The sequence below is a fragment of the Myxine glutinosa genome, chromosome 6 (genome assembly GCF_964187855.1).
Source record: "Myxine glutinosa chromosome 6, kmMyxGlut1.1, whole genome shotgun sequence".
NCBI classification, from domain to species: Eukaryota; Metazoa; Chordata; class Myxini; order Myxiniformes; family Myxinidae; genus Myxine; species Myxine glutinosa.
Genome location: NC_136266.1, coordinates 72,400,194 through 72,517,562, shown reverse-complemented (window position 1 = coordinate 72,517,562; position 117,369 = coordinate 72,400,194). Strand labels below are relative to the sequence as shown.

Here is a 117,369-nt window from a genome sequence, read left to right as displayed (position 1 = left end):
GCGGCGAACGAGTTTGCTCGCCTGCTCACGGAGTTCCCGGCCCTCACACGGCTGACGTTTTCGGCCGTCGCAGTACGGCATGGGATCGAGCACCACATACCAACCACGGGCCCGCCGGTCTATGCCAGGGCCCGCCGCCTCGACCCAGCCAAGCTCGCCGTGGCGAAGGCCGAATTCGACGCGTTGGAGCACCTCGGCATCGTGCGGCGCTACGATAGCGTGTGGGCCTCGCCACTGCACATCGTGCCAAAGCCGGGGGGTGGATGGCGCCCGTGTGGCGACTACCGCCGTCTCAATGACGCTACCACCCCCGACAGGTACCCGATCCCGCATATCCAAGACTTTTCCGCCCCTTCTGGCGGGACGGGTCATTTTTTCGAAAATTGATCTCATACGGGGATATCACCAGGTACCTGTCAGGGCGGCCGACGTCCCTAAAACGGGAGTCATCACGCCGTTCGGCTTATTCGAATTCTTGCGGATGCCGTTTGGTCTCAAGAACGCGGCTCAGGCGTTCCAGCGCTTGATGGACGGCGTGCTGCGTGACCTGCCGTTCCTTTTCGTTTACCTGGACGACATCCTCGTCGCCAGCACGTCCCGGGCCGAGCACCTCCTCCACCTCCGAACACTGTTCGGGCGCCTCAGCGAGCACGGCCTCATCGTCAACCCGGCCAAATGCCACTTCGGCACGACGGCCGTTGATTTTTTGGGCCACCACATCACCAAGAACGGGGCCGTGCCGCTGCCAACCAAGGTCGAGGCCATCACCACGTTCCCGCGTCCCCGCACCATAAAGGCCCTGCAGGAATTCCTGGGAATGGTGAATTTTTATCACTGCTTCGTGCCCCGCGCTGCTCAACTCATGCGGCCCCTCTACGAAGCCCTCCGGGGCAAGCCGGCCAAGCACGACATCGCCTGGTCCGCAGCAATGGATGCGGCTTTTCAAAGCTCAAAGCGGGCCCTCGCCGACGCAACACTGCTCGCTCACCCGGTGCTCAACGCTCCCATCACCCTCACCACGGATGCCTCCGACTACGCGGTGGGCGCCGTACATGAGCAATGGGTGAACGGGGTTTGGCAGCCACTCGCTTTTTTCAGCCGCCAGCTCCGGCCGAACGAGCTCAAATACAGCACATTTGACCGGGAGCTCCTCGGTCTACACCTGGCCGTCCACCATTTCCGCCACCTCCTGGAGGGCCGATCTTTCACGGCGTTCGTCGACCACAAGCCGTTGGTTTACGCCATGGCCAAGGTCATGGAGCCGTGGTCGGCCCGCCAACAGCGCCACCTCTCCGCCGTGTCGGAGTTTACCATGGACATCCGGCACGTCGCCGGCAAAAACAACGCCGTGGCCGACTGTCTTTCCCGGGCCAGCGCGAACGCGGTCCACCTGGGCGTGGACTTTGCGCTTATGGCGGCGGACCAAACCACCGACACCACGGTGCAAGCCCTCCGGGCGGCGGACACGGGCCTCCGCCTGGCCGACATCCCCTTCGCGGACACTGTCCTGCTCTGCGACGTCTCCCAAGGCCAGCCTCGCCCCATCGTGCCCGTCACCTGGCAACGCCGCATCTTCGCCTCCCTCCACGGCCTTTCCCACCCGGGCCGGAAAGCTTCCCAGAAGCTGGTGTCGGCGCGATTCGTCTGGCACGGCCTTCGTCGGGACGTCCGCGATTGGACCAGCACCTGCACGGCCTGCCAACAGGCCAAGGTCCACCGACACACCCAGGCCCCGCTGGCACCTTTCACCGTGCCCGAACGACGTTTCGACCACGTCAACGTGGATCTGGTGGGCCCCCTCCCCCCGTCACGGGGGTTCACACACCTGCTCACCATGGTGGACAGGACCACCAGGTGGCCGGAGGCCGTTCCCCTCGTCTCCACCACCACCGCCGACGTGGCGCAGGCTTTCATCGCCACCTGGGTCGCCCGCTTCGGCGCACCGGCGGACATCTCATCAGACCGCGGACCACAGTTCACCTCCGAGCTGTGGGGCGCGGTCGCCCGCAACCTGGGGGTCAAGCTCCACCGTACTACGGCCTACCACCCCCAAGCAAACGGGTTGTGCGAGCGATTCCACCGCTCCATGAAGGCCGCGCTCATGGCCGGCCTTCAAGACGGCGGTTGGGCCGACCGGCTGCCGTGGGTCCTTTTGGGCCTCCGCACGGCCCCCAAGGAGGACCACCAGGCATCCACCGCCGAGCTTGTCTATGGCCAGGCGCTACGCGTCCCGGGCGAATTCGTGCCCGACGCTACCAGTCCCTGGTCCGCAGCTCACCAGCGCTCGGACCTCCAGGAGGCCGCCCGACGGTTTGCCCCCGTGCCAACATCCCACCACGGTGACCCCCAGTCCTACGTCCCCCCAGCACTTCGCACAGCGGAGTATGTTTTTGTGCGTCACGACGCACATCGGGGGCCACTCCGGCCGCCGTACGACGGGCCCTTCCGGGTGCTGCGACGGGACGACAAGTCGTTCGTCATCGACATCGGCGGCAGGTCGGACCGGATTGCGGTGGACCGCCTCAAGCCGGCGCACGTGGACGTCGACCACCCACCACGGGTGGCCCTTCCGCCGCGGCGAGGCCGCCCCCCGTCCACGGTGCCCCCCACTCGACCGCCCACCACCACACCGGACCCCCTCCCACGACCCGCCAGGGGTCGCTTCGGCCGGGTCATCAGGACCCCCCTCAAATTGACCCTGCCGGTGCAAGTCGATTCTGGGGGGACGTGTGTAGCGGCTACCGCTGGGTTTTCACAATCGCCTTGCACCTATCAAGGACGCGGAGCGATCACCATGCCGGGCTCGTCCAGGACGCCCGGGCAGGCCCGCGCTCAACTTGCCAGGCCTCGGTCGGGACGCCCGGGCAGGCTCGCCCTCAACTTGCCAGGCCGCAGCCAGGACGCTGGGCCACGCCCCCTCTCGCCTTTCCTGGGCAAACGCTCCGGGATAATATGTATATGAAGAATCAGAATCAGAATATTAACTTATATCAAATGGGTCTTTTGAGGGGAAAGTGTGATGACGTCACCACGTCACGCGGCACGAATGCGCGCCTGTGTCATGGGAGATACTGACTTCTATAGGGAGGCCCCATCACCCTCCCCCATCACCCTCCCATCACCCTGCCATCACCCTCCCCCATCACCCTGCCATCACCCTCCCATCACCCTCCCCCGTCACCCTCTGCCATCACCCTCTGCCATCACCCTCCCATCACCCTGCCATCACCCTCCCCCATCACCCTGCCCCATCACCCTCCCCCATCACCCTCCCCCATCTCCCTCCCATCACCCTGCCATCACCCTCCCATCACCCTCCCATCACCCTGCCATCACCCTCCCACCACCCTCTCGTTGGAGGTATTGACTGATATAGGATTAGTTTTCTAAGGCTGTAGGCCGCACCTCATTTTGTCAAATAAAGTGGTATTCGGGTGGTTCCGGTATTTGGGACCGCAGGGACGGAAAGTGCAGGTACGGGGTGCTTGGCACTCCCCAGCCGGCCCGCTCTGAAGGTTCGGATCGGGACACCGGGATTCATTCCGGTCGCCCGGTCGGCCCTGAGGTGGGGGTGCGGGGCCTGTCACGGAACGTCAAAACAAACGGCCTGCCGGGGCCGCCCAAAAGTCGGGCGTGAGGGGCGCGTCCACTAATGGAACGCCTCTCGCTTCCCAGATCGAGGGCCACGTGGTCAGGAGAACCTCGTCCCTTCTGGTTGCCCTGCCGTCCCACCGGGAGCGCCGGCAGGGTGTACTTCAAACTAAGCTTAAGTGTCAAGTGTTAAGTTCCTCCTTGCCCTCGCAAGGGAAAGGCTAGGGTCAAGCTCCTCCAAATTTCCAAACACTAGAAATCGGACGTCTCAAATTAATTAATTATTTGTTAAAACATCTCAGTCGGCCGCGACCTCTCTAGCGCGGGCGTCGAACCAGTTCATTTCCGGTGCGACCGGGCCGAATATCGGCCCGGCCGTGGCCGAAGCCGTTGATGCCGCCGTAGCACGCTAACGCGTAGGCTCGCGCGCCCCTGGCCCGCCGGGGCTCCGCGGGTGTCCTACCGTGCCTGGCTTGCCGGTGCCCGGGGACGGATCTCGCTGTCTAAACATGGTAGCGCTAGGCCAGTGGGACCGCCGGGACCCACGTGCACTCACATGGTGTTCTGCGCGTGGGCGGCAGTATCAGACCGGGGCGCCCAAAGGCGCCACGCACCCAAACGCTCCCCGGCTAAAGTTCATCCTGAAAGCGCCCACATTGTGCGGACAAACCAAGTCAAGGGCCACGTGGTCAGGAGAACCTCGTGCCTATCGGCCGGCCTCAAAGACCGAAATTGTGACGGTGTCTTGACACCGGACGGGTGACACCGTCACAATTTCGGTCTTTGAGGCCGGCCGATAGGCACGAGGTTCTCCTGACCACGTGGCCCTTGACTTGGTTTGTCCGCACAATGTGGGCGCTTTCAGGATGAACTTTAGCCGGGGAGCGTTTGGGTGCGTGGCGCCTTTGGGCGCCCCGGTCTGATACTGCCGCCCACGCGCAGAACACCATGTGAGTGCACGTGGGTCCCGGCGGTCCCACTGGCCTAGCGCTACCATGTTTAGACAGCGAGATCCGTCCCCGGGCACCGGCAAGCCAGGCACGGTAGGACACCCGCGGAGCCCCGGCGGACCAGGGGCGCGCGAGCCTACGCGTTAGCGTGCTACGGCGGAATCAACGGCTTCGGCCACGGCCGGGCCGATACTCGGCCCGGTCGCACCGGAAATGAACTGGTTCGACGCCCGCGCTAGAGAGGTCGCGGGCGACTGAGATGTTTTAACAAATAATTAATTAATTTGAGACGTCCGAGTTCTAGTGTTTGGAAATTTGGAAGAGCTTGACCCTAGCCTTTCCCTTGCGAGGGCAAGGAGGAACTTAACACTTGACACTTAAGCTTAGTTTGAAGTACACCCTGCCAGCGCTCCCGGTGGGACGGCAGGGCAACCAGAAGGGACGAGGTTCTCCTGACCACGTGGCCCTCGATCTGGGAAGCGAGAGGCGTTCCATTAGTGGACGCGCCCCTCACGCCCGACTTTTGGGCGGCCCCGGCAGGCCGTTTGTTTTGACGTTCCGTGACAGGCCCCGCACCCCCACCTCAGGGCCGACCGGGCGACCGGAATGAATCCCGGTGTCCCGATCCGAACCTTCAGAGCGGGCCGGCTGCACTTTCCGTCCCTGCGGTCCCAAATACCGGAACCACCCGCATACCACTTTATTCGACAAAATGAGGTGCGGCCTACAGCCTTAGAGAACCAACCCTATACCTCCAACGAGAGGGTGGTGGGAGTGGGTGATGGCAGAGGGTGATGGGGGAGGGTGATGGCAGGGTGATGGGAGGGTGATGGCATTGCTGCCCGATAAACGGGCTTTTCAGAGTGCCTGAGTGTTTGGTTTGAATAAAGCAACTCGGATTAATTCCAGCTTTTTGTCGCGTCCATTCTTCCGATCGACGTGGGAGCCCCAGCTCCTTCATGGTCACTATTGTGCCCAAATTTCAGCTTCCTCGCTCAAAGGATGGCTGAGATATCAAAAGACCCTCAGAAAGTCGACGCTATAGCCGACATGCCCAGCCCAAGGGACAAAGTTCAGCTTCGTTCCTTCATTGGGCTTGCTCAGTATTACTAGAGGTGTGTCAGCAACCTGAGCACTGAGCTTGCTCCGCTGACTCACATATGCTGCGTCGAGATGTTTGTTGGAGGTGGAGTTCGACGGAACAAGCAGCATTTGAACGAGTCAAAGCTCGCCTTACTACAGACAAGGTACTCGGACATTACGAACCTTCACGTCCTCTCAGTCTGGCGTGTGACAGCTCATCGTACGGAATCGGTGCCGTCTTGTCTCAGGTGATGAGTGACGGTGCTGAGCGTCCGGTGTGTTTTGCGTCACGTGCTCTGACAGCCGCTTACTCAAAGTAATTGACGCTTACTCAAAGTGGCCAGAAGTAGCTATAATGAAGTCCACCTCGGCAGAGAACATGGTGGAGCATTTTTGTGAACAAGGGCGTTCCGGAGATTTTAGTTTCGGATAATGGTTCGCAGTTTGTATCTGAGGTGTTTGGTGTTCATGCGTGCTATTGGTATCAAACACCTGAAGTCGGCACCTTACTACCCAGGTACAAATGGCCATGCTGAGTCATTTGTCAAAGCGTTGAAACAGGCCAAGCGGTTTGACTTGTGTAGAGTAGGGTTGATGTGTTTTTTCATGTCAATCGTAATTTAATCTGGTCCGGTAATTGTTGAGGAAGTGGCCGCTGCCATTCGTCGTGATCCTGTGCTCCACAGGAAATGCCTGCATTCCGCATGTATGACCGACAGTTGCGGTCGCGCCTGGATTTGCTTCAACCTGGTGCACCTGAAGTTGGTACAGCGACCAATGTTCGTTCATTCACGGTGGACCAGCCAGTTATGGCACGGGACTATGTACACCGAAAGAAATGGGTGCCGGCTGTTGTGGTCCGAGTTTTCGGTCCGGCTAACTACTTTGTTCGTACTTCAGCCGGGCTTATCTGAAAACGTCATGTGAATCAGTTGTCGGCTCACAGGTCCGGTCATTCACATACAACCAATTCCGTTCCGCCATGTGAGGTGTCCTCATCCATTGATGTGCCCGTGACTACGTTTCAGCCAGCTGCCCATCCATCTGTGGAGCCGGATGGTCAGGGCAGTGAGATTAGTGTGGATGTTCCTCCGGTTTCGTTTGAGCCTAGTTTGGTGTCTGTTGGGGAGCCGTCATCTGTGTCCAATGCCTCACCGTTGCCGGTCGTGTCCACGGCTCAATGGCCACGTGTTTCTTCCAGTTGCGTTGTGCGACCAGCATATTTGAAAGACCATGTGACTTAAGGAAGGAGGAGTGTAGTGACATGACCGCCTAATGAGGCCGCTGTGGGCGGGGCCGAGCGAGGAGCTGTGGGCGGGGCCGAGCGAGGCCTGCGTTGCCGTTGCCTGGAATAAAGATGGTGCTTGATGCTCTCTGCGTGTCCGCATCTTTATAACAAAGACATTACACATTAATACAACATGAGTTGTTAGATACTGATACAGGATACACTTCTTTTTTTGTCCTCTGTGTCCTTTTTGAAAATCAAATATGGTAACCTTAGTTTATAGCTGGGTCGGGATTCAAACCCAGGCGAGACAGGTGAGAGGCGAATGTGCATACCTCGAAGCCATCTTGTCAGCTCAGCAGTCACCAGCACGCCATATCTTTCTGGGAGGATGGGAGGATGGGGGGGGGGGGGGGGGGGAGGAGGTGGTGTTAGATAAGAAAGCACGTGACCACCCACGTGATCAGGTTAAGGACGCCAATGCGGAAGAGGAGTTATGCATTGTCTGCGTCATTGAGCTCTTGTTCTCCAGCCCTCTTTGCGCAATTCATATTTTGCGCTTCGGACTTGGGCATGGCGAACGCGAATCGAAGGGTGCATTACTCCACGGGATTTAAACTGAACGTGATCGCCTTAGCCGAGGTAACAGGTAACCGCGCAGCAGCTCGAGAGTTCAAGGTCGGTGAGACGTGTGTGCGGCGATGGCGTAAATTGAAGGAAGACCTTTTACAATGCAGTGCGAAGAGGTTCTGCTTCACTGGACCACGGAACGGTCGGTTCCCGGAGGTGGAAGGGGAACTGGCGCAGGCGATTCGCACTCGTCGACAGGAAAGTCTACCTGTGAACGCGTCGTGGGTGGTCCTCAAAGCAAGGGAGATTGCCAAACAACACGGAGTGTACGAAAACGGGTTAAAAGTATCACGATCGTGGGTGGACAAGTTTAGGAAAAGAAATGGAGTTGCTTTGCGACCCAAGACTTCCATCTGCCAAGATAAAGCTGCACCTTGCATCGGTAAGTATTGCTTTATTTACTTTTTCTGAACAAAAATAATTGACACATGCCTTTTTATTTATTTATTATTTATTTTCTTAACAGGAGAGGGGCTCGAGAAAGAGCAAGGTAGATCTGAAAATAGGACAAACTTATTTATTTGTTTATTTATTTTGTTTTACAGGAGAGGAGCTCGAGAAAGAGCAAGGTAGATCTGAAAATAAGGCAAACTTATTTATTTGTTTATTTATTTTGTTTTACAGGAGAGGAGCTCGAGAAAGAGCAAGGTTGATCTGAAAATAAGACAAACTTATTTATTTGTTTATTTATTTTGTTTTACAGGAGAGGAGCTCGAGAAAGAGCAAGGTTGATCTGAAAATAAGACAAACTTATTTATTTGTTTATTTATTTTGTTTTACAGGAGAGGAGCTCGAGAAAGAGCAAGGTTGATCTGAAAATAAGGCAAACTTATTTATTTGTTTATTTATTTTGTTTTACAGGAGAGGAGCTCGAGAAAGAGCAAGGTTGATCTGAAAATAAGACAAACTTATTTATTTGTTTATTTATTTTGTTTTACAGGAGAGGAGCTCGAGAAAGAGCAAGATTGATCTGAAAATAAGACAAACCTATTTATTTGTTTATTTATTTTGTTTTACAGGAGAGGAGCTCGAGAAAGAGCAAGGTAGATCTGAAAATGAGACAAACATCAAGGGAATGAGCGAACAGAAAAAAGAGATATTGGGAGAAAACACTGAAACAGGTAAGTAAGATAGTTGGATTAGGAAAGGTTAATGGGGGCCAAAAATAACAATGGATCAGAATTGGGGATGACGAGAGTTGGTGGTGCACTGCTTGCTTCGGGTCCTGCAGGGAAGAACGACAAGTCCACAGACGGGATAAGTGAACAATAAAGGAGTTGAGGTGTGCAATCCACCTGGATTTTACGTGTTTAACCAGGAAGACTTTACTGGAAGAACACGTGCATCCTGGAGTATATAGGGAGGACTGGGAGAGCATAGGGAGCAATGTCCGAGAATAGACGGCAGAAACCTGAGACCACCAACCTGTCTGCGATGTCAAAGCAACAGACATTGTGCTTCGGCCTCATCATGGGAGATTCCAATAATTGTGAGCGCTTTAGGTTCCATGGAATCCTGGAGAGATAGATGTGATGTTGGGATGCCAACCTATAATGGAGACCAGTACTCCAGTGAGCCATGGTCTTGTAGACTCTATTTTCCAAGGAAAGACCTGGATTGACAGAAGATATCCCGTATGCGGCTGGCTTTGGAGTCAGCTAAGAAGGAATGGTCATGGTAGGCGATGACGAGGCCTAGAAGTTCAAGAGACTGAGCCTTGCATTTGGGCGCACCTTCGAATCGTGTAAATCAGGTAATTAGAGCCGTTTAAAGTAGGAACAGTAGTAGTAGTAGTGGTGATATACATCTATCGCAAACGGAAATACTAAGAAAGTGAATAAAATTCCCTGTCAAGGAATTTCCTTGCAAGAGCAGGCCATTAGTCCCATCAAGTTTGCACAATGGTTGCCAACCTATGGTTGTTTGTCCATTAGTCTAGTAGGAAGACTAGGTCCCCCTGCACCCCCCGGAGATATACTTCTAATCAGTGTTTCTAGATTGGAAAAAATGTGTAGAAAATGACTAGCTATGGCCCCAAGCTGAAAAAATGTCCCACATACCATTTTTATGCAAATTACTGCTGCCATTATCAAAAAAACGATTTTTGACATATCTCAGCCAATATTGCAGATAATTGAAAAATGAAGGTGTCTAGACCCATGTTTTGAAGGGCATAGATCATGATAGAACTATTCATAACATGATTACATGTGTCTATGGTATACTAGTATGCATATTAATGCTGTAATTACAAAATAATCAGTTTTACAAATGATAAGGATACGTTAATACTGCAGATAACTTAACATGGTACATAAGGGGTCTAAACCCAGGTATTTTCAAGGTTAAATGTCAACAAGATGCTCCTGAGTCTTGCATAGGGGCGGGACATTGGCAGTAACATTGGTACCACTCAACTTTTCTTCCCACCATTGACTTTGTATTGCGAGAGATTTTCACTTGCTTATTTAAAGGTTTCTCACCCAGCCCACGTAAAATCTACCAACTCCTGCTGTTAACTCCCAAACATATTTTTTTATGTTATCCAATCACAGTGCAGAAATGACAGACTAGAGATCCAAATTAGTGCTGCTATAGCTGCCATTTTACATTTCCATCCATGTAACATGCGCGCTCGCGCGCTCGTATCAATTGGTAATGTCGCGCGCTCGTATCAATTGGTAACGTTGATGTTATTGAATACCTCAGTTGAAAGTTCAGTCTTCCATTCCATCTGTGTGTTGTTCTTGGTATTCATCCTCCAATCTAGCCAGGTAAGATGCTAACTATAATGTTACTCACACTCTTGACTTCAGTTTCTGCATGAAATCATAAACAGGCAGAATAACAGCTGAGCCAGCTAGCACCATGTTAGCTAACGTTAAAGCTAGCCTCATCTATGTACAGTATGTTCCTAATGTCGGTGTAACTTAAACTTTTGTTAATGCCAAACATGAGACATATCTGTTGACTTCTGTATATGAATTGAACCAGAAAGAGGCACGACAGCTGAGCTAGCTACAGTAACTTAGCACAATGTTTCATTGGCCTAGATAGCTAACGTTAGTGTGGAAGAATTTAGATGTTTTAGCTATTAGCACTTTTGATCCCACTAAACATGGTTTAGTCAGCTAAAAAGTACCCTAGTGTAGAACATGACTCAGAACCTCTGTTACCTCACTGAAAACTCAGAGCCTCCTTTCACAGGCACTTTTAACATCATTCGTGATTTCTTATTTGTCATTTAACAGTGATGGTAGACATCGACAGCAAGCATGCCCAAAAGAAAACGGAGTGTAGAACCTGCAGCCCAAAGCTCTCCTCCTACATGCATCCTTCATGTACCATCCATGTCTGATCATGGGGATTTCACGCCCCTCCGTAAAATTAAAGGATCTGCTTCAGAAAAACTGCAACTGCTTCAAAAGATCCGGGATAGACGTCTCAACCAACCGCATGACTCCCCATGTCGTATGCAATCAGTATGTGATCAGATCCCGGCAACTCTTCCTGATGACCTAGAAAGAGTAGGATATCACAGCAAGTGTTATAAGCACTTTGTCTGCCACTTTCATCGTCTGGGAGATGATACAGAACCAGGGCCATCAACCTCATCATGGCATCACTCTCCTCGTAAACCAGGAGGTTCTGCTGAACCCATCTTCCCGCCAGAGTGTATATTTTGTGAGAAAGTTGAGACCAAAGATGCTCATCGCAATACTGAGAGGCCTACAACCTTCCCATCCTTTAAAAACAAAGAAAATGCATGGGAGCAAATCGAAACACGGGCTGAGAAAATGGGTCTCTATCGACTCCATCGAAAGGTGAAAAACAAAGACCTCTTTGCATGTGAGGCCAAACACCATCCGTCATGTTTTAAAGCTTTCCGCACAGCATTCTACAACTATGAGCGTGCGATTCACAGAGCCGAAGCACCAAAGGAGCAGGCTTGCATGTCAGCCGCCCATGAAAAGGCATTCAACTCAGTACTGGAACACATTCAAACCCAGGTCATCCAGCAGAATAAAGTTCTACAGCTTTCTTCCTTGCGCTTGCTCTATGTCGAGGAACTGAAACTGAATGGATATGAGAACTCAAATTATCGGTCAGAGAAACTACTGAAACGCCTACAGAATGACCCAATCAAGGAGCATATCCACTTCACGAAGGTTGATCATGACAAATGTGATGTCATTTCTTTCTGGCTTGTGCACAGCTCAAACATAACAGTTTCCAATGCTCTCGCACGAGCATTCACACTCGGAAGCACAAACAAGAACCAAAATGTTGCCCTCCAACTTCGCCAGGGTATTCTACAGGCTTTCAGAGAGTGTAAAGACCAACCATGGCCACCAACAGCTGAAGACATGGAGCTCAATCCTGAAGACATCCTACCTCCAGACCTTGTCCGCTTTCTCAGCGTGCTAATGACTGGCAAGGAGGGCATCGAGACAGAAAAGGTGAAGCGTCTGGTCTTCTCCATTGGACAAGATCTGTGCCGTGCAGTGTCAGATGGAAAATGGAAGTTACCAAAGCACATTCTCCTCTGTGTGACTGTAAGGCACCTGTTCCGAAGCAAACAGCTCACCACAATACTACACAGGCTTGGACACTCTGAGAGCTACGATTTCGCCTTGGAGTTGGAAACTGCTCTCGCCAAGGTCCTGGATGAAGTCTCAACTTATCGTACACCACAAATTGTGACAGGAGAGGGCAACCTTGTATTCCACTGTGAGTGGGACAACTTGAATAAAACCACTACCAGTGTGCACGGCAGCAACATTGTAAACAGTGCTGGAGGAATCATGGTGCAGGAGGTCAAGCCCGGGTTCGAGAGCAGCAAGGACCGAATGCTACCTACCATCAATAGGTCACAACAGCGTAGCCTGAAGGTCGACACACCAAAAACTCTCCCACCCTTGCACTTTACTCGCGTTGGCCCGAAGTTCCCTGAAGGCTCATCATTCACACCGCCAGCAGAGAATGACACAGTCTATGCCACTACGATGCAAGAGTACTACATCTGGCTCTTCATCAGATACATCGGAAGCTGTGGCCTGCAGCCTGTGCCTGGGCTAGGGGGTTTCACCTCTGCAACTGGTTCTCCCCCACCCAGCAAATCAACAGTCGACTACTGCACGCCTATCCACCAACCGATCACAGACAACGCAGTTGTTCGTGAGCTACTGAAGCGTTCCGAGGCAGCAACTGCTGAGGTGGGTCAGAGATGGGTCCTGAATACATTTGATCTGGGTGTCTGCATGAAAGCCCTTCCCATCATCTGGCGCTGGCCAAATGAATTTGCTAGTCATGTAGTAACGATTGGACCCTTCTCTGACCCTTTCAGATCTGAAACTGGCAGTGACTGGTGATTGAAATGCGGTGCCTTTTTGTGTTTCAGGTCGAGGTACGTGAACTCCCCACGATCTACAGCAACCAGGAAGAGACTGATACCAGGGTGGTTCTGTACCTCCATCATGCTGCTACCATCGGATACAAGAACGCTGTAGTCAGAACACCGGACACAGACATCCTCCTGATCCTGCTCCACCATGCCCACAACATCAAGCTGACGGTGTACCTGGATACAGGGTCAGGGAAGCATCGCCAACTTGTCAACGTCTCTGAGCTGGCAGAATCCCTGGGAGAGGACTACTGTGCCACTCTCCTGGGGTACTATGTGTTCAGCGGAGAAGACTGCACCAGTGCCTTCAAAGGGAAGGGAAAAGTCGGGCCCTTGAAAAAGCTGGAGAAGAATCCCAGGTTTCACAGGGCATTCGGTGAACTGGGTGACAACTGGGATGCCAACCCTGAGGTGGAGAGGCAGTTAGAAAAATTCACCTGTGTGATGTACGGCCAGAGTCGCGAGTCATCAGTGGACATTGTCCGTGCCAAGCTGCTACGAAAAATGGTGGGAGAGGACAAGACCCTCACATCCAAGTCCAAGGTTGATCTGGCTCGCCTTCCTCCATGCCAGTCTGCCCTGAAGCCGCACATCCAGCGTGTGAACCACCGCGTAGCATTGTACAAAAGAGCCGATCAACCTATCATCGAAAAGCCAAAACCTTATGAGGAGCAAGGATGGATAAGGACTGATGAAGGACTGTTGAAACCAATGTGGTCCAGTGGTCCCATCCTACCAACCTCACTGGTGGATCTTCTGAACACAGGAGAGCACGAAGAGGAGGAGGAAGAGGAAGGAGAAGAAGAGTTTGACTCTGACGATTTCGATGAAAATGATGATGACTGACTCAGTGTAGAATCACTAATGCTAATGATGTTTATCTAAAACAAGCAAGAGAAGAGTGGTCACATTGAGTGCTAGGACTATTTTGACAGTTGTAATATTTAGAAAAATAAAACTTTGTGTTAACGTCTGTGTAGACGGACCTTAATATGAGTCTATTATTTCGTAAAACTGTGATTATTTTGTAAATAAAGCACTAATTAGCATACTAGTATACCATAGACACATGTAATCATGTTATGAATAGTTCTATCATGATCTATGCCCTTCAAAACATGGGTCTAGACACCTTCATTTTTCAATTATCTGCAATATTGGCTGAGATATGTCAAAAATCGTTTTTTTGATAATGGCAGCAGTAATTTGCATAAAAATGGTATGTGGGACATTTTTTCAGCTTGGGGCCATAGCTAGTCATTTTCTACACATTTTTTCCAATCTAGAAACACTGATTAGAAGTATATCTCCGGGGGGTGCAGGGGGACCTAGTCTTCCTACTAGACTACATGCTCTCCTCTTTTTAAGTGCTGAATGTAAAGCAAGGAAGGAGCACATACCACATACCATTTTAAAAGTCCAATCACGAAACTGATTATGATATTGTTTATTTAATTGTGATGGTGGAGTAAACAAATACAACACTAAATAGGTTTACAAAAACATTTCGTTAAACATATGCGACAATTATTACATACGTACGGCGGGTTGGGTAGTTTGATTAAATTAAGAGAGAGGATCGACGATAATCGGAGGAAGGAGAGTAGGAAAGGGAAGGGAAGGGAAATAAGTTTTGGAAGCGTTTCGGCCAGGGCTTAAATTAAAATGCCCCGAACTTTCATGCCCACCAGAATGGAATTTGCTTTGGCCCAGCGAGTGAATACAACAGATTCTTGAATGATTTGAATGAAGCGAGGGGACAAAGACGAGGATATATGAATTGGACGTTTGTTTAGTGTTTACATACCATACGTGAACATATTTAGAAAGAGTGAATTGGATCGAGCAAATTTTGAATACAGGATCGATCACGTTTTTATTTGTTCACATCGCTATTCACTTTTGTCAAAATCACGTGATTATATCATGTGCTCACACATGGCGTGGTCCATGGCAAAAAATCCCAGAATTAAAAAAAGGCAAAAGAGGGACATAATTTGAGAAACTAAAGACCACGAGGTGTTGCACAACGAAATTTTGTTGGGGTACGAGGTCATTGGATTGAGGGAGAACATATGGCAGGGAATCTCAGAGAAATTATTTTTTTTTTTTTTTTTTTTTTTTTTTTTTTTTTTTGTATACAAGATCGAGGCTCGTGAAAGAGCGAACATTAATCACACAGAAAGACAAACAGACACATAAAACAAATAACATCGGGAGCGGTAGACAAGATGGGGAGAGAGGGGGAAGGACACAAACACAACATTTGAGAGCAGGGACCGAGAGACATGGAGACATCGAGAGATCTGTGGGAGGGAGAGGGCTTTGGGGGGGAGGCATGTGAAGGGGGGGAGGCATGTGAAGGGGGGGGGGGGGGGAAAGGTATAAACATATGGACACTGCCAGGATTTCCAGGAAATAAGTTGGAATTTCAAACAAGGTGGATCTGGGGTGAACAAGGTTATGGATGGGGGAAGATAAGAGATGGTGGTGAACAGCTGTTTTAAAGACCTGGAGGGAGGAGAGGGATTGAAGGGAGTGTGGGAGTTTGTTCCACAGGCGGGAGAAAAGAGGAATGAAAGAGTGAAGGTGAGCAGAGAGCCGAGATTTCGGCAGTTTAACCATCAGAGGGTTGCTGGCAGATCTTGTGCGACCTGTAGGAATATTTGGGGGACAGAGCACAGAGAGAGCTGGGGGAGCAAGGCCGGAGAGGAGTCGGTAGAAGACAGAAAGACCACCTACCTGCCTGCGGTGAGTGAGTGAAAGGCCCTCAGAGATAGCTAGGCATGTTCTTCATGTTCTAGGCAGATACTTCCGGAAGATAGGCATGCAGTGTGCATTGTATCAATCTCAACTACCTACCAGGCTGGCAGGATCGCTTAGAGGTGTCTGCACAACATGTGTTTCACGGTGTTTCACGTACTGGGCGAGAGATCTGTTAAGGATCCATGTATCCCATCTACCAGCACCGGTGGTTGCTGGATGTTAAAGATCCCAGGATGTCTCTCGAGATCCACGATGTCTCTCGAGAAGAGAAAGTGAGTTCTGCTGGTAGGGTATCCTTGAGGTATGCACACTCGCTTCTAAGCGGTCTCGCCTCGGTTCAAATCTCTCCCTTGTTATAAACAGCCATCCTGGTGTTCCGCATGCAGGGCTAGGCATCAATGTGAGTGCCGTCTCTCGGATAGACGTTAAACCAGAAGACTTGTCTGTGCGTGTTAAAGATCCCACGGTATCCTTTGTGAAGAGTAGGCGAGCTATCCCTGGCACCATGAAAAAATTTGAGATTCTTGCTCTAATCTAGATAGAGCACTGCACCAGTGGCACGACCACGCACACAGTAAATGATGCCACCACACAGCCATGTCCTGCATATTACAAAATAAGAAGTAGGCGAGTTACCCAGAATGAATTACAAATTCCTACCTGGACTGGGTTAGCAATTGGTCTGGTCTTCTCGGAGGCCAAAGCACAGCAGTTTCTGCACTAGAAACAAATTAGCCCGTTAGTTTGCATGTCGTGATCGGTCTTCTACATACAAACATACCGACCAGGAACATTTTCGTCTCCTGAAATTCATGCACCTTAATGGCTGTGATACTTTTCCATGCTGTTTTATGTTATTTTCTTGTAGATAACGATTTGAAAAAGTTGTGGAAGGGTCCCAGAGATGTCTACATGAAATACAAAAGGGATTCCCAAGCCAAAAGTGGACAAGCAAGAAAATCCCCCATTCGTTGGAAATATTGGAAGATGATGCGGTTTTTAAAGCCATACACATCAAATGAAAGGTAAGTTGTTTATTCAAACTGAACAAGGTCATTCAGGCGTTGGACACTGTGACCTCACATTCTTACGTGACCCTCACAAACCCATTTTACGTTTTGTATCCTATTGATAGGCCGGATCTGTATTCAGACCTTTACCAAAATCTAATTGGTTTGTTCTTGTCACCTACCCAAATAATCCACCACGTTTCATCCAAATCCGTCCACAACATTTTGAGATATTGTGCTGTATATCATTTTTGGCCCGATCTCTTAATGGTGAAGAATCTTTCAGAAAATAAAAACATTCTCGGATCTGGATCTTCACCAAAATCTAATCAATCTGTCCTTTTCACACACCCAACTTGTCCACCTAATTTCATCCGAATCCAACCACAACGTTTTGAGATATCCTGCACAGAAACAGACAATCAAACAAACAGACAGTGGTGAAAACATAGCCTCCGTCCTTTGGTGGGTGGAGGTAATTAGTAGACATACTCATTTGGGTCGACCAAGGATTCACCTCGACGAGGGTTCACCGTTCACCCATGTTTTTTGGCTTTATATACAGTATACATACAGTATATATACAGTATATATATATATATATATATGTATAAATATATATATCGACGATATAAGAGAGCTGTGTGTCTGTGTGTTGCCATTTTTCTCAGAGATGGCTGAACGGATCTTCGTCAAACTTTCAGAGGTTCAGCAATGAGTGCCTGGGAGTGTTCTAGGCAAAAAAAAACAACACATTTTTGGATTAAAAAAATATATAAAAAAATATTAAAACGCTCGATAGTGCCTTAGCCTTTTAAAATTAATAACAGTTATATACAAGTACACATTCGCATAAATAAATACAAAACAATCACCAGACATTTGAACACAAATAAATCAAACAATTCCAGAAGTGTACGAAGTTTGTCGTAAGGCTGCTTCTTCTTCCTGCTCGGCATCACACTTAACTTGGAAACGTGATGAACGGCACATTCACCATCATATGTTCAACAAAAAGGTGATGAACCCCCTTCCACTCACCCCACTCCCTTCCTCACCCCTCCCTATCAAGTGACCGGATGAAAGCTGACAATTTGTGACCTTGACTTTGCCTCAAAATCAATAGGCTTCTTGCTTGTGCCTACCTCGACGAAGTGGTTAGGTTTTGTGACGATCGGAGTAAAAATGTGACCTGCAGGCAGTTGATGTACAGACAAACAGACAGACAGAATAACAGACCAGATCAACCAATATACTCGTACTTGCGAATACAGTGTTTGATTTTGCAAGTACCAAACACACAAACATGGGTGAAATAAATACATATCATATCCTCCATCCACCTTCGGTGGTGAAGGTACTAATTTCTCCTGTTGGTTGCAGAATGTACCTAAAGATACCACTCTCCAGTGAGGATGAGGATGAAAATGAAGAGAGATCACAGATTATCGAGTTACATGAAGAAATGCAGGAACCCCAGAGCGTGCAAGACGTCAACACTGAAATTCCCTCTGCAGCTCGAGTGAGTATATCATCCCACTTGTCGTCGGTAGGGAAAAGACGGAAAAAGGATCACGACTTTGTATCGTGCAAAATGTTTCAGTACTTGAGTGCACGTTTGAAAGCCCAGGAGCAGGCAAAGCAGGAGGAACCCCCGGATGCCGACAAACTATTCCTGCTCAGCCTTTATCCACCATTTCAGGAGCTCGATCCCTGTGAGAAATCATTGCTGAAGATCAAGATTCAGCAATTGGTTCACGAGTCGAGGTTCCCACCAGTAGCACCAACTACCTTCTAAGAATATCCAAGGCCTCAGTTCCATGTTTCGTACCGTGACCCAGTCATGCACAGTAGCAACAGTCAATACAGCAGGGACAACAGTACTGTGATCTGTAGTTGGGACTACGGAAGTACGATCATCTTGGTAGACTAGTGTAGTGATATGTACACATATGGTTGCATCTTGTCATTGTTATAAAGGTTGAATGAAATGGTACACGTTATTTTTTTATTCTTGTCATAAAAATGGCATTCCATATTTCAATTCCCCCCTTCCCCTCTCCAACACATAATGCTTTCATGTTTTCTTGAATACCTTTCATAAATAAAGACTGCATTCCACTTTTCTGGCTATGAAGATCGTTTCTATCATTCTGTATGAAAGATAGTCTCAAGTGAAACACGTTACAATCCAGAATGACACTCGGTAGAGAGAATACCTCTGCTCGGCTGAACAGTTTACATTTTGTATCCCTCTGATAGGCCGGATCTGCATCCACACATCACCCAAAATCTAATCGGCTTGTTCTTGTCACTACGCAACTCATCCACCAAGTTTTGTCATAACCCGTCCACAACTTTTTGAAATATCGTGCGATATATATTTTATGTTTTGCATGTTTTAATTTTAATTAGCTGACATTGTTTTAATTGACGTGCATGTTTTAATTAGAGTATTCGGATCTTCACCAAAATCTAATTATTTCGTCCTTGTCACACACTCAACCTGTCCACCAATTTTCGTCCGAATTTGTTGAGATATCCTGCTCACAGACAAACAGACAGGGGTGAAAACATAACCTCTCTGTTCACCTCTGGTAGCAAAGGTAAAAATTTTAAGGTTATAAAATGTCACTTTCGTTCAGTGGTGCATGTATCTAGTCACACAACAAGAAGTGTTTCCAGTTCGATCAATTCCAGTTCCACAACAGGGAAGTGTTTCCAATTCAGTTTGATCAAAAATGATCAATTCCAGTTCGGCAGCACATTTTATTTCCTCGAAGGAAATACAGAGCTTGACAAAACCCCTCAACCTCCTCCACTCCCCCTTACTCTATCCTTGTGGACGAAGGTGTAGCCAGGGATCAGGGATTGCTTGGGACTTTAAAGTCAGGTTTCCTGCATACATATGATGTCAGGTTTGGGTGTTAAATCATTGATGAACCTTTTCAATTCTTCTCCGTGAGCTGCTAAACTTTTTTCATTCCAGTGAATTCTTGTCTTTACTCTATGGAGGAGTCTCGTCCTGTGCCTGATTGGACTCGTTTGAGATGCTTATAGCACTGGACTTAAATAATTTATTGATCTACTTAGATTAAATCCCCTTCCAGCCAAAATGCTTCTGGGCTGCGGAAGAGATTATGCCTATTTTCTCTGTTCTTCTTTTGGCTTCAGCTAAACAATTGACAACTTCTGTAATGAAGCCAATGAACCCCATATTGGAAATGCTCGTGCCCATATTAATTTCTTGAACCCTCAATTTGGCATTCTTGGTCACTTGTCTCAGTCTGGACTCCCACCGATCTTGTTAAACTTTTTGGCATAGGCTACAATTCTGGGGGCTGAGATGACACCTTTTGTAGGAGCCTTGACCTTGGGGACCTTAAGAATGGCCTCCGTATAGGATAGCTTCCCTGCTGTTTTGACTTACTGGATCTAGATGGCCCTCTGGAATTTGTAGCACCCTCTATAGGCTGCACTGTGTTCCCCACCACAGTTGATGCAGAACATCTTAGCACTTGAACATTCACCACGTTCATGGTCGCCATAGCATTTGCTGCAATGCAGCTTACCCTTCCAGGATGGAGTGGTATGGCTAAACTAAACTACTGACACTTGTAGCATCTTAGTGGGGGGAGGGCGGGGGAAATATTCCTGGACGGAAAAAGCTTGAAAACCCCAGAAACACTTTTGGGGAAGTACAGGGTTAGCAAAGGACAGCAGCACCGATGATGTTTCCACCTTCAACCCTTCCCTTACGTTAGTGAGCTGGCGGGCATCCATAACAACCCCCATATCGACCAAGTGGTTCTTAATGTCAGCTATCTCGACAGAGGGGGAAATCCCATATATAACACCATGACTTTCCCACAGCAATTTAGGAATGAGGCAGGAGGCTCCACTGTCACCAAAAAGAGAAGCTCTCAGAGGCCTTGTCACACTGGGATGCCGATTTGCAAGGTATTAACAAGTCCCAAGATCTGAGCTTTTTAGCACTGATGACGTTGCCCAATTCATTCTTTATCAGGGAAGCCATTTTAATTGGATTTTTGGAGTGTAAGGGTTTGGGGCCCTCCAAAGTCGAAATTAGGATCGGCAATTCACCACTCATCATCATGATTAACTGTGGCCTTGCCTGCAGAAAGAATGTCAGATTCTTCACTACTATCCTGCCAGGGCTAACCCTCTTCGTGCCAGATCCTCGTGAGACTGTTACCCGACGACAGAGCCTCGTCCTCCTCTTCCCTGGACCTACTATCCATTATCACCCCTGCCTGCCTCCCGCCAAGGGGATAGAGTTCAAACCACTGGTCCACCAACTAGATGCTCAATATCCACTGGAGAGGGAGTGAGCCACAATACACAATACTGGAAGAACCAGAAGCATTATCAACCTCCACAAGACATCCCAGCCTCATGTGTCCACTATCTTCCCAATCTTTAATTTTAAATTTAAATTTAAATATTTAATTTGAATTTAATTTGCATTCCTTTCTTGGAGATTTTCCCAGGTGTGATTGTGGAAGCCTTGTCGTCGATCCCTGCTGTAAGCTGGTGAATTATTTTCATTGTACTCAATTTCCGCTGGTTAATTATTTTCGTTTCACCAATAAAGTTGCACTTTGGGCACATTTCTTAATATTTTGTTCAATCAATATAATTGTTGGAACAGTAGAAAAAGTTAGGTTTAATGCTCTGGCAATGTGGAGGAGGAAGGATAGCCTATCTGAAAGCTGAGTAAAATAAACTGTCGTGGGCAAAAATATTGGCACTTTTGCACTTTATTCAAATAATGCACCATTTCTTCCGGAAAATTGTTGAAATAATTTTTTATTTTGGTATCCACATATGTATTTCTTTGGTTTGCAGTGGAACAAAACAAAAAAAGCTGAAAAAACTACTAAATCGAAGCTTATTCCACACAGAAATCCTAAAATGGCCTGGACAATATTTATTGGTACCTTTTAGAAGTTGTCAGAAATAAATTCGATTTCAAGCAGGTGATTCTCCTTTACTTTGGAAGTGAACTCACCTATGGTGAGTTGTAGGTGCCTGCAATATAAAAATCACTCATTCAACCAGTTTGAATAGAGAAAAGGAGTCATTCTGCTGTTTTGTGTCACTGTGTGGACCACAATGAGCATAGAGAAAAGGAAAAAAACCAGAGAATTGTCTGAGGAGGTCAGACACAAGATTGTAGCCAAGCATGGACAATCTCAAGGCTATGAGTCCATCTGCAGAGACCTTGATGTTCCTGTGTCCACCGTACGCAATGCTATCAGGAAGTTTAAGGCCCATGGCACTGTAACCAACCTCCCTGGACGTGGCCGCAAGAGAAAGTTGATTGAAGATTGCAGCGATGGATTGTTCGAATGGTGGAGAAAGCACCTCGATCAACTGTCAAACAGATTCAAGCTGACCTTCAGACAAAAGGTATGACAGTTTCAACTCGCACCATCCATCGCCAACTCAACAAAAGAGGGTTCTATGGTAGGAGATCCAGGAGGACCCCACTGCTGAGAGAGAGAGACATAAGAAAGCCCGCCTGGAGTTTGCCAAAATACACCTGAACAAGCGAAAATCCTTCTGGGAGAATGTCCTGTGGACAGATGAGACCAAATTAGAGATTTTTAGGAAAGCACATCATCTCTATATTTACAGAAAACAAAATGAAGCCTTCAAAGAAGAGAACACCTTCCCTACAGTCAAACACGGAGGAGGTTCAGTGATGTTTTGGGGTTTCTGTGCTGCCTCTGGCACTGGGTGCCTTGAATGTGTGCATGGCATCATTAAATCAGGAGATTACCAAGGCATTTTGGAGTGCAATGTTCAACCCAGTGTCAGAAAGCTGGGTCATGCTTCCGTCGAAGGTCATGGGTCTTGCAGCAGGATAATGACCCAAACACACTTCAAAAAGCACCCAGGAATGGTTCAAGACAAAACGCTGGACTGTTCTGAAGTGGCCAGCAATAGGTCCAGATCTAAATCCCATTGAACGCTTGTGGGGAAATCTGAAAACAGCCGTTGGGAGAAGGCACTCTTCAAATCTGGGAGAACTGGAGCAGTTTGCACAAGAAGAGTGGGCCAAACTGCCAGTAGAGAGGTGTAGGAAGCTCATTCATGGCTAAAGGAAGCGCTTGACTGCAGTTATTTTGTCCAAAGGCTACCATTGTGCTACCATTGGTATAATTATTGGGTATCAATAGTTTTGTCAAAGCCATTTCTGTTTATTTGGTTTTTTAAAATGATATATAAAGTTCTAAATCAAAAACAAAGGTACTGTAATTTTTACAGTGAAATAAAGAATTGTGGAGACCAAATACTTTTGCCAAAGATGAGGTTCGTGTAAGAGCTAACATTAATCACAAAAAAAACAAAAGGACACATAAAACATACAAAGGGAGCGGGAGATAAGATGGGGAGAGAGAGGGAAGCACAGAAGTACAAAAGGAGAGAAAAGGGACCGCGAGATCTGTGGGAGGGAGAGGGCTTGGGGAGAGGAGGCATGGGAAGGGGGTGGGGGGGGGGGGTGTGGGGTGTGAGAGGTATAAAACACATGGACACTGTCAGGACTGCCAGGAAAGAAGTTGGTGTTTCAAAAAAGTGGATCTGTGGTGAATTAACAGAGGTAGAAAAGATCAAGGTTTTGGATGGGGAAAGATAAGAGATGGTGGTGAACAGCTGTTTTAAAGACCTGGAGGGAGGAGTGCGATTGAAGACAGTGAGGGAGTTTGTTGCAGAGGTGGGAGAAAAGAGGAATGAAAGAGTGAAGGTGAGCAGAGTGTCTTGATTTTGGCAGTTTCACTAGAAGCGGGTTGCTGGCAGATCCTGTGTGACCTGTAGGAATATTTGGGGGACAGAGCACAGACAGAGCTGGGGGAGCTAGGCCGGAGAGGAGTCTGTAGAAGACAGAAAGACCACCTACTTGCCTGCGTTGAGTGAGTGAAAGGCCTTCAGAGTTAGCTTCATCGCGGAAGATACCAATGATCCTGAAAGCTTTGGTTTCAACAGCGTGAAGCCGAGCTCGGTGTGAGGCAGGAGCACCAGCCAAGAGGGGAGAGCAGTATTCCATTGAGCTGCGGATGAAAGCCTTGTATGTGGTGAGGAGCTCATGTGTGCCAAGGAAGGACTTCGCACCACGGAGGATGCCGAGTTGGCGACTGGCTTTGAAGGCCAGCTTGGAAATGTGGTTTTCCCAGGAAAGATCATGGCAGATAGTGAGACCCAAAAGCTTGAGTGACAGAACTTATTGGAGAGGATTGTTGAGAAAGTAGATGGGAGGGTTGTTCAGTCGGCCTTTTTGGAGAGACATAGTGAGTGTATGAGATTTTTCAGGATTGAAAGACATGTCCACTTGTTTGACCAGTCTGTGATTTTGTCCAAGTCTGCAGAGAGGGAGGAGGTTGCAGACTGCGAACGTGAGGGATGAGGTTAATGCAGTGGCAGAGAGTGTAATCATCAGCAAAGAGATAGAGAGGATTTTCCAGAGAGTCGGAGAGATCATTGATGAAGACCAGAAAAAGCACAGGGCCCAGCACACTGCCTTGGGGAACTCCAGCCTGAACAGGAAGGGGAGATGAGAGAAATCCATTCAGGGCCACACGTTGACTACGACCAGAGAGGAAGTCCGCAAGCCATGCGTGGAGATTTCCATGGATACCATAAGAGGAGAGTTTGGTGAGCAGAGCGGGGTGTCAGACCGTATCGAAGACACGTGATATGTCAAGGTAGACAGCACTGATTTCCTGTTTGGCATTGAGGACCTCCATCCATTGTTGAGACAGCAGAAGTAGCATGTCCAGAGTGGAATGACCTGGTCTGAATCGAAATTGATGATTCGAGATAAGCCATTGGAGCAGAGGAAGGATTTGATGTCAGATGCGATGTTCGATTCCATGACCTTGCTGATGATTGGGAGCATGCTGATTGGTCTTTAGTTGTAAGGATCTGTTTTTGCACCTTTTTGTGTAAAGCGGTAATGTTTGCTGATTTCCAAGCAGATGGTAGATGACTTTGAGCAAAAGAGAGGGTGAAGAGAACAAAGAGAGGTTGAGATAGAGCAGCAGAGCAGGATTTTAGGACCCGTGGGCTGATGCGGTCTGGTCCAGTTGCAGAATCAGAGTCAGTGCAGAAACAGAAACTTCTCCACCTTGTCAGGAGAGAAGGACACAGGGTCCAGGAGCAGCTGGGTGCGACTGGGTACGTTGGGTACAGAGAGAGACGGGTTTGGGATACATGATTTTGAGGCAAACACAGAGTTGAGGCATTTAGTCCTTGAGCCAACCGGCCATATTTTGAAGTGAATGCTCCGGCGGGGGGAGTAATTCTCATTATGATTTTCCATTAGACCAATGTCTCAAGTGTCAGAAAAGGTGTGATGGACATCTGAGAACGGTAGCTTAGTGCCCGGATGGACGCCATCTTTGAAACCACCCAGCTCGAAAATGCCCATTTGGTGGGGTACATTGTTGCACGTGTATCTGGACTTCTATACTATCTATCGATGTGCGGTTGACGACTAAATATACGTCCGATGTGTACCGTCTAAATAAAAAATAATATGAAGCATTTTGTTTTAGATTAATTATTATAAAAATCAATTATCGAAAAAAAATCATATATTTTTCAATATTTTATTATTAGACTTGTACTTTTTTTAGTGAAACAACACTGGTATGATTTTCCAAATTATGCATTGTGCTACACCGTTTATCTGTCTATAAAAATAACTCAAAAACTAAAACATATCATCCACCACGAGTTTACACAAAAAATATATGAAAAGGCATGCACTTTCCACAAACCGAAACTATGTCAGTTGGAATTTCCCGCCGATAATCAACCCACAGAACCCAGTGCCGAAAGTGACGTCAGTCTATTCTATATCTATATTCTATATTCAATATCTCAGTCTGAGATTTGTTGCGGTGACCTGATTAATTTCTGAGGGGGGGGGGGGGGGGGGGTGGGTGGCTTAAGAACTAAAAGTGAACATGTTAGATGGCGCCACATACAACTCTATTATAGAGTTGTATTGTGGCGCCATCTAACATGTTCACTGACTTGGATGAGTATGTCTATGTAAGCTGGCGAGCTTTTCGGATATCGGAGTAATCTAACGTCAGTCTTTTTGTTCTTTCAGCTGAGATGGCCGGTGTCGAGGCGAAACGGGCGAAGATTGAACCTGAGTCCGGAACGTGCATCCTGTGCAGCAAGAAGTCGCCACTCTCTGAACTAAGCAAGGCAGCGGGCAACAGTTCTTGGAAGACATTGTGTGACGCAGCCGCAGTTACAAAACTTTTATCCAATTCTAAAGCTAGTCCAAGAAGGCGCAGTTGAACTTCCTAATATTCCAATATTATACCATAGGGCTTGTAGATCAGACTTCACTCACAAAAACCACCTAGCTACTTTGACCAATGCAGCTAGAAGTTCTTCAGTTGATACTGGCGATGCGGTGCGACGGCGATCATCACGGGAAGAGACAGGATCAACTTCAACTGTCTACGATGATAAATGCATTTTTTGCCAGCGTGCTTCAAAATTCATAAAAGGCAGTCGTACCCGTGAAACAGTTGTCTTGGCTGTTGAACTTCGAGCAGATAAGACAATAAGAGATGCTGCGACAGCTCGCAATGATGAGAGAGTTTTGGCATTGACTACACGAGATATGGTTGCAGCTGAGGCTCACTACCACTTCTCCTGCTATAGAAACTACACACGGCCCCAAAAACCTCAAGTAGAAACTGACATTGAAGATAATATCGAGAAAAAAGAAATGATACGATGTATATTCAATTTCATTCGCACTGACTTGTTCTTGAACCCGAGGATTGTTCCAATAGTTGATGTTGCAACAGATATCCTGTCTTCAGATACATTTTCAGTTGATGTTCGTGACTCCATCAAGAAGAATCTGCAGCGCACATTACAAAGAGAGTTTGGAGAATCGCTCATCTTCTTCAATGTGAAACACCGTGTATACTTGATGCCCGATAATCTGACAAAGCGAGAGATTGCTGCAGAGTGCGTAAACCTGAAAGCAGAAGTGAAAGCATTTGAACGAACGGACGGTGAAAGTAACATTGTGCGTGCAGCTACTTCACTGCGACACCAGATCAAAGATGCTCATTACAATGAACGTTGGCCGCCTCAGCCAGCAGAACTCACTTCAGATTACGTGAAGATACCAGATTCTCTTCGTGTATTTCTGCATACTTTGATTTGCGGGAGTGGGGGTAGCTCTGCGCGTGCCGACACACTGGTATGGTCGATGGCTCAAGATATCATCAATGCTGTACACCGGGGTACCATCAGAACATCGAAGCATGTCCTACTTCCGTGGGTCATGAAAACGCTCACCGGTAATACAGAGGTCATCAGAATATTGAATCGACTCGGGCACGGATGTTCGTACAGAGTTCTGGAAGAAATCGAGACAGCGCTATGCATAGACAAATTAGCAAGTGTGGAGAAAGATACAGTACCACTTCCGTCACATGTGCACCCTTCGGTCCCGACTGTATTAGCATTCGATAACATCGACAGGCTAGAGGAATCGCTGAGTGGTGGCGGAACATCGCATCGCGTCAACGGTATCATCGTCCAACCGAAGTCGCAGTCGTGTTTGCCGCCCCAACCTCCATCGGCAGTATCCAAAGCAGATAAGAAGCAATCTATCCCGTCATCCAGCGATTTAGTTCCAATATACAGCGGTGGGAAACGAGAGGGCCCACCTGCAATCAAGCCTGCAGATCTTTCTGACACTCTTGCAGGCGCAACATCCCTTGCGCAGCGCTGAAATCACGTATGGATTATGACTCGCATGCTGGAACCATGCGACCAGACAATCAGTTCGTGGACTGGTTTCAACATCATGACTAGAGATCGTGTTCAGGTGACGGAAGATGTAGTTGGCTACCTGCCGACTATAAACGCGCCTGCCACAGATATGGCAACAGTGCAAGAAATCCTCAGAGAAGCTCTGAACATCATGTCATCACTTCAGCTTGAGCGTATACCGGTGGTGCTAGACCAGGCACTATTTGCTAAGGCGACCGAAATAGCATGGAAAGATGTCGATCGATATGGAAGAATCGTGCTCATGATGGGGAACTTCCATACCATCTGTAACTTCATGTCGAGCATTGGGAAAATGTTTGGAGATGCAGGCCTTCGGGATGTAGCTGTTGAGTCAGGAGTAATCGCTGAAGGTTCCATCAACAGGGTTCTGGAAGGCAAGCAATACAACCGTCCTGTGCGACTCCACAAGTTGATGTACGAGGCACTAATGCGCATCATTTGGAAGGGCTTCCAGGTGTGGATAGAAAGCAATCATCCTGACAAGGAACCCCAGATTCGAAGCACTGACCTCAAAATTCGCAGCATCAAGGAAGATGTTTGCCACGAGACTCTCGCTGCTGCTCTCGATGATGATTCATGTGTACAGAGCTTTGACATGTTCGCGAAATACCTACATTTTCTGCGAACCAAACATGGAGACCTGGCTCGCTTCTGGATGATGTATATTGATATGGTAGAGACCCTGCTGGGGTTGATTCGTGCGGATAGAGAAGGCGACTGGATGCTTCACTTGGCTTGTGTCAGAAGAGTGATCCCTTGGTGTTTCGCAATGAACAAGGTGAACTATGCTAGATATCTACCAGTGTACTATGCACAGATGACGCAACTCCACGAAACATGCCCCGAGTTGTACAGGCATTTCAATCAAGGCTACTTCTCCGTACAGCTTAGACCAGGGAATCCATTTGCCAGAATCGCTGTTGATCAGACAACAGAAGAAACAGTAAACAAAGATACGCAAACAGCTGGAGGAACACGAGGTTTTAGTCTTCGACAAGGGGCTGTGTCACGATACGATCTAACTGCAGAAAATCGGGCTACTGCACTGAGGCAACTACGAGAAACTATCCTTGTGAATGGCAGCGACACATCTCACGCCAAGCACCCTGACTTGTCTACTTCTCGCATCAAACGTGATGAGTCTGGCGTCACAGCTATCTGTGATCTACTGGAAAATGACTGGACCAATCCATTCGCCGATGATCCGTCATGTCTTCTCAGTATATCTACCGGAGCGGCTGCGAGGGAGGACGTTTCTAATGACCTACTCAACACCCTGCAAAAGGGGGAAGCGGCGTATCAAAGCTTCCAGAAACGTCTTGAAGAGGGAACAGGCTTTCATGACACATTGAACAAGCTAAACTTGAAGACCTTTGGTAAGATCAAGCAGAAAGTTGTGAAGGGCACAAACAAGGAGATCGTCCTGAGAGCTGACAGACAACTGTTTGCCACCATGATACTCATCGCCAAGACAAGGAACCTCGACATGCAACTTGTCCTTTGTCACCCACTAGGGCCGTTACCATGGTCTTTGGCAAACGTTGATGGGTCAATGAAAAAAACGAACAAAGCTGCACTTGCGAAACACATGGAAGGTCTTGTGGAACCAGCCGAGAACGTTGACAAGCGAAGTGCAACAATAATTGATGCGATGGCTCTCATACAAAAGATGCATGGCGAGAACGACACGTTCGAAGAACTATCTGACCGCATCCTTGCTGCAGCGCTTCACGCTGGTCAAGGCAGTGAGCGCATCGATGTTGTCTTTGACACATACACAGAAGAATCCATCAAAGCAGCTGAGCGTGTGAACCGCGGTTCAAATGAAGGCATCAGTTTCAGCGAGATCAGACCCGCACACAAAATCATGAACTGGCGGCGTCTCCTTGCTTGCAGCCAGACAAAGGAGAAACTGGTTGTGTTTCTGGCGGAGTCGTGGAAACATGAAACAAATCGCGAAAAGCTAGGCAACAGAACACTGTATGTCACCTGTGGTGAAAAATGTCTGGTACTGACCCGCGATAGGTGGAAGTTGGTGCAAGCACTCGAATGTAGCCACGAGGAAGCAGACACGCGTATGTTTCTCCACGCAAAGCACGCCGCTACCCACTACAAGACGATCATCTTAGTGGCAGATGACACCGACGTTCTGATCATCAGTCTTCATCTCAGCAGAACCATCGATAGTCAGCTCTTCATCAGACGAGGAACAAAGGTTCGAGTCAGAATGATCGACGTTGGAAAGTTGGCTGCGGTATTGGGGTCTGGAGTTTGCAGTGCATTGCCAGGGCTTCATGCATGGAGCGGGTGTGACACTGTGAGTGCTCTGGCTAGCCAAGGAAAGATAAAGGCTTTGAAGCTTGTGCAAGCGAATGAGCTGTATCTTCAAGCATTCACAGATCTGGGATCTTCGTGGAATGTACCAACAGACGTCTTCAATAGCATTCAGGCCTTCACGTGTCAGCTGTACGCCAAGAACACGAAGATCGTCGGTGTTAATTCGCTCCGTTATCACATGTTCTGTGCAAAGAAGGGTCAGATCGAATCTGGACAATTGCCGCCTTGTGAAGACTCCTTGATGCAGCATACGCTTAGGGCCAACTATCAGGCGGCTATCTGGCGACGCAGCCTTGAAAACCTACCAGACGTCCCAACACCATCAGCAGGACATGGTTGGGAACTCGATGATGACGGTTCGCTCACAATCCGATGGATGGCGGGTCTACCAGCTCCAGATGTCGTCTTGAATCTCATCTCATGCACATGCAGAAGGACGTGTCGACCATCAGATTGCTCCTGCATACTGAATGGGTTGAAGTGCACTGTTGTGTGTAAGCTGCAGGGATGCTCCAACATGGTGCAGGATGATGCTATCGTGGCTCAGGATGCCAATGACTCTGATGGCGACTCTGATGATTAACTTTGTGTGCACTGTATATTGTATAGCATATGTTGTTCTCTATTATAATGCAGGCCAAATTGCCTGAAAATCTTTATAGACAGATAAACGGTTTAGCAAAATGTATAATTTGGAAGATCATACCGGTGTTATTTGACTAAAACATGACATGTTCAATGATACCTCCGCTTGCTTATTAGGAATATACATCGTATGGTGTTAAAATCAGCTCCATACGTCTTTCCAAACTCTAGTAATGAATAATTAATATAATTGGCGGCCATTTTGAAATCCAAGATGGCCACCAAAGTGCCGATTTCCTATGTAACAATTTCCGCCTGCTTATTAGATATCGTATGGTGTTAAAATCCTCTCCGTACGACATTCCTAACTTGCGTTATCGTCAGAATAGATAATGCCAGCGGCGGCCTAAGTCATTTTATGCCTCTTTACATTTATTTGTTGTAAACTCGTGGTGGATGATATGTTTTCGTTTTTGAGTTATTTTTATAGACAGATAAACGGTGTAGCACAATGCATAATTTGGAAAATCATACCAGTGTTGTTTCACTAAAAAAAGTACAAGTCTAATAATAAAATATTGAAAAATATATGATTTTTTTTCGATAATTGATTTTTATAATAATTAATCTAAAACAAAATGCTTCATATTATTTTTTATTTAGACGGTACACATCGGACGTATATCTAGTCGTCAACCGCACATCGATAGCTAGTATAGAAGTCCAGATACACGTGCAACAATGTACCCCACCAAATGGGCATTTTCGAGCTGGGTGGTTTCAAAGATGGCGTCCATCCGGGCACTAAGCTACCGTTCTCAGATGTCCATCACACCTTTTCTGACACTTGAGACATTGGTCTAATGGAAAATCATAATGAGAATTACTCCCCCCGCCGGAGCATTACTTTTGGTCTGGCTCAAGGACTAATTCGGCTTTTTCACGTGCCGTGTCAGCTGTGTAGCCATTTGAGGTAAGGTAAGGATGGAAGAGGAACAAAAACCAGAAACAGATTTGACCAGATGCCACTAGGATTTGGAGGAGGGAGACAGGTTTGAGAGTTCAGTCTTGAGAGTAGGGAGATATTGTTTCTGAAATGAGATACCTCAGCTCATTTCATTCAGCACCTCGAATTACGGTATGTAAAATCAACCTTCAAACCATGGGTCTGCCAAAACGGTCACGGGACTTATACAATACTTTGTAGCGGCTACCGCTGGGTATACACAATCGCCTTGCACCTACCGAGGACGCGGAGCGATCACCATGCCGGGCTCGCCCAGGACGCCCGGGCACGCCCAGCCTCGCCTTTTCAGGGCTCGTCCAGGACGCCCGGGCATGCCCGCTCTCGACTTGCCAGGCCTCGTCCAGGACGCCCGGGCATGCCCGCTCTCGACTTGCCAGGCCTCGTCCAGGACGCCCGGGCATGTCCAGACTCGCCTTTCCAGGGTTCGCCCAGGACGCCCGGGCACCCCCCCCTCTCGCCTTTCCCGGGCAAACGCTCCGGGATAATGTGTATATATATTGCTGCCCGATAAACGGGCTTTTCAGAGTACCCGAGTTGATTTGACACAATGAAGAAACTCGGACGAATTCCAGCTTTTTGTCGCGTCCATTCTTCCGATTTACGTTGGAGCACAGCTCCTACAACTTATACAATACTTATACAATCACGGGACAAAACGGTCTACTTGTATTGTATAAAAAAGGAAGGGCGAGAATGTCGTGATACCGAGGACCTATTTGACTGCGGTTGTTAAGCGCCTTTTACATGGTTGGATGGGCGTCCGCAGGTGGACCTCGTTTGGTGACCCAACGATTCGGATATCAACCACTGAGGCTGTCTGCGCCGTTGTCCGTTACGATCTTATTCGCCTTTACACTTATCACTTCACGACTTGGGATTGACTAGGAAGGAAAAATGATGATAAGTATAACAATAAGTGCAATAAATTGCTTTGACCATTTCTAAAATCTTATTTTTACGTTTGCACATGACATGCTGGCCAGGTGGTGTAGTTAGTAGCAGCGTGTGCACTTTTCGAAATACCTTTCTGCTTTACACCGTTAATGCCTGCTCTATCATTCCCTCTCGTTATCATTTGCTCTCTAAGGAGTCGGAATGTTTCCTGAATAAAGAAAGGAAATCGTAATGATTTTACCTCAACTTGTTAACGCCCCGCCCACAGATGACGCCATCACCCAGGTTACGCCTCCTTGCGACGACGTACGAGAGGCGTTTTGAGGAAGGTAGTGGCATCTCCGATTAATTTCAGGTTCCCAAGGACCAATGATGTCTCGCCGTGAACTTGGCATTGTAGATCGGGATGATGATGATGATGTTGATGGACGAGATTGGTCTATGTTTGGGTTCTTTGGTCGTCCTTGGGAGTGTTTTTGTTTTTAATTGTTCGTAAACTTTAAGGTGTACCTGTGCGATATGGTGCTTGTCAGCTTTCGGGGATGTGTGTAGTTAAAAAAAAATATTCATGAGAAATATTATTCAATAAATAAATATTATTCAATAAAGTAAAAATATTATTCATGAGATCTTTATGTAAATACTATACAATATAAGAATTAAATATACTTCAAATCAATGTTGCTAGGATACGGCAGCATGCCAAAAACCGTCATAGGTGACAGTTTGGACATTCCAAATACAGTTTGAGCGAGGGGTAGGTGTTGTGGTCGACGGTCGTGCTGGTTGGTAGATTGGTGTATTTAAGGTAAGATGTGCATGATTTAATGATATTATCATATTATGGAGTGTGTAAGGAAAGTTATAAATATATGATAATAAAGCGCGGCGTTACGCGCGCTGCTTGCGAGCAAGGAGGAAGCGGACAAGCGGTAACTTATAAGCGTCTTTATTTCAGGAGCTCACTGTAACACTGGCGCGCTCCGGGCTGCGCGCCCGGTGTATCTCATGAGGCCACGCCTACCCCTCGGGCGTGGCCACCGCCCACTTGGTGCGCAGAATGATGTCACCACGCCAGTGGGCTTTTGTGTCCGCCACAATAACACATTAAATCCTATTGCGAGTAAAGTTGGAATAAGTGATGTTGCATTAATGGGTTGACTGACTGCCTGGATGCAACTGAGGTTGTGGATCTACTGATGTACCATCTATTGATGTGGATCCATGATCGAGGTTGTTGATCCACCGTTTGGAGAGGTCCTGGGCTGAAAGGATCGAAACCTCGAGGAAGAACGGTGCTCAGCTGATGATCCATGCAGTCGGGGAACTAGTCAATTGCTAACAGGTTAAGGTTCTAAATTTAGGTAAGGGAACTATGTTTTGAGGTTTACAATTTAAATAAAGTAGAATATGGGATGTTGTGACGCCCGGTGTGTACCCTGGTTTAGAATAGGTACACCGTATCCCTGCATGTCGTAAGAGGCGACGAAGAGGGTTGGCGTCAGGAAGGGCATCCGGCCTTGAAAACATTGCCTCAAAAAGAGAACCACGACAATTACAACTACATATGGGCAGGGTACAGCCCGAAGTGGAGATCGGTTTCTGAGGTTTGGGACATGGAATGTAGGGACAATGACAGGGAGATCAGGAGAAGTGGTGGAAGTATTGATCAGAAGAAGAGTGGACATATGTTGTGTGCAATAGACGAGATGGAAGGGAAGTGGTGTGAGAATGGTGAAGGGTAGGCAGGGACAGAAATACAAGTTTGTGTGGCAAGGGTGCCCGGAGGGCGTGAATGGTGTTGGTGTCCTGTTCTCTGAGGAGTTTGTTGACAGTGTGGTGAGTGTGACTAGAGTGAGTGATAGGTTGATGATGGTGAAAATGATGATTGGAAAGCTCTTGGTGAACATCATCTCGGGATATGCTCCGCAGGTTGGTCGAAGCGATGAAGAGAAGGACAAGTTCTGGTGTGCGATAGAGAAGCTGATGGAAAACGTAAAAGATGAGGAAGTTGTTGTGGTACGAGGAGACCTAAATGGACATGTGGGAAGGAGTATGGACGGTTTTGAGGGAGTTAATGGGGGTTATGGATATGGTGTGAGAAATGGAGAAGGTGAAAGGATTTTGGAGTTTGCTGCTGGAGCTGATTTGTTGATTTGTAATACTCAGTTCCAGAAAGAGGATAATAAGCTTGTTACATACACGTCAGGTGGGTCGACGACAACCGTTGACTACCTGATGGTGCATAGGCGAGATAGGGGGCACCTCCGGGACACAAAGGTGATTCCGGGGGAGGAGACTGTTTCACAGCACCACTTGGTTGTCTGCGACATAAGGGTGAAAGGTGCGAGGAGAGCTCGGCGGGTGAAGTACCAACCGAGAATGAAGGTGTGGAGGTTGAAAGAGGTGACAGTAAGGGAGGCATTAAAAGAGAGGCTGAGTAGGGTAGAGGATGATGTGGTTGAGCTTGAAAGTGGTTGGATGTCAATGAAAGATAGTCTTTTGGGAGCCGTTGGTGAGGTATGTGGATGGACAAAAGGACCACCGAGGCAATCGGAAACATGGTGGTGGGATGATGAAGTTGGAAAGAGGATTGACGAGAAGAGGAAGAATTTCAAGGAGTGGCAGAAGGCGAAGGATACGGGAGCAGAAAAAGCAGAGCATGAAAGTTATAAGGCAGCCAAGAAGGCTGCAAAGAAAGAGGTAGCAAAGGCGCAGGAGGCATATAGGAAAATGTTCGGAGAACGCTTGGATTCGGAAGTGGGTCAGAGAGCGGTATTCAGGATTGCAAAGCAGAGAGCGAAAGAGAGGTGTGATGTGATGGGGGTGAGTTGCTTGAAGGATGAAGTGGGACAAATCGTTGTGGACCCAGATGGAATTAAAGGAAGATGGAAAAGATATATGGAAATGCTGTTGAATGCAGAGAATGAATGGGATGGCAACATAGAGAGTAACCCAATTTTAGGACCGGCAGAGAAAATAAATGAGAAGGAAGTTGAGGAAGCGATAAAAGCAATGAAGAGTAGAAAAGCGGGAGGGCCGACGGGAGTTGTGGGGGATATGTTGAAGGCAGCAGGAAGTTGGGGGTGTGAAGAGAATGACAGAGATCTGTAATCTGGTGGTGAAAGAAGGCCGCATTCCGGTGGATTGGGAACTGAGTACCCTCGTCCCTCTATACAAGGAGAAAGGTGACCCTCTAGAGTGTGGCTCGTACCGAGCGATAAAGTTATTGGAGCATGGAAGGAAGGTATTGGAAAGGGTGTTGGAGAGGAGGATAAGGAAGAAGGTGAAGATCGACGAAATGCAGTTTGGATTTATGCCAGGAAGAGTAACGACAGACGCGCTCTTTATTGTGAGGCAGTTGCAGGAGAAGTACATGGAGAAGAGGAAGAAGTTTTTTCTTGGGTTTGTTGATCTGGAGAAAGCATTCGACAGGGTTCCACGTGAAGTATTGACATGGGCATTGAGGAAGTTAGGAGTGGAAGAATGGTTGATCAGAGTAGTGATGGCTATGTACAAAAGAGCACGCACAGCTGTAAGGACGAAGGACGGGAACAGTGGTGAGTTTGGGGTGAAAGTGGGAGTGCATTAGGGGTCGGTACAAGGTCCACTACTATTTGTAGCTGTGATGGAGGTGCTGCCTCAGAACGTAAAGGAGGGTTTACCGTGGAAGTTGTTGTTTACAGATGATCTGGTGTTGATTGCGGAAAGTATGGATGGACTGAAGGAAAAGATGAACAAGTGGAAGGAATGTATGGAGACAAAAGGTCTGAAGGTGAATATCAGAAAGACTAAGGTGATGGCAAGTGGTAAAGCATGTGGTGAGGTGGAAAGAACTGGGAAGTGGCTGTGTGCTGTGTGCAGGAAGGGTGTCGGAGTGAACTCCATTCAATGTACAATGTGCGCTGAGTGGGTTCATCAAAAATGTAGTGGGTCATTGGGTCATTCAATGAGAGGGTCATTCACCAGTGTGGCAGCTCCATTCAAATGTACGGTGTGCACAGAGGGAGCTGCAGATGGAGGAAATGTTGAGTTGGATCTTGGAGACTGCGTGAAGCTGGAAGGTGTGAAAACATTTTGCTACCTCGGAGACATGCTGAATGGAGAAGGTGGATCAGACTCGGCAACGGTTGCTGGAGTGAGATGTGCATGGAAGAAGTTTTGGGAACTGAGTGGTGTGGTGATGAGGAGGAGAGTGTCGTTGAAGCTGAAGGGAAAGGTGTATGCTGCATGTGTGAGAAGTGTTATGATTTATGGGAGCGAGACATGTGTAATGAACGTCGAGCAGCAACGAAGGCTGGAAAGGGTGGAAATGCGAATCGTTCGGTGGATGTGCGGAGTATCGTTGAGAGAGAGAGGAAGACAAATGATGAATTGCGAAAGATGATGGGAATAGAGCCTGTAATGGATGCTGTGAAGAGGAACAGGTTGAGATGGTTTGGTCATGTGTTGAGGAAGGATGAATGTGACTGGTTGAGAAGAGTGATGGAAATGAATGTAGAAGGAAGCAGAGGACGGGGAAGACTGAGAAAGACTTGGCTAAAGATGGTGGAAGAAGAAATGCGGGCAAGGGGGTTAACAAGGAGAGATGCAGAAAATAGGGCAAAATGGAGAAGATTGTCATGGGGACCGCAATGCTAATCCCCGCTCCAGCATGGAAAATGGCCTTAAAATGCATGTTGTTGTTGTTGTATGGGATATTGTGAAATTAAAATCAGTTACAGCAATCCTTTACATTATTTATATTTAAGTTTAGGAACAACTGATACTGTACAATTAATTATGTGTGTGTGTGTGTGTGTGTGTGCGCGTGTGTGTGTGTGTGTGTGTGTGTGTGTGTGTGTGTGTGTGTGTGTGTGTGAATAAAAGAGAGATAGAATTGTGAGGAAGAGAAATGAAAAAACGAGATGTGTGTGCCGTCACGAACAGAATATGGCAATGAGACTTCAGGAAGACGTCTGTGACCTCAAAAAACGAATCAAGAAAACTGAAAATGTACTGCAGTCATTCCATCGTTCACTGGAAAGGTGTGCTGCTTGAACTCTTGGCTTCTTTAGTTTGTACAGGGAAAACAGAATACCAATTATTTGATTTATATATCTGTTCTTATTTATCTTCTTCTATCTATGTTATTATTTATTTATATTGTTACGGAACCCAACGTCGGCCTCTGTTCCCCTTATCGAGGGGGGATTAATCCCCTCGTCTATGACTGGCCGACGTGGTCCCTGACGCTGCACAGCTCCCTCCGGAAAGGCAGGTGCGCAACCCCATTCGCGTCCGCGGACAGATGTTAATTGCCGAGCGGTTTAGCAACCGCGGCACGAACCATTTAACAGAAACTAAGCCCGATCCTTAGACGTTAGCCAAAATCGCGCCACAGGTATTCAATGAGGGAAAAGACAAGGACGAAACGGATGTGAAGAAGAAGAAGAAGACAAAAGTAAGAAGAACAAATATGATTTATTACTGTTATTTACAAGTCAAAAAGAAACCAAGGAAGGAGGAAGAATAATAAAATAATGACAGAAAGGAGTAAGGAGACACAGTGCAAAAATTAGCTTACCTATAAACAGTCTTACTTAACCCAGGACAAGACACACAAAACAGACGACAATCAAACTCACACGAATGGGGAATGGAGGCAGGTGGACGTCGGGCTGGACCTCGACGGCCACCGATGCCACCGCAATCTGGTTCCCGCATAGCAGCGGGTCGAAGCTGCGTGGTCGCAAAGCTGCGTGGTGGATTCAAAGCTGCGTGGTGGACTCAAAGCTCATCTCCCATCTGCCGCATCTCTCTCGTGGGGGGCGTTGCGTGACGGGTTCTCTCTCTGCAGAACTGCTCGTGGGGCTCCTTTACTCATCTCTCTCCGTGGGGGCGTCGGGCCACGGGTTATATAGGCCACACCCTCGAACCTTCGCGAACCTCCCCGAGCGTTCTCTCCCCGCCCTCTCAAGCCAAACCCCTTGTACTTAGTTGGTTGTTCGGGGCTGGCTCACTCCTCCCCTCTATGACGAGGTGGAGACACGCCTTTCTTCTCCGAGATTACCTCGGGTGATGGCAGCAAATGTAGTTGGCAATGCGAATGGCAATGACGCAGTTGGAAATGGAGGTTTTGGGATTGGGAATGAAAGGGAATCTATCTTATTTCAATTTGATGCAATGCAGTGTTAACTAGTGGGAACAGAGCCTTCAACTACATAGAATAAGGAGATAACTATTGAAGAGGGTATATGATTGGCTACGTGTATGTATATGGAGTAACTAAGGAGGACGACCTTTGACCTTTACACACAACACGGAGGGTGATATTTACAACAATTCTCATGACACTTACAACAATACAAAAAAACACAGGATTCTCAAATCCGCAACACGGCACCCTCATCCTCCAGGCACGTACTCGGGCCTATAAAACTTTAACTTTAGTGTGGCACGTAGGTGTAGTTCCCTCTACATTTAACCTGACCCTGAGTGTGACAGTTTTAAAACACAAATAAGTATGTCCCCCTGCTGCATTGCACCCTGCCTAACAGATTTACGCCCACAGCTAACCGAATTGCGGAATTGTCTTCAAAATACACATGAACGGTGGGGAGCATTATTTACAGGTGACGCTAATTGTATTTACAAAACGAACCCAGGACCTGCGATTGTTCCTTTTGGGGGGGAGACAGCCTGCCCTGCATCGACGCACCAGCACCAATATCAAAGCACCATAATGCACCAAAACGCACCGGAGTGCACAGTCACCACAGTCAATAATAAACAACAAACCCCTGTTGGTGTCTTGCTCTTCGGCTCCCTCTGCTGGCTATTATTCTTCCAGATGTTGTCTTTCTTGTTCTTCCTGGTTGCGGTCTATTTGGTGGATATAAAAAAATGCACAAAACGTGTCCGTGTTTTATTTATGGCCCACAGGGGCCGACTATGAGTGGTTCACCTGTGGGCTTGGTGCCACCTCACCGGGTCCGCAAGCAAGATCTTGGGCCATCGTGGCCGGTTCCAGCAGAGGGGCCATGCCCCAACCCGTGGGGTCCATAAGTGGTGCTCAGCCACAGACATGTGGTCCATAAGTGGTGCATCGATGCAGGCAGCTGTGGTTGTGAGAGTTCGGGCACACAATGGCGGACTCCCGCACGCTCTCCTCGGTGCCCAGAGAGCACAGTCCTCGGGTGGGAGACAGGGGAACAGAAGACAGGTGAGCGAGGGGTAAGGTCACAAGGGTTCACACCAAAACAGGTAATGCAGAACGAGGTGCGTACGGAGAGCGAAGTGAGAAAGCTCGTCCCTACCGTACGCCCCCCTCATGTGACCTACATTACCCCCCCTTGCCCCTCCCCGTATTTACAAAACCTACACATTTACAAATTCGTCCCTACCGTCACGTCTTCCCCATATCTCCCATATACCAAATTCATCACCACAATCCCTCTGACCTAAATTTGCCATCACCAATTCATCATCAATCCTCATAAGGAGGAAGAGATGGAACATCAGCACAATGTCACACCCACGTCATGATGCGTCTCACAATCCAAACATTTGCACAGAAAAATAATAAAACCAACAAACCATGGCATGGTGTGGAGTTATGTCACCTCAGGTGAGTGGATGCAGATGGTGCAAGGAGATTTCAATCCTAACTATCCTCTAAATGACATTAACACACTTTACACTACCCGGGGTCTTTCCCTGCCAATCCATTGGCCAACTTACTCTATGCGGTTTTAAGAACCAAATTCCCATTGACCAAACTGTGGTGCTTCATCAATTTGGGGTCTCACTCCCCCGATTCAACTCCCTGTGCCCTTGCACAATTTCAGGACTGGGTCGTGTGGCTCTCCCAGCAGGTCTACCCACCTGCACACCTCCACCACTGCAGTTGCCTCCGAGCTTACCTGCTCCTTAACCTAACCTATCTACCTGGGGAAGGCCCTCTGGCGCTCTCCCCACTCGGTGCCCTCTCTGGCACTGGGCTACCCGGGTCCGTCCTCCGGATCCTCGGGCCCCATCCACAACAACTCTACCGGCTCCCAGAGCCCACCTGCGGCCTCACCTGGCCGACATCCCAACAGTGGCGGAGTGTCCATTCAACTACACACACTAACAGGCCACACGCCCAGCCATTTCCACGTCGCTAATGCACCCATCCAAACGCCATTCTTCCACACGCACCACAGATGCCAATATCCAACCACAATTTACCTGTACCCTCTACCTAACTCTTAAACTACCCTCCACGGGTATTCGTGATGGGGTCCATCCTCCCCATACACTCCCTTCGCACCATCCACTCCACTGCACAATTTCCACCATACTCACTCCACACCATCCATTCCATACTCCATATATTCCATACTCCCTGTATTCCATACGACCATGCTCATACACCTGTATTTGCACACCTGTGCAATCACTCCTACACCTGGTGCTTCCTGCACCCTCCTTCCTCCCTGGACCATTTGGTCATACACAAGACACAACACACAATCACCACTACTCAGTCATACACTGCTCCATACACCTGTTCACTTGCACACCTGTGCAATCACACCTGGTGCCACCTGCACCCTCCTTCCTCCAGGACCATTTGCTCAACACAACACTCAATCACTATTACTCACTCATACACTGCTCCATACACTTTCGATTCTCAAAACCATTGCCTCAGGCACCCAGATTTTCCCACGCTCACACACACATCTCTCCCGAGCATTGCCTAGCAATTCCTCATTTGCTCGATATCAATACTCTCACACACACGGCATCATCTGATCTACCTGGTGCCCTGCTAAAACTTGCGCTTCCCAGTCGCCCCTTACATTATTGCGCTCCCTCGTCATTATCATCCATTCTACACTCTCTATGTCCCCACTACCTGTCCAATGTCGCTACTTAAACTTACCGTTACCTATGGTCAATCTCTAGATCCCTACACACTTTATCCTAACCCTCCCAGGCTAGTTTTCACTGCCATAAACCCCATAAACCTATAGCTCCTTTGCCCCCTTGTGGGAGAGATGACAGAGTTGCCATCCCATCACATCGGGTATCTCCCACTATCAATTTTGCTTTTCAAATTCCAACCAATCACAAATTCCAATCACTGCCAATCCTTCTCACTATTCCAAATTTCGGATCAAAACACTATCATCATCATAGTCCGCTATATCTGAGCCTCGGTGCGTCGTTACATCATTAAAACTCGGCTTCGCAAAGCCGAGCAATGAATTCGGGTGGTTTGGTCGCCTGCAGGTTGAATCCGTCCGGCATTTGGTTCAGACGAGGCGGTTTGGTCGGGCCGAGATTCCACGCACCATCTCGGCGCGGCACTTTGCGGCCTCCGGCCCGATGGCTCAATCTCGCCCGGTCGGAACCCCGTCCCCGCCACCAGGGGGCACCGTTCCGATCCCTCCAACCTGTCCCTGAACTGGACTGGTCGCCTTGCCCGACAAGGCCCAGAATCGACCGTGCGGGGCGGAGCCAGGCACGAATCGGCCACGACGCTTCGAAGAGAAGCGACGCTGCGCCGACCCGCGCCGGGCCTCGCATCCAACAAAGCGCACCGCGCCCCGAATGCTCGCCTCGGCTATCCGTCGCCCTAACTGCTAACCCGGTTACCGGTCGATGCTTCACTTGTATGCTCACACCACGCGACCCTTTTCACACTCACCAAACCCGGCGTCTTGGCGCCTCCAGTGCATCCCACACACTCCGTCCATTCCACCCCCGCACTCCCGGTTACACACCACACCTCTTGCGCACACTCGCAGTTCGCACATTTCGTTCCACACCTCTCCTCCGTAACACTCACCATGGGCGTGCACTCTTGCATCCACCCACTAACGCGCTCCGATGTGCCCTCCCGCACACGCGCCACAACCAACTCAGGTGTGCTTCCTCGCACACTCATCCCAAGCGTGCATCCTCGCACCCGCTCCACCACCAACTCACTCCCCGAGTCACTCTCACCCTCGCACGTACACTCCGTATCGCTCTCACTCTCTGTGTCACACTCCGTACCCTTTATAACACGCTCACTCTTTGATGCACACTTTTTCCTCACACGCGTGCCATTCACTTTAACACAACACACAAAGGACCTTCCACGAACGCCCGGGTGCTTTCGCGATCCCTAGCGCACGACAATTCTCTTCGCGCCAAACACTCTGCCGAAAAACCTCTTAGCACCATACACAGCACGACTCACCTTTGGGATCCTCTTCGCCACGCGCACCTGCAAATCTTTATAAGGATTAGCAAGTATGGCATCAGGATGTGAACTTAGACTTTGTGCACAATCCATTTCTCCCTCCAACTGGTGCTTTTTAAATTCTGCCGTCTCTACAAGCCCGATTTGAACTATTTCTTTTTCTTTAACGACCGTTGGCTTTAATAAAATTCCCTCTACCTCAGCGGACGCCGGCTGCCCCATACCCCGGGTCGCGATCTCTATACCCGTCATTTTACCCGTGCTTTTCTCCGCTTCGCTCAACCAGTGCTCCTCGACCCGCTTTACCTCGTTGTGCACCCTCGGGACCCTCTCGCTCAACATGCGATCCATGGTCTCCCCACATTTTCGTGCGCCCTCCCCACATTTTTGTATGCAGTCACCCATTCTATCCCCAACTTTACCGATTCGCTCCAACTTGCTTCCTAGCCTCCCGATTCGATTTCCCATATTACTTAACCCGTCACTCAATTGCTCACTGGTACCCCTCGCTTCGTCCCTCATTTGGCCCCCCAATTGCTCACTCATATTATTGCTCCGAGCATCCATTTTTTTTCCCATTTGCTCACCCATCTTGGCCATAAAGGCCTCCATTTGCAGCATAAAAAGGTTCAAATCCACCGGTGCTGCTACGGTCACGGGCGCGGCGACATTTGGTGCCGCTGCCACATCGTGCGCGAGGGCGCCATCTCGTGTACCTGATACCCCCTCAACCACATCACCATTGCTCTCCTCCTCTCTCTCCCCCATATACACTTCCCTGGGGTCCTGGGTTGACTCTAACCCTTCTATCTCTCCCACCGGTACCCGATTGCCTTGACCATCCATGGCACGATTTTAAATTTAGGATGTTATAAAATAAAATTTTGGGCCACTCGTAATTTGAGCGCGCTATGCGCGCTTCAGGTCCGAATCCGACACTCCTGACACCTATTGTTACGGAACCCAACGTCGGCCTCTGTTCCCCTTATTGAGGGGGGATTAATCCCCTCGTCTATGACTGGCCGACGTGGTCCCTGACGCTGCACAGCTCCCTCCGGAAAGGCAGGTGCGCAACCCCGTTCGCGTCCGCGGACAGATGTTAATTGCCGAGCGGTTTAGCAACCGCGGCACGGACCATTTAACAGAAACTAAACCCGATCCTTAGACGTTGGCCAAAATCGCACCACAGGTATTCAATGAGGGAAAAGACAAGGACGAAACGGATGTGAAGAAGAAGAAGAAGAAGACAAAAGTAAGAAGAACAAATATGATTTATTACTATTATTTACAAGTCAAAAAGAAACCAAGGAAGGAGGAAGAATAATAAAATAATGACAGAAAGGAGTAAGGAGACACAGTGCAAATATTAGCTGACCTATAAACAGTCTTACTTAACCCAGGACAAGACACACAAAACAGACGACAATCAAACTCACACGAATGGGGAATGGAGGCAGGACCGAATGGCTGGAAGGAGAGGAAGATTCAGCTGGACGCTGGCTGGAGCTTGATCCCGCACGGGACGTCGGGCTGGACCTCGACGGCCACCGATGCCACCGATGCCACCGCAATCTGGTTCCTGCGTAGCAGCGGGTCGAAGCTGCATGGTCTCAAAGCTGCGTGGTGGATTCAAAGCTGCGTGGTGGACTCAAAGCTCATCTCCCATCTGCCGCATCTCTCTCGTGGGGGGCGTTGCGTGACGGGTTCTCTCTCTGCAGAACGGCTCGTGGGGCTCCTTTACTCATCTCTCTCCATGGGGGCGTCGGGCCGCGGGTTATATAGGCCACACCCTCGAACCTTCGCGAACCTCCCCGAGCGTTCTCTCCCCGCCCTCTCAAGCCAAACCCCTTGTACTTGGTTGGTTGTTCGGGGCTGGCTCACTCCTCCCCTCTATGACAAGGTGGAGACACGCCTTTCTTCTCCGAGATTACCTCGGGTGATGGCAGCAAATGTAGTTGGCAATGCGAATGGCAATGACGCAGTTGGAAATGGAGGTTTTGGGAATGGGAATGAAAGGGAATCTATCTTATTTCAATTTGATGCAATGCAGTGTTAACTAGTGGGAACAGAGCCTTCAACTACATAGAATAAGGAGATAACTATTTAAGAGGGTATATGATTGGCTACGTGTATGTATATGGAGTAACTAAGGAGGACGACCTTTGACATTTACACACAACACGGAAGGTGATATTTACAACAATTCTCATGACACTTACAACAATACAAAAAAAACACAGGATTCTCAAAGCCGCAACAATATTATTATATATATTGTTACGTGCTCCTCCCCAAACCCCCGTCACGGTGTACCTCCGAGCCCCGAGAGGAGTCACGGCAGAAAGACGTGTTATTCTGTATGTCAAAGATCAATGGTGAAACCACACCAATTGTTACCAACAAACAAGTATTGTATTAAGGTCACACAAGAATAACAGTACAATAACAACATTAATCAATTGTACAACCAATATATCATTCCTATGATGGTACCATCAGTTTCGTACAATATAACTCACTGTGCTCCAAGTGAGCGAAAATAACATTCCCAATGTCTCTGTCCCAGCTTCAAACCAAAGTCGATCCACGCTCTAGTGATCGTCAGAACGATGTTGTATCGAGACCAGAATCCCGCTCGGTTGACAGTCACACTGCCAAAGATAGGCAAAAGTGTCCTCAAGAGGCGGCTAGGAAATCACACCTTCGGGTATGGACGTTCAACGGCTCCCAATCGACAAACCGCAAATCCACACTCAAAATCCACGTTGCACACACACACCAGGTTAACGTCTGGATGGTTGTGAAAATGGTTGAAGCGAGGTGAAAAACTTGGAGTGATGCGAAAATCCAGCGCGAGGCAAAATGGCCAATGGTCCGTTCTCGAGACGTATCGGCACTCCAATGATTCTCTTCGGAATCAACCGCAAAACCTGTCACGCAGGTTTATCTGTCACAGCGATAACAACTCTGTCGCAGGAATCCCTTTCCCAGGAAACCCCAAAGTTTGCTAGTGACCCCCGTTCGCCAGCGTTTGCTCAAAACCTCAACGCAGCTCGGCTCGTTCTCCGACCTCACTCGCTCCGCCTCCTTTTTTCTCCTCTTCTTCCTCCTCCGGTTCCCGATCCGGTTTCCGGTTTCTTTTAAAACATTAATTTATTTTACCTTTTGAAAACAGTAATCTCTATTTCACTTAAACGATAACAATAATAGTACATGGAACCAAAAATGTTTACAGTGGATGAGAACCGCAACAACGGAAGTGACGAATCTGTAACAATATAAAAGAAAGTTTTTGTTTGTTTGTCTGCAGGCGCTAATCTCCTGAACGGTGAAAGATAGGAGGAAACCTCCAACACAAAAAATGTCGGGACGGGCCCGGGGAAGGTTTTAGGCTCGGTGGTGGAGGCCGGTCAAGGCCGCCTTGGCCGGGCTGGGCCCATTTCGCAATAAATCTTCTTCTTTCAAAATTCTCTTGAAGTACAACTTATGCACTTAATAGAAATATCTGACTGATTGCAGCACATGCTTTGAAAATTCTCTCTCGTGGGGTCCGACAGAAGAAAGAACAAGAAATCGTTGAGCACTAACTGATACTGGGCTCGCGTCAGACCTATGTACAGAAGATTAAATTCATTCAAAAAGAACCCGGGCAACGCCGGGTGCATTCATCTAGTAAACGATAAAATCCAGGCTTACAGCACACATGCACTCTTTTGATCCTCGTTTCTCCCTTTTGTGTAACTCACTTCACCTTCCCCTCCAAACGGTACACTTTGCATTTCATGTCATCCCCCATCCCTTCCTGCAAATTGTCTACCCTATCTAACCCAGTCATGGTACCCACAACTTACTGTGTTTCCTCCTCTCTGTCTTCTCTGTTCCTGTTTGTTCATTCCCTCGCTTCTTGTATCCAGTATCCACTCCCATCTCATAACCTTTTTTCTTTTTTACACATTTTCACCTCGTTCTTCCATGATCCTCGATTTTGCTTGAAAAAAATTAATAAAAGCAATGATTGTTACAGTTGTGTAATGTCCATTGTACTACCTGTAATAGCAATTGTTGTGTTTCAGTGGAAATTTCGATGATATTAATGAGAGTGAAGGTTTGACCCTGGATGACCTTTCACCTTTGGTACATTCAACACCATCCCCAGACGTACGGCTGGGCAGTGGGACTGTAAGCCAATCCCAAAGGTGCTGCTCACTCAATACTGACCAATCTGTAAACAGCAATCTGTCTGCCAGCAAGGTATGATCTCGTTTGTGTGTTTGCAAAACCCTGAAGGTGCGTGCGTGCGTGTAGCTAAAGCCCCTTCAGCCCACTACATTGTTATATGTTAGTTGTTGTTACCTGAAAGGATCCCTTTATGCACCATCATTGATAAGGTCCTGGGATCCTTATTAACAAAGTTGACGTACACCACAGCCCTCGTTTCCTCTCTTTTTGTTCTTTAGTTACAAAGTTGATGCAGTGCTTCCACCCCATGTCATACGTGGTATCGGATTATTCTCTACTACTCTCCACAGCGGATTTCCAGATTTCTCCACAAGGAAACCTAGTTACAGGGAACAACCCAATGAGAGACCACCTTCAGAGGCCATTTTCCCCTGCAGAGCAGGGGTTGGCGTTTTTCGGGCATCGTGGACCCCTTTTTGAAACAATGTTTTATGGCCGGATGACCTTCCTGCCACCAACCCTGGTAGTAGCCTCTTGCGACGCACAGGGTACCAGTGAGCTGGTACTCAATTTGCCAACCTTGGAAGGATGACAGGCTGCGTCAACCCCCCTGGTGTTAATTCAGAGATTGACCGGGATTCGAACCCAGGATCCTAGGATCCCAAGCCGGCACCCTAACCGCTAAGCCAACACCAGGCTCAGGGAACAACCCAATAATGCCTATAATAAGTTCAAATAATCTTCTCGACTCGTAAGCTTATTACATGAATGATAAAGTCGTAATAACAGCAACGGAACTAGAACGAGCGATCAAAAATTGCATTCCCTCCCCCGGACTTGTTACCTCCACCACCTTAGGTGAGCAGAGGTTGTGGTTTCACCCTAGTCTATTCACTTGATTGTCTGTGAGCAGGGTATCTCAAAATGTTGTGAACAGATTGAGACGAAATTTGATTGAGAGGTTTGGGTATGTGACAAGGTTGAAATGATTAGATTTTAATGAAGATCCGGATACTATAGTTTTTATTCCTCCGTCGAAGAATTCGCCGGATGTATTATGTTTTCGGGTTGTCCGTCCGTCCCTGATAGGTTTTCGCGACTGCGATTACTTGAGAACGGCTGAAGGGATCTTAGTCAAACTTGGTGCAGATATGTATAATGAGGTAAAGATGAAGTGATTAGATTTTGGGGTCACGAGGTCAAAGGTCAGACCAAAACATCCAGGAACAGATTTCTGCCATTCATTTTATCGTTTATCTGCCAATATCGCTAATCCGACATTGGGTGCTGGGAACAAAGTAGTCCGGATTAACGAGGGTTGACTGTATAAGTATATATGATGCAAAGATGAAATGATTCGAATTTGGAATCGAGCAGGCAAAGGTCAGAGGTCATATTAAGTAAAATTTATATTGCCACACCAACTTGTGAACTAGTGATGGGATTTTGAACAAATTTAGTATAAGTATATATGATGCAAAGATTAATTTATTGCATTTTGGAGACAAGAGGTCAAAGGTCAGAGGTCATGTCACATAAAATGTGATAACTTGACAACAGCTGAAGGGATTTAAATCAAACTTGGTACAAGTATGTATAATGATGTAAACATGAACTGATTACATTTTTGAGTTAAGACGTCAAACGTCATGTTCGGTAAAAATCCTGTTACTGTGATAACTTGTGAACCAGTGATGGGATTTTGCCCAAACTTGGTATAAGTATATATGGTGCAAAGATGAACTGATTATATTTTGGCATCAAAGGTGAGGAGTGAAGTGATTTTGTGATTTTGTTGAAGTCAGAGGTCATGGCAGGTAAAACTTGAGAGCTGAATGGATGTACAAGTATGTATAATTATGTAATAGTGTGGGCGGAGGCATATCGGACGCCGTTGTAACGTCGAAGAATGTCGTTCTATTTTAAGTGATTCTTCACAATTGAAAGATAGCGTCAAAAACGATATATAGCAGGATATCTTAAAAAGTTGTGGATGCATTCAGACGAAACTTGGTGGACTGGTTGGATGTGTGACAAGGCCAAATAGATTCGATTTAGGTGAAGACGTGAATCCAGATATGAGAGTTTTTAAAGATTTCAAAGTGATTCTTCAGCATTGAGTGATAGGGCCAAAATAAATGATACATGACATGACCGAAAGTATGTGGATACCCGAACATCGAACATCTCATTCCAAAATAATGGTCATTAATATGGAATTGGTTCCTCCCCCCCCCCCCCCCCCCCCCACCCCCTTTGCTGCTATAACAGCCTCCACTCTTCTCGGAAGGCTTTCCACTAGATGTTGGAACATTGCTGTGGCGATTTGTTTCCATTCAGCCACAAGAGCACTCGTGAGGTCAGGCACTGATGTTGGGTGATTAGGCCTGGCTCGCTGTCGGCGTTCGAATTCATCCCAAAGGTGTTCAATGGGATTGAGGGCATGGCTCTGTGCAGGCCAGTCAAGTTCTTCCACACCGATCTCGACAAACCATTTCTGTATGGACCTCACTTTGTGCACGGGGCCATTATCATGCTGAAACAGGAAAGGGCCTTCCCCAAACTGTTCCCAGAAAGTTGGAAGTACACAATCGTCTAGAATGTCATTGTATGCTGTAGCGTTAAGATTTCCCTTCACTGGAACTAAGGGGCCCAGCCCGAACCATGAAAAACAGCCCCAGACCATTATTCCTCCTCCACCAAACTTTACAGTTGGCACTATGCATTCGGGCAGGTATCGTTATCTTGGCATCCGCCAAACCCAGATTAGTCCGTCGGACTGCCAGATAGTGAAGCGTGATTCATCACTCCAGAGAACGCCTTTCAACTGCTCCAGAGTCCAATGGCAGCGAGCTTTACACCACTCCAGCCGATGCTTGGCATTGCGTATGGTGATCTTGGGCTTGTGTGCGGCTGCTCAGCCATGGAAACCCATTTCATGAAGCTCCCGACAAACAGTTGTTGTGCTGACGTTGCTTCCAGAGACAGTTTGGAAATTGATAGTGAGTGTTGCAACCGAGGGCAGACGATTTTTACGTGCTTCAGCACTCGGCGGTCCTGTTCTGTGAGCTTGTGTGGCCTACCACTTTGCGGCTGAGCTGTTGTTGCTCCTAGACGTTTCCACTTCACAATAACAGCACTTACAGTTGACCGGGGCAGGTCTAGCAGGGCAGAAATTTGACGAACTGATTGTTGGAAAGGTGGCATCCTATGACGGTGCCACGTTGAAAGTCACTGAGCCCTTCAGTACTGCCCATTCTACTGCCAATGTTTATCAACGGAGATTGCATGGGTGTGTGCTTGATTATATATACCTGTCAGCAATGCTTGTGGCTGAAACAGCTGAATCCACTAATTAGAAGGGGTGTCCATATACTTTTGGTCATGTAGTGTATGTAGCATGATATTTCAAAAACTTTTGGATGGATTATGACAAAACTAGGTGGATGAGTTGGGTAGGTGACAAGAACAAGCCGATTCTATTTTGGTTCAGGTGCGAATCTAGATTTGGCCTATCGGTAGGATATAAAACGTGAACTGTTCAGCCTGGCAGAGGTATGGTCTCAACTGAGTTGTTCTAGTGTTATGTGGTTTTATAGTACGCATTTTTGAATTACTCACATTCTAATTGTACCCTACATACTTTATAGACGTTCTCACATTCTAACTGTACATACTGTCAAGTCCGTGGCCGAAGAAGACCAGCCTTGGACAAGTAGCCGAACGTTGCTTTAACTCCGAGGCGTATACCCGAACTTGGTGGGATTACCTTTTCGCGCACGCGGGAAAGGCCTGAAGCCTTATCTGATCGGACGACCGCCACGGGGTTTCATTCATCAAACCCACAAACAAATAGACACACACGACGAGGAAAATTCACAATACACGAATGAAGTGCAAAAATAAAGGATTTAATGAAAATAATTGTAAGACGATAAAAATGAAAGATGAGGTAAAAGCTAATATCCTAATTTGAAGATCCTCCACTCAGACACAATTGCAGACAAGTCAGGAGATGACGATGGTTCACGAGCGAGCGGTATTCAATGACAAAGGTCAAAACCGACATTGAAAATATATAAATAGGAATGTATTATCTGTTGTGAGACTAGTTAGCTACACAATACCGAAAATTCGGTTCGATTCCGACAACTTTGAAAATTTGACTTTTGTGACCTTGAAATGTCAAAACGAAGGTAACTGACCTTGAAATGAGATAGAAAATAATGTATAATCAGTTATGAGGTTAGTTGGCTACACAATACCGAAAATTCGGTTTGATTCCAAGAACTTTGAAAATTTGACCTTTGTTACCTTGAAAGGTCAAAGGTCGAAGATTCTGAAATTTGTTGGAAAAACTTGTATTTCATGATGTAAGTGATAATATAAGATCATGTACGACATTTCACCCTATCAGGAAGCGAACAATGTAATAAAACCATTAAAAAATCGACCTTTCTAAATATCGTGACCTTGTGACCTTGACCTTGGGGCGAAAATGAAAAATCGAGCTCCGTGGGGCTAGACACATGACATTGGCCTAACCAAATACCGAAACCCCTGTCAGATTCCACCAAACCCCTCGGAGAAGATGTAGCTTGAACTCGATTACCCCCTGAAAAGACATCTTTTTTGGGAGTGGCTCCGCCCACAATGGGCGCAATACGCCCACTCCAGGCAGGACACAACTGGATCATGATATCAACCTCCCACCCAAGTTTCATCAATATCGGATGATATCATCGGGTAGTTATGCTGTGGAAAGACAGACACACACACACACAGGCACACACACAGACAGACGCACACACATGACGAATATAGTGGTCACTTGATAACTCGTGAACCAACAAGGGAATGATAAAATATAAGAAAATGGTGTGGTGAGTCGGCGATACTCAGCCTGCTCCAACGAGGACAAGCGCGGATGGTCCCCGAGTCTTTGCGAGGGAGCGCACAAGATGGCGCGAATTGTCACATGGCACCCTGAACCCTGAAACGGTGGCAACTCGTCCTCCTCCTCCGGTCGTTCCACGGACAGAATGAGGGTAACAAAAAAATTTTTTTCTTGCTTCATGGTCTAGGCTCGTGGAAGATCTATGACAAAGAACAAATGCTGACACAACATCGCAAAGGGAACAACAGGAAAAAGGGGAAACACCAGCAGGGTGTAGGGAGAAAATAGATGGAGACGGACAAACAAGGGATGCAGGTAATGATGAGGGGTAAGGGAGAATGCAAAGTGTGGACAAGATGGATACATAAGCAAAATGTTTGGGAGAGGTGGGAGTGGTTTAACAGGTGTAGAAAAGGTCATGATTCTGGATCGGGGATGACTTGAGATGGTGTTGAACAGTTGTTTTGAAGACCTGGAGGGAATGATGAGATTGAAGAGAGTATGGAAGGTGGTTCCACATGTGGGGGGAAAAAAAAGGAATACAGTGCCTATAGAAAGTCTACACCCCCTTTTCAAAATTTTAACCTATTGTTACCTTATAGCCTGGTATTAAATTGCATTAAATCGGGCTTTTCCCACCTTTAATTACACATCGTAACCCACAACCCACAACACAAGTGAAAAATAAATTCTACAAATTTCAGAAAATTAATTTAAAATACAAAACTAGAATATCTTGTTTGGATAAGTGTCCACCCCACTGAGTTAATAATTATTGGTGGAAGCACCTTTGACAGCAATTACAGCTGTGAGTCTGTTGGGATAGGTCTCTACCAACTTTGCACACCTTGATTGGCAATATCTCCCCATTCTTCTGCACAAAACTGTTCAAGCTCAGTCAAGGTGCGTGGGGAGCGGTGATGGACAGTAATCTTCAAGTTATGCCACAGATTTCTGATTGGATATAGGTTGGGGCTCTGACTGGGCCACTCAAGGACATTTATCTTTTTGTTCCTTAACCACTCCAGCATAGCTTTGGCTGTGTACTTCGGGTCATTGTCATGCTGAAAGGTGAAATTCCATCCTAATTTCAGCTTTTTGCAGAGGGCAGCAGGTTTTCCTCTAGGTTTTTTCTGTATTTTCCTCCATCCTTTTTCCCTTCTATCCTGACAAGTGCCCCAGTCCCTGCTGATGAGAAACATCCCCATAACATGATTCTGCCACCAGAATGCTTCACAGTAGGGCTGGTGTTCTTTGGGTGATGTGCTGTGTTGGGTTTGCGCCAAACGTAACGTTTTGCATTCAGGCCAAAAGGTTCCATCTTGGTTTCGTCAGACCACATAACGTTTTGCCACATGGCTTCAGAATCTCCAGAGTATTTTTTTCCATACCTCAAACGGGAGTCATGGTGGGCTTTTATAAGTAATGGCTTCCTTCTTTCCACCCTTTAATTTAATTCCAGGCTATAAGGCAACAAAAGGTGAAAATTTTGAAAGAGGGTGTAGTGTAGACTTTCTTTAGGCACTCTAAATGAGTGGTGAACAGTGGTTCTGGATTTAGGCAGTTTCACTAGGTTGGGGCTGCTGATGGACCATGTGCGGTATGCAGACAACTGAGGGCGACATAGCACAAAGAGGGCAGAGGGTGAAAATCTGCGCCACCAGGTTTTAGAGGAGGGAGGCAAGTTTGAGGGCTCGTTCTTGAGATTGGAGAGACGTTCTTTTTTGTTCTTGAGAGAATAGACACACTTGTTGTGGCTTTGTGGAATGATCTGAGGTTGTCTTCACTTGGATTTGCCTTCCAGGAGGAGAATGCAAGTTGTTTCAAAGCAACTGCCAAACCACAGGATTCAGAGTACCAAGAGCGGGAGGATGGGCAAGATAATTGAAGAGATGGGATGAATCTGTGCATAATAGAGAGCAGGTTTCTGGAGAAGAACTCCCAGTCTGAATTAATATCAGCGGCGGTGGATATAGGAAACCAGTCCTGATGTGTTTTAAAAAAGAAAACATTAATTTTACCGTTTATACACGAGGCGTGAATGTAGAAGCAGGTCGCATGTTATGAACCGCGAATACACGGAACTTGCGAATGTTGGGACCGCAAATGTGAGGTCCGACTGTACTTTATAGATGAACCCGCATTCTAATTCCACATATTTTATCGACAAACTCGCATTACCATTATACATACTTTATGGACGTACTCACTTTATAATTGTACATACTTTATAGACGTACTCGTATTCCAATTGGACATACTTTATAGATGTACTTGTTTGAAAAAAAGAGAACACTTACTACTGGCTACCACTAGGTGGCGCTTGTGGCCTGCATTATGTGCGGACAAACAAACAGACAGACAGAAAAACGGACCCAAATGCAATACCCTCTCTGGCAATGGTAATAAACAATGGAAATGGAAATTCATCACAGACTTTTTCATCACTAAACAGGTAAAAATTTACATTTGTAAAAACACCCGCTATACTTAAAATCATATAAGAAACATAGCTGGCCTGATCTGCTCCAAATTATGCATACGTGTTGGTTGTATCCAAGGCCAGGTCATGCGCAACCCCCACCTCCAACCTCCCATAAGGCTGCCCTTGGCAGGAGCAGGTGTTTCCAGTGCAGATAAATATTGTTTCTGTTCCCTCTCTCAGATTATAAATGTCAACCCTTACTATATCTAGTAAGGGGACACTCTAATCACAGTGATTCAGAATTCATAAAACTACGAATTACCAGATCTGTACATCATAGATGATACTCAAGGTATTTGAGCTTCACGAGGTATTTGGGTACTCGCTTCCTCGATCAAGCCTGCATCAAATAGGTTGAAGCAGACCTGCATTCTCTATGTAAATTGGTACCGTGGAGCGCCACCAGGTGGTGGTGGTGGCAGAGGGTATTACAACATCTCTTTTTTTTCCTGGGCAACGCTAAGGTTAAAGCACTCTTCGCATGGGTAACTCCTCAGTCACATTTGCTCTACGGCTAGGATACGGCGGCCGTACCCCCCCTAAATTGACAGAAACGTGCGGCAGCCGCAGAGTTTCTGAGGTGGCCGCAGGGTGGCCCTAGGGCGTATGGCTATCTTTTACAGGCCGTAGGGGTCGCCGTGGAATTATAGCGCAGAGTTATAACTTTTTTCATTTCTAGGGTGGCCGTAGCAATTCGACAAGCCGTAGCCATGACGACGATATACATATGAAAAAGAACTGGTATATATACCCACTCGTTACCGTCCGTCTAGCCGCACGTTCGCCTTAGGGCCCCCCTGCGGTCGCCTTGCGGACACCTTGAGGCTACCTTGCGTCTGCCTTGAAAATTCTATGGCCGCCGCAGGGACGCCCCAAGGTCACCGTGCGACATCAAATCAAAGACCGTACGGCACCCCCACGTTTTCGGTCTCCACAATACCCCGTGCGGCTACCCGATAAATAAAAACATATGTGACTGCTACATTGTGTGACCGTGGAAATACTGCGGCCGCCCTATAATTGCTAGTGGCCGTAGATTTTTTTAGACCCTACGGCCGCCGAGCCAAATGTGACTGAAGCATAAACAGTCCAATGTGCACTCACCTTTTGGCTGTCTAGCATGGGTTCGAATCTCAGGCCAGTTATAAACTGCCATCTTGGTGTTTCGCAGGCAGTGCAAGGCACCACCACGTGCCTCTAATGGATGTCATCCCGGAGGACCCGTTAAAGGCTCCATGCTGTACTCCATGCAAAGTAGGCGAGTTTTCCCTGACACCTTGAACTAATTACAAATTCCTGCCCAAATCACCTCCTGTCGCATGGCAGACCTGGCCAGCCGGTTCATGAAAGACTTGGGCCAATACCGTTCTCCGGCCGATCCCACAAGACGGAAGGGATACCTGGTGCCGTTAAAGAAGTAAAATACTTTGTTCCCGCTTCAATATATATTTTAAATATTTCCTTCACAAAAGCCTTTTGAGGAAATTCCTTTTGATTACCTGTGATGCCTGACAGTGCATTGACATACCCGAAAGGTTTATAAAACACATGATGATGTAAACACTTTGTCAATCCATGGTGAGAACCTTCGGTCTCAGGTGGAATGTTACCTCTTTGTATCTTCTGCAATGTCAGAATTATGATCATCCATTCATGGTATCTATTGTACTTTCACGGTTGGCACGACTATTCATTATACCCAATCATTTAGACGCCATTTTATAAAACTCCCTCACACTTGTTAGAGAGCTCTTCATTTGCTGAGGAATCTCGGGACTGTAGGCCTGATTTGAGTGCAAAAAGTGGGTAAAATACATTTTTCTTTTGCTGTTAAGTTTTCGTGGGTTGAACTTTAATCGTGTACACTGTAAAGTATTTGGAAAGTTTGATGTACAACATGCGTGATTTGGACAAGTTTTTAGGGTTAGAGACCACATGCATGTTATAGCATGTGGACTTGTCAAGTAGGGCTGTGCCGTCTGTGCATCATACCTGGATGTCTGGCTCTGGCTTTGAGGTATGCCTGTGCACAACCTTATGTCAGCTGTTGTCGGCTATTCGCTCCCTGTGCTTGAGTCGGTGAGCGCGACTCGAACCTTGTGCTAATAGGCTGTCGGTTGTTCGTCCACATCTTCCTCATTCACTCCATATAATTTGTGCACCCATTTTCCTTTGCATACATCTCTCAGCTCACTCTTTGCTTATTGTTTCCTTTTCAATATTTATCCCCGCTCTTTTTGAAAAAAATGGGGCGATATTGTAATTGGCTCCGTCTGTCAGTCCATCACGCTGGTGTTGGCTCGTGTTGGCTTAGCGGTTAGGGTGCCGGCTTGGGATCCTAGGATCCTGGGTTCGAATCGCGGTCGATCGCTGAATTAATGCCAGGGGGGTTGACTCAGCCTGTCATCCTTCCGAGGTCGGCTAATTGAGTACCAGTTCACTGGTAATTCCCTGTGCGTCGCAAGAGGCGACTAACGGGGTTGGTGGCAGGAAGGGCATCCGGCCATAAAACATTGCTTCAAAAAGGGGACCAAGGTGCCCAAAAAAGGCTAACACCTGCTCTGCAGGGAAAAATGGCCTCTAAAGGTGGTTCTTCTTCTTCTTCTTGTCAGTCCATCACGCTATCTCCTAAACAGTTGTGCAGACATTCACCAAACTTGGTAGTTATGATCACCACATTGCAGGAATGTAAAAGAGTAGTGCCATTTTTGGCCCCACCCCTTGAGGCCCTATGGTGGGGTTAAGAGGTCGAATGCCAAAAAATGTAAGTACGGCCACATTTGAAAGCATTTTTTAATGAAATTTTGTAAATGCACTCAACATTGGGGGCACATGAAATATGTAACGATTTTTTGGATTTGTTCCCCGGTTCATACTCCAGGGCTGGGGACTGAGGTTCACAGGGGTCAAAACAAGATTTTCCAACTCACAAGTTGATATTGGGTCATACCTGGTGGAACCTTTTGCCATCTTTGAACTTCACTTTAGGTGGGAAGCATGGGGATTTGCGATGGCGTACCTTTGACTTCGGTCTACTTTCATTTCCTTCTGGTTCAGGGCATTTCCCTTTTTGTAGATGGTGTTTTACAACTGGATTCTCACCCACAGCCTTCCCCAGTGTTGTTCACACAGAGGCCACACTTATCTGCAGAGATTTGTATTAGCCAACAACACCGTGGACGCTTACAAGGGGTGGGGGGAGGGGAAGGGGAGGAGGTGCTAAGTATGCACATGTAAAGGGAGGTGGTACAACCACGCTTTTCCATGGGCCTAGACTTTGAAAACAAAAAAAAAGATGCATTGAAGAGAAGCATGTTGTGGTCACCCTTCATAGCTGAAGATGGCCATTCACACGTGACGTGCAAACACCTGTGTGCATAAAATTGTTTGTGGTCTTTGAGCTGCAGAATGCGTGGGAACCACACCTTGAGATAATAAGCGGTGCAACCTCATGTCATGGAGTATCTGAGACATCAGACCACCTGCTTACCTTTAGCTTTTGCCAGAATTTGTAATATGTTCAGGCTGCCGGCTATGATTCGGCAACTATTTAAGTTTCACTAGCGCTAGCAAATGGCACACCTAGCTCAAGGTCCATCCAAGAGACAGTACACTCTGTGATGCTACGTCCGGCCTGCGAATGACAAATCCATCAGTTTACAGTTGAAGTCCTTTTAAAGAACAGAACATCCGTTTACAGGAAGTTTACAAAACATCAGTTTGCAGTGAAATTCATAATTATAATTTCTTCGAAAGTGGAAGTACTTTTCAAAATACAGGAAAGACGTGACTTTAATTATATATATTTTTGAAGATTGCTATTTGAGGAGTAATTTTGGACACATTATTGGAAGATGTCTATTTGATGTTTTTTGATTGTGTGCAGATGGCATATAAATGTTTATTTATCGTCTTGGACTTCAATTGAATTGGCTGCATTGTTAGATATCAACAGGGTTGCTTGATGACGCGTCCTTTCAAGTGTGGAAGCCATTGCATCGGAGAGCAGCCATGCCGGTTTTAAATATCCGTGGAGGTTTCTCCAAACCTAAGGTCAGAATAGCATATATTATCATCACCTTATTTTTTTATTTTTTTTTAAATACTGAATCGAGGCTCGTGAAAGAGCTGACAACCGCGAGGGAAAGACAGCACAGGGGGACTGCGAGGGAAAGACAGCACAGGGGGACCGTGAGGGAAAGACAGCACAGGGGGACCGCGAGGGAAAGACAGCACAGGGGGACCGCGAGGGAAAGACAGCACAGGGGGACCGCGAGGGAAAGACAGCACAGGGGGACCGCGAGGGAAAGACAGCACAGGGGGACCGCGAGGGAAAGACAGCACAGGGGGACCGCGAGGGAAAGACAGCACAGGGGGACCGCGAGGGAAAGACAGCACAGGGGGACCACGAGGGAAAGACAGCACAGGGGGACCGCGAGGGAAAGACAGCACAGGGGGACCGCGAGGGAAAGACAGCACAGGGGGACCGCGAGGGAAAGACAGCACAGGGGGACCATGAGGAAAAGACAGCACAGAGGGATACAATTTGAAAACATTGTCGATACAATTTGAAAACACAAAATGTAAATATGCATTTGTACCATCACGACAAGCCGAGAGTCACCGAAGAGCTGACTGGTTGGTTTGAGCTCCGTGCTCGAGTGGTGCCGAGTCGATATCAAACACCGGACTACAGGGTGTATCAGGTCTCCCAGAATGTTTGTCACCAGAGCCTGAGCTTGGAATGAAGGGTATAGGTTTGAAAGTAATAGTTTACATCATTTTGTACATTTTCTACAATATTAAGCCTATGAATGTAGATATGATGCACATAGAAGCCCTTCCTTGTAACCATAACCATTGTGGATAATAATTGCGTATGTAGTATATGGACATTGTTCCGCCTCCCTTGCCAACTTATTGTGTTAAGGGTGATCGGCAAGAGATGGAACCGCAACTTCATGTCGAGAGGAAGGTGACATTGCCAGCTGAAGACAGGATGCAGTCGCACATTCTCAGGTTTGCCTTATGGTCCTTGGATAACTAACTGGTCTCTATAAGACATCGAGTCGGTCTACGTCAGAGCAAAATACGGACAATTATTTTCTCAACCAAATGTTGAAAGAGGCAGGCTGATCACCTTGGGAAAGAAGGTGAAGCAATATTTTTGGCTTGGGCCCAGAATGCTTATGTTTTCACCCCTGTCTGTCTGCCTGCCTGTCAGTATATGAGCAGGATATTTGAAAGCATTGTGGATGGAGTCGAACAAATCTTGGTGGATGGGTTAGGTGTGTGACAAGGACAAATTCATTTGATTTTGCTGAAAATCTGGATCTGGATACGGATACTAGAATTTTTAAGTGATTCTTCACAAATGACAGATAGGGCTAAAGACGATATATAGCACGATAATAAAGAAAGTTATGGACGGGTTATGACAAAACTTGGTGGACGAGTTGGGTGGGTGACAAGAACAAGTCAATTGTATTTAGGTTTAGGTCCGGATGCCGATCCGGCGAATCGGTGGGATGCAGAAGCTTAAACTGTTCATTCTAGTGGAGGTATGCGATCTACGGAGTGCTGTTTTAGTTGGCTATTGTAAGGGAGAAGACATACGTCTATCCTGATTAAAGCCTGGAATTATTCTTCCAAATCTAAAACCAGAACTCTCCAACCAGTCTCCTTCCTCAAAAATCATGGTCAAGCCTTCTCAAGTCTTGTATCTGGTGCATTCCCCTCCATCCCCTCACTCACCTCAAATGACATCACTGCAGACTCTGCCTGAGATAAGGCAGAAGTTCTCACTCAAATGAATGCTTCCCTCCAAATCTCATTCACCAAACCCACCTCCCTCTGTCCCCATCTTACTACCTCCTACCTACTATCGACTGGACTTTGTGTCCTCACCCGAGAAGGTAGAGAAATTTCTGTACAGCCTCGATTCTGCCTCCTTGATGGGCCCAGGCGACGCTTGTGCTCATGTTCACAAATCCTGCTCTGCTGCTTTTCCTTCTCCTTTGCCTGTGCTCTTAAAACAAGGATGCAAAAACACATCCTATCAACGAAAGACCAGTGAGCTTACTTTAATTTTTTTTTTTTTTTTTTTGTATACACAATCGAGGCTCGTGAAAGAGCTAATATTTATTTCACAAACAAATCAAACAGACAAACAAAATATATAAAAATAGGGAGCGGAAGACAAGATGGGGAGAGAAGGGGAAGCACACAAACACAACATTTGAGAGCAGGGAAATGTGTGGGATGGAGAGGGCTTGGGGGGAGGAGGCATGGGAAGGGGGGGGGGGGGTGGGAGACATGCTGAGACAACAGGATTTTAGGACCCGTGGGCTGATGCCGTCAGGTCCAGTTGCAGAATCAGGACACCAAGGACTTCCAGGACAGAAGTTGGTCTTTCAAAAAAAGTGGATTTGGGGTGAAATTAGCGGGGGTAGAAAAGATCAAGGTTTTGGATGGGGGAAGATAAGAGATGGTGGTGAACAGCTGTTTTAAAGACCTGGAGGGTGGGGTGGGATTGAAGAGAGTGAGGGAGTTTGTTCCAGAGGTGGGAGAAAAGAGGAATGAAGGAGTGAAGGTGAGCAGAGAGTCTTGATTTTGGCAGTTTAACCATAAGAGGGTTGCATGCAGATGTTGTGCGATCTGTAGGAATATTTGGGGGACAGAGCCCAGAGAGAGCTGGGGAGGCAAGGCCAGAGAGGAGTCGGCAGAAGACGGAAAGACCACTAACCTGCCTGCAGTGAGTGAGTGAAAGTTCCTTGGAGTTAGCTTCATCGCGGGAGATTCCAATGATTCTGAACGCTTTGGTTTCAACAGTGGGAAGACGAGCGAGGTGTGAGGCACGAGCAGCAGCCCAGAGGGGAGAGCAGTATTCCATTGAGCTGTGGATGAAAGCCTTGTATGTGGTGAGGAGCTCAGGTGTGCCAAGGAAGGACTTCGCAGGATGCCCAGTCGGCGACTGGCTTTGGAGGCCAGATTTGAAATGTGGTTTTCCCAGGAAAGATCATGGCAGATAGTGAGACCCAAAAGCTTGAGTGACAGAACTTCTTGGAGAGGATTATTCACAAAATGGATGGGAGGGTTATCCAGTCAGTCTTTTCGGAGAGACATCGTAAGAGTGTGAGATTTGTCAGGATTGAAAGACATGTTCCACTTGTTTGCCCAGTCTGTGATTTTGTCCAGGTCTGCAGAGAGTGAGGGGGCTGCAGACTGCCTATCTGAGGGATGAGGAATGGAGCGACAGAGAGTAGAGTCATCAGCAAAGAGATAGAGAGGATTTTCAAGAGAGTCAGAGAGATCATTGATGAAGACCAGAAAAAGCACAGGGCCCAGAACACTGCCTTGGGGAACTCCAGCCTGAACAGGAATAGGAGATGAGAGAAACCCATTCAGGGCCACACGTTGACTACGACTAGAGAGGACGTCCGCCAGCCATGTGTATAGATTTCCATGGATACCAAAGGAGGAGAGTTTGGTGAGCAGAGCGGGGTGCCAGACCGTATCGAAGGCACGTGATATGTCAAGGGAGACAGCTCTAATTTCCTGTTTGGCATTGAGGACCTCCATCCATTGTTGAGAAAGCAGAAGCAGCATGTCCAGAGTAGAGTGACCAGGTCTGAAACCAAATTGATGGTCAGAGATCAAGCCATTGGAGAAGAGGAAAGATTTCATATCCGAAGCAATGATGGATTCCATGACTTTGCTGATAATTGGGAGAAGGCTGATTGGTCTGTAGTTGCTAGGATCTGTTTTTGCACCTTTTTTGTGCAAAGCGGTGATGTTGGCTGATTTCCAAGCAGATGGCAGATGACCTTGAGCAAAAGAGAGGGCGAAGAGAATAGAGAGAGGGAGTGAAAGTGCGGAAGAACAGGATTTTAGGACCTGTGGGCTGATGCCGTCAGGTCCAGTTGCAGAATCAGAGTCGAGGGTTGACAGAAACTTTTCCACCTTGTCAGGAGGAAAGTACACAGAGTCGAGGAGCAGCTGGGTACGACTGGGTACGGTGGGTACAGAGAGGGATGGGTTTGGGACACAAGATTTAGAGGCAAACACAGAGTTGAGGCATTCAGCTTTTTCAAGTGCGGAGTCAGCCGTGTAGCCATTTGAGGTGAGGGAGGGGATGGAGGGGGAACAAACACCAGAAACAGATTTGACCAGACGCCACCAGGATTTGGAAGAGGGAGACAGATAAGAGAGTTCGGTCTTGAGAGAGGAGAGATATTGTTTCCTGGCTCTCCTGAGGGTGGACACACACTTGTTTCGGGCTTTGTGAAAGGAAATGACATTTCCTTCCGTTGGATTTGCTTTCCAGGAGACGAAAGCAAGTTGTTTCTGGGCAACAGCCTCACCACAAGATTCCGTGTACCATGGACGGGAGGAAGGGTATGACAACTGAAGACGAGATGGGATAAATCTGTGCATGAGAGAGAGCAATTTACTTTGGAAGAATTCCCAGGATGAGTTGATGTCAGAGGCGGTAGAGATGGGAGACCAGTCCAGATGATTGATGGCTGCTTGAAGACCGTGCCAGTTGGCCTGAGTGAAATGCCAGACTCGTCGACGCTGAGGAGGCTCTCTGAGAATGGTCAGAGAGATTAATCAGCAAATTCATTTATCAGCAAAGTCATGGAATCAAATTCATAATTGCTGAAGTTGTCAATTTTTTTTTTTAAAGTCTGTTTACAAACACGTTGATCTTTCACTTTCAGTTCAGATTCCATCCCAATCACTCATGAACTGTTCCTCGCTCATCAATGGTGGTTGGCTTGAAATATCCCTGAAATTTTTGTTTTTTAATTTTTTTAGAATTCTGAGAACTTTTTTGAGAGCTATATCCACAGAATTTTTTTGGTTGTGGTTCTCAACCTTACTGGAATCTCCCATGATTAGGCAGAAGCACAATGTGTATTGCTTTCACATGAAAGCACATTTTCTGCAATATTACTACCTTGGCTTTCTCATCCCTTCGACCTTCCCCATACAACTCCAACATGGTCTTCCACTAACTCCTGGTGAATCTTCCAAAATCCAGGCAGACTGCACATCTCAATTCCTTTGTTTCTAGTTCTCTCATCGTTAAAACCGCCATACTGAGACTCTTCCCTCGAAGGCTTCAAGTAGATGATGCACCACAATCTTGCGCACCCCCTTCAACAACACAACAGCAACAACAGGCATTTTAAGGCCATTTTCCCTGCTAGAGCGGGGGTTAGCCTTGCGGGCCCCATGACAATCTTCTCCATTTTGCCCTATTTTCTGCATCTCCCCTTGTTAACCCCCTTGCCCGCATTTCTTCTTCCACCTCCTTTAGCCAAGTCTTTCTCGGTCTTCCCCGTCCTCTACTCCCTTCTACATTCATTTCCATCACTCTTCTCAACCAGTCACTTTCATCCTTCCTCAACACAATGCAACCCCCTTCCTTACCCACAATTTATTTTTAACTTCCATTGACCCTGCTTAGCCTAACCCTTCTACTTGTAGTTTGCTGTGTTTTGTCCCCTCCTCTCTGTCCTATTGTACACCGCTCCTTTCCTGTGCCATCTCCAGGCGCTGCATAACGTCATTGCCAGTCACCAAAGGGAGCCCAGCAATGACGCACGCTGAAAGGGAGTACTCGGTTTTCACTCCTGTTGTTTTTTTGTTGTACACCGCTCCTTTCCGATGCCATATCCAGTCATTGCAAATCGTCATTGCCGGGCACCGAAGGGGACTCGGCAATGGCGCACGCTGAAAGGGAGTACTCAGTTTTCACTCTGGTTGTTTGTTTTCTTGTTTTCTTGTTTGTTTGTTTGTCCGGGCGATATCTCAGCCATCATTTGAGCTGGGAAGCTGAAATTTGGGCACAATAGTGAGTAAGTACTTTGTCAAAAACCTTATTTTTTGTTTTTTGATTAATCAATTTATTTATGAGTTACTTAATTATTATCGATTAATTAAGTACTTATTAATTTCCTTTCTCATCTGGGCAATATCTCAGGCACCTTTTGAATTAGGAAGCTGATATTTGGATACAACAATGACCAAGAAAGTGATTTGGCTATAATGGATATTTTTGATTTATTGATTAATCAATTAATCGATTAATTATTTAATTATTCGATTAATGACTATCAATTAATTTTTTGTAAGTTACCGATTCGGATGAAACGGTGGTGGTTTAGATATTCTCTTAGCCAATTGGTTAATTATTTAATTATTTTATAATTACTATTTATTTATTTTCATTTTTAATCATTTATTTGTTTTCTTTCTCATCTGGGCAATATCTCAGGCACCTTTCGAGCTATGGAGCTGATATTTGGACACGACAGTGACCAAGTGATCTGGCTATAAAGGACATTTTTGATTTATGGATTAATCATTTAATCGATTAATTATTTATTGATTAATCAATTCAATATTTTTTTCCCCCTATTAATGACTTATTTAATTAATTATCAAAAGTTGCAGCTTCAGATGAAGTACCGGTGGTTTAGTATGCTGCTAGTCAATTGATTAAGAAAATATTGTATGATCATTATTTGTTGATTTTAATTATGCAATTAATCAATCAATTATTGTACATCTCTCCCTCCCAATACAGTTTCTATGAGCTGCGCCCCGGCAATGCTGCACTGGAGGATATTTTTTTATTTGGCATGGGGGCGGTTGGTAATTTGAATGTATCTGTACTTGTTTCTCTTGTTTATTCCTCTGCTTATTGTGTTGCCCCACTTGCACTACTGTGAGTTCTTCCATGAGGCCTGATCTTGTAAAGTAAGAAAAATAAAGAAATAAAACCCTTCTTCGACGCTCTTCCTCACCATTTGGTTGAGAAAATTCATTGGATATTTTGTTGTCGGTCTGCAACGTGTACCTTGAGTCACATAGGAGTTGAACAGCACGTTAAGACCGAAAAACATATTTCCTTTACTACGTTAATTGAAGATAATTTTCAAAAATTCCAATGAAATGTGCCATAGAGTGGAAGCAGAGCGTGACGGCGCTTTAAGAAACGTCCGTGAAGTGCAAACGGCTCTTCTGGACTATCGGAAGCACTTGGCACAAACTCTGCAGCAGGTTGCTTGGTGTATTATTATTATTATTATTGGTGTAATGTCATTTGGTAAAAATAGTTTTCTTTGCACTTAATTGTTTAATTATGCTCTTGTATTCTGGAATCATGAATTTTCTTACCTTTTATCTTCATTAACTTATTTTCATTTCAGAAGGAGCAACATGAAGAGGAGCTGGTGATGCAGATGCAGACGCTGAAAGGTGAAAATCAAGCGCTACGAGATACATGCTGGTTGGTACATGGGAAGTTAAAGTATGACTTCGCTTCCCACTTTTAATACTCGATCGACATATTTTAACTACGAGGCATCGATTATGGATGCTTATAGAAGAATGTGTCAAACATTTCCCAAAGTGATACTTTTAACTTGGAGGTTAGCAGATTGGAGGTACACACACTCACCTTTGAGCCATTTGGCCTGGGCTTTTATCCCGACCCAGCTATAAACTTTCTCCCTGGGGATTCGCATGCACGGCTATGTATGTGGGATTCCGACCCCGGTCCTCGCCCTCCGATGTAGACCGAGCCTCGAGTCCAGTTCTTGAAGAAGTAACAAGTTTATTGAAAAACCAAGCACAGCTGTGGAGCCACGTTAAGATGCTCACCAGAGACAAGGCGCCTTCAAAACGGTCTGAAAATCTACCACGAAAGGTCTTTTTTAAGTATAGTTCGACCTGTGGTCGTTATCCTAATTAAATTCAAGCAAAGCATTCCTAAAGTATATGAAATCGTCGCTCATCCCTGTATGTCAACACAGAGTGAGGTGATAGAATCAAGCTGTTGGTATAAAACAATACCCAGGACATGAACCACATTCCAGTCGTGTTTACTTTATCTGTTGCGATGGACCGTTGTTGCGATGGACCGATGCGATGTTGCGATGGACCGAACAACCGAACTCTCAAGACCTAACTCTCTTATCTGTCTCCCTCTTCCAAATCCTGGTGGCGTCTGGTCAAATCTGTTTCTGGTGTTTGTTCCCCCTCCATCCCCTCCCTCACCTCAAACGGCTACACGGCTGACTCCGCACGTGAAAAAGCTGAATGCCTCAACTCTGTGTTTGCCTCTAAATCTTGTGTCCCAAACCCATCCCTCTCTGTACCCACCATACCCAGTCGTACCCAGCTGCTCCTGGACTCAGTGTCCTTTCCTCCTGACAAGGTGGAAAAGTTTCTGTCAACCCTAGACTCTGATTCTGCAACTGGTCCTGACGGCATCAGCCCACGGGTCCTAAAATCCTATTCTTCCGCTCTTTCACTCCCTCTCTCTGTTCTCTTCACCCTCTCTTTTGCTCAAGGTCATCTGGCATCTGCTTGGAAATCAGCCAACATCACCACTTTGCACAAAAAGGTGCAAAAACAGATGCTAACAACCACAGACCAATCAGCCTTCTCCCAATTATCAGCAAAGTCATGGAATCCATCATTGCTTCAGATATGAAATCTTTCCTCTTCTCCAATGGCTTGAACTCTGACCATCAATTTGGTTTCAGACCTGGTCACTCGACTCTGGACATGCTGCGTCTGCTTTCTCAACAATGGATGGAGGTCCTCAACGCCAAACAGGAAATTAGAGCTGTCTCTCTTGACATTTCACGTGCCTTCGATACGGTCTGGCACCCCGCTCTGCTCACCAAACTCTCCTCCTTTGGTATCCATGGAAATCTCCACGCATGGCTGGCGGACTTCCTCTCTAGTCGTAGTCAACGTGTGGCCCTGAATGGGTTTCTCTCATCTCCTATTCCTGTTCAGGCTGGAGTTCCCCAAGGCAGTGTTCTGGGCCCTGTGCTTTTTCTGGTCTTCATCAATGATCTCTCTGACTCTCTTGAAAATCCTCTCTGTCTCTTTGCTGACGACTCTACTCTCTGTCGCTCCATTCCTCATCCCTCAGATCGGCAGTCTGCAGCCTCCTCACCCTCTGCAGACCTGGACAAAATCACAGACTGGGCAAACAAGTGGAACATGTCTTTCAATCCTGACAAATCTCACACTCTTACGATGTCTCTCTGAAAAGACCGACTGGACAACCCTCCCATCCACTTTCTGAATAATCCTCTCCAAGAAGTTCTGTCACTCAAGCTTTTGGGTCTCACTATCTGCCATGATCTTTCCTGGGAAAACCACATTTCAAATCTGGCCTCCAAAGCCAGTCGCCGACTGGGCATCCTCCGTCGTGCGAAGTCCTTCCTTGGTACACCTGAGCTACTCACCACTTACAAGGCTTTCATCTGCAGCTCAATGGAATACTGCTCTCCCCTCTGGGCTGGTGCTCGTGCCTCACACCTATCTCGTCTTCACGCTGTTGAAACCAAAGCGTTCAGAATCATTGGAATCTCCCGCGATGATGCTAACTCCAAGGGCCTTTCACTCACTCACCGCAGGCAGGTTGGTGGTCTTTCCGTCTTCTACCGACTCCTCTCTGGCCTTGCCCCCCCCCCCCAGCTCTCTCTGGGCTCTGTCCCCCAAATATTCCTACAGGTCACACAAGATCTGCCTGCAACCCTCTTATGGTTAAACTGCCAAAATCAAGACTTTCTGCCCACCTTCACTCCTTCATTCCTCTTTTCTCCCGCCTCTGGATCAAACTCCCTCACTCTCTTCAATCCCACTCCACCCTCCAGGTCTTTAAAACAGCTGTTCACCACCATCTCTTATCTTCCCCCATCCAAAACCTTGATCTTTTCTACCCCCGCTAATTTCACCCAAAATCCTACACTTTTTTTTGAAATACCAACTTCTGTCCTGGAAGTCCTTGGTCTCCTTGTGTTTTATACCTCCCCCCCGCCCCCCTTCCCACGCCTCCTCCCCCCAAGCCCTCTCCCTCCCACACTTCTCCCTGCTCTCAAATGTTGTGTTTGTGTGCTTCCCCTTCTCTCCCCATCTTGTCTTCCGCTCCCTCTTTTTATATATTGTTTGTCTGGTTGATCTGTTTGTGAAATAAATGTCAGCTCTTTCACGAGCCTCGATTCAGTATACAAAAAAAAAAGAGATTGGAAAGCATGCAAGGTGACTTTGGCTTGAGTCAGCAGTTTGTGCCAAGCTTAAGAAATTCATGTTCCTATGTATTAAATTTCTCAATTAAGTATCATTCATTTAAATATTGTATTTTTACCATTGAATAAACCCTGGTTCCCAACATTCGTCCCTTTTGTTTCTAAATAACCATGTCGCAGAAACAATTTGATACGAGTAGAACAGGAGCCTCTTCGTCCTCAGCAGTGCATCTTGTTACGCCCTTTAGTGCCCGGAGAAGCTTCCAGCTCACCCTTTCCCCAGCGTAGGCATCTTGCCATCGTCAACTCCAATCGTAGGACTGAAAACATAAGACTATGTAAAACCGAGACAAAGCTACACCCGCAATGCTTAATCTCGGGTCGGTAAATTGTCGCCAATCAAACCCTCACTGTTGACTGAAATGACACTTGCATGATCGGCGCCATTTTGCAGTGATGCATTCTCCAACGGTTCATTCTCCAGCTGTGCTTGTGCTGTTATAGCATAGAGGAAATCCATGTTCTCCATGTGGTGACAGCAATTCTTCGGGAGTCAGACCCGAAGTGAAGTCGTCGGGAATCAGACCCGAGCTAAGAGCTTGTAGAAACAAATAAGGAAAAACAGGCACATCCAATTCCTGCACCCATAGGGGATTTTGTAAACATCACAATCCAATCCATCAGTCAATGGGTGGGGAAGAAGGGGAGGAACATACAAAGGGGGCTGAGGGGGGTGCAGAGATGATTCATAATTGCTGTCAGAAGAGTGTGAGGAGGCATCTTGATCTCGTGCAGCAGACAACACCATCGTTTTTTCTGGGTCTCTTTGGGAGGATTTTTTGGAGAAAGCTTCGCCACAAACATAGTTAAAAGAAGCTTCATTACAGAAATTTAATGAATAAAGCCTATGATGGCACTTAAAGCCATTAGTAACCATTTCAAAATTAAATTTATTAAAACCTATGAATGAAGAGCAGTATTAAAAATAAAAAAACCCAATATAAATAAATTAAGTAGTTCCTAAATCATAAACTGACAGACAGATAGAGTGAATCAATTGCTTCACCCCCATTTGCGTTACACGTGTGGGTCAACAATTTTTTTCTTTAGCGCTTTTTACAATTAACCGAAATGAATGTTTGAAAGTAACACACAAGGCAAACAGGTTAATGATGAGTAACTGAGAATCAAATAAACATAACCGTTTGATTGTTTTGTGCTTTGATGTTGATCTTATTTATAGGAGAATTGAAGGCTCTCGGGGAGAATTGGATCTGCGAGGACTTTTGAGTGAAGCTCAGCGAGCCTTGGAGAGAGATCAGCAGGAGGTGGATCGTGCGAGACAAACATTGGAACACGAAAAGGGCAAATGCCAGCAAGATGGGCTGACTCTGCAGCAGAACAAAGAGCAGCTGGACGTAGACAAACAACGCCTGAATGAAGTGATCCAAAAGCTTGAGCGTGAACAGAAGAACCTGGGCTGCACTCGGATCGATCTTGAGACTAGGTGGAGTAAAATCAGCGAAGAGAGGAAATTGCTGGATGCAGACATGACTTCCCTACATCAGGAAAGAATGACCCTTGGTGCGCTGAGAGAAGATCTAAACCAAAAGACGGCAAATCTTGAAACGGAGAAAAAATATGTTGAAGAAGAACGAGCTAGTTTACACAAAATGCGATTACAATTTCACCACCAGAGATTAGAGCAGAATGAAGAGAGCTCCAGGTGTGCTGAAGAATGTCGAGAACTCGAAGTTGGATGGAAAGACCTTGAGAAGGAGCGGGAGGCGTTGGCGAGAGAAAGAGCGCGGCACAATGAGTGTTGGGAGCTCGGGCGAGAGTTGGTGACCTTTGCTGAAAGAAATCTATCCGGGACAGAAAACTTTCTTGCACATTTCGTGCACAATATGTCACTGACCGGCCCACAGTTAACCAAGCTGATGTCTTGGCTTACAGAAGCTCACCGCAAGCGGACCGCAAGTGTGGCTGAGCTAGAGGAACGATTGTCTGGATTACAATCACAGGTAACAACAGCTCAGGCAGGGGTGGTATGTGTACCTATGTGTACGTGCATGTGTGTGTTTCGTGGTTGATAGATCTGCAGAACTTCAGGCCAAGGTTGAAATTATCAAGTGAAATGACGTGTGTGCATATTAGAAAGGACAAGCAGATACAAGAGGATCAAATGGGACTCCATCCAAGTTTGTAAATCGTCTTTTGCAGAATAGTGAACTGAAGCAAACTGTGTCATCATGTCACAAAGAGCTCAAAGCCTGCACCGCATTGACGGAGAAGGGTCGGCAAGACATGGAGGAGGAGAGGAAGCGGCACCATGCTGAGGTTTGGCTGGGAAGAGGGTGCAACTTGAAGAGGATATTTTGCATTGCTGTGGTTTCTTTGTTGTACAGTTGTTTCAATTACGCTTCTCAGTGGTATTTCTGCAGTCATTTTTTTATCACCTTATGCCTGACAACAGTGTGGTATTGCATGATTTGGCAATGTGGAGCATATGTAGATGTCACAGTATTTATTTACATCCACTGTACCGTGTGCAGACGTCTCATCTGCGTGGAGAGCTGTCCGATGCACGGTCCCAGCATCAGGGGACAAACGCAAGTGCTCAGGCTTTGCAGGAAATGCTCGCTGCTGTTACGGCCCACGGCTCACTGCTTGAGGAGACACAGGCCAAACTTAGGGCTCAGGTGCTGCCCTTTTTGTGCTTTTTCACCTTGTCCGTTCGTGTTTCAGTCAGTCTGGCTTGGCCTTATTGTTGCCTGGGTGGGTTGTGGATGGTCGATAACATTGGTCCGCAGGCAGTAATGATTGGCTCTTTTCTTCTAGGAAATTGATCCATGGGATATACAGTATATGAATCTGATGAAAAGCACAACTTTGCAATAATATTTTCAAAAATCAGTTACGCTTGTGGCGCACCTACACCTACCTGATCACTGCTTTACTGTGTATTAAGGTGTCTGAGCTGGAGAGAGATGTAGAACATCACCGACGGCTGCGGATCGATGATAAGAGCCACACTCAAACTGAGCTGGCTGATCTGCAGATGCAGTTAAAATACCGTTCACAGCAACTTGAGCAGACCAATGCAACAATCGGGTACCTTTACAACCACTATATATTTCCCATCATTTCCACATTATATCGGTGAATGACAACCAATCTTTATTTCGCTACCTTAAACCCAAACGTAACAGTTGAGATTACAACTGTGTAACTCATAAAAGAAGATCTAATTGTGCCGACTCCTCGTTATAAACGATGGAGGTTCTTCTTAAAGGCTCCTTGAGGTGTTTGCGTTATCCTTTTCACAGGAAACTTCAGGCAGACATCACGGCAGCTCGGGATGAGGCTGAGCGACACCACGAGGCTGCAAAGCAAAGTAGAAAGCGGGAGGAGGTCTCCAAGAACCAGGCACAGCAGCTACAAACAGAAATGGAACAACTTCGAGAGCGAGCAGACAAGATGGAGCTTCTTGGTAGGAAGGTCATGAAGATGCGGGATTGGAATGGAGTAATGAAGGGAGTTTTTTTGTATAACTTCTGTTAGTTGATGAATTGTTTCCTGGACATATTTCATATCTATGGCCGTTTTGTAAAGTCCATATCTTTTTGTGCCCCGAGATGGTGGGGCTAAGGCTCTACAGGCCGATATGGTAGCCTGTGCCAAGAAAACGCGCATGGCTGAAGAGGACGCTGAGAAAGCCCGGAAGGAGGCCCAGGAAGCCCTGTCGATGAGAGATGCAGCAGAAGAGGCAATGGCAGAAGCGCGAGAAACAATGAACAATGCGGAAGAAAAGTCCACAGATCTGAACAACCAGCTCAGGTGGGGTGCAGCACAGTGAGGTAACTGCTGCATTGCTTCCTTGGCCTGGCTGTGTTGGGTAGTTCTCTGTTGTTGGACCAACGACGTTCCAAACAGCTGTTCCTTCCCTCCCCCATCTCCATCTCCATCTTGACTGATATTGATATCACATTCACACCTATCAGTGTTGCTCCTCCTCTCGAGGTTTTTGTCTTATTTTGTTGCTTTCTCTCTGCAGAGTAAGCCGGGGGTGTGCGAACGAACGGGGAAAGGAGCTCAATTGCTTATCAACGGTCCTGCGGGAATGTCAACTGGAACTGCAACAGCGTTCAGCACAGGTAGGCCAAAGCCGAGACCATTTCCATTGGCTCAATTAAATTGAATGCCTTGAAAGTGCCATATTGCTTCTTACAGGTGCTGTTTGTGAATGCCTTTTGTAAATTGAAGTGAGGCCCACCCTGTTTTATAGGTGATTGAGATGGAAGTCATGGTGACGAATCTTCAAAATACTCTTGAAAAGACCCAAAAGCAGGTAAATTCCTTCAACTGCAAGTTCAGCCTTTTCTCACAGTGCGTGTAAGGATCCAATATATCTACCTCTACCAAACCACGTACTTTCAAATCCTGTAACTGTTCAGGTCTATTCATAAGAGTAACCATTCCTTTCACGCCGTGAAGTGCATAGGAGCTTCCAAGGCAGTTCATTGGCTCAGGAGTACAATCCTGGACGGGTCGCTACTCCGACACGGGATGCTCAGGTCTTTTGTCGACATGATGTGTGACATTTGTATTGTTAATTACATGGAATCGCAGGGTGAATTCCCCTGCTTTTTATGCCTCTGCTGTGGAAGTTGCCGGAGGCATAATACTTTCGGAATGTACATCCGTTTGTGGAGCCATCTGTCCATGCGTCCAAAGGTGCGTCTGTCTGTGATCAATTTTTGGTTTCATGATAGCTTGTGAACCATTGAAGGGAGTTTTTTAAACAAATTTATTGCAAAGGTGTATTATGGTGAAAATATGAATTGAATATTTTATAACCCTGGTGTTGGGCTAGCGGCTAGGGTGACAGCTTAGGATCCTAGGATCCTGGGTTCGAATCCCGGTCGATTGCTGAATTAACGCCAGGGGGGTTGACTCAGCCTGTCATCCTTCCGAGGTCGGCTAATTGAGGACCAGTTCACTGGTAATTCCCTGTTTGTCGTTAAAGGCGGCAAAAAGGGTTGGCGTCAGGAAGGGCATCCGGCCGTAAAACATTGCTTCAAAAAGGGGACCGAAAAACAACAACAACCACGGTTCCCGAAAAAGGCCAACCCCCGCTTGCGGGGAAAAATGGCCTCTAAAGGTGGTTTTTTTTTTCGTTTTTTAAATAAATATGAATTAAAAGTCGAAATCCTCTTCTTTTTCACGATTGGCCGTGAAGTCACACCAGGAAGTTGATTGCCACTTCCGTATTGTGTACGGGTTACTTAACGGAATGATTTAACTCAAACGGCGAATAATTTTCGAATTTCGACAAATATGCCAGTTCGGTGCGTCCTTGGTGGTTGTAGAAATACAAACCGAGACGGTTTCATGCTACATCAATGGCTGAGTGTGGATCAAGCCTTCAAGATGTTCACATTTGTGCTCGGAACATTTTACAGAACACTGTTGTTATGAAACAACAGAGGTGGCTCGATGTTGCTATTATCTGCCACGATTGAGAGAGGATTCCACCCCCACGATTAAGTGGGAGAAACAACCGCCGCTCGAAACCAAGACCATCTAGCACCACTCCCTCCTCCAGAATCCCCCATCAACCGTCACCCTAGATAACAATACCCACAACCACCCACAAACCCCTCCACCATCCCTCATCAACCATCACCCTCACAATACCCACCACCATCCCATAACTCCACCCCCCCTCCACAATCCCCCATCAACCATCGCCCTATATAGCTAACAATACCCACGACCATCCCATAACTCCCCCCTCCCCCATCCAAGATTTAACTCTAATTTCTGCGCAACACTCAGATTCTTTATATAGGAACTGGCATTCTGGGGATTCCCCACAGGAAACCCGACGTGTCCGCCACGGCTACTGCTCGCACTGTGGGAATTTCCGCAAACGTCACTCGTATCCGGGCTGCCCCAAGACCTTCGCCACGCCCACTCTCCCAGCGTGGGATTTCCCCAAACCATGACCGGTCGTGGGACGTCCCACGGTCCTCACATCATTTACGCACACATCTCTCTGTCTTTCGCACACGACGCATGCTCACAAGTCGACTCAAAATCCCTCGCACACCATTCATTCACATGGGCCATTCCTCGTTCTTTCACACACCATTTCTGTATGGCACCACTGTACTTAGAAGTTAGAAGCCATGATAAATCACTTGTACAACTTTATACGCTAATAAAAAAAAAACAAAGAAACGCATCAACCAAAGACTGAACTACTCGACCTGACCCGGAAGATATCGTTACTGATGCCTGCACGTCTCTCAGCACCCTCCTTCCTTCCTTACATGTAAGAGCTGCTTCATCAGGATGACGATAACCATGCTGCGGTTGCACGTAAGTGTGGAACAGTGCCAATGCAACCGAATCGTGCAAATATATGTTGGAACCCATCTGTGGATCGGTCCCATCGGCCGATGGGTCTGACCCGTTTGCGGATCCGCAGATGGGTCGCCCATCGGCCGATGGGCGACCCATCTGTGGATGCACGAGAAATGACAATGCAGACCCATCGGCCGATGGGTCTGCGCCATCTGCGGATGTGTTGTTCACCTTGAAGGAATGTGTTGACAGAATGGTGCTCTTCAATCAGGTACACAGTCATTGGAATTACATGTGGTAGGAATTTAACAGAGATGATTTTTAAATGTTTTATTATCTATTTCTACCCATCTATTTATACATTTTGTCAATACATTTTTGGTTTTTGTCAACCCAACACACTGCCAGTGCCACCAGCGAAGTAGACCAGCGTTTTTAAATGGAGCGACATTATCTTAAACAAACCACATGTCACGGACTGCTTTATAAACATTTATGACATCAATTGCTTATTTTTAGGTTCAAATAAACATACTCATTCACCATTGATGCATACACATTCCTTCAAGGTGAACAACACATCCGCAGATGGCGCAGACCCATCGGCCGATGGGTCTGCATTGTCATTGCTCGTGCATCCGCAAACGGGTCAGATCCATCGGCCGATGGGACCATCAGACCCATCGGCGGATCCGCAAACGGGTCAGACCCATCGGCCGATGGGACCGATCCACAGATGGGTTCCAACATATATACATCCTCTATCGGAATACTCGCCAATTACAGGACAGCGTCCACAACCTTTTTATTTTTGTCCCTTTTTAAATTTTGTCCGTTAAATTCATAATCCATTAAAATGAGGTGTGTTAAATCGAGGTTCTTTCTACTGTATGTGGCCTTTTAGAAATAAAATAAATAAAAGGAAGGTAGTGTTTTTATTTTTATATATCTATCTATATATATATAAAATAAAGTTTTTGTTTGTTTGTTTGTCTGCACGCGCTAATCTCCTGAACGGTGAAAGATAGGAGGAAACCTCTAAAACAAAAAATGTCGGGGCGGGACCCGGGAAGGTTATAGGCTAGGTGGCGAGGCCGGTCGAGGCCGCTTCGGCCGGGCTGGGCCTATTTCGCAATTAAAAGCTGAGCTGAATTATCGTAGTCAATTTTCTACGGCCGCGAGTAAAAGCTGAATTATAGTAGTAGATTCATTCAAAAAGAACCAAAAATGTCTGGACGGGCCCCGGGAAGGTTATATGCTCAGTGGCGAGGCCGCTTCGGCCGGGCTGGGCCCATTTCGCAATTAAAAGCTGAGCTGAATTATCGTAGTCAATCTTCTACCGCCGTGAGTAAAAGCTGAATTATAGTAGTAAATTCATTCAAAAAGAACTAAAAATGTCGGACGGGCCCCGGGAAGGTTATAGTCGAGGTGGCGAGGCCGGTCGAGTGTGCCTCGGCTGGGCTGGGCCCGTTTCACAATTAAAAGCTAGCTGAATTATAGTCGTCAATCTTCTACCGCCGCGAGTAAAAGCTGAATTATAGTTGTAAATTCATTCAAAAAGAACTAAAAATGTCGGGACGGGCCCGGGGAAGGTTATAGGCTAGGTGGCGAAACCGGTCGAGGCCGCTTCGGCTGGGCTGGGCCCATTTTGTAATTAAAAGCTGAGCTGAATTATCGTAGTCAATCTTCTTCGGCCGCGAGTAAAAGCTGAATTATAGTAGTAAATTCATAGATACTTGCACGATACTTGCAAAATCCACCCTCCCCACCCCCAAGAAAATTTTTTTCCATTGATACAACAAATTGTCCATTTCATCAAGATTAAAATTGACAATATTGATCAAAGTTCGGGTCAACAGGAAGAAAAGTGACGATTTGAGGAGACACAGGCCAAACTTAGGGCTCAGGTGCTCCCCTTTTTGTGCTTTTTCACCTTGTCCGTTCGCATTTCAGTCAGTCTGGCTTGGCCTTATTGTTGCCTGGGTGGGTTGTGGATGGTCGATAACATTAGTCCGCAGGCAGTAATGACTGGCTCTTTTCTTCTCGGAAATTGATCCATGGGATATACAGTATATGAATCTGATGAAAAGCACAACTTTGCAATAATATTTTCAAAAATCAGTTACGCTTGTGGCGCACCTACCTGATCACTGCTTTACTGTGTATTAAGGTGTCTGAGCTGGAGAGAGATGTAGAACATCACCCACGGCTGCGGGTCAATGATAAGAGCCACACTCAAACTGAGCTGGCTGATCTGCAGATGCAGTTAAAATACCGTTCACAGCAACTTGAGCAGACCAATGCAACAATCGGGTACCTTTACAACCACTATATATTTCCCATCATTTCCACATTATATCGGTGAATGACAACCAATCTTTATTTCGCTACCTTAAACCCAAACGTAACAGTTGAGATTACAACTGTGTAACTCATAAAAGAAGATCTAATTGTGCCGACTCCTCGTTATAAACGATGGAGGTTCTTCTTAAAGGCTCCTTGAGGTGTTTGCGTTATCCTTTTCACAGGAAACTTCAGGCAGACATCACGGCAGCTCGGGATGAGGCTGAGCGACACCACGAGGCTGCAAAGCAAAGTAGGAAGCGGGAGGAGGTCTCCAATAACCAGGCACAGCAGCTACAAACAGAAATGGAACAACTTCGAGAGCGAGCAGACAAGATGGAGCTTCTTGGTAGGAAGGTCATGAAGATGCGGGATTGGAATGGAGTAATGAAGGGAGTTTTTTTTGTATAACTTCTGTTCGTTGATGAATTGTTTCCTGGACATATGTCATATCTATGGCCGTTTTGTAAAGTCCATAACTTTTTGTGCCCCGAGATGGTGAGGCTAAGGCTCTACGGGCCGATCTGGTAGCCTGTGCCAAGAAAACACGCATGGCTGAAGAGGACGCTGAGAAAGCCCGGAAGGAGGCCCAGGAAGCCCTGTCGATGAGAGATGCAGCGGAAGAGGCAATGGCAGAAGCGCGAGAAACAATCAATAATGCGGAAGAAAAGTCCACAGCTCTGAACAACCAGCTCAGGTGGGGTGCAGCACAGTGAGGTAACTGCTGCATTGCTTCCTTGGCCTGGCTGTGTTGGGTAGTTCTCTGTTGTTGGACCAACGACGTTCCAAACAGCTGTTCCTTCCCTCCCCCATCTCCATCTCCATCTTGACTGATATTGATATCACATTCACACCTATCAGTGTTGCTCCTCCTCTCGAGGTTTTTGTCTTATTTTGTTGCTTTCTCTCTGCAGAGTAAGCCGGGGGTGTGCGAACGAATGGGGAAAGGAGCTCAATTGCTTATCAACGGTCCTGCGGGAACGTCAACTGGAACTGCAACAGCGTTCAGCACAGGTAGGCCAAAGCCGAGACCATTTCCATTGGCTCAATTAAATTGAATGCCTTGAAAGTGCCATATTGCTTCTTACAGGTGCTGTTTGTGAATGCCTTTTGTAAATTGAAGTGTGGCCCACCCTGCTTGATAGGTGATCGAGATGGAAGTCATGGTGACGAATCTTCAAAATACTCTTGAAAAGACCCAAAAGCAGGTAAATTCCTTCAACTGCAAGTTCAGCCTTTTCTCACGGTGCGTGTAAGGATCCAATATAATCTACCTCTACCAAACCACGTACTTTCAAATCCTGTAACTGTTCAGGTCTATTCATAAGAGTAACCATTCCTTTCACGCCGTGAAGTGCATAGGAGCTTCCAAGGCAGTTCATTGGCTCGGGAGTACAATCCTGGACGGGTCGCTACTCCGACACGGGATGCTCAGGTCTTTTGTCGACATGATGTGTGACATTTGTATTGTTAATTACATGGAATCGCAGGGTGAATTCCCCTGATTTTTATGCCTCTGCTGTGGAAGATGCCGGAGGCATAATACTTTCGGAATGTACATCCGTTTGTGGAGCCATCTGTCCATGCGTCCAAAGGTGCATCTGTCTGTGATCAATTTTTGGTTTCATGATAGCTTGTGAACCATTGAAGGGATTTTTTAAACTAATTTATTGCAAAGGTGTATTATGGTGAAAAATGAATTGAATATTTTATATAAATATGAATTAAAACGGGCCCTGGGAAGGTTATACGCTAGGTGGCGAGGCCGGTCAAGGCCGCTTCGGCCGGGCTGGGCCCATTTCGTAATTAAAAGCTGAGCTGAATTATAGCAGTGAATCTTCTACCGCCGTGAGTAAAAGCTGAATTATAGTAGTCAATCTTCTTCGGCCGCGAGTAAAAGCTGAATTATAGTAGTCAATCTTCTACGACCGCGAGTAAAAGCTGAATTATAGTAATAAATTCATTCAAAAAGAACCCGGGCAACGCCGTGTGCTTTCGGCTAGTTTGTTACAAGTTTTCTATTTGCTTTAAACGTGTTTCATAATTGCTACTCGTTGACTTTTAATGTCAGAAGATGGACTTGTGACCTCCACCACAGAAGGTAGACGGAGGTTATGTTTTCACCCCTGTCTGTCTGGCTGTTATGTTTTTTTTCTGTCTGTGAGCAGGATATCTCGGAGTTGTGGACAGGTTGGGTGTGTGACAAGGAAGCATTGATTAGATTTTAGTGACGATCCAGATACTATATATTTTCAAGTGATTCTTCACCATTGAGAGATAGAACCAAAAACCATACACAGTAGAGCTTGTTATTTCAAAAGGTTGTCGACGGAATCAGCCAAACGTTGATGGACACATTGTGCGTGTGATAAGGAAGCATTGATTCGATTTTGGTGATGATCTGGATCCCACATATCGGTGGGATATAAAACGTAAACTGTTCAGCCTGGCGGAGGTACGTGACGCTCTGTCGTGTACCGGTTTGTTGTACTTTTAATGTCCCTTTTGCTTTATTGCATCCTGCCTAAAGTCAGACTTGGAGAGAACGTTTTACTTCATATATTTTGCAGCATTTTCGTTATTGTCCTACAGGTGTCCTTGCACATAGAGAGACTGCACAAGACTGAGAGCGACTTGCTCGATAAATGCTCAGAGTTGGAGAAGGCCAGGAACCGGAATGATGAATTAGCCCACAATCTGCAAGTTTTGGAACAGGTATGCTGCATGCTAGGAATGCTGCAAAAAGTTTAACATGTTTGGACCATAAGATACACTGATTTTTATTTTATTTTTTACTACAAGAGCCAGGTTCATTAAAAGAGCAATGTTACATTGACTGTTGGGTATGAGAAGGGGAAGAAACGGTGAAATCAGAAAGTAAGGGTGTTTCAAAATGGGAGTAATAAAGATAATGGGTTAGGATTGAGGATGACATGTGATGGTGGTGCACTACCTGCTTGAAGCTCTGGATTGAAGAGTGAGACAGAACTGTTCCATCGATGGGAGAAGCTAAGAATAAGAGTTGAAATGTGCAGTCAGCCTCGATTTTGGAGGATTAACCAGGAGAGGGTTACTGGAAGAACACGTGAACCCTCCTGTAGTAGATAGGGGGTGTTGGAGGACTGAGAGAAGGAGAAGAGCGAGCAATGTTGAAAAATAGACGTTCGAAAACAGAGACCACCGACCTGTGTGCGATGTGAGAGCAACAGACCTTGTGATTCAGCCTCATCACGGGATATTCCAATAATTATTGGGTCTTATTTGTTGGAAGTTTTCTAAATTGGCCAAGGCATCATCATTTATTGGCTCGCTCTTTGTTCAAGACGCTGTAGAATCTATACCTTGCACAATACTGGTGGCATATTCAGGTAATCCGTTGCATAAACTGAACGATACTTTACAATGGAGCACCTCCTGGTGTCACTGTGCTGGAACGATAGCTTTGCTCGAATCTGGTTCAATCGGGAATCGACCCCAGGACCAAGCGATTTATCAGTGAAGATGCTACCAACTGAGCTATCCGTTGTGGTGGAAAACGATCACAATGTAAAATGGCTCGTCACATTGTAATGTCGAATGGAAGTGATAGTTGCGCAATCATGTGTTTTCACATTGTATGATGTTTTGTTTGATCTGTTGATTTTCATGCGTGCAGGAGATGCTTCGAGGGCCGAATCATGCTGAACAGGTTCACCAGAAGAGCACGGGTGAGCGAGACCAACGCGAGTTTCTGCAGTTGGAATGTGCGCGGCTCCAGACCGAGCTGGAAGAGATGACTCGCGTCTGTCAGGAGAAGGTGGTGCATCAAGCTAAGCTCGGCACAGTTTTGCAGAAAGTGCACGAACAGGATGTTGTTGCTTCTTTCTCTACACAAGATTCTACAATTGTATTCGACTAGAATCACCCGCTCCCGACGAGAGCAGCCAGGCCAGGGGTGTCATGTTATCCTTATGATTATTAACATGTCGGCCCAACTTCGGTGGACAATTTAAAGTGGGGATATATACTTTCTTCATGGGTTAGGATACGAGGACACCACAAATTTAGCACATTCACCACCAGAGGATGCTATTTCCACCACATGCATGAATACATAGACATACGTACCCACATAAGCAGGGGTGGTCATGGTGATTCTGGGGGCCCTGAGCAAAGGTCAAGGATGGGGCCCCACACATCCCCTTCAATTTATTTTTTTTAACAAATGTTTTTACCTGTTGGCCCTAATATTACCGCTGCTGCTGCTGGCACTGCTGTTTCATTCTTGGTTTTACTTTTGAGGAAATTAGTAACTTTTTGTAAACTTTCATGTAATTTCTTCTCTGATTTTTTTTTTTTTTAAATACGTTTTTCTTTTGTCCCATGAGGATAATGTCGTTTCATTGCTTCTGGCAAATTTTGCCTCGGTAGGCTGTAAAATAACATTAGTTAGATTGATGACGTATGCATCATTTTTGGGGGAAAAAATCTCACCCATGTCCAAAGGAAGCGTTTCAGTTTTGCATTTTTAGTATGAAATTGGCAAGCCTAGAAACAAACGAAACCAATTACAATTACCCTTTGTTGTGCAACATTGTGCAATGTGAACCCTTTAGAATTACCTTTTAGAATCACCCTTTAGAACACATTGGACTTATCCTTTAAAACCCTTTAGAATGATCCTTTACAACCCACCAGAATTAAACACGTTGGGTTAGAAAGGTTCTTCTTCATTTTGGATGCACAGACGGATGTAGCCAAATATTGAAGTGGTTTCACCGCTTAAAAAATTATGAGGGTCGAATAGTGCTCGCGAGTTAGATCAATCACGTGTTGACGTGTGAGCGTCATGAAAAAAGTACAACATGCCAATGCGAGTGGAATAGCTCCTTTGCAAAGAGAAGGTAGACTTCTGGAACTAGTTGCTGCTGGAAGTTTTTGCTCAGAGAAAATTGAAACAGAGTGCATGAAAACTCTATCAGATTTTTCATTCTATACACTGAATGATGTAATTGATGGATTATATTCAGTCGATCATATAGTATATCACCCCCACCGACTGTTGGGTCCCCAACTTACCTATGGGGTAGCCTGGGCAATTGCAATTTCCCAGGCTACCCCATGGGTAAGACTTCCCCTGCACATGCGCCATTATACTTGAGCAGAGTACCCGCCCGATGGGCTATCTTGTTCAAAGCGTGCAACACATTCTTCTGGTACATACCTTTATTTGGGTGGTGTGTACGTTACAGACCGCTGCCTCAATTGCTCCTGAAAAAAAAAAAAAAAAATTCTGTCTGTTCATGTGTCCTTCATAGGTTTTTGTTACCGATAACTTGAGAACTCGATAACTTGAGAACGGCTGATGGGATCTAAGTCAAAATTGGTACATGTGTGTATAATGATGTAAAGATGAACTGATTCGATTTTCAGGTCAAATGGTCAAAGGGCCAAAGTCAGAGGTCGTGTAAGGTAAACATTTAGCTCTTCCACGAGCCTCGATTCAGTATACAAAAAAAATCAAAAAAAAAAAATCCTGTTACTGCGATAATGTGTGAACAGTGATGGGATTCTCACCAAATTTGGTAGAAGTATGTACTATGATGCAAAGATTAACTGATTTGATTTTGGGGTCAAGAAGTCAAAAGTCCCGTTAGGTAAAAAAAATTCTGTTACCAAGCGAACTTGTGAACCAGTGATGGAATTTTAACCAAACCTGGATAAGTATATTTTATGATGAAAAGATAAACTGATTATATTTTAGCATCAGAGGTTATGTCAGGTAAAATGTGATACATGAGAGCAGCTGAAGGGATTTAAATCAAACTTGGGACAAGTATGTATAATGATATAATAATGTGGGTGGAGGCATATTGGTCGACATCATGATGTTTTAGAGCGCCGTTCTGGGTTTTCAAAAATTGATCGAATCAAACGTAACTTGCACATGCACAACTTTGGGGTTTCCTCATTAATCTCTGAAAGTTTCAGCTTCCTTGGTCAAATCCTCACTGCGGAGTAAATGAAACATGCATATACGACATACTTTCCCTCCATTATATATACTAGAGAGATACCCGTGCTAAGCACGGGTGGGAGGCCAGAAGCAAACAGGCAATGCAGATACGGTGAATGCTAAAGCATGAAACCAATAAATTCCACATTCCTGTAGCACCTTCAGTCGCACGTCAGACATGGACAGCAAGTTCGTGAAGGACTTCCATGAAAAACGTACCTGTTCGCAAACAAACGGGTACGTTCACGTATAGAAACATCGATCGTGGGTCCGTGGCGAATCTGCATATGGCGATGGCAAAATATCAGAAATTGAAGGCTTTTTTTTATTATAAACGATTCATATAAACATCCGTTGAATCATATCACACGCAAATCATCAAAATCTAAACAGTATCTTTAGAATTTCAATAAAAGCCCCATCACTGTTCATATCGGTAAATATTATTCCATCGTGTTTCAAATCGTGATCGATACACTATGATATTGATGATCGTGATCGTGAATCGTGATCGATAATCGTGTTCACAATCGCTATGTCGTATGTACTCCCGATACGTGTACCAAATTCCCGAAACGTGTAACTGTACCAAATCAACAGTTAAAAGGATTTTGAGTCGATAGGTGTTACGGCCTTGGCATGATCGATGGAGACAGCGATCTGTTAGATCTGATCCTCCTTCATGCCGAAGTGCAGATCCTCCTTCATGCCACATCCGATCTATGCAGCCGTGCAGCGATCGGTGCAGTCGTTTGTGCGGCACACGGTGCAGCGATCGATGCAGCCGTTTGTGCGGCACACTGTGCAGCGATCGGTGCAAACGTGGCCTCCCACACTGCCACATCCTGCTGATATTTGCTCCCGCATGACGTTATTTTCCCGGGTGCCGCACAAACGGCTGCACCGATCGAGATTTAACGGATGTTTATATAAATAGTTTAAAAGAAAAAAAAGCCTTCAATTTCCGATATTTAGCCTTTTCATTTGGGCCTCCCAATTGAAGCCCCGCCCATAGGGCGGGTACCGTTGCTCGATGTAAGAAGACGTCACAATGAACGTCATGCAAACGCGAATGTTATGCGGGAGTCCAAACCTGAGAATGCTGGAGACTAAAGCTGAAATTGGGAAAACTAAATAGCCTATTTTACTCCTGCGGATCCCAGGATTATCCACCCAATATATCTTTGCGATCGGTTCAGCAGTTTTTACAGTACCTTCAAACGGACAGACAGACATTTGGTGAATTATAGTAAGATATATATATATATATATGTATATATACTGTTACGTGCTCCTCCCCAACCCCCTGGTCACGGTGTACCTCCGAGCCCCGAGAGGAGTCACGGCACAAAAATGTGTTATTCTGTATGTCAAAGATCACTGGTGAAACCACACCAATTGTTACCAACAAACAAATATTGTATTAAGATCACACAAGAATAACAGTACAACAATAAAAGTAATCAAAAGTACAATCAATATATATCCTATGATGGTACCATCGGTTTCATAACATATAACTCACTGTGCTCCAAGTGAGTGAACCAAGAGCATTCCCAATGTCTCTTTCCCTGCTTCAAACCAAAGTTGATTCCGGTTTCAAGCCGAAGTCGATCCCGGCTTCAAGCCAAAGTCGATCCGCTCCAGCGATCGTCAGAACGATGTCTAATCGAGACCAGAATCCCGTTCAGATGACGGTCACAGCCACATGGCCAAAGCTGCACCAAGGCACCCTCAAGGCGACTGGGAAATCCAAAGGCGCCCTCCAGGCGACTGGGAAATCACATCCTCGGGTATGGACGTTTCACCGCTCACAGTCGGCGAACCTCAGATTTACCTTCAAAATCCGCGTTCCACACACACACACACACACTCCAGATAAACGTCTGAATGCGGTGAGAAAGGCTGAAGCGAAGCAAAGAAACCTTGCTCGACACACAAAGTGCGCGAGTCAAAATGCCCGACGGCCCGTACTCGAGACGTAACGGCACGATGAGGATTCTCTTCGGAATCAATCGCAAAACCTGACATGCAGGTGAATCTGTCACAGCGATAACAACTCTGTCGCAGGAATCCCTTTCCTGGGAAACCCAAAGTTCACTCGTGACTCTTGCTCGCCAATGTTTGCTCCAGACCGCAAAGCAACTATGCTTCTTGTCCGACTCCACTCGCTCCGCCTTCTTTTCCCTCTTCCTCTTCTTCGTCGTCGTCCAGTTCCCGATCTGGTTTCCGGTTTCTTTTAACACTAACTTTTTCACCTTTTGAAAACAGTTCATACACAATAAACCTTTTGAAAACAATAATAGTACATGGAATCAAAAATGTTTACAGTGGATGAAAACCACAACAACGGAAGTGACGAATCCGTAACAATACACTGAAATCGCCTATCACGCAAGCTGGTGCCAGATACCTACACTATCAGTCAAAAGTTTTAGAACGCCTCAATTTTTCCAGTTTTTATTGAAATTTACGCAGTTTAATGTCTCAATGTACTCTGAAATTAAGCATAGAACAAATAAACAATTGGAGATGAAAAAAAGAAATCATAGAATCATTTTGTTTAACAAAATTAAATTTAAATTTTGGACTCAGCAAAGTAGCCACCTTTTGCAGATATAACCGCCGAACACACTCGTGGCATTCTTTCTACAATGGAAATCAAATATTGTTCGGAAGTTCTTCCCAACACTGTTGCTGAAGTTCCCACAAATGTGTTGCACTTGTAGGTTGCTTTGCCGTCACCCTTCTGTCCAGTTCATCCCAAACTAGCTTGATGGGGTTTAAGTCTGGAGACTGTGCTGTCCATTCCGTGATTTGAAGCCTACCGTCTTGTTCTTTTCCTCGAAGGTAGTTTTGACATCGCCTGGAGGTGTGTTTAGGGTCATTATCTTGCTGTAGGATGAACCCCTGACCAACTAGTCATATACCAGAGGGTATTGCATGGTGCTGCAAAATGCTGTGTTAGCCCTTTTGGTTCAGGGTGCCAGTCAGTCTGTGCAAGTCGCCGACTGGATCCAGCAAAAGAGCCCCAGACCATCACGCGTCCTCCTCCATGTTTGACAGTTGGTGTCACACACTGAGGAACCATCCTTTCACCTACTCGATGGCGTACAAAAACCCTGCGTGATGAACCAAAGATTTCAAATTTTGATTAATCGGTCCATCAGACCTTCTTCCAGTCTTCAGTAGTCCACTGGCGGTGCTTCATGGCCCAGGCAAGCCTCTTTTTCTTATTTTGCCATCTCAGCAATGGCTTTCTTACTGCCACTCGACCTGTCAAACCTGCAGCTCGAAGTCTTCTCTTCACAGTTGAAACTGAGAGTTGCTTACTTCGACCAATGTTAAGCTGTGCTTGAAGCTGTTGTCCTGTGAGCCGCCTATCATGCAAGCTGTTGACTCTCAGAAACCTGTCTTCTGATTCTGTTGTGGCTTTGGGTCTGCCAGACCTCTTTCTGTCAGAGTTTCCTCCAGTTTCCAACATACTACTTCCTGCAGTGCAATATTGTCCAAATAATGCTTGTAATAACAATCTGTTCCAATACTGCTTTTATACAGACAGGGGGTTTGTAATCAAGTAATCAGCAGAGGTTGGGACACCTGAAGGAATTGTTTGCATCAACTTTCAAGGCTTAATTTACATACATTGCTGCAGAACAGCTGTAAGTTGTTAACCCATTACTTGTTCCCTGAAGAAGGCCTTTTTTTTTTTTTTTACAATATAACTGTGCAATTTACATTATTTTCCCGTTTTTGCTGACCTAAACTTTTTTTTTAACCTCGAGCAGTTTACTGCTTACCTTTGTACCATTTCAGGTTATTCACTGGACATTAAACTGCATAAATTTCAATAAAAACTGCAAAAATGTAGGTGTTCTAAAACTTTTGACCAGTAGTGTATATACATTGTATATAGATTGCCTGATGCAATCAATGCTCCAACTTGACTTCTGTATCTTTGTGCCACTTGTTCAGGAGATGTGCAACCGCCACCTGGCTGAAGAGTTGGAAGCTAAGCAGGCCCAGATCTGTTTGTTGGAGTGATTTTATTTCTTTTCTTCATTTTACAAGGAAAATAGAGTGGTGCATAAGCCTTTACTGAGGAAATGGACTAGAATTATATAATGTGATCTGTAAAGTATTTTAAACGGTCGGTGCTTGTCAATAGTTTCTATATTTCTTTTTCATAATGATCTCATGGCATTGTAACAGTTTTAGCCAAATACATTGCACAAATTCAAAAATAAAGTCACTTCATCCATCCAATCGTGTGCAGTGTCCACTGGTTGCATCATTCTATATAGCGATGAGGCTGTACCACTGATGAAGTATCTCTGTGGCAAGGACAAAAGTGGGCCATTTGTCATCGCTCTCCCAACAGAGTTGAGATTTCAACCAGTGTACACGATTACAATACAGAAATGCAACTCGTTGAGAAAACCCATAATCCCACTGAGGGAAACCCAACTAGCGACAATAAGCCATGAAATGCGCTGCTGATTACATAATCATCCTCTGATTCTCATGACATGTGGAAATGAGGGGCGTGGCACACACTGCTTGTTAATGGTGTGATTGTTCTCATGCAAACAGTTCTTCGATGCACCTTCAATGTCCTTCTGCTACTACTTTGTTAATGGCCAAATTATTCCCCAAACTCTTCTGGGGACAGTTGGGGAAAGATTTGTCTCAAGTCTTACCTGAACTGGCTCACCAGGCCTGGTGTTTGACTGAACGTTATTTTTTTGGGAATGTATCATTTGTTCAGGATGCTGGAGGTAACTTGCCTACTCTTCGTGAAAGAATTTTAACGTCCACCAACTTCTTCGTTCGTACGCAGCCCAAGGCTGTGGGATAGCATCATTGGCTCAGGGAACAGCTGTGTCGCTGATGTAATGTCCTCTGCTGGTTCGAGCAGAAATTCGGAATTTGACAATGGTGCCGGCCATTTAAATGGGATTTAAACATGGTGCCGGCGATAGCCCGCCTACTCTTCGTGAAACACACCTTGGGATCTTTGACGTTCGCCAACGAATGCTGGCAGACGAGACGCCCGTTTAACGTCCAGCTGAGGGGACTGTTTTGCAGTTCATTATATCCTTTGATGAATCTGCAGACAAGCAATGGCGAATATATTGTCGCGTTCCTGGCGATTAAAATCTTTCCAAGGAACGGATAGCCGAACAAGCTGTTACTCCGAAGCATTCATTTCAATAGGTGGCGGAGTTAATAAACGCCCGGGGAGGAGGGGGGAGGAAATGGGTGGAGGAGGATGCTGAAGAGCGCTTTACCTGAACGGATCCCACCGGCAGTCCTCAAACCTGCAGAAAATAACTCGCACGAGACGGACTTAAAATGTACAAAAAGAAATAGGTTTTATTAAAAGAAATGCCGTTAACAAAGAGACGCACGATCAAATAATTTCCTAAATTGGGACGTCCCCACAAACAGACTTGAAACACGGACAGAGGGAAAGATAACTGAAAATAATGTGTGTATGGGTGCACTTAACTGATCACTAGTGGGGTCTTGTCAGGGGTCGTCAAAATCGTCTGGGGCGTTGGCGGGAACAGCTCGCTCCCACGCTGCTAGGTCTCCGTATGCCCTCGTTCACTAGGCCGCGCCCGCTGGCATGCAACAGGCCTTCCACGCGAATCGAACGGACCGCGTGCAGCTCGCTCCTCCAGCTGTGCCTGTCTTCGTCATCTTTGGTGGGAAACTGCAGCCCTTGGTCCGCGGTTCTGCCTCTGCACGTCTATCAGTGGTGTCTCCAAACACGATCGGTCCGATTGCTTCCTGGAGCCCGTCGTCCAAGCACAATAGTTCGCTTTATTGTCCAGAACGAGAGAGATAAATGCCGACTGCCACGATCCAGAACAGACGCAGAGAGAAGGGGAGCGAAGAAGAGAAGGGTGTCCGCTAGCGCGTTCTTTTATCACCCAGGCTCTGACGTCATTTGTCCTTCCTTATCCAACCAGTCCGTGCCAACTCACCCGCCCGAGAACTTTCTCGCTGACGTCATTCTTCCACCAATTCCCGAGTGCCTCACTCCCTTTAACCAATCACCGCTCTTGGGGGCGTGACCGCATGGACCTGCTTGCTCTGTGCACCTCCCAAATCGGGGTTGTCAGCGGTAGGGCTCAATGTACTGGCTTCCGGTAGGTTTTGTTATTAATTAGTGCCATTAAATGCGCGATTCTAGCTCTGCGTGTCTATGGTGCGGTGCCAAAAGAGACAAAGGGATAGATACAGAGGTAACGACGTACAAGGGATATTTTACCCATACTCCCTGAGCTAATTAGCACAAGAGCCACCCTTCATATGGCCACACGTAACACTTCATCCGAACACACGACCTACCGGATCCCTACTTATTACATGGTGGTTCTTCTTCTTCACGACAATCGGAGCACACAAATCTATACAAATCTACCTGGTCTAAAGTAATCACTGCCTATCCCCTACAAACATAACAATATGGAAAGATCTCGCTTTGATGAGAGAAAATAAAATATTGCAAAACGTTGAAATCCATTATCATTTGGCCAATAAAATGTATCTATAAATATTGCTCAAAGTTTTGACAAAATACTTTTGGTGCAAAATTTTTGGTAATTTGCGAAGCTCTCATAGCATCACAATATTACATCAGTGTACCCGAAGGTATGAGTAGTCTTGTGGTCATCCAGGTCTGCACATCAAGGTTGAGTACAACTTACAACGTTGCTGCGCAAACAAAGCTCTCAATTGTAGTTGCTTATATAGACTAGAAGGACCCACTCCCTATGGCAGTGGACAGGGGAGTTATGCTATTATCCTTATTCAAACGTGCAATTCAAAACACCTCGCTGCACTGGAAAACGTGGGGACAGGAATACTTTGAAGGGAGGGGACTTGTAATACCCTCTCCCACCTGGAGCGGCGTTGCACAATACACATTTACATAGAGAATTTTTACCACTTTCCATTCTCCCCCCAATACCAGCAACGAAGATAAAACACCCCGATACACTAATTGGGGTTATGCTGATCCTATGTAGCAAGACTGGATGTAATTGGCCCAGAACTGGAGGAGTAGTGCGACAAACAAGCACACACCAGTCGGTGAATTATAGTGAGGACTTATTGTAGATCTGAGCCACAGAAAAATACACCCTGGAGTGTTACGTTAACCAGCAGCTTGCTACAGCTTTCCAAGCCATTCGTTCCTTATCAACCACTTTCCATGCCGCTCACCCAGCTGCTCGGTAAGTGGAGCAAGGCGATTAAGAGAGGTGCCTCGTTATGTTCGCAAAAATGGCCGCCGTAGTCGGATTCAAAATGATACTACAACCCGGTTATTGGTTATCTACTTGTTACCCTCGCCAGAGGAGAGGGTATTGCATTTGAGTCTGTCTGTCTGTTTGTTTGTCCACACAGAATAAATATGTTTTCTCTGCAACCGTTGGTCCGATTGACAACAATTTTTCACCATAGGTGCAACAACACCTGTAGATTTTTTTAAATATTTATGACGTCATAGGTCACGTGGTTCGGCCGCCATCTTGGAAAAACCGAAAAACTTTGCACCTCCATATCTCCGAAAGCACTGAATAGAAAAAATTGAGATATTAAAGAACTCGTATTAAAGAACTCTCCATGGGGAATAAAATATGTTAATGATGATGTCATAGGTGCCTCCATTATGACGTCATAATTCGACAGGTACAATACTTCATCCAATCAAGATGAAATTTATTGAGTGCCATGTCGGCATAAACTGGTGGAGAAAAAAATAATAATGATGACGTCATCGGTCACGTGTTTCGGCCGCCATCTTGGAAAAACCGAAAAACTTTTCACCTCTATATCTCCGAAAGTGCTGAATAGAAAACATTGAGACATGGCTCATTGTAAAGAACTCTCCATGGGGAATAAAATATGTTAATGCTAATGTCATCGGTACCTCCATTATGACGTCATAATTCGACAAGTACAAAACTTCGTTCGATCAAGATGAAATTCCTTGAGCATAATCTAGGAATAAATTAGTTTAGAAAAAAAATAATGATGACATCATCGGTCACGTGGTTCGGCCGCCATATTTGTTTTAACACAAAAGCCTTAAAAACCACTGAAAATACATCCTGGCGAGGGTTTGCAATCTGCGATTGCTCTTTTTTTCTTGTTGTTCTTGTAGCTGCTTGTTACATTTTTCTGTCCATCATAATTTCCTTTTCCTTTTTTCTCCCTACCTCTAAATTTACTTTATGGACAAAGATAATATGTTGCATTAACAGAAAAATGAACTAAAAAAAAATCTATATGATCGTCATCTTGGATTCAAGGAAAGTTTGATAAAATGCACAAGCCACAGTGCTAATGACATGCACACTGGGCGGGGCATGACAGACACGTCACCGTGCATGCCGTGCACGCCGCACCGCACTGGGCAAGGATGGATAGACATGACGTCATGATGGTGCTTGAGTGCTTCACAGGGAGGATGATCATCAGTATGTGTGTGACATTCCTTGGATGGACGTTAAGCCGGGTTGTCCGTGTGCTATCAATAGTTGGTGCATGTTAAAGATCCGACGTTGTCCTTCACCAAGAGTAGGCGAGTTATCACCGGCATCCTGAACAAAATTACAAATTCCTGCCGTGACGAACTGCTGGGAAGGAAATGGCAAACCACATAATATCACCTTTGTCAAGTACCCATGCACCTGCCTTCAGGCGGAGCACAAAGTAATCTTCTCGAGCTCTTACTCTTTTTTTCATTCACAATTATCGTTTTTAATTCGCGACCCTCTTGATGGTGTGCGCATCTGATGTGATTCATGAATGGTGTGCTGCTCTTTCTGTCTTCGTATCTATACACCATTTGGTAGGTGTATAGATAAGCTTGGCAGTGGGCTCCTCCTTCTGACTCCCCATTTATTACTTGCAAAATCGAAGATTTTTCAAGTACTAGGGCATGCCCGTACTATATATAAGCTAGGACGTGCCCGTACGTGGGTGCCCGTTCCTTGCCAAAAAAAAAAAAAAAAAAAACATGAATGGTTTGGTCCATTCGCAACGACCACAGAACCCCCCCCCTCTATTTACATGCAATGGTTTGGTCCAAAGCGAACGGTTTGGTCCATTCGATGTGATTCGATGATTCGATGTGAATGGTTTGGTCCATTCGCAACGACCACAGAACCCCCCCCTCTATTTACATGAATGGTTTGGTCCATTCGCAAAGCCAAAGCGAACGACCACAGAACCCCCCCCTCTATTTACATGAATGGTTTGGTCCATTCGCAAAGCCAAAGCGAACGACCACAGAACCCCCCCCCCCCCCTCTATTTACATGAATGGTTTGGTCCATTCGCAACGGCAAAGCGAACGGCGAACGGCTAAATCGCCATAGCTCGGTAAGTACTTGTCCGATTAATTTCAAACCTTGAAAAGGCACATCCTCGGGTCCCCAGCAATATACCTGGCAAGTTTCAAGTATATCGGACCGGTAGTTGTCGAGAAACAGCGGTCACAGACAAACAGACAAACGTACAAACGTACAAACGTACAGACAGAGATTACTGGAATTATAGATAGATATTGGTCGGTTCCGTTTGTCGTTCTGTCTGTTTGTTTGTTTGTCTTCGGCCTAGATGTCACAATTCTAAACCGATCGTCACGAAACTTCACCAAGTTGTATAAGTCGTCCCAATTGAGAAGCCTATTGATAACGAGGTCAAAGGTCAAAGGTCACCTGGAGGTCAAATGTCTAAAATCGCCATTTTAAATCCGATTGACTTGAAAATTGAACAGCATTTGATATATCAAGTCACTAAATTGGGAAATGAACTATTTTTGAGGTCAAAATGTCAAAGGTCAACTTAAGGTCAAATTAAAAAAATCGTCAATTTTCATCTAAAAAGCTGTCAATTCTCAACCGATTGACTTGAAAATTGAACAGCATTTGCATATCGAGTCACTAAATTGGGAAACATACTATTTTTTGAGGTCAAGAGGTCAAAGGTCAACTCAAGGTCAAATTTTAAAAATCATCAATTTTCATCTAAAAAGCCGTCAATTCTCAACTGATTGACTTGAAAATTGAACAGCATTTGCATATCGAGTCACTAAATTGGGAAACATACTGTTTTTAAGGTCAAATGGTCAAAGGTCAACTCAAGGTCAAACTCCCAAAATCATCACTTTTTATATCAAAAAAACCGTAAATTTTCATCCGATTGACTTGAAAATTGAACAGCATTTGCACATTGAGTCACTAAATAGGGAAACTAACTATTTTTGAGGTCAAAAGGTCAAAGGTCAACTCAAGGTCAGCCTTCCAAAATCATTTTTCATCTGAAAAATCATCACTTTTCTTCCTGTTGACTCGAGCTTTGATCGAGATTGTCAATTTTAATCTTGATGAAATGGACAATTTGCTGTATCAATGGAATTTTTTTTTCTTGGGGAGGGGGGGGGGGGGGCGCGTACTTTGCAAGTATCGTGCTCCGCATGACGTCTTCTTGTTTGTCTTTCTTTATGTTTAACACAGTAAATTAGTTTCGGGGAACACAAGACGATTGAGAAAAGTGAAAACGACAGCCCCTTCAGCATTTGTTCGAGCACCACGATAGCACTGTTTCCAAGGAGACCGCCATGTTGTTAAGCGGTGCCGAGCGCTCCGTTCCGTTTGAGTGCTTGTTTGAGCACATTGAATCAACTAAGCCGCTTGGTGGGCGATAGCAAGCTGCTTGCTAACAGAACACACCCCTGGAAATTAATAATTAATGAATTCCTTGTGAAAGCTTGCAGGGACGGCGTGATGGTCCGAGATTCTGAGAGGAATAAACTCGAAAGTTGAGAAGGTATCTTTAGTAATGTGAAGCTAGTGTGGCGTAATCGTATAGTATACTGTTCGTACTGTACTGTCGCTTCCTCTGAACTTCATTTTTCGTCTCGTTGTTCAGAGTTTCGTCAGTGCGGTCAAAGTTCCGACATGAGGCGGTGTATAAGCTTACCGCTCATCAGTCGGTGTCTGTCGTTCATAAATACTTGAAGCTGAATGTTTTGCTCTTCTTTTACAAAGTGTAAACAAAAGTACTGAAAGCAGTTCATTTCGATTCCGTGGATATGAGACAGGTATTGCTTTGATTAGTTTAAGTTATTGGACTGTATGTTCGGCCGATGACGCCTGAATAAACCGATTTAATTGCTAACTTCTACAGTGCGTTTGACGCGAAATATGCGTCGTTTTGCATTGCCCTATCTTTCTAATTGAAGGGATTCACGTGAATTAACGAATATCGAAATTGAAAGTGACCTCTTGCGGTTGGGAACTACGTTTCGTGGTTTAGTACGGTGATAGTTTGTTCTTGGTTTCGATTTATTACTTTATTTTCATATCGCAGTGAAGCGCGGTGCTACGTGCGCTTGCTTGTACAACAAGAAGGAAGCGGAGAACGCGGTGAGTTTAAGAGTCTTTATTAAACGAGCTCAACTGTAGCACTAGCGCGCTCCGGGCTGCGGCGCTGCGCGCCTGGTGTATATCCCGCGGCCACGCCTACCCCTCGGGCGTGGCCGCCGCCCACTTGGTGCGCGGATTGATGCCCTCACGCCAGTGAGCTTTCGTGTCCTCCACACGCGCCCCCCCAGAATTCCCGCGCACCTGGAGGGCCAGTTTGCGGGGCAAACGGATGACCCGGCCGAAGCGCCCTCTGGCGACCGGCGGCGTCCGGGGTGCAGGGATGCCAGCTGGGATGCCCCCGGCTGCGCCCGGGATGGGTGCAGGACCGGGGGGCGGCGGGCCTGGGAGGTGCCGGGGGTCCGCCCGCAGGGGGGCGGCCCCGACGCGGGGGCCGAGCCACCGGCGGTGGGTGGTCCACGTCGAGGTGGGCCGGTTTGAGGCGATCCACCAGGACGCGGTCGGGAGTACCGCCGATGTCCAAGGTGAAGTGTTTCACCCCGGTCTCCAGCACGCGGAAAGGCCCGTCGTACGGGAGCCGCAGTGGTGTCCGGTGGGCGTCGTGCCGGACGAAGACGTACTCCGCGGTACGAAGCTCCGGGGCGACGTGCGTAGGCGGGTGCCCGTGGTGCGCCGTCGGCACTGGGGCGAACCTCCGGGCTGTCTCCTGCAGCGCGGAGCGCTCCTGCGCCGCGGACCATGGTGCCGTGGGGTCGGGGAGGAACTCGCCCGGCACCCGCAGCGGTTGTCCGAAGACCAACTCCGCCGCGGATGCGCGCAGGTCGTCCTTGGGTGCCGTCCAGAGGCCCAGCAGGACCCAGGGGAGCCTGTCGACCCAGCCGCCGTCGCGGAGGGTGGCCCGGAGCGCGGCCTTCAACGAGCGGTGGAACCGCTCGCACAGGCCGTTGGCCTGGGGGTGGTAGGCCGTGGTTCGGTGCAGCTGGACCCCGGGCCCCCGCGCGACCGCCCCCCAGAGCTCCGAGGTGAACTGGGGGCCGCGGTCGGACGATATGTCCAAGGGGGCGCCGGACCGGGCGACCCAGGTGGCGATGAACGCCTGTGCGACGTCCGCCGCCATCGTCGCCGCCAAAGGCACGGCCTCCGGCCACCGGGTGGTGCGGTCCACCATTGTCAGGACATGGGTGAAACCCCGCGAGGGGGGCATAGGTCCCACCAGGTCCACGTGTACATGGTCGAACCTTCGTTCCGGCACCGTGAACGGGGCCAATGGGGACTGTGTGTGCCGGTGCACCTTCGCGCGCTGGCACGCGAGGCACGTCCTGGTCCAGCCGCGGACGGCCTTCCGGAGGCCATGCCAGACAAACCTGTCGGCGACCAACCTCTGGGAGTCCTTCGTGCCCGGGTGGGACAGGCTGTGGATGGCGTCAAACACCTGGCGCTGCCAGCCCGCGGGCACGATGGGGCGAGGCCGCCTGAGGGAGACGTCACACAAGAGGGCCGCGCCGTCGAACGGTACCTCGGTGACGCGGAGGCCCGTGACGGCGGTCCGCAAGGCCTGGACGCCGGGGTCGGCGGCCTGGTCCGCCGCCATCCGGGCATAGTCGATGCCAAGGTGGACTGCGTGGGCGACGGACCGGGAAAGGCAATCCGCCACCGGGTTGTACTTCCCCGCGACGTGCCGGATGTCCGTTGTGTACTTGGACACGGCCGAGAGGTGACGCTGCTGCCGGGCCGACCACGGCTCGGCGACCTTGCCCATCTCGAAGACCAGTGGCTTGTGGTCGACGAAGGCCGTGAATGCACGGCCCTCGAGCAGATGGCGGAAGTGCCTGACCGTCAGGTGAAGCCCGAGCAACTCGCGGTCGAAGATACTATAGCGGCGTTCGGGCGGGCGAAGCTGCCGGCTGAAGAACGCCAGCGGTTGCCAAGCACCACGCACCCATTGCTCGTGCAGCGCGCCCACTGCGTAGTCCGAGGCGTCGGTGGTGAGGGCGATCGGTGCATCGGGCGCCGGGTGCGCGAGCATGGTGGCGTTAGCCAAGGCGAGCTTCGCGCCTGCGAACGCCGCGTCCATCTGCTCGGTCCAGGTAACGTCACCTTTGCCCGGCTTCCCTCGGAGGGCCTCGTGCAAGTGGCGCAGGAGCTGGGCGATGCGGGGCAGGACCGATGGTAAAAGTTTACCATGCCCAGGAACTCCTGGAGCCCCTTGATCGTGCGGGGGCACGGAAACCCCTTCACCGCCTCCACCTTGGCCGGTAGGGGGACGGCCCCGTGCCTGGTGACGCGGTGCCCCAAAAAATCGATGTCGGCGACGCCGAACCGGCACTTGGCGGGGTTCACGATGAGGCCATGCTGGCCCAGACGTTCGAAGAGCATGCGGAGATTGTGAAGGTGCTCTTCGCGGGACACGCTGGCGACGAGGATGTCGTCCAGGTATACGTACACAAAATCCAAGTCGCGCAAGACGCTGTCCATGAGTCGCTGGAACGCCTGAGCCGCATTCTTCAAACCGAAGGGCATCCGAAGAAATTCGAACAGTCCTTACGGCGTGATGACCGCCGTCTTCGGGATGTCCTCCGGCCTGACGGGGACCTGATGGTAGCCGCGTATGAGGTCCACCTTCGAAAAGAAGGACATGCCCGCCAACCGGGCGGAGAAGTCCTGGATGTGGGGGACGGGGTAGCGGTCGGGGGTGGTGGCGTCGTTGAGGCGCCGGTAGTCCCCGCACGGTCGCCATCCCCCGCCGGGCTTTGGCACGATGTGAAGCGGCGATGCCCAAGCACTCTCGGAGCGCCGCACGATGCCGAGCCGCTCCAGCGTAGCGAACTCCGCTTTAGCCACCGCGAGCTTCGTCGGCTCGAGGCGGCGTGCCCGGGCGTAGACCGGTGGCCCGGCGGTGGGGATGTGGTGTTCCACCCCGTGCTTGACGGCCCCCGCGGAGAAGGTGGGCCGCGTAAGGGCCGGGAAGCTGGCGAGGAGGCGGGTGAAGTCGTCCGCTGCCGGAAGCGTACAAACTAACCTCGCCGGGACCGAACCGCTCAGCAAGCCGCTTGGTGAGCCGCTCAGTGAGCCGCTCAACGAGCTGCCCAGCGCGCAAGCAAGCGAGCTGAACGTTTCAGCCTGGACAAGGCGTCTGTTCTTCACATCTACCAACAACCCGTGTGCACAGAGGAAGTCCGCACCGAGTAGTGCCATGGGGACACTAGCGGTTACGAACGTCCACTCGAAGCGTTGCCTTCCGAACCACAGGGAGAGGCAGCGCTTCCTGAATGTGCGTATGGGTGTTCCGTTCGCGGCAAGCAACGCGGGTCCCCGGCCCGCGGTGTGCTTGTCGGACGTAGAGGCAGGGATAACGCTCACCTGTGCCCCCGTATCGCATAGGAAACGGCGCCCGGACAAGGTGTCCGTCATAAAAAGAAGGCTGCCGGAATGGCCGACGCTCAAGGCCGCTACCGAGCGCCGGCTTTGTAGTTTCCCGACTTGCCGAAGGAGCACGGCGGGCAACAAGTCCTCGCCTTGTGGCCAAAACCTGGCGTGGAAATGGCACCAGGTTTGCGGCGAAGGCAGAGGCCGCGGTTTTCGCGGTGGTGGTGGGCGTGGCGTGGCGGCGGCCACGCGGCGTGCGTCAGCCTCGGGATCCCCGAGGTGTGGTGCATCAGCATCAGGGTCAGCCTCGGGATGCGCAGCGGCCGCGCCAAAACTCACCTGTGCGTCCAAAGCCGCGAAGAACCTGTCGGCCTCGGCAGCGAGCGCTCGGGGTTCCGTCGTCACAGAACCGGCCAACGCGAGGCGTACTCGTGCCGGCAGCTGGCGTCGAAATAACGCCCGGAAAAGAGCGTTCGGGGTTTCGTCGCCCATCAATGACAGCATATGGTCCATGCGGACCGACGGTCGCGTGTCACCGAGCTCGGGGAGGTCCAGGAGGCGGTCGGCCCGTGCGTCCACCGTGAGGCCGAACGTGGCGAGGAGGAGACGCTTGATCGCCTCGTACCTGCCGTCGGCCGGTGGGTTCCTCAGGACCGACAGGACGCGGGCGGCTGTGCCGGGCCTGAGGGAAGGGACCACGTGGCAGTACATGGTCTCGTCCACTGTGATGCCTCGAAGTCGGAACTGGGCTTCTGCCTGCAGGAACCAGACTTCGGCTTGCGTCTCCCAGAACTCGGGGAGTTTCATTTGGACTGTGTTGTTTGCCATTGCGATGGCGTATTCGGGTGGTCAGCGACGGCTGACCAGAACGTCGGAGTCACCAATGAAGCGCGGTGCTACGCGCGCTTGCTTGTACAACAAGAAGGAAGCGGACAACGCGGTGAGTTTAAGTCTTTATTAAACGAGCTCAACTGTAGCACTGGCGTGCTCCGGGCTGCGCGCCCGGTGTATATCCCGCGGCCACGCCTACCCCTCGGGTGTGGCCGCCGCCCACTTGGTGCGCGGAATGATGCCCTCACGCCAGTGAGCTTTTGTGTCCACCACAACAGACTCCTTTGTCTATCGCATCGTTAGGTGAATTGTTTTCGACACGTAAATAACTTGCCGTCTTGCGGTATGTGATGAGAAGTACCTTATTAATCAAAAGTACTTTGATGTACAGAGTACGATTGGTAAAATGCTCTCATTGCGTCGCTATGAAAACGAGTGATCGCTTTATGGAGTTTCCATGGCAACCGCCTCGCATTAATTTTCAAAAATATACTGTCGAGGCTCATGGAAGAGCGCATTGCCAGTGGGAAATGTATCAGCAACAGAAAACGAATGTAGCGCATTACAAGAAGAGCACAGGTATATGACAGGTCAAGTGGTTTCTACCAGTGAACTCGAGTTTCTTGGATTTCCTTGAATCGTATAACTATAAGAATGAGAACAGGATCTCAAGGGGTGTGTTAAAGCTCAGTGGTTGAAATTGAAGACACCAGGGGATGACTGGACAGCAGATATGAAGTCCTGTATTGAAGAGACAAGAAACTCGTGTAGTTTCACAGGTGAAGAAAGAAAGGTATCATCGAATGGAGGTTGTTGAGTTTAGACTTGCACAGTAACAATAAAAGGGTTTCTGATGCAACACGTGTGACCTCGAGGGGTGCGGGCTGGAAGGTGAAGTAAGAGGGCTGGAGGAGTAAGACAAGAATAGAAGTGGTTAAAATAACTGCAAGGCCACCAACCACTCGGGTTCCTGATGCGGGACTCCAATGGCATGGAAGCCATTGGATTCCAGGGCACCAAGTGGGAGTAATCTGGGAAGTTGCAAGCCCAATCTCCTGTGGGGAGCTAAATTCTGCCACACTATGGCTGTAGGCGTACTGCCCCTTTAAAACCCGTGGAAGTCGGAGGAAGGACCTGGCCCGAGGAGGAATTCTGAGATGGTGGACAGCTTGGAGATGTGATCTATCCAGGACAGAATATTGCTGAAAGTAAGGCCAAGGAGTTCTGAAGACCTTACTGCTTCTGGAGGTTGACCATAGAAATATATCAAGGGATTTGCATGCGTATGGGTAGGTAAGGTGAGAATATGGGTCTTTCTTGCACTAAATTGCTCATTATGCACTAACGGTCAAAGGTTTTAGAAAACCTCAATTTTTCCAGTTTTTATTGAAATTTACGCAGTTTAACGTCCAGTGAATAACCTGAAATGGTACAAAGGTAAGCAGTAAACTGCTCGAGGTTAAAAAAAAAAAGTTTAGGTTAGCAAAAACGGGAAAATAATGTAAATTGCACAGTTATATTGTAAAAAGGCCTTCTTCAGGGAACAAGTAATGGGTTAACAACTTACAGCTGTTCTGCAGCAAAGTAAGTAAATTAAGCCTTGAAAGTTGATGCAAACAATTCCTACAGGTGTCCCAACCTCTGCTGATTACTTGATTACAAACCCCCTGTCTGTATAAAAGCAGTATTTGAACAGACTGTTATTAACTTATTACACCCTCTGAAACATTATTTGGACAATATTGCACTGCAGGAAATAGTATATTGTAAATTGGAGGAAACTCTGACTGGAAGAGGTCTGGCAGACCCAAAGCCACAACAGAATCAGAAAGACAAGTTTCTGAGAGTCAACAGCTTGCGTGATAGGCGGCTCACAGGACAACAGCTTCAAGCACAGCTTAACACTGGTCGAAGTAAGCAAGTCTCTGTTTCAACTGTGAAGAGAAGACTTCGAGCTGCAGGTTTGACAGGTCGAGTGGCAGTAAGAAAGCCATTGCTAAGATGGCAACATAAGAAAAAGAGGCTTGCCTGGGCCATGAAGCACCGCCAGTGGACTACTGAAGACTGGAAGAAGGTCTTATGGACCGATGAATCAAAATTTGAAATCTGGTTCATCACGCAGGGTTTTTGTACGCCGTCGAGCAGGCGAAAGGATGGCTCCTCAGTGTGTGACACCAACTGTCAAACATGGAGGAGGAAGCATGATGGTCTGGGGCTCTTTTGCTGGATCCAGAGTCGGCGACTTGCCCAGAGTGACTGGCACCCTGAACCAAAAGGGCTACCACAGCATTTTGCAGCACTATGCAATACCCTCTGGTATACGCCTAGTTGGTCAGGGGGTTCATCCTACGGCAAGATAATGACCCTAAACACACCTCCATTCCATGTCAAAACTACCTTCGAGGAAAAGAACAAAACGGTAGGCTTCAAATCATGGAATGGCCAGCACAGTCTCTAGACTTAAACCCCATCGAGCTGGTTTGGGATGAACTGGACAGAAGGGTGAAAGCAAAGCAAAGCAACCTACAAGTGCAACACATTTGTGGGAACTTTTGCAACAGTGTTGGGAAGAACTTCCCGAACAATATTTGATTTGCATTGTAGAAAGAATGCCACGAGTGTGTTCGGCGGTGATATCTGCAAAATGTGGCTACTTTGCTGAGGCAAAAATTTAAATTTAATTTTGTTAAACAAAATGATTCAATGATTTCTTTTTATCTCCAATTGTTTATTTGTTCTATGTTTAATTTCAGAGTACATTGAGACATTAGACTGCGTACATTTCAATAAAAACTGGAAAAATTGAGCTGTTCTAAAACTTTTGACCGGTAGTGGAGGTAGATCACCATTTACTTGTTTTTTCCAGATCGGCAGAGGAGTGTTGAGCTATCTCACACAAAGTAGTCATCTGCAAAGTGACACCAGTGCCGAAGACGTATCATTGATGTATATCAGGAGTAAGAACAGGATTGGTCTCAAAACACCACTTTGAGGGACACCGACCTCTCTAAGTACAGCATGGGGTAGTATTCCATCCAAAACAGCCAGGCCACTGCTTGTGAGCAAAAGCAAATCTGATAGTTAGTCTAGGAGGGGAACCTGATGACAAATAATAGGGTGAAATTAAAAAATGCTACTTACTCTTTACTGATAGTTTTATTTTGACGACTTTGCATTTTTAAAGAATTTCCTCATGTTCCATTTGCCAACTTCATTTGGCAAGACACGTGAATAAAGTGCTAACGTCATGCTGTTTGCTTAATTCTTACCACCAGGAATGACTATTTTTATCCTGCGCTTGTGAAGCAAAACGTGAGGTCAAGGAATTGGTTCCTTCTGTCCCTCTCTACAAACGTCAGTTTATGATCGAGGAACAACTTGATTTCAATTGAATGTTACATTTTGAACACAAATCAACATTAATTGGAAAACGAACCTGCAATTTCGCAGTACTTTTGCTCTGGCTTCATCCTGATCACGCATGCGGAGAGATGAAGTGATGATGTCCACTCTCGCATCATCAGATGCATAGGGCTGCCAAAGCAGTTTCTTGACTATTGTGCACAATCCTGGTCGGCCTCGGAAGGATGACAGGCTGAGTCAACCCAACCTGGTGTTAATTCGACGACCGACTGGGATTTGAACTCAGGACCCCAGAATCCCAAGCCAGTACCCTAACCATTAAGCCAACACCAGGCTTACATTTGCAGAGAGGAATGAGAATGTTTTTACTCTGTCTACCTGTCTGGCAGTCAAACAAATTGAAAATCATTTCAAACAGGAAACTTACTGTTTTCAAGGACGTCATAAAGGACATAAACAACAGGTACGATGAACTAACCTCGTGTTAAATAAGGAGGTGTAAAATAAGCTGCATCAATGGCGGTTAACCCTGGTGTTGGGCTAGCGGCTAGGGTGCCGGCTTAGGATCCTAGGATCCCGTGTTCGTAATCCCGGTCGATTGCTGAATTAACGCCAGGGGGGTTGACTCAGCCTGTCATCCTTCCGAGGTCGGCTAATTGAGTACCAGTTCACTGGTAATTCCCTGTTTGTCGTTATTTAAAGGCGGCAAAAATGGTTGGCGTCAGGAAGGGCATCCGGCCGTAAAATATTGCTTCAAAAAGGGGACCGAAAAACAACAACAACCACGGTTCCCGAAAAAGGCCAACCCCCGCTTTGCGGGGAAAAATGGCCTCTAAAGGTGGTTATATATATTTATAATGGCGGTAAACTTCCGAAAAAAGATTTCTTTTCTACAACCTTTAAAACCTCTATTTAATTCCAATTTAATTATATATTTAAACACTGCAAACACAAATCACCTTTTTGGCACTTTCAAAACCCTTCCATTTAGCAGTACCGGACTTGGATAAAATATTACGGCATTTCACGTCATCAGGACCAATCAAATGTGCTGCTCAGACCCCGCCCATGTCCTGTTTTCCTAAAACACAATGGTGGGGTCGGGGGATAAGGTGTTCTTTGAACTCTCCAGTGCTGATTTGTTTTATTGTTTAGAAGTAAAATTCATGAATCTGTAAAATATAGGACTCTTTATATTAGATTGTAACACAGAAGAGCAAGGTGACAGGAGGTAAAAAACAACGGTCTGATCGTGGGGCCACAGGCGGACATCAAGCAAATTAATTAATGAACAGGAAAAGAGGAAGAGAAGATGGGGACTAATTAAACTGATTGTGTGGAGGAGGAAGGAAGTGCGTGTGGGTTTGATAAACAAAGAAAGCAAAGAGTGGAGAATTGGGATTAAAGTGACCGGAGGGCACGGAGATGTCACCTGTGGGTAAGGTGGGAAGCCAGCCTAAAGGTTGATTTTTGTTTGATGCCATATCATTCATTGAATTATGTTGAAATAAGCACATTGGGTCCAAAGTACGTGTCCTAAACTGGTTATTGATGTAAATGTGTGCAAATCCACAGATTGCAGAGCAAGGCAGTCATGCCTGAGAGAGGAAACGCTGACCAACGTTTCCTGCTGCTTTATGGCTCACAGAAAGGGCTGGCCCAGTCTCTGAGTCAGGACATTCAGGAACAGGCAGAGCAACGAGGGCTTTATGCAGAACGTCACTGCCTCAGCAGGACCAGCAGAGCTGTAAGAACTGAGAGATCAAGGAATATGTATCTCTCCATTTGTGGGGGGAGGAGGGACGGGGAGGGTGAGCTGTTTAACAATCGGGGTTCTCTGTTTAAAATTGATCAACTATCGTTTTAAAACTTGAACTCACCATGGCTGATGACTCATGGCATGGAGAGCACGCATTTTGATCATCGGAACTAACATGCTTCAATCAAAGCATAAAAGCCACATCACACTTTGGGACAGACTAGAAATGATGATGAATGTTTTTGAAGATTCCAGTTACAGGGCCCCCAAATGAGCTGATTGAGCGACTTTGGGTCGGGGTCGACATGTAGACCCGCATTGCAAGCACATATTCATTTCTAAACTTTAACATTCGGTGTCTTCAACTATTCTTCAAAAAATAATCTTTTTCTGCCTTAACAGTTTGAGCTCGCACATGAGAGAGCACCGGTGGTCATTGTGGTGTCGACCACAGGGGACGGAGAGCCGCCAGACACAGCCACAAAATTTGTTCGTTCCATCCAGCGCAAGGGGTTACCGCCCAACCACTTCTGCCACCTTCGCTACACTCTGTTGGGTGCGCATAGCCTGACATTGCTCTTTTTGTAATCTAACTCTGTACAGTGCCAATGTCCTGATTGCTTAAACTTTAGAAATAATTAACGACGCAAATAACAACTTTGAGTTCGCCATACACACTGACAGTTGCTCTTTCTTGTGAAAGTTAATAAATATCACATTTTGTATAACTGAATTGTAGACTTCAATAAAAAATTAATTAATAAAAGGTAATTAATTGATAAAATATAATAAAAATATAATTTTGTATAATTGATCGCAAAGCATGAAATGGAAAAGTCTGAAGAAAATAACATCAGCAGGAAGAATGGTTTGTTTTGAGTGACCTTTGAACCTACAAGCAGGGTTGCGCACTTGCTTAGTGTGCTCCGAAGCGTATATGCTTGAATTACTGGGGTTTTATTTGGATGGAGACCTTACTATTATTATCATATTTGGACGGAGACCCTTAGTATTGCTACATATTCGGAACCACCGGAGGTGATTGATGAAGGTCCATTGGAACTTTCTAGCTTTAGAGGACATTTGTGTCTCCGCAAGGACCCGATGTGTTCAATAAGGTAATCGCTGAGATCCACATTGTGAAAAACGAGTTTATTACCCACCCCCTCCCATCCCCTACATGCACATAGAGGAAAGCTAGGGTCAAGCAATTGGGTCACTCTGTCTGTCTGTCGGTCTATGATCGAGGAACGACTTGATTTTAATTGAATTTGATATTTTGAACACGGGAGAAAATGAATCGGAATACAAACCTGCAGTTTAGCAGTACTTTGGCTCTGAATTTGACAAATTGTGCGGAATCTCGTCCCGATCGTGCATGCGCACATGGTAAAGCAATTGCTTCAGTTTGTCCGTCTGGCAGTTTGCAGTCAACCAAAATTGTAGATCATACCAAAGAGGAAACGTACTGTTTGAGGGGCGTCATAAAGGGTACAAACACCAGTGAAGAATAATTTGACATGTAAAAGAGGGTGCTTCAATGGCGGTAAACTTCCGATTCAATGGCTTCTTTCGTTTTTTCTACAAACTATAAAACATTATGTTATTTCAATTGAATTATATATTTGAACACTGTAGCACACAAATCGCCCTGGTTTGCACTTTTTTTTTTTGTTGTTGTATACTGAATCGAGGCTCGTGAAAGAGCTGACATTTATTTCACAACCAAATCAACCAGACAAACAAAATATATAAAAAGAGGGAGCGGAAGACAAGATGGGGAGAGAAGGGGAAGCACACAAACACAACATTTGAGGGCAGGGAGATGTGTGGGAGGGAGAGGGCTTGGTGGGAGGAGGCGTAGGAAGGGGGGGGGGGGGGGGGGGACTTCCCAAAACCTTCAGTTTAGTAGTGCTTGGGGGAAATTATATGCCGTTTCGACCAATCAAATTTGCCACACAGTCAGTATGGGGGGGGGGGGGGGGGGGGTAGTTTCTTCATCGAGATTCTTCTTTCATCGAGAAATCATCGAGATTCTTCTTCTTCTGCTTCCAATAAAAAAATTTCCAATAAAGTCCCATGTCCTTTTTCTCAAGACAGCACGGGGTAAGGTATACAACAAACCCTGCCCCATTTCCTTTCTCTCTTGCTCCGAAGAAGGGTTAAAGGCCAGAAATGTCAGCTTATCTTTTATTCGCGGTGGATCAATTACCATTTAGGTATTTTATTTTCTATTTGTTTTGTTCTATGAACTCGTGTTCTCGTTGTACATGTTATTGGCATGATCCATTCATCTTGTGTAGTACAATTTCTTAATTCTCACCATTCATGGGATGGAAGGATGGATTAGAACCGTAGTTATTCCAAGTTTACATCTTGATGAGCTAAGGCCGTGGTGGAACGAGCACCTTAGACATAGACATGATCATGCAACCTTGTACCCACCTCATGCATGACCGAATTGCATTGTTCTTGAGCATTCGGTGATGAGACAAAATGTGTTTTATCTGATTCATAACACCTTCAACATGTACCTTTTTAACCTTTTATCTTCATACCAGCTCTGGGTGACAGTAATTACACAAACTTTTGCAACTGTGGCCGTACCATCGACCAACACCTGGCTAAGCTGGGTGGACACCGATTCTACCCCACAGGTCACTGTGACGATGCTGTTGGGTGAGTCATTTAAATACCTGTATTTAATAGAACTATAGGAACAACAAACTATTTCGACCTCATTTCCATTTTTATGTGGTGAGATCTAATGATACCAAGCTGTTGCTGCCCCACCTTTTGTACAGTACTTCTCCACTGTCCTCCATCCCCTACTAACTCTCTCCACACTCCTGCCACCCCATTTAACTTCCATCCTTCCTCACACAATTTTACCAATCCACCTCTTTTCCTCATACCCTACTCCCTCAACCTATTCACTTTCTTTACCATTCTCTCATCCTCCATCTGCACCACGTGCTCAGCCCACCTCAGCCGGGCTCTTTACTGATCTCCCTGTCAAGCTCATCCTCTCATCGATCTCGGCCCTCAGTTCATCCATCCTCTTTCTATACACCTTTACTCCCACTATTCACCTGACCATGTTGTTTTTGCTGACCTGAAGGCTCTGCAGAACAAACGATCTGAAGCCAAATGATTCTCACTGCCTCATCAGATGTTAAAACTGCTTAAAGGTTAAAACGGATAATTTTTGCGGTGCACCTATGGTGAAAAAAATGAATGATAAATATTATTTGAATTATCTGTGAGATTAAAGCGCGGCGTTACGCGCGCTGCTTGCGAGCAAGGAGGAAGCGGACAAGCGGTAACTTATAAGCGTCTTTATTTCAGGAGCTCACTGTAACACTGGCGCGCTCCGGGCTGCGCGCCCGGTGTATATCATGAGGCCACGCCTACCCCTCGGGCGTGGCCACCGCCCACTTGGTGCGCGGAATGATGTCACCACGCCAGTGGGCTTTTGTGTCCGCCACACGCGCCCCCCCAGAATTCCCGTGCACCTGGAGGGCCAGTTTGCGGGGCAGACGAATGACCCGGCCGAAGCGCCCCCTGGCGATCGGCGGCGTCCGGGGTGCAGGGATGCCAGGTGGGATGCCCCTGGCTGGCCCTGGGATGGGTGCAGGACCGGGGGGCGGCGTGGCGGCGGGGCCGGGGGTCCGCCCGCAGGGGGGCGGCCCCGACGTGGGGTTCGGGCCACTGGCGGTGGATGGTCCACGTCGAGGTGGGCCGGCTTGAGGCGGTCTACCGAAACGCGGTCAGGAGTACCGCCGATGTCCAGGGTGAAGTGCTTCGCCCCGGTCTCCAGCACGCGGAAAGGCCCGTCGTACGGGGGCCGCAGTGGTGTCCGGTGGGCATCGTGGCGGATGAAGACGTACTCCGCCGTGCGAAGCTCCGGGGCGACGTGCGTCGGTGGGTGCCCGTGGCATGCCATTGGCACCGGGGCGAACCTCTGGGCGGTCTCTTGCAGAGCGGAGCGCTGCTGTGCCGCGGACCATGGTGCCGTGGAGTCGGGGAGGAACTCGCCTGGCACCCGCAGCGGTTGCCCGAGGACCAACTCCGCTGCGGATGCGCGCAGGTCCTCCTTGGGCGCCGTCCGGAGGCCCAGCAGGACCCAGGGGAGCCTGTCGACCCAGCCGCCGTCGCGGAGGGTGGCCCGGAGCGCGGCCTTCAATGAGCGGTGAAATCGCTCACACAGGCCGTTAGCCTGGGGGTGGTAGGCCGTGGTTCGGTGCAGCCGGACCCCGAGCCCCTGCACGACCGCCCCCCAGAGCTCCGAGGTGAACTGGGGGCCGCGGTCGGACGAGATGTCTGAGGGGGCGCCGAACCGGGCGACCCAGGTGGCGATGAAAGCCTGCGCGACATCGGCCGCCATTGTCGACGCCAAGAGCACGGCCTCCGGCCACCGGGTGGTGCGGTCCACCATGGTGAGGACGTAGGTGAAACCCCGCGATGGGGGCAGAGGTCCCACCAGGTCCACGTGGACGTGGTCAAACCGGCGTTCCGGCACCGTGAATGGGGCCAACGGGGCCTGGGTGTGCCGGTGCACCTTGGCGCGCTGGCACGCGAGGCACGTCCTGGCCCAGCCGCGGACGGCCTTCCGGAGGCCATGCCAGACGAACTTGTCGGCGATCAGCCTTTGCGAGGCCCTCGCGCCCGGGTGGGACAGGCCGTGGATGGCGTCAAACACCTGGCGCTGCCAGCCCGCGGGCACGATGGGGCGAGGACGCCCGAGGGAGACGTCGCACAAGAGGGGCCGCGCCCGTGCCGTCGAACGCCACCTCGGTGACGCGGAGGCCCGTGACGGCGGTCCGCAAGGCCTGGACGTCGGGGTCAGCGGCCTGGTCTGCTGCCATCCGGGCATAGTCGATGCCGAGGTGGACTGCGTGGGCGACGGCCCGGGAAAGGCAATCCGCCACCGGGTTGTCCTTCCCCGCGACGTGCTGGATGTCCGTCGTGTACTCGGACACGGCCGAGAGGTGACGCTGCTGCCGGGCCGACCACGGCTCGGTGACCTTGCCCATCGCGAAGATCAGCGGCTTGTGGTCGACGAAGGCAGTGAACGCACGGCCCTCGAGCAGATGGCGGAAGTGCCTGACCGCCAAGTGAAGCCCGAGCAACTCGCGGTCGAAGGTACTGTAACGGCGTTCGGGCGGGCGAAGCTGCCGGCTAAAGAACGCCAGCGGTTGCCAAGCTCCACGCACCCATTGCTCGTGCACCGCGCCCACCACGTAGTCCGAGGCATCGGTGGTGAGGGCGATCGGTGCATCGGGCGCCGGGTGCGCGAGCATGGTGGCGTTAGCCAAGGCGAGCTTCGCACCCGTGAACGCCGTGTCCATCTGCTCGGTCCAGGTAACGTCGCCTTTGCCCGGCTTACCTCGGAGAGCTTCGTGCAGGGGGCGCAGGAGCTGGGCGATACGGGGCAGGAACCGATGGTAAAAGTTCACCATGCCCAGGAACTCCTGCAGCCCTCTGATCGTGCAGGGGCGCGGCAACCCCTTCACCGCCTCCACCTTGGCCGGCAGGGGGACGGCTCCGTGCCTGGTGACACGGTGCTCCAGAAAATCGATTATGGTGGCGCCGAACCGGCACTTTGCGGGGTTCACAATCAGGCCATGCTGGCCCAGGCGTTCGAAGAGCGTGCGGAGGTGGCGTAGGTGCTCTTCGCGGGACGCGCTGGCGACGAGGATATCGTCCAGGTAGACGTAGACAAAATCCAAGTCACGCAGGACGCTGTCCATCAGTCGCTGGAACGCCTGAGCCGCATTCTTCAGACCGAAGGGCATGCGCAGGAACTCGAAGAGTCCGAATGGCGTGATGACCGCCGTCTTCGGGACGTCCTCCGGCCTGACGGGGACCTGATGGTAGCCGCGTATGAGGTCCACCTTCGAGAAGAAGGACATGCCCGCCAAACGGTCGGAAAAGTCCTGAATGTGGGGGACAGGGTAGCGGTCGGGAGTCGTGGCGTCATTGAGACGGCGATAGTCCCCGCACGGTCGCCATCCCCCGCCGGGCTTCGGCACGATGTGCATCGGCGACGCCCAAGCGCTCTCTGAGCGCCGAACGATGCCGAGTCGCTCCAGGGTAGCGAACCCCGCTTTTGCCACCGCCAGCTTCGTCGGCTCGAGGCGGCGTGCCCGGGCGTAGACCGGTGGCCCGACGGTGGGGATGTGATGGGCCACCCCGTGCTTGACGGCCCCCGCCGAGAAGGTGGGCCGCTTGAGGGCCGGGAAGCCGGCGAGGAGGCGGGTGAATGCGTCCGCTGCCAGAAGCGTACAGACCAACGTGGCCGGAACCGAACCGTTCGGCAAGCCGCTTGGCAAGCCGCTCGTTGAGCTGGGCAACGCACAAGCGAGCGAGCTGAACGTCTCGGCCTGGACAAGACGTCTGCGCTTGACGTCGACCAGGAGCCCATTAGCGCACAGGAAGTCCGCGCCAAGCAGTGCCAAGGGCACGTCGGCGGTGACGAACGTCCATCGGAAAACCTGCCCTCCGAACCGCAGAGAGAGGCAGCGTTTTCCGTATGTACGGATGGGCGTCCCGTTCGCGGCAAGCAGCGCGGGGCCCCCAGCCGCGGCGTGCTTGTCTGACGTGCCGGCGGGAACGACACTCACCTGCGCTCCCGTGTCGCACAGGTAACGGCGCCCGGAGAAGGTGTCCGTTATGAACAGCAGGCTGCTCGAACGGCCGGCGCTCATCGCCACTATTGAGCGCCGGCCCAGGCGTTTCCCGACCTGTTGAAGGAGCATGGCGGATGACACTGCCGAGCTTCGTGGCCGAACTTGGCGTGGAACCAGCACCAGGTGGTGGAGCTGGAGGAGCGCGGCTGGCTCCGCCAGGCCCGTGGAAGCGGTGGCGGTTTTCGCCGCGGCGGTGGGCGGGGCGTGGCGGCGGTCACGAGGTGCGTATCAGCATGCTGCGTATGCTGTATAAGCTGATGCTGTGGATCAGCAGCATCAGCAGCAGCATCAGCCACGAGGGCCATGACGGCCACGCCGACTCTCGCCCGCGTGTCCGGAGCGGCGAAGTACTTGTCCGCCTCGGCTGCCAATGCTCGGGGTTCCGTTAGCCCGGTTCTGGCCAACGCGAGGCGAACCTGCGCTGGAAGTTGGCGACGGAAAAGCGCCCGGAATAGAGAACCGGGGGCTTCGTCGCCCAACAGTGACAGCATATGGTCCATTCGGACCGACGGGCGCGTGTCACCGAGCTCGGGGAGATCCAGGAGGCGGTCGGCCCGTGCGTCGTCCGTGAGGCCGAACGTGGCTAGGAGTAGCCGCTTGAGTGCCTCGTACTTGTGGCCGTCCGGTGGGTGGCGAAGGACGGACACAACTCGAGCGGCCGTGCCGGGCCCGAGGGAGGCGACGACGTGGCAATAGCGCGTGTCATCGCCGGTGAGGCGCCGAAGCTGAAATTGGGCTTCGGCCTGGACGAACCAGACTTCGGCCTGAGCCTCCCAAAATTCTGGAAGTTTGATGAAGTTGGCCATGGCAATGGCGTCGCGTGTGGAAGGATCGCTCCGGCAGATCCAACGTCAAGGGGGTCACCAGTAAAGCGCGGCGTTACGCGCGCTGCTTGCGAGCAAGGAGGAAGCGGACAAGCGGTAACTTATAAGCGTCTTTATTTCAGGAGCTCACTGTAACACTGGCGCGCTCCGGGCTGCGCGCCCGGTGTATATCATGAGGCCACGCCTACCCCTTGGGCGTGGCCACTGCCCACTTGGTGCGCGGAATGATGTCACCACGCCAGTGGGCTTTTGTGTCCGCCACAAGATTATTTATTTCAACCCAGGTTTGTCTTCCTGTTTTCAACATGTCTAAGCGTTATAAATGTCTCTTACACCTGTTTCTGAAGAAAGATGGTTTCTGTGACTTAGTTAGTGGATGCTTTTACCGCATTTCAAGGATTACCAAGTGGTATGGCTGTGCACTGTACGTAATCGTTGTTTACTGGATCTCGAGGCGGTTTAATATGTTGGAGAATATCGAGTTAAATTTTAACAACTCGTGTGACCATGTGTTTGTATGTAGGGTTGAAGAAATTGCCGAGCCGTGGATAGAAGGCCTGTGGGAAGTCCTCAAGAAGGAGCTTGGTGGACGGCAATGGACCCAGGCTAATGAGAACACCATGACAACTGGTAGAGACCCAGTTGTTCGAAGCGAAGGTTGCATTGGCATGGTTAAAGAAAGCGAGTTTACTGTAACAAATACAGACGCTGTCTCCAACATGTCATCTACTTGTCACATCAAAGGAGGAGGTAAGACTGCTCCTGTGCTTATGGAGGCTGATAAGACTTTGGAGGCATTCATTGAGCGAAGCGTGAGGCCGGATAAAGCAGCTGTCGGGACGTGTGAGGCTCTTGAACCTTCCCCTTCCCAAAAACCCAAAGATGCTGCATCCTTCTCACAGGGAGAGGAACATGGGAGTATGAGTTCAGGAGATGATAAATTGATCACTGTACTGTCGATGAGCTGTCGCAACCTGAGCATCACTTCATCTTCTGAGACAAAATCGCATTCGTCTCCTGCAAATTCACAACCTCCGTCCGCTTGGACCAGGCCTGCTCCACATTTGTCCAATGTGGCGCTGAATGTACCCTCCCTCCCAGCATCCTTCCTGGAAATAGACATCCAGCGCAACACCCATTTTGATGTAAGTCATCGCCCAGTAACAGTGAAGTTACAGTGCATCCAAATGTTTCGATCAATTTAACACTGTTACTGGGCGATGTTACTGTTACTGTTACTGTTACTGGGCAACACATTTAACATCATATTATACTCAAACATTTATGAGATTTCTATAAAAACAATTTGGGTTTGACATACTGTATTTTAAAATAGAATCTGCCAGATGGAATTTAACTACAAATTGTGCTGATCTTTAACCTTTACTGTTGAGAACGGTGATGTCTTCTTTTTTTTTCTTTTTTTTACCTGTAAGTCACTTCATAACATACCGTGATGTCGTTGTGAAGATTCAGAATTCTCCTCCGATTTTGCATCGACTTTCCGCTGCTGTATATAGAACAAGAAAGAGCAATTAGAGATTGCAGACCCTCGCCTGGACGTGTTTTAGTGGTTTTAAAGGCTTTTGTGTTAAAACAAATATAGCGGCCGAACCACGTGACTGATGACGTCATCATTCTTTTTCTCCACCAATTTATCCATAGATGACGCTGAATAAATTTCATCCTGATCGGATGAAGTTTTGTACTTGTCGAATTATGACGTCATAATGGAGGAACCTATGACATCATCATTAACATATGTTATTCCCTATGGAGAGTTGTTTACAATGAGCCATGTCTCAATTTTTTCTATTTAGCGCTTTTGGAGATATTGAGGTGCAAAGTTTTTCGGTTTTTCCAAGATTGCGCCCATACCACGTGACCTATGATGTCATAATTCTACAGAAAAATCATTAAATCATTAAAAAGAATTGATCATTAAAAAATTCTGCAGGAGGAGAGGTGCACCTATGGTGAAAATATCCTGTCAATCGGACCAATGGTTGAAAAGAAAATCATATTTATTCTGTGCGGACAAACAAACAAACAGACAGACAGACAGACAGGCAGGCAGACAGACAAAAAAACGGACTCAAATGCAATACCATCTCTTCTGGCGAGGGTAATAAATGTACTCACAATCGCCTATCTGGGTTGATGTGTATAATGTAGATGACAAATTTCGCATTATGAGGTTGTAATGCCATTATTTTTTATTTTGAAATTAAACGTTTGAATAAACATTCAACACCAAATATTAATAACAAAAATATTAATAAATCAACAACAAAATAAACTTCAATATTCAACAACAAATTCTTAAATCAAACATGGGAAATTTATTAAATTCAACTGAGGATGTAAATCAAATTTAACATTGGAAAGTCATCAAAATCATAAAATTCAACATTGTAAATTCATCAAAATCATCAAATTCCACAATGGAAGTTCAACTGAGGATGTGCATCATATTCAGCATTGGAAATTCATCAAAATCATCAAATTTCAACATTGTAAGTTCATCAAAACAGAAAATTCAACATTGTAAATTCATCAAAATCAGCAAATTCAACATTGGAAATTCACCAAATTCAACTGAGGATTTGCATCAAATTCAACATTGGAAATTCATCAAAATCATCAAATTCAACATTGTAAATTCTTCAAAATCATCAAATTCAACATTGGAAATTCCCCAAATTCAACTGTGGATTTGCATCAAATTCAACAGTGGAAATTTATCAAAACATCACATTCAACATTGTAAACTCCTCAAAATCATGATATGAAACATTGGAAATTCATCAAAATCATCAAATTCAATATTGGAAATTCAACTGAGAATTTGAATCAAATTCAACATCGGATATTCATGAAAATCTTCAAATGCAACATTGGAAATTCATCAAAATCATCAAATTTAACATCAGAAATTCATCAAAATCATCAAATTTAAAATTGGAAATTCATCAAAATCAGCAAATTCAACATGGAAATTCAACTGAAAATTTGAATCAAATTCAACATTGTATATTCATGAAAATCATCAAATTGAACATTGTAAATTCATGAAAATCATCAAATTCAACATTGGAAATGCATCAAAATGATCATATTCAACATTGGAAATTCATCAGAATCATCAAATTCAATATTGGAACTGCAACTGAGAATTTTATTCAAATTCAACATTGGAAATTCATCAAAATCATCATATTCAACATTGGAAATTCACCAATTTCAACTGAGGATTTGCATCAAATGCAACATTGGAAATTTATTGTCCCCCGTCGCACAGCGGAGCGAAAGGGGGACTATGGTTTTCCCCTCAGTCCGTGTGTCCGTCCGTCCGTCCATGCGTGTGTGCGTGTGGACGTGCGTGCATGCGTGCGTAAGCGAAGGACCGCATTCGAATTTGGTGTGTGGGTGCAACCCACGTCAAAATCCAAGATGGCCGCCGCCATGTATGTCTAATGCCATGTATGTCTGAACTTTGTGAGCTGAATATCTTGAAAAATAAGCGAAGTACCAACTTCTAATCTGGTGTGTGGGTGTATCTCGGCATAAGGAAGAACGCCATTGAAAATTGGGTCGCCACGTCAAAATCCAAGATGGCCGCCACCATATATATGTCTGAACCTTGTGAGCGAAATATCTCGAAAAATAAGCGAAGTACCAACTTCTCATCTGGTGTGTGGGTGTATCTAGGCACAAGCAAGAACGCTGTTGAAAATTGGGTCGCCACGTCAAAATCCAAGATGGCCGCCGCCATGTATGTCTGAACCTTGTGAGATGAATATCTTGAAAAATAAGCGAAGTACCAACTTCTAATTTGGTGTGTTGGTGTATCTCGGCATCAGGAAGAACGCTGTTGAAAATTGGGTCGCCACGTCAAAATACAAGATGGCCGCCGCCATGTATGTCTGAACCTTGTGAGCGAAATATCTTGAAAAATAAGCAAAGTACCAACTTCTAATCTGGTGTTTGGGTGTATCTAGGCACAAGGAAGAACGCTATTGAAAATTGGGTCGCCACGTCAAAATCCAAGATGGCCGCCGCCATGTATGTCTGAACCTTGTGAGCGAAATATCTTGAAAAATAAGCAAAGTACCAACTTCTAATCTGGTGTTTGGGTGTATCTAGGCACAAGGAAGAACGCTTGAAAATTGGGTGGCCACGTCAAAATCCAAGATGGCCGCCTCCATGTATGTCTGAACCGTGTGAGCGAAATATCATATCATAGCATGTTTTCTGCGTTTTCCACTTTGTCAACTCACATCACTTCACCGACGGGGGACCTAGGCGTAACGCTTGTTAAAAACATCAAATTCAACATTGCAAATTCATCAAAATCGTCAAATTCAACATTGGAAATTCATCAAAATCAGCAAATTCAACATTGGAAATTCATCAAATTCAGCAAATTCAACATTAGGAATTCATCAAAATCAACATTGGAATTTCGGCAAATTCAACTGAGGATGTGTAGCAAATTCAACATTGGAAATTCATCAAAATCATCATATTCAACATTGTAAATTCATCAAAATCATCAAATTCATTATTGGAAATGCAACTGAGAATTTGAATGAAATTAAACATTGTAAATTCATCAATAACATCAAATTTAACATTGGAAATTCACCAAATTAAGCTGAGGATTTGCATCAAATTCAACATTGCAAATTCATCAAAATCGTCAAATTCAACATTGGAAATTCATCAAAATCAGCAAATTCAACATTGGAAATTCATCAAATTCAGCAAATTCAACATTAGGAATTCATCAAAATCAACATTGGAATTTCGGCAAATTCAACTGAGGATGTGTAGCAAATTCAACATTGGAAACTCATCAAAATCAGCAAATTCAACATTGGAAATTCATCAAAATCATCATATTCAACATTGTAAATTCATCAAAATCATCAAATTCATTATTGGAAATGCAACTGAGAATTTGAATGAAATTAAACATTGTAAATTCATCAATAACATCAAATTTAACATTGGAAATTCACCAAATTAAGCTGAGGATTTGCATCAAATTCAACATTGGAAATTCATCAAAAACATCAAATTCTCCATTGGAAATTCATAAAAATCATCAAATTAATCATTGTAATTTCATCAAAATCATTAAATTTAATTGAGGATGCATTGGAAAGTAACCCAGACATATGGGTTTCCACAGAAACAGTAGAGCGTTCAATTTATAACTCCACATCAGAGAAGAGCAGTGGAACTTGTGAATGGAAGAGCAACTTAACTGAGCTTGAACAGTTTTGTACAGAAGAATGCGAAAATATTGCGCAGTCAAGGTGTGCAAAGTTGGGAGAGACCTATCCGGCTATCCCAACGGACTAACAGCTGTAGTTGTTGTCAAAGGTGCTTCCACCTCGTGTTAATTCATGTGGGTGGACACTTATCCAACCAAGATATTCTAGTTTTATATTTTAATGAATTTTCACTTGTCAGTTGTGGGTTATGATGTGTAAATAAAGGTGGAAAAATTCTGATTTAATTCAATGAAATTCCAAGCTATACGGCAACCAAAGCCGAGTCACGCTAGTACATTAAATGATGCACACCTTACTTAAATATAACATGTCCACCACCCAGCACTACCACACCCATCTACCTCTGGATCAAACTGTTATTCAAATATTCAAACGGTTACTTATAAGAGTTTTATTTAACATGCTGCCTTGTCTCCTCGCAACCACTGAAATGGGCAAACAATATATATCTATCTATATATATATATATATATATATATATATATATATATATATATATATATATATATATATATATATATATATATATATATATATATATATAATATATATTGTCGCGTAACCGTGATTAACACCACAGTTACGGATGACCGATTTGCGAGACTTTAACTCCCGAGGCGAACACTCAATGGCGGACTCACGTTCAACACCAACGCGCGAAATGGCGGGACGCAGCGAAGGCTCCGCAGCCTTATCTATTAAAATGAAACACCCAGGAAACTGCGTTCAAATATGTACAGAAAATAATATAAGGATTTATTATTAAAAGTAAAGCCAGTGAAAAAGCACGCGCCGGTAATATTAATAACTAAATCGGGACGTCCCCACACGACTGATATCAAACACAAAACGAGGGAGATTAATACGAAAATAACAAGTCACGTCGTGTGCAGTGTACGCGGA

The 117,369-nt window shown here is 47.1% G+C and overlaps 3 protein-coding genes across 7 annotated transcripts in view; all 3 read left to right on the top strand.

Annotated features, from left to right (window-relative positions):
* The first annotated feature begins 7,315 nt into the window (after positions 1-7,315).
* On the top strand, positions 7,316-18,787 carry LOC137429089 (uncharacterized). Of its 3 annotated transcripts, XM_078780006.1 has the most exons (5): positions 7,329-7,864; positions 8,028-8,051; positions 8,502-8,603; positions 16,521-16,677; positions 18,046-18,787. In XM_078780006.1, the coding sequence occupies exons 1-5, from the start codon at positions 7,333-7,335 to the stop codon at positions 18,458-18,460; spliced, it is 1,230 nt and encodes a 409-aa protein (XP_078636132.1). In that variant the 5' UTR covers positions 7,329-7,332; the 3' UTR covers positions 18,461-18,787. The 3 variants fall into 3 exon arrangements, with proteins under 3 accessions (XP_078636133.1, XP_078636132.1, XP_078636134.1); XM_078780007.1 differs by lacking the exon at positions 8,028-8,051 and having other exon boundaries at positions 7,316-7,864; XM_078780008.1 differs by lacking the exons at positions 8,028-8,051; positions 8,502-8,603 and having other exon boundaries at positions 7,332-7,864.
* A 13,860-nt stretch (positions 18,788-32,647) lies between these two features.
* Positions 32,648-87,187, top strand: LOC137429963 (uncharacterized). The gene is made up of 23 exons (XM_068120368.2): positions 32,648-32,697; positions 37,298-37,395; positions 46,661-46,838; positions 58,094-58,201; positions 59,079-59,167; positions 65,125-65,221; positions 65,371-65,450; positions 69,455-70,235; positions 70,435-70,551; positions 70,767-70,913; positions 71,183-71,325; positions 71,541-71,704; positions 71,850-72,051; positions 72,269-72,368; positions 72,500-72,562; positions 76,754-76,896; positions 77,112-77,275; positions 77,422-77,623; positions 77,841-77,940; positions 78,072-78,134; positions 79,519-79,641; positions 80,582-80,722; positions 86,897-87,187. The coding sequence occupies exons 2-23, from the start codon at positions 37,301-37,303 to the stop codon at positions 86,963-86,965; spliced, it is 3,369 nt and encodes a 1,122-aa protein (XP_067976469.2). The 5' UTR covers positions 32,648-32,697; positions 37,298-37,300; the 3' UTR covers positions 86,966-87,187.
* A 6,485-nt stretch (positions 87,188-93,672) lies between these two features.
* The window catches only part of MTRR (5-methyltetrahydrofolate-homocysteine methyltransferase reductase), a 60,004-nt gene continuing 36,307 nt past the window's right edge, over positions 93,673-117,369 (top strand). The window contains exons 1-5 of one of the 3 annotated variants that reach the window (XM_068120363.2): positions 93,673-93,771; positions 103,464-103,635; positions 104,050-104,203; positions 106,209-106,326; positions 111,687-112,308. In XM_068120363.2, coding sequence (XP_067976464.2) covers positions 103,483-103,635; positions 104,050-104,203; positions 106,209-106,326; positions 111,687-112,308 — 1,047 coding nt within the window. In that variant the 5' untranslated portion in view covers positions 93,673-93,771; positions 103,464-103,482. Of the gene's footprint in view, positions 93,772-93,839; positions 94,046-99,646; positions 99,734-103,463; positions 103,636-104,049; positions 104,204-106,208; positions 106,327-111,686; positions 112,309-117,369 lie in introns of those variants that run through there. The other 2 variants (XM_068120364.2, XM_078779987.1) reach the window with 2 other exon arrangements.

What these genes read in the sequence shown, in the direction of transcription:
- LOC137429089 (XM_078780006.1), top strand. Translation starts at nt 7,333, where the DNA reads ATGCGGAAGAGGAGTTATGCATTGTCTGCGTCATTGAGCTCTTGTTCT. An exon ending in GGGAGAAAACACTGAAACAG is followed by an intron (nt 8,604 to 16,520) that starts GTAAGTAAGATA and finishes ATTTTCTTGTAG; the next exon opens with ATAACGATTTGAAAAAGTTG. An exon ending in CCATACACATCAAATGAAAG is followed by an intron (nt 16,678 to 18,045) that starts GTAAGTTGTTTA and finishes TGTTGGTTGCAG; the next exon opens with AATGTACCTAAAGATACCAC.
- LOC137429963 (XM_068120368.2), top strand. Translation starts at nt 37,301, where the DNA reads ATGGCAATGAGACTTCAGGAAGACGTCTGTGACCTCAAAAAACGAATC. An exon ending in TGGCACAAACTCTGCAGCAG is followed by an intron (nt 65,222 to 65,370) that starts GTTGCTTGGTGT and finishes TTTTCATTTCAG; the next exon opens with AAGGAGCAACATGAAGAGGA. An exon ending in CAGACCAATGCAACAATCGG is followed by an intron (nt 76,897 to 77,111) that starts GTACCTTTACAA and finishes TCCTTTTCACAG; the next exon opens with GAAACTTCAGGCAGACATCA.